At 41.2% G+C, this 121,896-nt stretch overlaps 3 protein-coding genes across 6 annotated transcripts in view; 1 reads left to right on the top strand and 2 right to left on the bottom strand.

Annotated features, from left to right (window-relative positions):
* The first annotated feature begins 1,603 nt into the window (after positions 1-1,603).
* On the top strand, positions 1,604-60,570 carry ZYG11A (zyg-11 family member A, cell cycle regulator). 2 transcript variants are annotated; one of them, XM_043461295.1, is made up of 14 exons: positions 1,604-1,909; positions 14,956-15,121; positions 24,173-24,924; positions 39,032-39,172; positions 42,549-42,725; positions 45,199-45,263; positions 46,554-46,653; positions 46,749-46,802; positions 51,402-51,563; positions 51,639-51,683; positions 53,849-54,043; positions 55,820-55,881; positions 56,731-56,828; positions 59,899-60,570. In XM_043461295.1, exons 1-14 carry the CDS (start codon positions 1,820-1,822, stop codon positions 60,060-60,062), a joined length of 2,271 nt encoding a protein of 756 aa, XP_043317230.1. In that variant the 5' UTR covers positions 1,604-1,819; the 3' UTR covers positions 60,063-60,570. The 2 variants fall into 2 exon arrangements, with proteins under 2 accessions (XP_043317230.1, XP_043317231.1); XM_043461296.1 differs by lacking the exon at positions 14,956-15,121 and having other exon boundaries at positions 1,794-1,909.
* A 1,631-nt stretch (positions 60,571-62,201) lies between these two features.
* LOC122436964 (enoyl-CoA hydratase domain-containing protein 2, mitochondrial) lies at positions 62,202-92,101 on the bottom strand. 3 transcript variants are annotated; one of them, XM_043461303.1, is made up of 10 exons: positions 91,841-92,101; positions 75,773-75,840; positions 75,619-75,706; positions 72,638-72,724; positions 71,734-71,826; positions 70,260-70,319; positions 69,861-70,048; positions 65,116-65,166; positions 63,673-63,720; positions 62,202-62,414 (listed from the first exon to the last, which is right to left on the bottom strand). In XM_043461303.1, exons 1-10 carry the CDS (start codon positions 91,971-91,973, stop codon positions 62,385-62,387), a joined length of 846 nt encoding a protein of 281 aa, XP_043317238.1. In that variant the 5' UTR covers positions 91,974-92,101; the 3' UTR covers positions 62,202-62,384. The 3 variants fall into 3 exon arrangements, with proteins under 3 accessions (XP_043317238.1, XP_043317236.1, XP_043317237.1); XM_043461301.1 differs by having other exon boundaries at positions 62,202-62,841; positions 91,841-92,096; XM_043461302.1 differs by having other exon boundaries at positions 62,202-62,841; positions 70,260-70,316; positions 91,841-92,090.
* Positions 92,102-115,835: 23,734 nt separating this feature from the next.
* ECHDC2 (enoyl-CoA hydratase domain containing 2) overlaps positions 115,836-121,896 on the bottom strand; it is a 13,897-nt gene continuing 7,836 nt past the window's right edge. The window contains 1 exon segment of the mRNA XM_043449344.1: positions 115,836-115,974. Within this exon segment, the coding sequence (XP_043305279.1) occupies positions 115,897-115,974 (78 nt within the window). The 3' untranslated portion in view covers positions 115,836-115,896.

Here is a 121,896-nt window from a genome sequence, read left to right as displayed (position 1 = left end):
AAGAGTATGAAGAGTTCATGGTAATAGGATAGAAAGCCTACAGTAGTAGATGGGTAGATATGATGGTTGGAGCTTAGAATTTTTTTTTTTTTTTAATATTTATTTGGCTGCTCCAGGTCTTAGTTGCTGCATGTGGGATCCAGTTCCCTGATCAGGGATCAAACCTTGGCCCCTTTCATTTCGAATGTGGAGTTTTAACCACTGGACCACTACAGAAGTCCCTAGAATGTTCTTTTTGATTCTTTTTCAGTGAAAGAGGAAACTGACAGTATGATTAGGGGAAGAAGTGTTCAAGATTTGAGGAGAGAAGTTATAAAGTAGTCTTAAAAAATACTCTATTGTAAAATTAAATAAAGAAGTACACCTGAAACTAACACAACATTGTAAATCAACTATACTTCAATATGAGGCTTCCCAGGTGGCACAATGGTAAAGAATCTGCCTGCCAATGCAGAAGACACTGGGTCAGGAAGATCCCCTGGAGAAGGGAATGGCAACCCACTCCAGTATTCTTGCCTGGAGAATTCCAAGGACTGAGGAGCCTGGCAGGCTACAGTCCATGGGGTCACAAAGAGTTGGACACGCCTGAGTGACTGAACAACAACAATCAAGGACTTGTTCTCTGTCAAGCATTTTCATGTGTTTTACATACATTTTTTTTTTCTTTTTTAATGCGCAGTTTGTGGGATCTCACTTCCCCAACCAGGGACTGAACCTGGGACAAGGTTGTGAAATTGTGGAATCATAACTATTAGACCACCAGGGAGCTCGCTATATACACCATCTATTTATAAGGCATTATCATCCCATTTTACTGATGAGGAAGTTGAGCTTTAGAGAAATTAAGAATCTTGTTCAAGAGCAGGCATTCCAATGCAGTATTCAAATTCAAGGCTCCCTACGCTTAACAACTATCCTTTTCCAAAACATACCTTCTGTTAATTTTTCTAGTGTACAAACTTATTGCTTTCTTTCAGGGTTTCTTGGAGCAGATTATAAGGGTCTTCTTGATACTTTTTAGGTCATAAGAAACAAGAGAATTGCTATTGCCAGTTATAAGAGAAAAGTCTTTTAAAAATATATTTTAAAATGTATGCAATCAACCCTCAATATCCATGGGTTCTCTATCCCCGGATTCAACGTCTATGGAACAAGTTCAGAAAAAAAATTTTCATGAGGTTTCAAAAAGCAAAATCTGAATTTGCTAGTACCAGCAAATTATATGTAAATACACAGAATTTACATATTAGTTATACTAGTATGAGCAATCTACAGGTCATTTAAAGTATAGAGGAGGAAGTGTGTAAGTTATACCCAAATACTACTCCTTTTTATAAGGTACGGCAGTTTTTTTGGGTTTGGGTATGATGGACCCTGAAATCAATGCCCCTGGGGACACAGAGGGACCACCATATTCCGTTTCCCAACTCCACAGAGCTGGTCCGTGGGCGTGCCTGTGGTATTGAATCCTAGGGCGTAGGTTTTGTGGGAGACTTGGTCATAGACGTGTGGGTAGGCGTTGAGTGAGTGGTTGGTCTCTGCGGCGGCGTGAAGGAGGTGGAAGGAGAACGGTTGGGTCCTCACCGGATGGAGTGGTGGGTGGCCCGGGTGGGGGTGGTGAGGCCCGTCCTGGGGGCGGGGTCTACGGTGGGCGAGTGCGCGTCGCGGCGCCCGGCATTTCAAACCTCGCGGCTAGACCGCTGAGAGTCTGCTCCCCGAGCCGGTTGCTCAGCTGCTTCTCAGCGCGGGTCGAATCCACCTCTCGCGGGATCCAGGCCCAGCTCGACGGCAACTCTCTCCTCGACGCCTCGCCGTCGCCATGGTTCACTTCTTGCACCCGGGCCTTTCGCCCCGGACCATCATCCCCCCGGACGCTCGGAAGGATATACTAGGCTGCCTTGTGGTGCAGGTGAGCTCCGAGGAGGGCAAGGGACGGGGACAGGAAATGGAACGCGAACCTCGGCTGGACGTCCGGCCCCGGGACAGCACGGCAAGTCGTCGGGGACCGTGCGGAGACATTTTTGGCTCATTTGACCGACCCGGGGGGTAAAGTCTGAAGAGGCTGAGTCCCTGTTAGGCTTCTGTCTTCAGATGCTGGGAAGTGCTTGTTGGAGAGGAGTTTTCCGCCCGGGGCGTCCCAGCCTCCGGGCCGAGCGTGCCGACCCTGCGCGGCGGAGGCGTGGCGGGGTGTGTCCCGCCTCACGCTTGACCTTGGGCGGGTCCTCTCCTCTGGGCCCCTTGGTTCTCCTGTGCTAGTGAGTGCGTGCGTGCTAACTCGCTTCAGTCGTTTCCGACTCTTTGCGACCCTATGGACTGTAGCCCACCAGGCTTCTCTGTCCATGGGATTCTCCAGTAAGAATACTGGAGTGGACTACTCCTCCAGGGGTATCTTCCCTACCCAGGGATCGAACGCGTGTCTCCTGTTTCCTGCATTGGCAGGCGGATTGATTAGCGCCACCTGGGAAGACTATGTGCAAGCGCGGGCGACAGCTATTTTGCAAGGTGGTGTTAAGTTTAGACCCGTTTTTATGCTTGGCCCGTGGCGTTTATTGTCATCCTCCGCCCAAATACCTTAAACTTCGGCTGTTCCCAAACGTATGTTGGGGACTTGTTGCTCCCAAGAGTATGCGACCTGTCGGTCCTGGGATTGTTAACAGAAAGAGCCCGCCTGGAAGAACTGGAACCCCAAAGAGTGAAATTCCTGAAATTCCATGTGTTCGTTTCGGCCCCGCGCCCCGTTTCCCTCGGAATGCCTTTCAAACGAAATTGAGCAACATGCAAACCAAAAGAGTGTGTGTTTGGAGCCTACTGTGTGTCAGTTGTCGTATTTCTAAAATCTCTCGGATTTTTTTGTAGTCATTGATGGTCTCTGTTTTACTAGTGTGTAGGAAAATTGAGAACCCTTGACTTGCTCAAGATCTTAAACCTAAAAAAAAAAAAAAAAAAGATCTTAAACCTGACATAATTTCTGGTGTGACTCCGTATTCTACAAAACCCCAAGGGCCACCCTTCTTAGAGCTCAAAATCTAGTGAACGCTCAACCCACAGTTAGTATGGAGGAAAGGAAATATTCACATTGAGTTTGCACTTTACACACTAACGCCTTGTTGGCCTTTGTGTCCTGCAGAGATCTAACCTGTAATCCTGTAGACCTTTTTGGGCTCACTTTTAAAAGCTTCTTAAATAATGCCTAGATTTGTTTGTTATTGTTCAGTTGCTAAGTCCTGTCTGGCTCTTTAGCGATCCCAAGGACAGCAACACTGCTACTCTCCCCTGTCCTTCACTATCTCCTGGAGTTTGCTCAAATTCACGTCTTTTGAGTTGGTGATGCTATCTCATCATCTCATCCTCTGCCTCTCCCTTCTCCTTTTGCTTTCAATCTTTCCGGGCATTGGGCTTCCCTGATAGCTCAGTTGGTCAAGAATCCGCCTGCAATGCAGGAGATTCCTCGTTAGGGAAGAAGCGCTGGAGAAGGGATAGGCTACCCACTTCAGTATTCTTGGGCTTGCCTTGTGGCTCAGCTGGTAAAGAATCTGCCTGCAATGCAGGAGACCTGGGTTCTGTCCCTGGGTTGAGATCCCCTGGGGAGGGCAAGGCTACCCTTTCCAGTATTTTGGCCTGGAGAATTTCATGGACTGTACAGTCCATGAGGTCGCAGAGTTAGACAGGACTGAATGACTTTCTTCACTTTCCCAGCATACGGGTCTTTTCCAGTGAGTCAGCTTTTTGCCTCAGGTGGCCAAAATATTGGAGTTTCAGCTTCAGCATCAGTCCTTCCAATGAATATTTAGGGTTGATGTCCTTTAGGATTGACTGGCTTGATCTTGCTGTCCAAGCGACTCTGAAGAGTATTCTCTAACACCGCAATTTGAAAGCATAAATTCTTTGGTGCTCAGCTTTCTTTATGGTCCAACTCTCACATCTGTACATGACTACTGGAAAAACCATAGCTATTTGGACCTTTGTAGGCAAAGTGATGGCTCTGCTTTTTGATACTCTGTCTGGGTTTATCATAGCTTTCCTTCCATGGCACAAGCGTCTTTTAATTTCATGACTGCAGTCACAGTCCACAGTGATTTTGGAGCCCAAGAAAATAGTTTGCTACTGCTTCCACTTTTTCTCTTTCTCTTTGTCATCAAGTGATGGGACCAGATGCCATCATCTTAGTTTTTTGAATGTATACTGTTGGGGTATGAGGTTGAAAGAGGAGAGTGAAAAAGCTGGCTTAAAACTCAACATTCAAAAAATGAAGATCATGGCCTCTCGTCCCATCACTTCATGGCAAATAGATGAGGAAAAAATGGAAACAGTGACAGACTTTATTTTCTTGGGCTCAAAAATCACTATAGATGGTGGCTGCATCCATGAGATTAAAAGATGCTTGCTCCTTGGAAGAAAAGCTATGACAAACCTAGACAGTATATTAAAAAGCAGAGACTACTTTTCCAGCAAAGGTCGGTCTAGTCAAAGCTATGGTTTTTCCAGTAGTCATGTATGGATGTGAGAGTTGGACAATAAAGAAAGCTGAGCACCAAAGAATTGATGCTTTTGAACTGTGGTGTTGGAGAGGGCTCTTGAGAGTCCCTTGGACTGCAAGATCCAACCAGTCAATCCTAAATGAAATCAATCCTGAATATTCATTGGAAGGACTGATGCTGAAGCAGAAGCTGCATTACTTTGGCCACCTGATGCGAAGAACTGACTCATTTGAAAAGACGGAAGGCAGGAGGAGAAGGGGATGACAGAAGATGAGATGGTTGGATGGCATCACTGACTTGATGGACTAGATGGAGTTTGAGCAAGTTCTGGGAGTTGGTGATGGATAGGGAAGCCTGGTATGCTGCAGTGCACGGGGTCGCAAAGAGGCTGAGCAACTGAACTGAACTTTAACCCTTAGCAAGAGGCTCTTATTTCCTCTTCACTTTCTGCCATTAGAGTGGTATCCTCTGCATATCTGAGGTGATTGTTGTTAGTCCAGCAATCTTGATTCCAGCTTGTGATTCATCCAGCCTGACATTTGTTTGTAGCTAATGGAAAAGCTGAGTTGTTAACATATGTCCTAGCACAGCATGTCAAGTACATTTTTTGCTGCTACTGACGTAATTGAAAAGCAAGGTTTTCTTTTGAAAAGTGATCAGACGAATTCATTTCTGTGTGGTTCCACGCTGTACTGTGTACATTTGTTTGATTAAGATTTTATTTTTAATTAATTTAAAAAATCATACAATTCATGAATACTTTTCCTTTAGATTTCTCTATGTTGTTTTAAATTTTATTTAGCAATGTTTTGTAGTTTTTAGTGTAAATGTCTGTTACATATTTTGTTAAATTTACCCCTGTTTTCGTTAGTACTGTAAATATTTGTTAAAAGTTTGTAGTTTGGGGGGTGTACTGATCTTGTATCTTATGACTTTGCTAAAGCTACTTTAAAAAAAAATAGAAAAAAGAAAAAAAAAGAAAAAAATTTAATCAAAAGTTGGTTTTTTGCAAAGATCAATGAAATTGATAGGTCTTTAGCCAGGATAACCAAAGGAAGACTGAAATAACCAATGTCAGAATGAAGGAGCTATTATCACTACTGATGTAAAGCCACATATATTCTCTCATTATTTTGTTTTGTTTTGTTTTCTTAAGATTTTCTTTATAATCTGTTATCTGCAAATAAAGACAGCTTTACTTATTCCCTTTCAATCTGTTCTTCATATTTCCTTTCCTCAAAAATGCAGTATCTAGGACCTTGTGTAGAATGTAGGAGAGAAGTGGTGAGAAGGGACATCTTTATATCGTTCTAGCTCTTTTGGTTTTCCCGTAGATGCCTTTTATCAAAATAAGGAAGTTTTCTTCTATTCTTAGTTTGCTGATTTTTTTGTTTTTGTTTTTTTCAATCATGGTAATCATGAATGTGTTTTGAAATTTATTGAAATACTTTTCTCAGTGTATATTAAAGATGTATGTTTTTGTTTTTTATTGTGTTGATGTGGTAGGTTTTATTGATTGTGAATTTAACTTTACATTGTTGGACCTTAGTTCCTGGACCAGGAATTGAACTCTCACCTTTGACAGTGAAAGCTCAGAGTCCTAGCCACTGGACTGCCAGAGAATTCCCTCCATTGAGTGGTTTTTTTTTTCCCAATTGATTATTTTTAAAGTTTCATTTTATCTTTTCTGTTGACTTACTAGTTCTGTTCCTCTTCTCTGAATGGTCACACAAAGATAACAGTTGGGGTCTCAGACCCCATTCTCTTTTGTTAAGTCTCACATTAATGAAATTTGCAAAGATGTAAAACAGTGCTGCCATCATCACTAAACTTTTAAAAATTCTTTTTGAAAATGTAGCTCTTAAAAAAAAATGTTCTTTGTTGGGAATTTCCTGGTAATCCAGGACTTGGTGCTTTTCCTGCTGTGGGTGCAGGTTCAGTCCTTGGTCTGGGAACTAAGATCCCACAAGCCATGTGGTATGACCAGAAAAAAAAATGTTGTGTGAACATGTAATTGGTTTAACTTTTATTATTTCTGAGTGAGTTAATATATATTTTAAAGATTTCTTAGTTTTAACTTATAATATAGTAAATGTTGATAGATGCAATCCAGTTTTTAAGAGTACTGTTGATCCTAAGACTAAAAAAGTTAGAGAGTCACAGGTCTAGGTTTTAAAATGTACACGTTTGACTTATTGCACTACTTTTAAATATATCACTTCCGCTTACAACAGTATTCTTTCATTTTCTCCCCTCTTTCCTGTCCTTTGTACTATTGAAATAATACATTTTACTTTTGTAATTGCACAGTATATTGTTTTTACTTTTTCTTTGATCAGTTATTAAAGGAATTAGGAAATAAGAAAAATAGTTTTATATTTATCCACATGCTCCTGTTCCCAGTACTCTTCCCTTTTCTCTTTTCTCTAGATCCCAAATATCCATTTTGTATAATGTTTCTTTACTTAAAGAACATTTTTCCTTTCTTATAGTGTAGATCTGCAGATGATAGGTTCTTTCTACTTTGTCTGAAAGTATCTTTATTTTACCTTTGTTTTTGAAAGATATATTCAATGCTCATAGTTTTTCTTCCTACTGCACTTAAATTTTTTAGAAAATATTTAGCTGTATTTTTGTTGCTGCATGGGCTTTTTTTCCCTTAGTTGTGGTGAGCCGGGGTATTCTCTAGTTGCAGTGCAGGGCCTTCTCTTGTTGCTGAGCACAGGCTCTAGGGTGTGCGGGCCTCAGTAGTTTGGGCACGTGGCCTCAGTAGTTGTGGCTCCGGGGCTCTAGGGCACAGGCTCAGTAGTTGTGGCACGTAGGCTTAGTTGCTCTGAGGCATGTGGGATCTTTGTGAATCAGGGATAGAATCCATGTCCCTTGTGCTGGCAGGTGGATTCTTTACCACTCAGTCACCAGGAAAGCCCTCTACAGCACTTTAAAAGTGTTGCTTCATTGTCTTTTGGCTAGCATTGCTTCTGATGAAAAGTCAGTGGTCACATTTTTTCATTTTAAACTGTCCACAGTACCTCTAGCTCCCCCTGCCCCACCCCAGCTTAGGTTTTTCATTTTATCATAGGTTTTTAGCCATTTGTCATGTAGTGTCTTTTGTTTATTTCACTTTGGGTCCATTTTTGCTTTCGGGATCAGTTGGTTTATATTTTGTATCTAATTTCAATATTTTTTGACTTTTTAAAAAAGTTGTTAAGTTTATTGTTTTTTGTACCTGGTGAATTAGCTATGTAATTCAATAAATATTAAACTGTAAAACAATTTCATAGGTTCCAAGTATAGGACGTTGTCCTTGTTGACCTTTTTTATTTTTAAGTTTATATATTTATTTTCTTGCTGCATGTGGGCTTTCTCTAGTCTCTGTTGAGATTCCATATTTATTCCCTCATTATATTCATATTCTCCTGTATATCCGTGAATTATAATACCTATTTTAAAGTTCTTGTTTGCTAATTATGTTATTTCTGGATCTATTTCTTGCTCTCTTTTTTTGGCTGCATCATGCAGTTTGTAGGATCTTAGTTCCCCATCCAGGGATTAAACCCAAACCCTCTGTAGTGAAATTGTGGAGCCCTAATCACCAGACCTCCAGGGAGTTCCCTGGGTCTATTTCTGGTGACTGATTTTATTTTCTTTCCTGCTTCTTACCGTTTCCTATATTTTATTGTAAGCTAAACATTATGGATCCTAGTGTGTTTAGATTTTTGTTGTCTTTTTGAGCCAGGCCTATATTTGAGGTTTTTAAAACAGATTTTTTTTTTTGGTCTGTGTTCTGCAGCTCATGGGATCTTTGTTTCTGACCAGGGATGGAACCGAGGCCCTCAGCAGTGAAAGCGCAGTGTCCTTACCACTGACTGGACTGCTGGGGATTTTCTGGGGGTGTTTTTTTGGCTGAGCTGGGTGAAGATCTTTAGTTGCAGCTTTGTAACTCTTAGTTGCAGCATGTGGGATCTAGTGCCCTGACAAGGGATCAAACCTTGGCTCCCTGCATTGGAGTCCCAGTTCGAAGTCTCAGTCACTGGACTACCAAGAAAGTCTCTCTGAGGTTTTTAAAGTGCTATTGAAGGGACTTCTCTGGAGGTCCAGTGGTTAAGGAATGCAGGAGCACAGGTTTGATCCCTGGTCTGGGAATTAAGATCCTGCATGCGCAAGCCACATGGTGTGGCCAAAAATAATAACAAAACAAAAGCAAAAAAATGCTGTTGTAAACTTTTAAAGTTTAATTTTCTAACTGTTGGTTGTATATAAAATACAGCTTTTTGTTTTTGATTTTTTACCTTATACCCATTAAAACATGTTAATTAGAGTTTAGTAGTGTTTTGTATTTTAGAAACGATGAATCTAAACCCTCGGTTGAAATGGATTGGAAACAGATTAAGAGTGGAAGTAGAGTAATTTGGAGTTTTTTAGTATTCTTGGAAAGATATGTTAGTGACTTGGGTTAGGAATGGGTAGTGGAGTTAGAAAGAAAGGGATGAACTAGAAACTTATTTGGGAGGTTTGATAGTCATACAGCAGGAAATAGATGACACAGTCAGAATAGGGCTAATTTAATGAGAGTTTTGGAGAAGGAAATGGCAGCCCACTCCAGTGTTCTTGCCTGGAGAATCCCAGGGACTGCGGAGCCTGGTGGGCTGCTGTCTGTGGGGTCGCACAGAGTCGGACACGGCTGAAGCGACTCAGCAGCAGCAGCAGCAGCAATAAGAGTTTAATTAAGGGATTACTTCCAAAGATAAGGGAGAGGTATGGAAAACCACAATAATATACTACTTCATGTCTAGGGACAGTACCTCTTGCCACCCCTAGGCCCAGAGGACCTCTCAGAAGGAATGTCTTAGTTCATTTAGGCTGCTGTGACTAAAATTCTGTAGACTGGGTGATTCATAAAAAACATAAATTTATTTCTCACAGTTCTGGAAACTAGGAAGTTCAAGATCAAGGTGCTGGAAGATTTGGTGTCTGGTGAGAGCCCACTTCCTGGTTCATGCACATCTTTTTCCTGCGTTCTCACATGGCAGAAGGGACGAGGGAACTATCTGAGGTCACTCTTGTATGGGCACTAATTCCATTCAGTGACGGCTTCACCCTCATGACCTAATGACTTCCCAAGGTTCCTCCCTCCAAACATCAGATTAGAGGTTGGATTGCAGTGTAAGAATTTTGGAAGAATGCAGACATTTAGTCAATAGCAAGAACAGAGGACTAATCTTAGAGGAGTGATTAGTGTGACATAGCCAGCCCAAGATACTTTAAATGAGAAAGAACAGGGGAAATTATCTGTGTGGAGTTATAGCCCCCAAAACTTATATCCAAGTCTTAACCCTTAGAACCTGTGAATTTGACCTTTGGAGTCAGTATGTTTGCAAATGTAAGTTGAGGATCTTCCCCTCTTGCTTCTCTGCCCCCCGACCAGGTGGCTTGTGGGACTGGGGATTGAATTTGGGCCCTTGGCAGTGAAAGCACAGTCTTAACTGCTGGACCACCAGGGAATTCCCAGGTTGAGTATCTTGGTGAGAACATCTGATCCATCCTAAAATTTTAGGCCAGACCCTAAATCTAATGTCTGGATTTATAGTGTTTATAAGATAAAGGGATAGAGATTTGAGACCTAGAGATACAGGGATGTGAAGATCAGAGTTGAGCTGCCACAAGCCAAGGGAAACCACAGCCCCCAGAAGCTGATCACGTAAGAATTCTTCGCTAGAGCCTTCAGAGGGACAATGGTCCTGCTCATACTTTGGTTTTTGGACTTCTGTCTTCCAGAACTGTGAGAGAATAGGTATCTGTTATTTTTAGCCACCAATTTTATGGTAATTTGTTATAGAAAATTACCTAGGAAACTAATACGTGTTCCAGTTTTTTGAGAGTTTCATGTCAGAACCAAACTAACAGCCAGAGGGTAAGGGAACCTATTCATGGGAACCTATTCATAGGATCTGTACAAGTCACCTCAGCAGTAGAGGTGGAGAAGATTGAGTGGGTCTGGGTGGGAGGTAGTTAGCAAATAGAAGATGTCTGGCACAGGTAGAACCAGTAGGATTTGCTAATGTATTGGATCTGTGTGTTTTGTGGGATGTTGATTAAAGATAAGGAAATGTCAGTAAAGATTAAACAGCTGAATAGATGTTATGCCATTTACTGACTAGGGAAAGACTGGATAAATGTAGCTTCCTACATGGTAAGTTTGAAATATTTGTCTGACATGGTTAAGTAGATATGTCAGGGAGACAACTGGTTATCTAACACTGGCTTAAAGAGAGATCTGACCTGAAGATACTAATGTAGAATTCATTGGATTTATAGATAAGATTTAGAATCTCATGTTATCAGTAATCAAACATTATAGAAGCAGAGTTATTAGTCATTAGTGGTCTTGATGGGAAGTCAGTCTCTAAAACGTACTACTGATTTATAAAACAAAGACAAGTAACGAAATACTGTGGTATAATTCTATGTATATAAAGTTCAAAAACATGTAGAACTAAATAATATTCAGGATAATGGTTACTTCTGGGTGAAGGGATAAGTAGCCTCAGGAAAGGGTATATAGGGACTTCAGAAATTTGATATATTCTATTTAAGCTGTGTCATGAATACAAAAATATTTTTAAAATATATTGTTTTATATTTAAATGTTTTACATATGTTCTAAACATTATTTATGTGGATTTAATCTTTACTGTATTTTAAAAATGAGACAGCCATGTCCAATAATTTGGCAAATAATGTCATAAAGCCTTAAAAAGAAGTATTCTGGATAAAATGCAGCAAACTCAATTACAGAGTAAAGGAAATCCCCAGCATCCCCACCCAATTCATAGAAGCTGGAAATCACCACTGTAAGCAGGTCCTAAAATAACCAAAGATTACAGACTAGACCTTTGCCAAGGCCAGGTGGGAAGTTTGAATGGAGACTGTGAATTGTAATATATATATATATATATATATATGTATAAACATGAACTAACAAAAGCTGGTCATACTTCATGGAAATGGTAGATCTAAAGGTCTGCTTATGGAAAAGAGAAACAGGGAACCTTGTCAGTTTTGGCTTGGATTTTTGAATGAGAAATATATCTCCTAAAAATGTGGAATCACAAGTCTGTCCTCATACAGACTCAGGGTTTTAATTGACATTTCTTGCTTGGTTCAGGAAATGTGTAGCTGAGAAATTATCAAAATGGTCACTGTTGATGCCCCTGGGTAAGTAGAATTTAGCATAACCACCTGATGTGGTTCAGTGGTTAAGACTATGTACTCCCAATTTTAGGGGCGTGGATTTGATTGCTGGTTGGGGAGCTAATATCCTGTACACTGTGCCATGAGGCCTTAAAAAAAAGAAAAGATTAGCTCACAATCTTAAATTATAAAACATGAACTTCTCTGATTAAGAATCAACAGAATCAGGGGCTTTCCTGGTGTTCTAGTGGTTGGCAATCTGCCTGCCAGTGCAGGAGATAACAGGTTTGATCTCTGGTTTGGGAAGATCCCACATGCCATGGGGCACCTAAGCCTATGTGCCACAATACTGAGCCCTGTGATCCAGAGCCCAAGAGCCACAACTACTGAAGCCTGTGCTTCTAGAGCCTGTGCTCCCCACCAAGAGAAGCCACCGCAATGAGAAGCCCGTACAGTACGGTAAAGCCCCAGCAGAGTCAAAAACAAATAAACACGTAAATCTTTTAAAAAAAGAATCAACAGAATTAGATTCCCAGAGACTTCAGAAAATGGTATTATTGAAACACTATAAAACAAGTGTGTTTAAAATTTATTAAATAAATGATTAAATAAAAAAATGAAAAAAGAGCAATGTACAATTAGACTATGAAGAACTAAATGTGGCAGAATAAAGAAAAAGTGACTTGGAAGATAGATCTGTAGAAATTACCCACAGGAAGCATAATTTCCGTTTTCACATGGGGCATATGAACCAATTCTGGAATTTGAGACCCAAGTAAAAGTCTGCTAAGACTGTTTCAGGGAATTTTTTTGCTTCCCTGAAACTGATGTTTCTTTCTGACATGAATTCTGACATGGCCAGGATTTGAAGCAGTTGAAACTCTCATATGTTCTTTTGGGAATGCAAAATAATAGAGCCACATTGCAAGAACAGATGAGTACTTTTCTTATGTAAAGTTAAATACACACTTAACATGTAGAAAGTGTGGAATTCCAGGGACACAGAAATCCCATTTTTAGGTGACTACCCAAGAAAAATAAAAACTGTGTTCCCACAAAAGTTTATGTGGGAAGCCCCACCAGGGACTTTCCTGGTGGTCTACTGGTTGGGAATTTAACAGCCAGTGCAAGGGACACAGTTTCGATTCCTGGTCTGGAAAGAACGTACATGCCACAGAACAACTAAGCTCAGCTAAGCTCTAGAGCCTGCAAGCCGCAACTACTGAGCCCATGTGCTGCAGCTGGAGAAAGCCTGAGCACAACAAAGAACCAGCCCAACAGAACAAATAATTTAAAAAAATTTTATGTGAGTTGTTATAGCTTTATTCAAATTTGTCTAAAATGCAAATAATCCAAATGCTCTTCACTTGGTAAAGAAAGAAATTCATTGCAGTGGAATGCTTCTCAGCAATAAAAAGGAACAAATTACAGAAGCATGCAGTAACGCCAATGAACCTGTGTTAAGATGCATTATGCAAAATGAAAGAAGTCAGATTTGAAAGGCCTAATTGCTTAATGATTCTGTTTATATGACATTTTGGAGAAGGCAGGACACTGGAGACAACAAAGATGAGTAGTTGCTTGGGATTGGTGAGAGGGGTTGTCTACAAAGGGACACTGGAGAGTTTCTGGATTATGGAACTGTTCCATATCTTTATTATGGTGGTAATACACAACTGTATGGATTCATCAAAACTCATTGAACTAACTGTATACCAAAATAATTTTTTTTGCTATGTATAAATTATACTATAATTAAAAGAAAAACAATGGATAAGAAGATAGTACAGTATTCAGAGTAAATCAGAGTAAACTTACTGGAGAAATTTGGTTATGAAGAAGAGTAACTGAAGAGGATGTGGGAGTCTACAGAAGGTTTTTGTTTTTAAAGCAGATAATGAAGCATAAATTGTATAAGAATGATCCATTTTATGGGAATTCCCTGGTGGTCTGTTGGTTAGGACTTTCAGTGCACAGACTTAGGTTCAATTCCTGGACGGGAAACTTAAGATCCCGTAAGCTGCAGGGCACAGCCAGGAAAAAAAAGAATGATCCATTTGCGAAGGGTAGTTTGAAGATGTTCTTAAATGAAGAAACAACAGGAGGAGCCAAGACAGGAGGGACGAAATCCAGCCAGCACATGTGGAAGTGTTGGTCTCTGCAAGGATGTACATGTTTTCCATAGAAGAGGAGACCACAGAAAAGATGCATGCAGTTTTGAGCTAAATTTGGTAGGGAGGTGGCTTCATTTTTTTTCACTGAAGTGGATCAGATTCTGATATCAGCGTGAAATGGGTTTGAGGAACAAGTAGAAGGCATGAAATAATTGTTGCTTGATAGTGGGAGAGTGCCCTGTCTAAGGAGACTTTGAATGATTTCCAGCTACTTAGGGCTCATTTGAAGTTAATGTTCATGAATTTTCCATGACATAATATGTTGTGTGAATCTTCTCCCCTTCATAGATGATTAGCTCCTGAGTGTTGCCATAAAAAAAGGTGAATAGCAAAGTTCTTCCAGGAGAATGTCTGGAGAGTATGATGCAGGAGAGGAAACAAGGAGTTGAGGATTTTCATGAAGGAGTAGTCTATACTTTGGACTATGGAGGGAATTTATTCAGTAGTGTTGTGGAGGTCATTAAACGTATTGCATGTTGAAACCTTTGACAAAGATGGCAATCCCTGGCTTATTGCTCTCTCTTTATGTCTGAATGCCATACCTTTCAAATGTTTGTTGAATGAACAAATGTCAGTCTCTTAGCAAAGATGTCTTATATCTCAGTTTGTATTCTTCTACAGCCTCCTTATTATAACAAGTCTTTTATAGTGTGAACACTTGAGGGTGGGAATGGGCAGATCTTCTTATCCTCTGGCATGTAGTAACCACTGAATAAATATTTGCTGAATAAATGACTGTATGATTTCTGCTTGTTTAGTTCCTTGTGTTGTATTGAAATTGTCAGATTTATTGGATGTATTCTCTACTAAACTGGTCCAAAAGGATTAGAGCTATATCTTACTCATCCCTGTATTCTCAGGGGCTGGCATAGAACAGGAGATAAGTGAAGGATTGAGAGAACCTAATTTTTTTAAAGCTACAGCAGAAGCTACAACAGGTGAAAACCTTCCACATGGTTGATAATTGGAATAAGGTGGTTTCATTACATATAAATCATTAGAGTGAGAAGAATGTATCTTAAGATATCCTCATGTATAACATGACCACTTTTATGTTGAATTTTTGTAGATATGTTGTAACAAGTTTGTTTGTTTGGGGGTTTGTTTGCTAGGAGGAGGCATCTCCCTACTCTTTGGTCAACATATGCCTGAACATCCTGGTTGCTAACCTGGAGAAATTGTGTTCTGAAAGATCTGATGGAACACTTTGTCTTCCGGAGCATTGGAGTTTTCCTCAGGAATTAGCTGATCAATTCGTTGGGATGATGACTTGGCAAGGTAATGATAAGACCGCTTTATTGCGTACATTTATAGCACTTTACTATTTGAAAAGCACTTTTGCATATAATTCTGTTTTGTTCCTCTCAACAACCTGCTGAAAAACACAGAAATTTGTGTGGAGGTTGATTCTCAGACTCTTTCTGGGATCCCTCGATGAAAATTATCTTCCTTCTAGACTTGCCCTGCTATTGCTATAGTCTTATCTCCCATTCTTTTGATTGTGAATATGAACCTTTAAAATTTTTTCCTTTACTTCCTTTGGTAGTAGGGCTTTCAAAGGGCTGTGTTTGCTATGTTAGTGTTTTCTTAATGAAAAATTTGGGGGAGTAACACATGATTGAGATAAAATTCACATAGTGTATAATTCATCCATTTAAAGTATATAGTTCAGTTATTTTTTTTTTTTTTTAGCATATTCACAGATTTGTGCAGCCATCATCACAGGCGGTTTTCATTACCTCAAAAAAAAAAACAAAAAAACAAAACACCTTATTCATCCCCCTATAATTCTTAGCAGTCACTAATCTACTTTCTACCTCTGTGAATTTGCCTTTTCTGAACATTTAGTGTAAATGGAATCATTTAATATGTGGCCTTTAATATTTAATCATTTAATATTGTGTCTTTGGAGAAGGCAATGGCACCCCACTCCAGTACTCTTGCCTGGAAAATCCCATGGACGGAGGAGCCTGGTAGGCTGCAGTCCGTGGGGTCACTAAGAGTCGGACATGACTGAGTGACTTCACGTTCACTTTTCACTTTCATGCATCGAAGAAGGAAATGGCAACCCACTCCAGTATTCTTGCCTGGAGAATCCCAAGGACGGGGGAGCCTGGTGGGCTGCAGTCCATGGGGTAGCACAGAGTCGGACACGACTGAAGCGACTTAGCAGCAGCAGCAGCAGCATTGTGTCTTGCTTCTTTCATTTAGCATAAAATCATCAAGGTTCATCCATTTTGTAACATCAACTACTACTGAATTTTTATGGCTGTGTAATATTCCATTGTATTGATATACTACCTTTTATTTGTTTCTCAGTTAATGAACATTAGCGGCTTTTTTAAGATTTTTTTTTTAATGTGAACCATTTTAAGGATCTTTATTGAATTTGTTACAATACTGCTTCTGTTTTATGTTTTGCTTTTTTGACCACAAGATGTGTGGGATTGTAGCTCCCAGACCAGGGACTGAACCCTCACCCTCTGCCCTGGAAGGCAAAATCTTAACTATTGGACTGCCAGGGAAGTCCCCGTGTTGTTTTTATTATACATTTTGGCTATTATGAATAATACTTCTATAAATATTAGTATAGACATTTGTGTGTGCGGATATATGCTTTTATATCTTTGGGTGTATACCCAGGAGTGGAATTGCCGGGTTAAGTGGTAGCTTTGTGTTTAACTTTTTGAAGAACTTCAAATTCTTTCCCAAAGTGGCTGTACCATTTTATGTTCCCACCAGCAGTTGAGACAGAAGAGTTCAATTTCTCCACATCCTTACCAAAGCTTGTTATCTAATGACTTTGATTATAGCCATTCTGGTGGATGTGAAGTGGTATCTATTGTGATTTTTATGTGCATTTCCTTAATAGCTAATTGGCTTCCCTGGTGGCTCAGACAGTAAGGAATCTGCCTTCAATGCAGGAGACCTGGGTTTGATCCTGATCCCTGGGGTTGGGAAGATCCCTTGGAGAAGGGAATGGCTACCCACTCCAGTATTCTTGCTGAAAAATTCCATAGACAAGAGGAGCCTGGCGGGCTATAGTTCATGGAATCACAAAGAGTCAGATGTGACTGAGCACAATATAAAATATAAATATAAAAAATACACATATACCTCCTTTATCCATTCATCTGTTATTGATATGTATGTTCCTGTTGCCATTTAAAAAATTGTTTTTATAGGTCTTTTTCTTTTCTTGTGTTTTCTGCCTAGAGAATCTCCTTTAATATTTATTGTATAGATGGTATCCATTCATCTGTTGTTGGACAGTTACGTTGCTTCCATTTCTTGGCAGTTGTAAATAATGCTCCTGTGAACATTAGGATGTATGTATCTTTTCAGATCAGTGTTTTGTTTTTTTCTTGGATATACCAGGAGTGGAATTGCTGGTCATATGGTAGTTGAGTTTTTTAAGAAAACGCCATACTGTTTTCCACAGTAGCTGCACCAATTTTTACATTCCCACCAACAGTATATGAGGGTTTCCTTTTCTCTACCTCCTCACCAGCATTTGTTACTTGAGTTCTATTTGATGATAGCAATTCTGATGGGTGTGAGGTGATACCTCATTCTGGTTTTGATTTGGATTTCCCTGGTGATTAGGGATACAACACACACATCTTTTCATGTGCCTGTTGGGCATATGCATGTCTTTGGAGAAATGTCTGTTTAGGTCTTCTTTCCATTTCTAAATAGATTTTTTTCTTGATATTAAGTTATATGAGTTGTTTATATATGCATTGTGGATGTTTTATTGGTTGTATCAGGTTGGTGAAAAAGTAATGGCAATTCTTCAGACTGTGAATTTTAATTTTAAATCATTATAACTAGGCTCAATCGCATCTTTATTAATCAAAAAAGGAACCATTACAATCAACATATGTTTTTCCAATGAGAAGTAAGTTTTTTTATTCCTATAGAAGAAATCTGTGTTTTGGGATTCAGTGAACTCTTGGAAGGCATTTTCTGCCTCTGTTGGTTGTGGAAGCATTTTCCCTGCAGAAAGTTGTTGAGATGATTGAAGAAGTGGTAGTCGGTTAGTGAGAAGTCAGGTGAATATGGTGGATGAGGCAAAACTTTGTAGCCCAGTTCGTTCAACTTTTGAAGCATTCATTGTGTGACGTGGGGTTGGGCATTACGGTCAGAGAAATGGTTCATTGTTTTTGGGTAGATTAAGAGAAGACAACACTTCAAAACAATGATTTTTTTGATTTTTGGTCACCTCATGAGGCACCCACTTATCGAACTTTTTCACTTTTCCAATTTGCCTCAAATGCCAAATGACTGCAGAATGGTCAACGTTGAGTTCTTCAGCCACTTGTCATGTAGTTTTAAGAGGATCAGCTTCAATGATTGCTCTCAATCGGTCGATGTCAACTTCCAGTGGCCAGCCACTACACTCCTTATCTTCAAGGCACTTGTCTCCTTTGTAAAACTTCTTGAACCATCACTGCATTGTATGTTAGTTATCAGTTCCTGGGCCAAATGCCTTGTTGATGTTGCCTGAGTTGTCTCCACTGCTTTAAAATCCATTTTGAACTTGAATAAGAAAATTGCTCGATTTGCTTTTTGTCTAACATAATTTCTGTAGTCTAAAATAAATAACAATAAACAGCATGAGAAATGCTGGATGAAGCACAAGCTGGAATCAAGATTGCCAGGAGAAATACCAATAACCTCAAATATGATACCACCCTTATGGCAGAAAGCAAAGAAGAACTAAAGAGTCTCTTGATGAAAGTGAAAGATGAGAATGAAAAAGTTGGCTTAAAGCTCAACATTCAGAAAACTAAGATCATGGCATCTGGTCCTATCACTTCATGGCAAATAGATGGGGAAACAGTGGGAACAGTGACAGACTTTATTTTCTTGGGCTCCAAAATCACTGCAGCTGGTGACTGCAGCCATGAAATTAAAAAATGCTTCCTGCTTGGAATAAAAGTTATGACCAACATAGACAGCATATTAAAAGGCAGAGACATTACTTTGCCAGCAAAGGTCCGTCTAGTGAAGGCTATGGTTTTTCCAGTAGCCATCTATGGATGTGAGAGTTGGATGGTAAAGAAAGTTGAGTGCCAAAGAATTGATGCTTTTGAACTGTGGTGTTGGAGAAGACTCTTGCGACTCCCTTGGACTGCAAGGAGATCCAACCAGTCCATCCTAAAGGACATCAGTCCTGAATATTCATTGGAAGGACTGATGCTGAAGTTGAAACTCCCAATACTTTGGCCACCTGATGTGAAGAACTAACTCATTGGAAAAGACCCTAATGCTGGAAAAGATTGAAGGCAGAAGGAGAAGGGGATGACAGAGGATGAGATGGTTGGATGGCATCACCAACTCAATGGACAACTCCAGGAGTTGGCCATGGACAGGGAGGCCTGGCATGCTGCAGTCCGTGGGGTCGCAAAGAGTTGGACACGACTGAGTGACTGAACTGAACTGAGCTGAACTGAATTGAACTGAAACAGCATGTAATAAGTCATTAGCAAAAAACATAAAGTGAGAAATGCACATTAAAATGATGTAACCACATTTATTTAAGAATGTATCCCAATATCAAATGGCAAAGTTCAACAATGCAAAACCTCAATTACTTTTGCACCAATCTAATAGATTGGAGGGGAGAGCTCACAGTAGTGTTTCACTCTGCCATGTTGCTGATGTTATGCCCTCTGCTCTAATTGTACTTTTCTTCTGCTTACTTTGGATTTAATTTGTTCTTCTTTTTCTAGTTTCCTAAGGTGGGAACTTAGGTTATTGATTTTAGATCTTCTTTACTAATGTATGCATTCACAGCTATAACTTTCCCACCTAGCACTGCCTTTGCTGCATCCCATAGATATGGGTAAGTTGTGTTCTTATTTTCATTTAGTTCAAAATATTTTGTAATTTCTCTTGATTTTTTTCCCCTTGATTCATCTGTTATTTAGAAGTATGTTTATCTTCATGTATTTTGGGACTCCCAGTTATTTTCTTTCTTTAAAGAAACTGATCATTTGTTTTGTACAGTATCCTACAATCTGGACTTTACCATTGTTTGTGCTATGATTTGACATGTTTCTCTGATTCTTGTAATTCCTATACATTGAAAATTAGAGGTGGAGGCTTGATCAAATTGAAGTTTGATGTTTGTTAGTGATGTTTGTACTTCTTGTCCTCAGTTGCTTCAGATGTGTCTGACTCTTCACAAACCCCATGGACTGGAGCCTGCCAGGCTCTTGGGTCCATGGCAATTCTCCAGGCAAGAATACTGGAGTGGGTTGCCATTTCCTTCTGCACTGTACTTCTTAAGGGTGTTAATAAAGTCTGATTATCTGGTTGGTTTTCACTTTTGGTGATCATAGATGATAATTACCTACCTAAATTTATTAAATCATCAGGGGTTTTTGTATGTTTGACTTAGTGTTTATTATTCTCAACCTTCCTGGTTTGGAGTAACTGTTTTTTTCTGTTTTTTATCCTTGGTTACTGTTCCACACTTTGCTTTATATGCTCTGTTTCTTCATATATGTGTTTTTTTATGCTCCTCAAGTTTCCATCTTGGGAAGCTTTGTGTATTTTCTCACTTTGTATACTCCCTGGATAATCCTCTTTGGTTTAGCTATCTCTTCTACTTTAATTTCCCAGAGTTTTCAGTGCAGTTTCGAAGCTCCAGAACCACACACAAGATAGCCAGGTATCTTGTAACTGTTATCTAGGCTGCTGAATCATCCTATTCTTTTGGTTTTCTTCTACTTCAGTGTCTGCTGTTTATCTTTCTGCTCATCTAGCTTCCCTTGAAGGACAGTGCAGAAGCTATCTGATCTTGAATGTAGACACTTTTTGGTAGTTGGTCCTTGTTCCTTTTCCTCTTACATTCCATGTTTTAAATACCATTCTTTATTCCGATTAATTCCAAATGTTTATACTTCAGTCTTTTAGATTTAAAATATATAGAATCGAGAAGACCTTGGCTGATTTTGTGGAAAGTCCTGAAGGTAGAATAACTACTCAGATCTGTGTTTTGTTAGGGTGTGAGGGCTGGATCTCTATACTTCCCAACACAGTCTTTGGATGTGAGTTTCCATGGGAAGGTGGTATGACCGTGGGTGAAGCAACTCTCTTCAGCTGATGCACTCTGCATAGATGAGGGCTGTCAGATGGTGGCATTTCCCGCAGCTCAAGTAGTAAGTCCTTTATTTCTTTTTTTTTTAACCATTTATTTATTTACTTATGGCTGCTTTGGGTCTTAGCTCTTCATTATGGCCTGTGGGCTTCTCTCTAGTCGTTTTGTGTGGACTCCAGAGTGCAAGGGCTCTGTAGTTGTGGCATGCAGGGTCTCTGATTGGGGTGCGTGGGATCAGTCGTTGGAGCTTGTGGGCTTAGTTGCCCCTTGACATGGGCATCTCAGTTCACCAACCAGGGATCGAACCTGCGTCTCCTGCATTCAAAGGCAGGTTCTTAGCCGCTGGAAGTCCCAGTCGTTTATTTTTAAGTGTGTTCTGGTGTCACATCACAGCGTCTGCTACACTGCCATTTCCTCCCATCTCAAGATGGTTTGGCCATCTATCTAGCTATTCAGTGACTTAGGAGTCATTTTTCATTCCTCCCCCACTCTGTCCTTGATTCTTTTGACACATTTTCTGCCTTCAAAGTACATATCTCAAGTGTTCTTCTCCTCAAGTCAGGTCAAATGTTAGTGTCTGACTCTTTGTGACCCCGTGGACTGTAGCCTGCCAGGCTCCTCTGTCTGGGGAATTCTCCGAGCAAGAATACCAGAGTGGGCATCCATTGTCTTCTCCAGGGGATCTTCCCAACCTTGGGATCGAACCCAGGCCTCCTGCATTGCAGGCAGATTCTTTACTGTCTGAGCCACCTTTTCCTCCTAGCCCCCTGTCAATGACACCTTTCTCTTTCTTCTCCCCTGGTCTCCCAAGTGGTTTCCTTACCTTTAATTTTGCCCATCGCCAGGCTCTGCCACATAGTGGAGAGTAGTCCTCTATATCTTAATCAGGTCTGTCTGTACTTTTGCCACTCTTTAAGTCTTCTCTTGGTACTTAGGATAAAAGGCCAGTTATTTACCCTGGCCAACAAGGTCTGACTGACTCTTGCCTTTGTCTGTGACCTGTCAGATTATGGGATCCCCTTTCCATCTGTGCTTGAGCTGTAGTGGTTTTCTCTCATTTCACAGGGATAGCCAAACTGTTTCTCTTCTCAGGGCTTTAGCCTGTCCTTCTCTCTGGAATGACAACTACCTTTGCCTTTCACATCCTTTTTGTCTCAGCTTAAATGTCACCTCCTCATACTGCACCTAAAGACAGAAGATTCTTGTCTTCCTTCTCATTTTCCCCTACCCCTGTGTTATAATACTGTTTGTTTCCTTTAGAACCTTTACTACGTTTTTAATGTTAATAGTATTTTGCTTGTTTTATGTTCTTTTGTATCTGTTTTCTTCTAGGATGTGAGAAAACCCCGTTATGGCAGGAGTCATGTCTGTCTCATTCACTATTCTCAGCATGTAGCATAGCACTTGATATTTCTTGAATAAGAAAGAAAGATAGTACTAAGTCGTGTCTGACTCTTGGCAACACTATGGACTGTAGTCTGCCAGGCTCCTCTGTCCATGGCATTCTACAGGCAAGGATACTGGAGTGGGTTGCCATTTCTTTCTCCAGGGGATCTTCCTGACCCAGGATAGAATCCAGGTCTCCACCATTGCAGGCAGATTCGTTACCAACTAAGCTGTGTGGGAAGCCCTTGAATAAATGTAATAAGTTCTTTTTGAAAGCCTTGAGTATTGAAGTTTCATTTTTCCTATGTTAGTAGCGTAGCTCAACTTAGACTGGGGACTTGTGAATCAGCTTATATACCTTTTCCCTTGAATACTGAGGTTTCCTTTTTCCTATGTTAGTAGCATAGCCCAACTCAGACTGGGGACTTGTGAATCAGCTTATATACCTTTTCCCTCAGTTCTTTCCCCTAATCCATTCAACTGCTGTGTTCTGTCAGTTTAAACTTTCACCTCTCATCATTAAAATCATTAATAATCTCTTGCCCCATCCCACTCCCATCAAGCACCATCTTAATTCTTTTGTATCATCACACATAATTGGTCTTTGTAAAAATATAACCATTCATTTTTTGCTTAAAAATTTTGAGTTTTTCATTTTTGTTTATAGGGTACATGAGTTTCCTAGCTTTGTTTACAGGCCCATCTGCCTTTTACCTTCCTCTCCACTGTCATTTCCAGCCAGGCCTCCCCTTGTACACTATGGTCCAGTAGCACTGATCAGATAGGGTCATTCTGAATAATCTGATGTTCTGTGCCTCCACGTCTTTGTCGTGTTCTTCCGCCCTTCACCTTCCCCTTGGAAAACTGATATTCAGCCTTAAAAACCTGCCCTGATATTAATCTCATCTTTATTCAATATCAGATACAAATCAGCACTGAATATAATATATTATTATAATCACTTAATTGCCTGACATGCTTCCTAGACTGAATTCTTTGTGGTCACAGGTGTCTTATTGCCCTGTATGTCTATTACTTAATATGGAATCTCACACATAGAAGATGCTTAGTATTAATAAGTTGTTTCTAAATGAAATCTAATATAACCCATTCATTTTAACAGATGAGGAAAATGAGGCATAGAGGGATAAGTCTTACCAAAGGCCATCCACTAGTTTGGTTAAAAGTAATCATTAGTGCTATTTGCATATTATAGGCCCTATACTTACCTACCTCTTTTATTTTGTCTTTTTGTTTTGTTTTGTTTTTTATGAGCAAAGTTGAAGTGAAGTGAAGTAAAGGTCACTCAGTTGTGTTTGACTCTTTGTGACCCCATGGACTGTAGCCTGCCAGGCTCCTCTGTCCATGAAATTCTCTAGGCCAGAGTACTGCAGTAGGTAGCTGTTCCCTTCTCTAGGGGATCTTCCCAACCCAGGGATCAAACCCAGGTCTCTCACATTCTTTACCAGCTTAGCTACCAGGGAAGCCCAAGTGAACAAGGTTACTATGGTTAAAACTGTGGACGTTGAAGTCAAACTGGTTTTGATTCTTGATTCTGCCACACATTTTGACCTTGAGTAAGTTCCTTAACCTCTTTAAGCTTCAGTTTCCTCAGTTGTAAGATGGTAATAATCATAATTCCTTTACAATTTATTTTAAAGAGTAAATGAGATAATCTGAGTAAAGGGTTTAGAACAATGCTCAGCACAGAGTAAACAGCAAATGTAGTCATTATTGTTACTATTATCATCTATCAAAGTTTACTGGCCACAGTGCCTCCTGGAAAAGGCATGAGATTTAGTTATTACAAGCTGGTTCTGGTTCTCTTATAGGCAAGCTGACTGATAGAACAGCAAGCATTTTCCAAGGCAACCAAATGAAACTGAAGCTGGTCAACATTCAGAAAGCTAAAATATCCACAGCTGCATTCCTGAAAGCCTTCTGCCATCACAGACTCACTGAACTGGATGCTACTGCAGCAAGCACTGACCTCTCCATCCCAGACATCCTCGGTGGGCTCTGCAGCAACAGCTGGATCCAAGAAAACCTCCGACGTCTCGTCTTGGACTCAACAAGCATCCCTCGAGATTCAAGACCGTTGTTGTTTGGTCAGCTCACTGGTCTTCGAGTTTTAAGCGTTTTCAATGTTTGTTTTCATAGTGAAGACCTGGTTAATGTTTCGCAGTTACCAAAACTGGAAAGCTTGGATATCTCTAATACTCTGGTCACTAACATCTCTGCACTCCTTACCTGTAAGGATCGACTCAGATCTCTTACAATGCACTATCTAAAATGTCTGACCATGACCACACCACAGATTCTCGCAGTCATTAGAGAACTTAAATGTCTGCTTCACCTTGATATTTCTGATCACAGGCAACTCAAGTCAGATCTAGCTTTTCATTTGCTACAGCAGAAAGATATTCTGCCCAATATTGAGTCCCTGGACATTTCTGGGGGTAGTTACATCACTGATGGAGCTGTAGAACTATTTATACAACAACGGCCTGCGATGCAGTTTGTGGGACTGTTGGCTACAGATGCTGGTTATTCTGACTTCTTTTCTGCAAAGGAAGGCTTGAGGGTTCGTTCTTTTCTGAAATAAGCTTGTTTCACTTGTTCAAAACATTATTAAGCTTTCTTTGTGTCTCAGAATCTGTACTAGGCATTCGGGTTACAAAGACAGATTAAAAATTCTTAAGGAGCTTAATGATTAAGAATTATTATGTAGCTACTATGTGGTATGAAGTTGTGAAAATATAACCTTAAACACGATACAGCCCTAGCCTCCAATGTCTTCCAGTCTAGCTTGATAACGATAAGCAGAGCCATTTATACATTACCTCTTATGTGCCAGTTGTCATGTTTTGCACACTGTTTTCTATTTTAATCTGCCCATTTTACAGATGAGGAGGTTAAGCTATTTATCCACAGTCATAGAACTATTAAATGATAGAGCTGGGTCTTATATCTGGGTCTTTGTGAAACTAATGCTTTTACCTCAGTAACCGCTAAATATAATGAATAAGGAAGGTGATGTATGCCTAACGTTTTTGATAAAGGTATGACAAAATGCAATTTTTAAAAGACCCTGAAGGAAAAAGTATTGTACATTGCTAGACTATGTTTATAGCCTCTCATGGTGCTGTTTTTAAAAGAGCATATATTTAAATATTTATGTTCTAGAATACTTTTTAAAAACAGTGGCTTTCTATCTCAGCTGTACATTCTAATCACTTTGGAAGTTTTAAAATACACTGATGCTTGTGGCTTGTTCCCTAGAGATTCCGATGTAACTGGATTGGGATTTGGCCTGGGCATTAAGTAATTCTCATGTGGAGCCAAAGTTCAGAATGGCAACTTCAAAAGAACCCTTTAAAAACAATGATTTATATAATTTTTACTAGGGTGAGAGTAAAGTGATTTTCAGTCATTAGTTGTTTTCACATTTTATTCTTTTGATCTAAAAATAGCAATTGTGTCTTAAAGTTTTTTAATTTTAAATGACTTTTTAATGAAGCCATGAAGCTATCAGTTGTATCATTAGGCTACAAATAGATAATTTGAACTTTCAGATTAAATGTGTATAGTAGAGAATTGTTTACAAAGAATGTATACCTAGGCCTGTTTCAGATTAATGGCACTTAGTGGCACAATGATCAAAAGAACCACAGCAGTTAAAAAAAAAATTTTTTTTTAAACACATCAACTCATGATATATACAGTAATATTGCCAAGCGCTAGAATATTCTGTAGAGAGATTATACATGTAGTTAAGATACTATCAGCTTTTTCGGGAGAGACTCTCGTCCTACGCCCTTGTATCTAGCATTTCGTTTAGGATTCCAAATACAGCTGGATTTGAGGAGAGAAGAGGAGCCTCACCAATTTCTCAGTTAGCAAAGCTTTGGAGTCTTTCTTTGACAGGGAGATTAGTAAAATAAAACTTAATTCTCCAGCCAAGAATACTGGAGTGGAACCCATTCCTTTCTCCATGGGGATCTTCCTGACCCAGGGATTGAACCTAGATGCTACTGCATTGCAGGTAGATTCTTTACCTTCTGAAACACCAAGTAAAGTGAGTAATACATTAATTGAAGATAAGCCTAGGAGATTTGGAAGTGTATAGGTATAACATTTAACCCCTGGAACTGTACCTTAAAACCCAGCAGAGTTAGTGTTCTGTTGCCCAGGCATTTACTGAAATTTACAAGAAATGCCAGAGACCATGTGGGCAGGTCTTAGAGAGTATAGTGACCTGGAAGGCTCAAGAGACCTTTTCAGGTTTCCTATCGGGTGAAAACTTGATGTAATGACACTAAGATATTGACCTCTATCTATCAGTCTTAAAAGTGGAAAGGTGCCCATGAGAATCTGCTGTCTTAAAGAAATCCATCAATTTCTAATGTAATTGTGAACTTTAATAAAGATGACTGTATATGTAAAAAAAAAAAAAAAAAAAAAAGATACTATCAAAGCCAGTACACCAAAAGAAAATGAGATAAGTTTCCTTTCAGTAAACTTTATCTGGTACACATGTAAGTTTAGTTTATTTTGAAAATGTTAAATAATGCATTGTATACAGTGTTGGATATTTTGGGGGAAGGAGAGGAGAGACCAGAATCTTCCCAGTACTAAGAAACTCTAAAGATCTTAATCCAGACTTAGTGGAGTGTAAGGTATGGTAAGTTTAAAAGGTGTGTTTCAGAAAATCTTATATTTAAGAGAAATACGTATTTTTTAAATCAGATGCAAAATATACTAAGCATTTTTGTTGTTTGGGTTGCTCAAAAGTTTGTTTAAAATGGATAAAATTAAGTGTTAGTGAAAACCTTCTAACAGAACAGGTATGTGTTATTTTCTTGTACCCAATGTTAGAGTGGGCAGTGTGTACTTAATTTCTTTAAAATGGCTGGAAAGGGCACCCTCCATTAGTCCTAAGAGCCATATAACATTTTCATTTGCTAGGAAATCCTTGCTGATCCACTGGAGGGGTGTCTCAGTAATGAGAATTGTTTTGTACTGACATCTGTAGGAAACCCTGGAGAGAGAGAATGATGCAACAGCTATCTGGTCTTCTGCTTAGTCTTACGATGGCTTATCCTGTGTTTTTCTTTCAGCTCTTACATCTAGATTATCACAAAACTTAGAAATCTAGACTATATCCATTGTGTAGATTGTTAATAATGTGTAGATCTTTGCGCAGTTGATCTGCATATAGTACTTGAAAACTGTTTTGAAGTAGTATTTAATGTGTCAGATCACTAACTTTAAACATTTTGCCAAATTTGTCTTACCCTATTCTCTCTCTATACATGCAATTTTTAATACACACACCCACCTAGGTCTTAGTTGCAGAATGTGGGACCTTTAGTTGTAGCATGTGGGATCTACTTCCTTGACTAGGATCAAACCCAGGCTCCTTGCATTGGGAGTGCAAAGTCTAGCCACTGGACCACCAGGGATGTCCCACACACAATATTTTTCTTGAGTGTAGGTTGCATACAACATGCCCTTCTGCCCATTAATATACTTTAGTTTGTATTTCCTAGAGGAAAGATAGTCTTTTTGACTCTTCTGAGAGCAAAGGTAATCTCAAGGATGACCATAGTGCAACTGTCAAATTTCAGGAAATTTAACATTGATACAATACTTTTATCTAAAAATCTACTGTACGTGTTTCCAGTGTTGGTTTTCCCAGTTTAACACTGTTTATAAAATATTGTTCCTTTTAGTCCATGATTATTTTTACATTCAGTTGTCATATGTGTGCTTAGTCATGTCTAGCTGTTTGTGACCCCAAGCCTGCCAAACTCCTCTGTCCACAGACTTTTCCAGGCAGTAATAGTGGAGTGGGTTGCCATTTCCTACTCCAGGGGACCTTTCCCACCCAGGGATTGAACCAGCATCTCCTGCATTTCCAGGCTGCCTGGAAAGCCTCAGTTGTCATAGTCCTTCCTTTTCTTCATTACATTTATGTTTTGTTTGCTTTTTTGAAGAATGTTCCTCATTTTGGGTTTGTCTGATGCTTCATCATAATTCAGATTCTTTCAAGTCTACCCAGAATACCACATAAGGGATGTTGTTCCCTTCTCAAGTGTATTACAATATGAAGCACAGAGTGCCCCTCATTGGTGATGTTAATTTTCATCACTTGGTCAAAGGATTGTTCAGGTACTAGATAAAATATCCAGGTGCAGATAAAATATTATCTGTATACTCTTGTACTATTTTCACCCTACATAGATAATACTATACCTTTTGAAACTAATGAGTGATGTATAAGATATTGGAAGACTATGCCAGTATCCTGGCCCTCATCAGACTTTCTGATCTTATGGCATCCATTGATGATTTTTACCCGAACCATTCTAACATATCCTCAGTACAAGCTCATTGATTCCTGTTGTTTTCAATGATTTATAATGCATTGCTATTCATAATTATTTTGATGCTCAGTTTGTCACAGGGGGGCCAATGAGAGTTCCTGTGTCTGTTTTTACATGCCCCCATTATTACTGTTATTATTTTGAGTCCTTCTTTAGTTTCTAGGCTTCTTATACTTCCCTGTTTTGGCCTTAGAGTTAGACATTTCTCCCAAGAGCCCTGGTTCCTTTTACTAGGAAACCACTGTCTGAGTGCTAGATGTGTTTTTAAGCCGTTTCATCAAGCAGAGCTAAGAAACAGATGAAGTTTAAAAGTGATACTTAACAAATGTCCATCTTTATATTGTTCTTCTTTACCTTTCCACATTCTGTGTTTGTACCTCTCTTTTCCATATGGAGAACCTTGGCTTCCAACAGCCTCAGCACATTTTCCTTAATCCTATAACACATATAAAATAGTTTCAGAGTTGCTTCATCTATACTACTTTGAAACACAAACCTACTAAAAAAGAGTTGAAGATATATTTGCAGTTCTTTCTTTTCACTCTTGACTGAATATAGTCAAAGTATTAAGCCGTATATATTTTTTGGGAGGGGATGGCAAAATACACGTAAAACTTTTCATTTTAATCTTTTCAGTGTGTAGCTCAGTGGTTTTGAATACGTTAACACTTCTGTTCAACCACTACCGTCATTCATCTCCATGGCCCTTTTCACCCTGTAAAGCTGAAAGGCACGGGACACTGGTTCCCATTACCCCTTCTCCCCGGGCCCTGGCAGTACAAACTCCTACTTTGTGTCTCTATGATTTTGACCAACTCTCTCATGTAAGTGGAGTCGCACAGTACTTGTCCCTTTGTGACTGGCTCATTTTACTTTACATCGTGTCCTAAGGGTTTGTCCATGTGGCATACTGCCTTTTTCAGGTTGAATAATAACCGTTATGTGTATACCACATTGTGCTTATCCAGTTGTCATTAATATGTAATGTACTTGGGTTGCTTCTATGTTTTGGCTATTGTGTTGATTATTGTGAGTAATGTTGCTGCAAGTAGAAGTACACAAATATCTCTTTGAGACTATGCTTTTTTTTTTTTTTATCACTCTGTGAAGCTTCTGGGATCTCAGTTCTTTGACCAGGGATTGAATCCAGGCCTCTGCAGTGAAAGCCCAGAATCCTGATCACTAGTCCACTGGGAAACTCCCAAGACTCTGCTTTTGGTTCTTTTGGTTTATACCCAGAAGTATATACTAGAATGGACATGAGTTTGAGCAAGCTCCGGGAGATAGTGAAGGACAGGGAAGCCTGGTGTACTGCAGTCCATGGTGTCACAAAGAGTTGGACATGACTTAGCGACTGAACAATGAGCAATCCAGAAGTGGAATTGCTGGATCATATGGTGTGAAAGTGAAAGTTGCTCAGTTGTGTCTGACTCTTTGCAGCCCCTTTGGAATTCTCCAGGTCAGACTACTGGAGTGGGTAGCCTTTCCCTTCTCTAGGGGATCTTCCCAACCTAGGGATCAAACCCTGGTCTCCCTCATTGCAGGTGGATCATATGGTAATTCTGTTAATTTTGGGGGGAACTACTATAATGTTTTCTGCAGCAGTTGCACAGTTTTTACATTCTCACTAACAGTGCACAAGTGTTCGAAATTCTTCACACACTGGCCAACATGTATTATTTTCTGTTTTTAAATTTTTTAATGGTAACCGTTCTAATGGGTGTGAAGTGGTACCTCATTGCAGTTTTGATTTGCATTTCCATACTTATCAGCTATATTGGGCATCTTTTCAGAAGCTTATTGACCATTGATATATCTTTGAAGAAATGTCTAGTGAAGTTTTTTGCCAAATTTTAAATTAGGTTGCTTAGGTTTATTTTTGTTATTATTGTTCTCTGTGTAATCTGGATATTAACTCCTTATGATATAAGATTTTCAAATATTTTCTGCCCTTCTCTGGTTTGTCTTCATGAAGTTCAGTTTGTATTTCTTTTGTTGCTTGTACCTTTGGTGTCATATCCAACAAATCACTGCCAAATCCAGTATTGTGAAGCTTCTTCCTCATGTTCCTTATAGGGGTCTTATAGTTTTAGTTCATAAATTTAAGTCTTTGATCTGTTTTGAGGTAATTTCTTTCATGTGGTATTATGTTAGATTTTACAACTTCATTCTTTTACATGTGGATATCTAGTTTTCTTAGGACAATTTCTTGAAAATACCAAATTGTCTTAGCACCCTTGTTAAAAATCATCTGACCATAAATGCAAGGCATTCTTTTAGGGCTTTCTAGTCTATTCCATGGACTCCCCTGTGGCTTAGATGATAAAGAATTTGCCTGCAATGCAGGAGACCTGGGTTGGGAAGATCCCCTGGAGAAGGAGATGGCAACACACTCCAGTATTTTTGCCTGGAGAATCCTATGGACAGAAGAGCTGGGAAGGCTATAGTCCAGTCCACTGGTCTATATGCCAGTGCCACACTGTTTTGATTATTATAGCTTTGTATTGATAGTCAGTTTTGAAATCAGTATGTGTGACTGCCTTGGAATTCTGTATAAATTCAGGGTGTGTTTTTGTATCTGCTAAAAAGGTCATTGGGATTTTGGTAAGGATTATATAAATATGTAGATAATTTTGGGTAGTATTGACATCTTAAGTCTTCTAATCCATGAACATGGGGTGTGTTTCCATTGTTTATGTCATCTTTAATTTCTTTCATTAGTGTGTTGTAGTTTTCATCATACAAGCCTTTCATCTCCTTTGTTAATTCCTAAGTGCTTTATTGTATTATTGTAAACAGAATTATTTTCATGATTTCCTCTTCAGATTGTTCATTATTATTGTATAGAAATTGAACTGATTTTTGTGTGTATCCTGCAACTTTCTGGATTCATTTATTAGCTCTAATAGATAACAGTTTTTTGTTTTTTTGTGGTATATAAGATCACATAGTTTGCAAGTAGATCATTTTACTTCTACCTTTTCAGTTTGGATGCCTTTTATTTTTTTAATTTAACTTTTAATTTTATAATGGAGTAGAGCTGATTAACAATGTTGTGATCATTTCAGGTGAACAGCAAAGGGACTCAGCCATACATATACGTGTATCCATTCTCCCCTAAACTCCCCACCCATTTTGGATGCCTTTTATTTCTTTTTCTTACCTGATTGCTCTGTCTAGAACTTCCAGTGCTCTGTTCCGTAGATGCTCTGAAACGGGCTTTTGTCTTTTTCTTGATTTTAAAAGCTTTCAGTCTCTCACTATTGAGTATCATGTTCATTGTGGATTTTTCATGTATGGCTTTTTTTAAGTTGAGGTAGCTTCCTTCTGGGCTTTTTGCAAGTGTTTGGGGGCTTCCCTGGTGCCTCAGACAGTAAAGAATCTGCCTGCAATGCAGGAGACCCAGGTTCGATCCTTGGGTCAGGAAGACCCTTGGAGAAGGGAATGGCCACCCACTCCAGTATTCTTGCCTGGTGAATTCCATGGACAGAGGAGCCTGGCGCACTACAGTCCATGGGATCACAGAGTTGGACACTTTGCCAGGAAAGGGTGTTGAGTTTTGTCAGATGCTTTATCTGCATTAGATGAGGTGATCATGTGGTTTTCCTCCTTCATTCTAGTACTGTTGTGTATTACACTGATTTTTAGTATACCATGGTATGTTGAGCATTGCATTCTGGGAATGAATCCTGCTTGGTCATGGTGCTGTGCTTAGTTGCTCGGTCATGTCTGACTCTGTGATCCCATGGACTGTAGCCCACCAGGCTCCTCTGTCCCTGGGGGTTCTCCAGGCAAGAATATTGGAGTGGGTTCCATGCCCTCCTCCATGGGATCTTCCCAACCCAGGGATCAAACCTTCATCTCCCACATTGCAGGCAGATTCTTTGCCATCTGAGCCACAGGGAAGCCCAAGAATACTGGAGTGGGTAGCCTATCCCTTCTCCAGGGGATCTTCCTGACCCAGGAATTGAACTGGGGTCTTCTGCATTGCAGGCGGATTCTTTACCAGCTGAGCTACCAAGGAAGCCCTGGTCATGGTATATACTTCTTTTATTTGGCTGAGTTTGGTTTGCCTGTATTTTTTTGAGGATTTTTCCATCTCTGTAAGGACTGTTAAACTCTAGTTTCCTTTTCTTGTAGCATCTTTGGCTTTGGTATCAAGGTAATGCAGGCTTCATAGAATGAGTTAGGAAATGTTCCATCTCCAGTTGTTAAACTGAAACGTTTTAACATTAATTCTTCCTCAAGTGTTTGGTAAAATTTACTAGTGAACCCATTAGATCTAGGGCTTTTATTTGGGGAAGTTTTTGATTATTGATCCAATTTCCTATGTCAGTTTTCTGTGTCTTCATGATTTAGTCTTGTTAGGTCTTATATGTCTAGAAATTTGCCCATTTCATCTAGGTTATTAAGTTTATTGGGATGTAATTTTTCATAATCTTCTTATAATTCTTTTTTTTTTTTTCCTGTTGAATTGGTGGTAATGTCTTCTGTTTCATTTCAGATTTTAGTATTTTGAGTCCTTTCTTTTTTTCTTAGTTTCTTTTTTTTAACCCCTAGTCCATCCATTTGTCAATTTTGGCGATGTGTTCAAAGAACAAATTTTTTGTTTCATTGATTTTCTTACTATTTTTATATTCTCTATTTTTTTGCTCTTTGCTTTAATAATGATTATTTCTATCCTTCTGCCAGCTTTGGATTTAGTTTGTTTGATCTTTTTACATTTAAAATAGTTACTGATTAGGAAGGACTTCTGTCACTTTGCTCGTTAGTTTCTATGTTTTACAACTTTTTTTTATTCCTCATTTCCTTCATTACTGTTTTCTTTGTTCAACTGACTTTTTTGATTTTTTTTTTTTTGGGGTTGGTATTATTCTTGTTTCATTTTTTGTGTATTCTTTAGCTGTTTTCTTTGTGGTTATCATGGAGGTTACATTTAACATCCTAACCTTATGACACTCTAATGTGAATTTATACTAGCTTAATTTCAATAACAAACAAAAAAGCTGTTCCTTTAGATCTCTGTCCGTGCTCCCTTTAATTGATGTTCCCAAATTATACATTGTCTGCCCCAGAGCACAAAATAATTCTTTTTTGTGTGTTCATCACAAGTTATGTAGAAAACAAAATTTGGAATTATAAACCAAATTTATAATAATACTAGTTTTTAGATGAATAATGATCTTTTGAAGGAACTATTTGTTTATTAAATCATTTTGAAAAAAAGTGTAGTTACCGACCACTTAAAAAATACCACTAGCTTTTGTAATTGCTCATGTATTTACCTTTGTTGAGATCTTTATTTCTTCACATGGCTTCTTGTTACTGTGTGGTGTTCTTCATTTCACCTTGCAGGACTTCCTTTAGTGTTTTTCATGGGGCAAGTTTAGTGGTAATGAACTTCCTTGGCTTTTCTTTACATGGAAATGTCCTGGCTTCATCCTTACTTTTTAAAAAACTCGACACTTTTTTATTGGGATATAGCTGATTAATAAACAGTGTTGTGATAGTTTCAGGTGAATAGCAAAGGGACTCAGCCGTAAGTATACATATATCCATTCTACCCCAAACTCCCTTCCCATTCAGGCTGCCACATAACATTGAGCAGAGTTTCACGTGCTGTATAGTTAAGTCCTTGTTGTTTATCCATTTTAAATATTGCAATGTGTACATGTCCATCCCAAACTCCTTAGCTATCCCATCTGCCTATCCTTCCCCCCTAGCAACCATAATTTCATTCTTTAAGTCTATGAGTCTCTTTTTATTTTGTAAGTAAGTTCACTTGTATCATTTCTTTTTAGATTCTACATTTAAGGGATGTCATTTGATATTTCTCCTTCTCTGTCTGGCTTACTTCACTCAGTATGACACTCTTAAGTCTGTCTGTGTTGCTGCAAATGACATTATTTCATTCTTTTTTAACGACAGAATAATACTCCATTGTATTTATGCACCACATGTTTATCTGCTCTTCTGTCAATAGACATTTAGGTTGCTTCCGTGCTTTGGCTATTGCAAACCGTGCTGCAGTGAACATTGGGTTGCATGTATTCTTTTGGATCTTGTTTTTCTCTGGATATATGCCCAAGAGTGGGATTTCAAGGTCATATGGTAGCTCTGGTTTTAGTTTTTTAAGGAACTTCCCTACTGTTCTCCACAGTGGCTGTACCAGTTTGAATTCCCACCAACAGTGTAGGAGGGTTCCCTTCTCTCCATACCCTCTCCAGCATTTGTTGTTTGTGGAATTTTCGATGATAGTCATTCTGGCCATCACCCTCACTTTTGAAGGAAAGTTTTTCAGGGTATGAGATTCTTGGTTGACAGTTTTTTTCTTCTAATACTTTGAACATATCAACCCATTGTCTTCTGGCTTTTAAGTTTTTGATGAGAAGTCTGCAGGTCTTACTGAGGATCCTTTGTATGTGATGATTTGCTTCTTTCTTGCTGCTTCTTAGAATCTTTGTCTGTGGCCTTGAAAATTTGATAACATATCTCACTGTGAGTCTTCTTGAGTTCATCCTGCTTGGAATTCTTGAATTTCTTGGATGTTTATATGCATGTCTTTGATCAAATTTGGGACATTTGCAGCCATTTTCCCCCCAATATTCTTTGCTACTTTAGTCTCTTCTAAGATTCCTACAGTGTATGTTGGCCTGCCTAATGGTATTCCACGGGGTCCTGAGACTCTGCTTTTTTGTTTTCAGTCTTTTTGTTTTCTGTTCCTCTGACACAATTTCCTTTGTCCTGTCTTCAAGTGTGTTGATTTTTTTCATCTTCCTGCTCAAATCTGCCTTGAAAAACTCAAGTGAATTTTTATTTCAGTTATTATACCTTTCAGCTCCAGAATTTTTTTGATTCTTTTTAAGGTTTGTTTTTTTTTTAAATCTCTCTTGAGTTTTCTCTTTTGTTCTTTTTCTTGACTTTATCTAATTTTCCTTTAGTTCTTTGAACATCTTTAAGGTGGATATTTTAAAGTCTTGTTTGAGTTGACCTGCTGTCAGTTCTGTTACAGGGACAGTGTCTTTGGATTTTAATTTTTTCCATTTGAATGGGCCATACTTTCCTATTTCTTTATATGCTTTGTGATTTTTGTTGTTGAAAACTGGGCATTTGAAACTGATAATATGGCAACTCTAGAAATCAGATTCTTTTCCCTTCCCAGGGTTTGATGTCTGTGTTATTGTTTTTGTGTTTGGGGTCTGTGTTGAGGATCAGCCTGAAGTATAAATTTTAAGATCTCTAGGTCTTTTTTGAGCCTTTCCCTGGGTATGTGCAGTAACTTTGGGATTTTCTTTGTATGTGTAGTTGTTTTGAATGTCATAGTCATTAATGTCTATCTTCTAAAAGGGGAAAAAGAAAACAGTGAAGGGGCAGCCCTTGAAATTTCCTCGAAGTCATTTTAGCTGGTGGGAGAAGGGCTTTGAACAGTTGGCTGGTGAGGGTGCAATGGCATTGGCTGCCCACCTTTTTGTACCTGTTATCAGAAGCAGTCAGAGCACAGATCCCTGATATTTGGAGGGTCCGTTTCCCCACCTGGACTCTCACAGGCTAAGTGCAGGCAGCTCTAGGAGCATGTGCTGGTGGCTGGGGAGTGGGGTGGGGCATGGACAGCTATTGTGGAAACAGCTGAAATTGATGGAAACGAGCCACAGTTTACTGTTGAAACATCCTCTAGAAGTTGCAAGCATGGATATAAACTTTATTTACCCTTTTTAAAATTTTTATTTATTAAATTTGTATTGTGCTGGATCTCTGTTGCTACCCACAGGCTTTCTCTAGCTGTGGTGAGTGGGGCCTCCTCTCTAGTTGTGGTTTGTGGGCTTCTCGTCGTGGTGGCTTCTCTTGTTGTGGAGCATGGGCTCTGGGTGTGTGGGGTCAGTAGTTGTGACACATGGGCTTAATTGACCTGTGGTGTGTGGGATCTTCCTGGACCAGGGATTGAACTGGTGTCCCCTGCATTGCTAGGCAGATTCTTGACCACTGGGCTACCAGGGGAGCCCCCTTTTCTTTCCTTATTTCTTGAACATGCTTGTCCACTGTTACATTACTTTGTGTGTTGCTTGTTAAGTCTGATGACAATCTAATTCTCTAATTTGTTTTGATCTTTTAATTATTTTTAAATGAAAGAAATGAATATTTTTCATCATAAAACGTACAATTCACAAAGATAGATAGCATAAACCATTAGACACCTAACAACAAAGAAACACAGATACATAAAGCAAAAATCAGAACAGATCTAAGGGAAAAGAAAAATACAATCATAGTGACACATATTAGCATTTCTCTGAGTATTTTATCAAGTGCAAAAAAAGAAGAATAGGGACATCTTGAATAATGTCATTAGTAATTATAGTAGATTTCTATTCATATTAATAATTTGATCTTTTTATAAGAAGGCCCTGAAGGTGGTTTTTCTTTATCATTAAATTTAATCTTTATATTGTGATATGTCTTGGACTTGATTTGGGCCAGTTTTCCCAGGTGGTTGGTGGGAGTTCTTTCAATGTGTTGATTTAGGTCTTTTTTTAATTTCTGGAAAGTTTTTGTTGGTAGTAATTTTAAAAATTAGTTCATTTCTTCCCCGGGAACTTCATGTATATGTGTGTTGTATCTTCTTTTCTATATCAGCACTCAATCTTAGATCCTTTTAACTTCTTTCTTTTAAAATTTCTTTATCTTGTTTGTTTCTTGCATTTCTTCTCCTTACTAAATTTTAATCAATTCTATTGTTCCTTGGATACTTTGTACTTAGTTTTTATGTTTGAGATGACTTGATCTTTTCTTTTCCTGAATTTAATCATCCCTGTTTCACCTTTTTGTTGAATGTATTTTTTTCACGTACAATAATGCTTATTAAGAACATTTAATTCAGTTTAAAGTAGTATGTTACACTTTTGTTCTGATTTGTTTTTTATTTATGAGGAGAATTTTTCTTAGCTGAAATGTGTAGTTTTGCTTTAATGTATAAAGCTGTGCCAGGTCTTAGTTGTGGCACATGCAGTCTTTGAGGCATGTGGGATCTTTAGTTGTGGCTCTAATTTCCTGACCAGGGATTGATCCCCACCCCCCTTCATTGGGATGGTGGAGTCTTAGCCATTGGACCACCAAGGAAGTCCCTAGATTTGCTTTTTAAAAAAATTCTTACAGTAGCTTTATATGGAATTGGTTTGAATCTTTTTATTTCTTTGCATTTAATTGACAGGTGTCCTAATTCAAAAGCATTCTTCTGTCACTTTAGTGATGTGATGTTTCTTCAATGAATGTTGTTACTGCTGACCATGGTGGAGTGGAAAAGGGGTTGTTTTTCTTTTCATTTTTGTGAAATCCTGAACTTTACCCCCTTTTTTTTCTTTTTCTTCACTACCCAGGAATGCTGAAAACTGAGTAAAATCTAGTTTTATATTTTTAAATAAATGTTTAAATAAATAAACATTTCTTTTTAGTTTATGGTTTGGGTAAGGTTACCATTATTCTCCAGACCCAAAGTCTATATATAAACTTTTTGAAATTATTACTTTAGTGGTGGTGGTTGTTCAGTTGCCTAGTTGTGTCTGATTCTTTGCAACTCTGTCAACTGTGGCACACTGGGTCTTCCTGTCCCTCACCATTCCATCTCCTGAAGTTTGCCCAAGTTCATGTTCATTGCATCAGTGATGTCATCCAGCCATCTTATCTTCTGACACCCTCTTCTCCTTCTGCCTTCAATCTTTCCCAGCATCAGGGACTTTTTCAGTAAGTTGGCTGTTTTCATCAGATGACCAAAATACTGGAGCTTCAGCTTCAGCATCAGTTCTTCCAACGTGTATTCAGGGTTGTACTTGAGTGGTAGCAAGAAGAATTATCTTAATATTAATGAACTAACTAGTTCTATAAAAGTTCAACTCCTTTTTCATCTTATGTATTTTATGGTTTTTCTTCCCTATCTTTTTTTGTCTATTTTATTTGAGTACTTAGGAACATGCGTTCATGGTTATTGGTTGTTTAAGAATTTACATGCTATGGATTATTCAGTTGAGGTCTTAACTGTAACACAGCTGTAGGGAGATGGTATTTGAGTCTGTCGCCACTGCTTAATTAGTTTGTTATATTTAGCAATGTACATCAGCTCTCTGGAGCCACCATATAAAAATGAGGTTGAGGAGAACATTTACCTACTAGAATTACTGAATGAGATCAACATTGTAAAACTCTTGAAATATTTAAGTGAATGTTTATTGTTTCAAACACTTGACACACTCTAAAAAAAGCCTTCCTTGTAGGTGAAAGATGAAACCTGTTGGTAACATCTTTGTTTTCTAGGTTGCTGGAGGAGCCAATGTAAGCCAGATTTCAGAAGCTCTGAGCTGCTACAGGAATAGATCATGTTTTGTGAAGGAAGCCCTCTACAGGCTCTTCACAGAGACATTTTCAACGCAAGTAACCATGCCTGCTATTTTAAAGGTAACTACAACTCAGAAATGTAATTTTTATAACTACTTATTACTTGATTCAATTAAAGTTGTTTAAAATTTGGAAAACTCAGCAGTGGCCACAGGACTGGAAAAGGTCAGTGTTCATTCCAGTCCCTAAGAAAGACAGTGCCAAAGAATGCTCAAACTACTGCACAATTGCACTCATCTCACACGATAGTAAAAAAATGCTCAAAATTCTCCAAGCCAGGCTTCAACAATACGTGAACCGTGAACTTCCAGATGTTCAAGCTGGTTTTAGAAAAGGCAGAGGAACCAGAGATCAAATTGCCAACATCTGCTAGATCATCGAAAAAGCAAGAATGTTCCAGAAAAACATCTATTTCTGCTTTATTGACCATGCCAAAGCCTTTGATTGTGTGGATCACAACAAACTGTGGAAAATTCTTATAGAGATGGGAACACCAGACCACCTGACCTGCCTCTTGAGAAGCCTATATGCAGGTCAGGAAGCAACAGTTAGAACTGGATATGAAACAACAGACTGGTTCCAAATAGGAAAAGGAGTACATCAAGGCTGTATATTGTCACCCTGCTTATTTAACTTATATGCAGAGTACATCATACGAAACGCTGGGCTGGAAGAAGCACAAGCTGGAATCAAGATTGGTGGGAGAAGTATCAATAACCTCAGATATGCAGATGATACCACCCTTACGGCAGAAAGTGAAGAACTAAAGAGCCTCTTGATGAAAGTGAAAGGAGAGTGAAAAAGTGATTTAAAGCTGGCTTAAAGCTCAACATTCAGAAAAGTAAGATCATGGCATTCAGTCCCATCACTTCATAGCAAATAGATGGGGAAATAGTGGAAACAGTGGCTGATTTTATTTTTCTGGGCTCCCATATCACTGCAGATATTAACTGCAGCCATGAAATTAAAAGACGCCTACTCCTTGGAAGGAAAGCTATGACCAACTTAGACAGCATATTAAAAAGCAGGGATATTACTTTTCCAACAAAGGTCCATCTAGTCAAGACTATGGTTTTTCCAGTAGTCCTGTCTGAATGTGAGAGTTAGACTATGAAGAAAGCTGAGCACTGAAGAATTGTTGCTTTTCAACTGTGGTGTTGGAGAAGACTCTTGAGAGTCCGTTGGACTGCAAGGAGATCCAACCAGTCTATCCTAAAGGAGATCAGTCCTGAGTGTTCGTTGGAAGGACTGATGTTGAAGCTGAAACTCCAAAACTTTGGCCACCTGATGTGAAGAGATGACTCATTGGAAAAGCCCCTGATGCTGGGAAAGATTGAGGGCAGGAGGAGAAGGGAACGACAGAGGATGAGATGGTTTGATGGCATCACTGACTCAATGGACATGAATTTGAGTAAACTCCAGGAGTTGGTGATGGACAGGGAGGCCTGGCATGCTGCAGTCCATGGGGTTGCAAAGAGTCGGACATGACTGAGCGGCTGAACTGAACTGAACTGATTAAACACATTGAATACAGTTACTTAATATGCCTTATTCTATTGTGAGTCACAGTGCCCACATAGAGAAAAAGCAGTGTTAGGCTTAGACTGCCAGATCATCTCATGTTTTGAGCATCTTAATCAATCTCAATTGTTCAGATTTTTTAATTTGATCTGAGCACGGGATGATAGAACCAATCCCTAAAACAGGACTTAATCTGAAAACATGAATTCACTTTGTATAAACATTCTCATTTATTCCTTTACTCTTTAAAATCTAAGTAAGTTTTTTTCAAAAAATAGCAACCACAATATCCCTATAAGAATAGAACAGAATAGCAGTAATTGAAGGTAATCAATTCTAGCATTTAAAGTATTTTGTGAATAAAGTAAAGTTACCAGTATTGATAGGGTCAGACTTTGATTTCCTTTACAGAAGGATGAATTTGTTTTATATGTAATTGGAAGAACTAAGTGGTTTGAGAAAGAAAACTGCTATTATTTACAATTAAGTATAACTTGAAGTCTTAAAATTATTGTTTTTATTATTTGTAATTTCTGCAGTTCCATAAAAATAGGCTATTTTTAGGCTATTTGTGTACCATGGAGAATTAGATTTACTCATAACTTAAAAACAATACTGTATAAAGGGAAAAACTCTGGATCCTTGTTTTCCATCTGTAAGGAGGAAATTGAATTAGATATTCTAAAAGTCCTTTTCATATCTATGTGAGATTTTGTGATTTTTTTTTATTGAAAATCATGTTTGTTTTACTTCCTGTGTATTTATATTGCAGATGATGGCAATTACATGAAATCCTAAGAGCAGTTTAGTAACATAGAAAAAAACAATTTCTATAGGAGCAGCGTATACTGGCTCTGAGTTCATGTAGGTGGTCTTTCAGTGGTTCATAAATTCAGGGCTCATTTGTATATCAGCAGACTGGTCTCTGAGGAGGGGAGGGATCATCATCCCTATTTGATAGACAAAACAGATCATGTTGTCCCTGAATGTTGGAGCAGGTATGGTATACACTTGGTATAACACCTTCATTTTAAATTTATTTCTAGGTCTGCACAACATGTCTTCTATTAACGGTTACCTTTCTAATGTTAGGTTTTTTGTTTGTTGTGTGGCCATGCCTCATGGCTGGTGGGATCTCAGTTCTCCAACCAGGAATTGAACCTGGGCCACGGCAGTGAAAACACAGAATCCTAACCACTAGTCCACCAGGCAGCTCCCTGTTGTTAGGTTTTATCCCTTTACAAATTCAAATTTCTTCTTCCTCTTTTGGTGGATTCATCCCATTTTTTGTCCACTTTGTGTTTTTCTTTATCACGTTTCCCTTCCCTACTAATTACCTTTCCATCCCACTCCCACTTATGTTTCCTACCCAGATCCTATCCAGACCCTGCCTAAATGTGTTCTCTGAATGAAACTTTTGACATCCATACCAGAAATGATTGTTTGCTGTATGACCACTGTAGGCAGCACTTTATTTATACCTCTTTCATGGTGCTTTTTTTTTTTTCCAGTTTCATCTTTTGGCATCTCTTACAATGTTATTTGTTTACATGCCTTATTTCTTTCATCAGGCTTTATGCTAAGGAGTAGGATATAAGTGATTCCTGTTTATATCCCCTATAGTGCTTGTCATAATGCCTTGGAGGGACTGAGGCTCGATAAATGATTGTGAAATCACAGATGAGGAAACAGAGGTCCAGAGAAAGGAAGTGAGTTACCTAAAGTCACACAGCAAATTAATGACTACGTTTGGGTTAGAAGGTATTGCTTGTTTCCTAAAAAATAAATGGTGAGGATGGGAAAAAAATCTGTTACTTTTTGTCCTGATAAGCAAGTATTTTTGATAACACAAAAATAAGACTGTGTAAAGAATGCTAATGTTGTCATATGCCACTTAAAACAAATTCATCTTCAGCTTGTGGCTGTAGGAATGAGGAATCATCCATTGGATTTGCCAGTGCAGTTCACAGCCAGCGCTTGTGCCCTCAACTTAACACGCCAGGGCCTGGCCAGGGGGATGCCTGTTCGTCTGTTGTCAGAGGTTACCTGTCTACTTTTCAAGGCTTTGAAAACTTTCCCCCATTACCAGCAGGTAATTTGATTTTAATATTTGACTGTGCTTCTTACTTGAGGACAAATGAATGAAAAATATGTTTTATTTAGTTCTGATTTTTCATCCTGAGAGAGAGAAGGAGGGAGGAGAGGGAGGGAGAAAAATAAATGCATGATTACTGTGGAAAAAATAAGAAATATAGATGAGTAATATGGTTTAAAAATTTTGCATTTATCAGAAAACAGCTACCCAGAAACATCTACTGTTAACACTTTGGTATATCCTATAGGCTTAGCAACATGTGTGAAAATTAAATTGAGTTAGAGATCTAAATATAAAAGCTAAGTCATAGGTCTAAATATAAAAGCCATAAAACTAGAAGAAAACATCAGAGTAGGCAAAATTTTCTTAGGATACAAAAAACATATTTCAAAAAGAAAAATAAATTAGAATTCATCAAATTAGAAGCTTCTGGTCAAACACACACAGAGACATTAAAAAATGAAAAGATAATCCAGGACTGAGAAACACGTCCACTTTATATATATGACACAGGACTTTTATCCAGAATGTAAAGAACTATTAAATAGGTAACACAAGATAAACAAACCAATTTTTTAAGAAGGCAGAAGGTTTGAACCAGACACTCCATGAAAGAAGATAGTGCAGGTGACAAATGAGCACTTGAAAAGATGTTCATTATCTTTGTCTGTCAGGGAAATGCAAATTAAAAATACATTTGGATACCACTGTACACTTAGATGGGCTTCCCAGGTGGCATTAGTGGTAAGGAATCCGCCTACCAGTGCAGGAAATGCAAGAGACATGAGTTCAATCCCTGGGTCGGGAAGATCCCCTGGAGTAGGAAATGGCAACCCACTCCAGTATTCTTGCCTGGAAAACTCCATGGACAGAGGAGCCTGGCAGGCTACAGTCCATGGGACTTCAAAGAGTAGACACTACTGAGTACACATCACAGCCTCACAGCACACATAGATAACACTATACACCTCCTAGATTGGTTGAAATTTAAAAAGTGACAGTATCAGGTGTTGACAAAAGTGTAGAGAAACTGAAATTCTCCTATGTTGATGTTAAGAATGAAAAATGATAAAACCAATCCAACGGTCTGGTAATTTCTTTGAAAGTTAGAGATATACCTTTCATACTACACAGTTATTTCACTCAGAGAAATGAAATTATGTAGCCATATAATGACACGCAAATGCTCATAATGTCTTTATTCATTATCCCCCCAAACTGAAAACTTAATGTCAAGCAACAGGTGAATAGATAAACCAATTATGATATATTCATATAAGGAAATACTACTTGGTGATAAAAAGAAGTGAAGTACTGATACATGCCATATGGATGAATCTCAAAAAACATTTTATGCTGAGCAAAATAAGCTAGACATGATAAAATAGATACCATATGACTTTATGTGAAATCTTAGAACACTAATCTGTAATGACAGTATGATTTTCTGGGGTTGAAATTTGCAAGTTGGGAATGGAGTGGCAAGTGTCACAGTGGAACTGTTTGGGGTAATGGAAGTATTTTTTATGTTGATTGTAATAGTGGGTAAATTTATACATAATATATATAAATGTGTCAGATCTGATTGAAATGTATACTTAAAATGGGAATCAATCTATTAAAATAGAATAAAATGATGTTTCCTCACTTAAATCTGTATTTTCACTTTCTCTTGAAAAATTGGATGATCCTTCTCAATTCAGTCTGAATTCCTACATGGCCATCATTAGTTGGAGACTATTAACAACTGCCCCCATAAAAGGGCCTGAATTGCCCAGTTTGCCATAATTCCTCCCGCCGCCCTATTTTGCACTCTTCCTTCTTCACTTGTTTATGTTACTGCCTAGTTCCTGTTGGCATTTCAGGTTTGCTACCCCTGCCTCGTACACTATTCTGCTGTCATGGCTGTACATGCCACTGGCCTACTCACGGTCTCTCAAAGAGATGTTACAATTTTTTATTCCTATAGCTTCCCCAGAAGTCCTTTTCTCTCTCCTAGTTCAATTCCTACTAGTCATAGGTAGAAAGTAGAAGCTCTGTCACAGAGTTAGTTATGAGATCTGGTTCAGACATAGTCATTCGTTAGATGGGCCAGGCTTCCAGGAATTGATTTAGATTGACACACAGGCAGGCAGCTTTCCACATAGACCCTTCTAGGGTTCAGGGGGAAGGGAGACTCCCTCTTTGCCAGAAAAGAGAAAGATTACTCTTTAGGCAAAGGTGAATGTTAGAGTTTAATAGTAAGATTGATACCAGAAACTAATATAACATTGTAAACCAACTATACTTGAATAAAAAATAAATGTAAAAAACTATTAAAAAAATAGTAAGATTGAATGAAGAACTTGGAAAGGACTAGGTGTACAGTGGGCTTTCAATAAGAAAAGCTTTGAACCTTCCAAATGCTTAGAACCTTTGTTTAGAATGGGTGTACATTTGCTCATAATTATTTTTCTTTATTCCCTTAAAGTTACAGAAGAATTGTCTTCTCTCCTTAACCAATTCCAGGATTCTTGTGGATGTTCCATTCAATAGGCAAGTATAAAATTGGATGATCTGATTTTGGAGTGTTGACCAGTATTACTCTGAGCTTTGTTGTCTTTTGGTTATTAGCCTAGCAGGGGTCTGATTGAGGCTGGGATAAAGCGTTTGGTGAGAATGTTCTGTTCAGAAGTACTGTAATTATAAATGTTGTCTCCCAAAGTGTGAGTCCATTTCAGGGCAGTGAGTGATAAGAACATGGGTGCTAGAGGGTTAAATATCAAATCAGGTTCTAGCTCTTCCATTATCCTTGTGCATAAGTTCCTCATTTGTAAATAGTGACTTTTAGAATGTTTGTAAGGTACTTATCACAGTACCTAGCATATGAGTGCAGGCTATCCTAAATATTAGTCATTCTTTTTGTTATTATTTTATTGATAATGATTTAAAAAAAAAATTATCAGTGTAGATTCCAGAAGAATTTCCTTGGAGGCCATTGTAATCTTGTTTCAAAATGTTAGTAATAGTTGCTGCCAACCAGAAAAATAAGCACAGTCTGATATGGACAAAGTCCATGATTTATAGGTGTAAGTTTGTAGGCTTTGCTCTTCTCAAATCTATTGAAAGTGTATACTTACAATGAGAGTTGACTCTTAAAAATACAGTGGGGAAGGTTAGCTTCTTCATTCTCACTCAGTTTTCCTTCCTGTATAGCATCAGTTGGAGCTGAGCGAAAACCATGAATAAAGTGATTTATTGTTTGCTGTGGCGTTTTAGCACTGTCTGCAAGCTGGTTTACAAATTACTATTTCTTGGGGAATGTATTGCCCTTTTTATTACAGTAGAAACTGAGTGCTAAAAAAGTCTTTAACTTATGTCCATTTTTGAATCTTGTGTGTTCTATTTTTTTTTTTTTTTTAATAATTTTATTTTTGTCTGTGCTGGGTCTTCATTGCTGCACAGGCTTTTCTCTAGTTTCAGAGAGTGGGGATTGCTTTCTACTTGTGCATGGGCAGCCCTGTGGTGGCTGCTCTTGTAGAGCATGGCTCTAGAGCATGTGCTTAGTTGCTCTGCAGCATGTCAGGTCTCCTGGATCAGGGATCAAACCCATGTCTTCTACATTGGCAGGTGGATTCTTTACCACTGAGCCACCAGGGAAGCCTTGCTCTTTTTTGCACACTCTTTTCTTCTCTTCTTTTTGCCAAATACTCTTGGTTTTCATAGCTGAGTCTTTACAAGTCCACAACTATTTTTAAACAGGATTTGCTGGGGAGGCTGAATGATATCTTAACTTCTCATGTATAGTTTACAAAGTTTATTGTGAGGAAAAATACTGTTTTTTAGGTTCGATGCTGCCAAGTTTGTTATGAGATGGCTCTGTAAGCATGAAAACCCCAAGATGCAAGCCATGGCGGTGAGCATAATCTCTATTCTCGCCCTGCAGGTATGTGGTTGCTAAATGCAAGACTTCTCTTCCCTAGTCTTAGTGGAGCATTGGTGGAGTTTGAAACGTTTCACTCTCTGCTTTTTTGTTTCTAGCTCTCACCTGAGCAAACTGCACAACTTAAAGAGGAGGTTTTCATGGCAGTTAAGGTAGGTTGTCACTTTTGGAACTTTTTTCTAAATAAAAGTAGGTTTAAAAAATTAAAAGCAGTTTAAAAGTCTTATAAAATGAACAATCTGTAGGACCTGCTACCTAGAAGAAGCTATTCTCTACTTTTATTTTATTTTTTTTATTCTCTACTTTTAAATAGCTGTTTTTTCTGGCATTTATCTCCATATTTCTAAATAAAATGCTCATAACTGCAGCTGTGCTGTCTTCGTTGCAGTGTGAGCATTCTCTAGTTATGGCATGTGGGGGCTTCTCTTGCTGTGGAGCTGAGCCTCAGGAGTTGCGGCATTCAGGGTCTAGAGCACTTGGGCTCTCTATTTGCAGTGTGCAGGCTTAGTTGCTCCGTGGCATGGGAGATCTTAGTGTACTCACGCCTCTCCTCCACCACCAGAGATTGAATCCATGTCCCTTACATTGGAAGGTGGATTCTTGAGCACTGTACCACCAAGGAAGTACTGCAGTTCCTTGATTTATCAATTTTAGATGTTACCTCCTGATTCTGCTGCTATCAGTTCAGTTCAGTCCCGTCCCTCAGTCGTGTCCAACTCTTTGTGACCCCATGAATTGCAGCACGCCAGGCTTCCTGTCCGTCACCAACACCCGGAGCTTGCTCAGGCTCATGTCCATTAAGTCAGTGATGCCATCTAACCATCTCATCCTCTGTCACCCCCTTCTCTTCCTGCCTTCCATCTTTCCCAGCATCAGTGTCTTTTCTAGTGAGTCAGTTCTTCGCATCAGGTGGCCAGAGTATTGGAGCTTCAGCTTTAGCATTCGTCCTTCCAATGCATATTCAGGACTGATTTCCTTTAGGATTGACTGGTTTGATCTCCTTGCAGTCCAAGGGACTCTCAAGAGTCTTCTCCATCACCACAGTTCAAAAGCATCAGTTCTTCATGGTTAGTTGTTGCAAACTTCTTGGTGTCAGATCCTTTGTTCTTGAGGTCAGGTCATGGTGAGGTAGCGATGTTTCTGTAAATCTCCACCAACAAATGTTATTCTGTTTTACAAGAAAGGGCAAGGTCCCTAGGCAAAAATTTCACTCCAAGATCCAAGTCCTAGCTATGAGGCGGGGGTCCCTGCAGGGGTCAGTTACCCTGACATAAAGCATTCATCCAGCACCCAGTCTGGGTTCTCTTGCCAGTGTCCAGGCCTGGCTGAAAAGGTGCATCTCAGTTGGCATCTCCCTCAGGGCCAGGTCTCCAGACCCTGCCCAGTTATCATCTCTTAGGGAGCCAGGTGCCCTGGAGCCAGCCCTTCCTCAGGCTCCTCAGGCTGTCCAAGTGGCAGGGGCCAGGTCCCACAAACTGCATCCTATACAGACTGCCACTGCTATTAGGTCACAGAGGCAGGGATGGGGGAGAGAGTCATTACCACCTCAGGGCCTGGCTCTGCCAGTGTGTGGCCTTGGCAAGGGTTCTGTGTCCCTGTAGGACACATGCCTCAGCGTGTTCTCTGGGCCCCCCAGTGATCCATGGCTGGGTGAGCTGGAGGCTCCAGGGAGGAGGCAGAGATCCATCTCTTACCTCACTCTGCACAGGGCGACCACCAGTCTGCCTACCGTTGGTTGAATGGCCGCTCATCGGCAGTTGCTTGCTTCTGGGAGGGGCCTGTTGCCCTGCTGACGAGTAACTGAGCAGGGAGGGGCCCACTTCACCACCAACCCATGGCTGAGCAACCATTAATAGTCTTTTGGTAACCATTGTCTGGTAAGGGGGAAAGTGGGGGCTAATGGCTGCAGCACTGGCTGCATGCCAAGGGCTGTGCACAGCCATGCTGTATTATACTTTTGGTTCTTGTAGCTTTATTTTTGTGAATTCTCTAGATATATTCTCTCTGGCTGTATAAAATATTTGAGGTGGAATTATAATAGAGCACTGCCAAGCACAGATCTTAGCACGTGGCCATCACTGTGTACTATTACTGTGCACCCTGTTACCAGCCATTGATTGGTGCTGCACTGGGCCCTCCCACAAGCAGCCAACTGTCAATGTGTGACCATTAATGGTCCTGCTCAGCCGTTGGTTGGCACCAGGTCCCTCCCACAGGCAACCAACTGTCAATGAGTGACCATTAGTGGTCCTGCTCAACCATTGGTTGGCACCAGGCCCCTCCCACAAGCAACCAACTGTCAATGAGTGACTGTTAACGGGCCCATTCAGCAAACAGTCAGTGGAGTGGTGGTCATCAGGGGGAGAGTGAGGTAAGAGGTGGATTGGGGTCTTCTCCCTGGGGACCTCCAGCTCACCCGAGCTTGGGCCCTTGGGTGAGCTGGGAGGCTCAGGGAACAGGCTGGGAGCTGTGTCCTGCAGGGCTCTAGAACCTTCGCCAAGGCCACCCACTTACCTTTGCCCAGGCCTTGAGGCAGTGGTGAACCTCTCCCCTGTCTCTACCTCTTGACCTAATGGCAGTGGCAGTCAGCATAAGATGCAGTTGGTGGGACCTGGCCCCCACCATACAGGTGGCCTGAGGAGCCTGAAGGCCAGTTGGGCGCCTGCTTCCTTAGCGATGATGGCCAGACAGGATCTGGGGACATGACCCTGAGGGAGTTGCCAACTGAGGTCTGCCTCTTCAGCCAGGATCGGGACCTCAAAGGGTGAAATTTTTGCCTAGGGACCTAGCTCTTTCTTGTCAGGACAGAGAATAATATTTGTTGGTGGAGATTTACAGAAACACCTTACCTCACCATGACCTGACCTCAAGAACAAAGGGTCTGATACTAGGTCCTTTGTGGAAATGGCTGTCTCTTTCCTTTTACATGATAGTCTAGCATGTTTGAAAGAAAGCATGAATACTAGCTTAACTTTGATCTAGAAATATTCTAATATGAAATGGTATGTTGGAATCTGTTAAAGTAAGCTGTTAGGACATACAATTATAATAGTGTTATCCTCTAGCCATGCTAACCTGCTTAGTGGCATAGAACAGACGTTTTTTCCTCTAGAATATCTCCCTGCGCCACTCCTCCCATTCCCTGTGTCCTCATTCCTTGCTTAGCTGCCTTATCCTCTTTTTCTTCTGGTCTTGGTTTAGATATTACCTTTGTATGTGTTAGTGAGCGCAAGCACAAGCTTATTCTGTTTGCCACACAACAGGCCAGTCAGGAGCTGAGTTGATAGAACAGGAAATAATGATTTTAATCAGATAACTAGCCAACCAAGAAGATGGCAGACTAGTGTCTCAGAAACCATCTTGCCTCAGGGACTCCCCTGGTGGTCCAGTGGTTAAGAATCTGCCTTGCAATGCAGAGGAAGTGGGTTCAATCCCTGCTTGGGGAACTAAGATCCCACATGCCATGGAGCAATTAAGCCAGCGTATGCCTACCACTGAGGCCTGGCACCACTTAGAAGGTCCTTGTGCCTCAATGAAAGAGCCCTCATAGTGCAACAAAGGTCCTGCATGCAGCAACTAAGACTTGATATTGCAAAATAAATATTAAGAAAATTGTTTTTAAAAGAACCAAACCCATCTTACCCAATCTTAACTGAGGTAAGATTTGGACTCCTTTTATGTACAGGAGGGGAGAGGGGCTCACTTGGCACTGGCCAGTGGCTGAGCAGGATCACTAATGGTCACGGGTTGGCAGTTGCTCTTTAGGAGAGGGGCCCATGTTGTGCCAACTGATGGCTGAGCAGGGCTGCTGTAGCTTGCACCTGCCTTGCTGCCACTACACTCTGAGCAGAACAATGCGACATCAGAAAGCGGCCAGGTCTGAAGAACTGCCAGGTCAGTCCAGCATGTTGTAACTCTGGGTGGGGTGAAACACAAGGCGCACAAGCAGTGGAGACCACAGTGGCCGCGTGGAGGCAGCTGACACGCCCATCCCTGGGATTGCTGTCTGAGGCAGGGGCGCTGTGGGTTCAGCCCATACTGACTTCACTGGTCAGCTCATGACTGAAGAGGTGGCCCAGGTGCGAGTGTCCCTGGAGCGGAGGTCTAGCCTGCCCACCTGTGCAGTGGGTAGGCGGCAGGCATGGACCAGTGGGGTCTGTGTCGCTGCGTGCAGAGAGGTGCGGTGCGGTGCAGCAGCCCCTCCCTAGATGGCTGGTGCCAGGGATAAGGGAGGGAAGGGCCCATCACACTTTGGGAAGGCTGCTGTTAACATTTGGAGGTTTCTCACACCTTTTCTAAAGAAAATTCTTTTATGTGTTTCCTTCAGAGCATTTACCAAATTTTAAAATTCTTTTATTTAGTTGAGAAAAACCAATTATTTTTTCTTTTTAAATCTGTCTCTCTTACCTGAGTATGTGCCTGCCTTCCAAAAGGTGTTGACTAGATACTCTTAATACATGAATAATGGAATAGCTAATATGTTTTTGATTATGAGGCTTATTAACAAGCACGACAAACTAGATTAAGTGATTGTTAAACTTTAATTTTTTTTTCTTTTGAACCTCACAAAAACCCTAAGAAATAGGTGTAACTCATTTTACAGAGAGAAGGTAGGAACCAAAGCTATTAAGTGGTCAGACTGGGTTTAGAACCTCGGTTTGATTCTAAAGCTTTTCTTAACCATTGCTTTCCTTATATTGGAAATATATGAGTCAGTCACCAGAGTATCTAATTCTCTTTTTCTTTTTTAGGAACTTCTAGCAATAGTAAAACAAAAGACTGCTGAGAGTCTAGATGATGTCACCCTCTTGTTTACTTTGAAAGCACTTTGGAATCTTACAGAACAATCTCCAGCTGCTTGTAGGCACTTTATTGAAAATCAAGGATTGGCAATCTTCATCCAAGTCTTAGAGGTGGGAAGACAGGATTGAGTTTATCTGTAAAGTTGTTTTCTTCATGATAAAATAACCTGTATATTCTTTTCACAGACTTTTTCAGAGACAGCAATACAAAGCAAAGTACTTGGTCTTTTGGTAAGGTGAATTGTTTTGAGTTAATTGTAATTAATTAAACAATAAGAAAACTAACACTTAGGTGTTACTATGTGCTAGGCACTTTTGTAAGCAGTTTACATTAACTTGTTTGATCTTCACACCATCTCTATAAAGTAAATACCATTATATATGAGTCAGCTATTGCTATAAACAAACTATAGCTTAAAACAGCATCCATTTTATTTACTTGTGAATCTGTGGGTCAGCAGTTTGAACTCAGCTCAGCTGTGCAGTTCTGCTGGTCTTATGTGGTTACTCATGTCACTGCAGTCATCGGTGGCTGAGCTAGACCTAGGCGCTCTAAGATGATCTGACTCATCTCTGACAGTTGGTGCAGGTTGTTAGCTGGGCCTTGTGTGTCTATGAGCTTCCTCACTTGGCGGTTTCAGGGCAGTGGTAGAAGCAAGTCCACTGCACAAGTGCTTCTTCAACTTCTGCTAATGTCAGATTTTCTAATGTCTCACTGGTCAAAAGCAGCTTATACAATCTGGGGTGTTTTCCAACAACCACTTCTCCGGTTCTCTGACACCAGCTGGATTCCTACAGTTCGATTCAGTTAAATTCTGTCACTGACTGTCGGGCATTAGCATCAGATCCTAAAAAGCTCAGTTCCACAAGTCTCCCTTCACTTTAGTTGCCGACTGTAAAGTCCAGAGCTACCCCTACTTCTGACTGACTTTAAGTTGAGGGATTCCACAACCCCTTCCTCAGGTTGGTAATTTGTTAGAATGGCTCACAGAACTTGGGAAGGCACTTTGTTTGATATTTTTAAAAAATATATATTTATTTGACCGTGCTTGGTCTTATTTATGGCCTGTGGGATCTTCATTGTGGCATGCAGGATCTTTAGTTGTGGCATTGTGGAATCTAGTTGCAGTATGCAAACTCTTAGTTGCAGCATGTAGGATCTAATTTTCTGACCAGGGATTACAACTGGGCCCCATGCATTGCAGGTGCAGAGTCTTAGCCACTGGACCACCAGGGAAGTCCCAAAGGAAAGATTTTTTTTGGGCTCTGCCCCACATGGCACGGGGGAATCTTTATTTCCCAGCCAGGGATTGAATCACTGCCCTTTGCAGTGAAAGTGCAGAGTCCTAACCCCTGTGTATTGGTGCTAAGTCACTTCAGTCATGTCTGACTCTTTTTGACCCCATGGACTAGCCCGCCAGACTCCTGTCCATGGAATTCTCCAGGGAAGAAAACTGGAGTGGGTTGCTGTGCCCTCCTCCAGGGCATCTTACCAACCTAGGGATCGAACCCACGTCTCTTACTTCTACAATGACATGCAGGTTCTTTACCACTGGTGCCACCTGGAAGCCCCCCTAACCACTGTACTACCAGGTAACATCCCCTGCTATTTTTAATTTATTATAGATACAACTCAGAAAAAGTCAAATGAAAGATATGTTGTCTCCAGCAAGAAACTCTTATTCCTGGAGCCACAAGGAAATGAATCCTACCAACAGTCTGAGTGAGCTTGGAAGTAGTCTCCCCACCCCCACCTCACCCGTTGGAGCCTCCAGATGGGAGCATGCAGCCCAGCCAGCACTTTGACTGCAGGCTTGTGAAACCCAGCTGAGCAAGGCCCATAGAAACTGTGAGGGAAAAATGTGTGTTGTTTTAAGCCACTGAGTTTGTGTTAAATTTGTTACACAGCATGGAAAACTAATATAGTACCTAAAATAATGAAACTCCTACCCGCCTTTCATTGTTACCATTAAAACTGATGTAACATATAGTGGGCCCCTAGGAATGTTAAGTTTTTGAGTCAGACCTGGATTTGTAATCTACTCCAACCAGTTGTTAGTGATGTGAAGCTGACAAGTTAGTGTTTCTGAGTGTCAGACTTCTTTGTAGGACTATCAAAGATTAAATGAGATGAGGCAGATAAAAAAGACATGATAAGGCAGATAAAAAAGACATTTCAGTCTATCTAAATGCAGTGCCTGGCACTTAGTAAGTGCTTCCTCAATGATTTGTTCTTACTAATCATCTTTATCATCAAGGGGATGGGTTTGTAGTAGATGTGAGGCTAAATCAGAGGGGAGGAGGGGGGACTGAGTATTCTTATATGTATCTGAGCTCAGCAGTAAGAGAGGGAGAGAAACCAGTTCCTAATATTCTCTACTCCATCTGCTCCATAGAACAACATAGCTGAAGTCAGAGAACTCTTTTCCAAGCTGATAACTGAAGATGTGGTAAAGCATATCAGCAGCTTGCTCCATAGCAAGGAATTGGAAGTCAGCTATTTAGCTGCAGGCATCATTGCCCACCTGACATCTGACAAACAGCCCTGGATATCCTGTGACCTCCAGAGGAGAGTGCTTCTCCAGGATCTGGTATAAGGACTGTTCCTCTTTACAAAATCCAGAGTCATCTCTTCTTGCAGAAAACTTATTTTTCTAGATCATAAGAGTTTTTGAAATAAATTGTAGAAAATGGGAAAGATAGAGAAAAATATAAACAAAACATTATAAATCATCCACACATTACCACCCAAAGCTAACCTCTATTAACATTTTTTACATTCCTTTTGATACTTTCCTTTATAAAATTAAGCATGCAGACAGTTTATATAGCTTATTCCACTTCTGTTTCCCACTTTCAGCTCTTTTTAAAGCTGTTTCTTTTGGTGTTTACCTTCTTATCTCTAATGTATATTGTTATGCCTTGACTTTGTAGTTTTAGACATTGTCAGTTTATTTCTCACTTGGGAAAATGAAAATTCCCAGTGCACACCCTTTCTTGTACTTCAAGTACATGTCTCCTATCAGTACATTCAAACATTCTGTCCACGTCAGCTTCCTTCCCAAGCCTCTTTTTGTTCCATCTGTTAGATGTATCTGTTAGATATATTTTGTGTATCTGTTAGGCCACTATCATCGCAGGAAGTTCCTTTACTGTCGTCCTGAAGATTCTCTTTGCTCTCTCATGTTGGATTCCCTGTTTCCTGGGTGCATACCTTCTTGTTCTTTGGTATTACTCCCTCATTCTGTTGGGTCATATCCTCCAGTAGCTTCTTAAGAGATATATGAAAAGAAAGTTTGAAACCTTTTATATTTGAAAGACCTTTATTTTACATTCACCTTTAGTTGATCAAATGGCTGGATATAAAACTCAAGTACTGAAATATTTTCCTTTCACATTTCTAGGTCATTGCTCCATTGTTTGTTATTTCTTGGTATCACTGTTGAGAAGTCCTGTGTCATTTTTCTTTGGAAGCTTTAAGATCTTTGTCTTTATTGTTTAGAAATCTCAGTGATGTGCCTTGATATGAGTTTATTTTCATCTGTTCCTTTGGCTACTTACTGTCTAGAATCTTGTTTTCCTTCAGTTCTAGGAGATTTCTTTATATCCTTTTCATCCCTCCATCCCTTCTTCCTCTTTCACTTTTACTTCCTTTCTTACTTCTTTACTCTTTTTCTCCCTGCCTCCCTCCCTTCCTTAATTCCTGTTCTCCTGATTGAAAATCATAAGCTTGGCTTCCAACAGTCTCAACACCCATAGAAGGATAGAGTTGAGGGCAGGGGCACCTCAGCATTTAGTATTTAGATTTTTCACTTTAGCCCCCTGTTTTTAGCGTGGTACTTCCAACCTCAATTGTTCATGGGGTTGCCCAGTCCAAAAATTTTTGTAAGGGGTGGTAGAGGAGATCTGGGAGTCTTGATTCTTTGGTGCTTTGAACCAGTCCTCGTATTTTAAACCCTACGTGTAATCTCACTTCCTGAAGTACTTTGTATGCCCAATTTTTAAGTCTGTTAGGGGTTCTATTCAAAATAGTTTTTTTTAACCTTCCCCAGTGCTAGAGCTATTAAATCACTTACCATTTTTCTTCTGCTTTGTTTCATGCGTGTTTATCTTCTTTTAAACCATCTGTACTGTTCCATTCATGCTCAGTCTTCCATCTTTAAACAGAAGTCCCTTTCTGGTGTATTGTTTTCCACATGACTTTCTTCATATTCTGCATATATAATGGCTGTCTAATTAATAGTTGGTTGGCTAGATATACCTAAATTTGAGTAATCCTTGATTTTGAAAATTTATATTGTTTCATATGTATATAATTATAAATGACATGAAACAATACTAGAATCTTGATTTCTCTTTTTGTATAGTATACAACCATCCAGAATTGGCCAAGTTCAAGTTGTAAGATGACAGCTTTGATCACTTACAGGTAATTTCATGATGGCGTAGTGCTTCTCTTAAAGCTTGTCCTCAGTCTGCTATGTAGAGGCCATGGTACAGGGATAAAATATTAGAATCAAATAGCCTTGTATTCAAATCTGATTTCTTTGTGATACTGGTAAAATCACTTTAAGAAAATCTCTGAGACTTAGTTTTTGTCATCTGTAAAATGAAGCTGGCAGTGTGCAATACTGAGGGTGGAATCAGTTATTGAATGTATAGTGTCTAACTCAGAATATAATTTCTTAAATGCTAGTTCCAGTTATATGCTCAGCAATACATCTGTCTTTTTTTTTTTTAATCTCATATCATTTTACTTGTCCTCAAGAAAAGTGAAGACAAAATTATGACTATAAATTTGGGTAGGAAAATAAAGGGAATATTTAGTATGAGAAATCATAACAAATTACAAATTATAAAATGCTAAAACACACCACAATCATCACAAAATCTAGACTAATATCCTAATATATTCATTAATGAAATTTCTGACAGACATCTATAATCATTTTTCCTACATTTCTGGCAGCAAACTCTTTGTTTGCTCTTTTTTTTTTTTTTAATTTAATGATTTTATTTATTTATTTTTTCCATTTATTTTTATTAGTTGGAGGCTAATTACTTTACAATATTGTAGTGGTTTTTGCCATACATTGACATGAATCAGCCATGGATTTACATGTGTTCCCCATCCTGAATCCCCCTTCCACCTCCCTCCCTAAATACATCTGTCTTAATGAAGAATTGACTCTGGGGCTGGTGGCGGGGATGTTGAAAATTATTATATCCCTGATGTTAGCCTGAGTTCTGAAGAAACATCTTCTTTGTACTTATTTAGATCCTTCAAGGCATTTTTCCCGCTCCTTGGCAACTTCTCTCAACCAGAGGTTCAGCTCTGGGCACTATGGGCCATGTATCATGTCTGCAGTAAAAACCGTATGTATTTAAAAATAACCATTTTTTAGCTATTTTTTTGTATAAGGATTAAGTTCAAGATGGCATTTTGAAAAATTGTTCTCTTATGTCCTGATTTTAACACTTTTTATGAAGAAACTAAAGAGCTTTTGTATTAGTATAAAAAATGCTACAGAATTATAATTTATTTGGGGATGGATGGTAAGCAATATAGAAAGTGAAAGTGTGTTCCCGCTTCTATTCCCCACAGGCAAGCACTGTTTATTAGCTGACTGTAACTGTCCTTCCAGGTAGTTTTCTGTATATATGCTATAGTTATTATATGCTGTACATGCATATGTTTTTAGGCAAAATGCTCATTCTGTACGTGTTATCCTATAGCTTTCTCTTTTTCACTGAATAGTTTATCATAATACTATCTTTCCTATAAGTAATACATAGATTTGCCTCTTTGTAGTGGTTTGTGGGAGACTGGGGGGCCAGATGTCAGGAGTTGTTTCTCAGGCAAATTAAATGTTCTTCCACATTTGTTGCTTTAAATTCCTCTTGGGAATTCTTGGCTTTTTTCTTTGCTAAGGAATACTACTAAAATTTTTGCTTGTATTATAAAAGAATTATAGACTTTAATTCTGTATAAAAGAATTAAAGAATTTGTATTATAAAAAGAATTATAGACTATAATTTTATGCTGAAAAATCTAAAGGTATAACTTTTAGAATTAATGAAATGTTTAACTATCAAAAGCATAAACTATCTTAAAATAGCTTTAACAAGTATTGGGGCCTATGTGCAAAAAAATCTAGGAAATAATTTATAGACTGAAATAATTATGGACGTATTATACTCCTCAGTTCTTTTCTATTCACATATATAATACAGTTCAAGTGAATGAGTTCAGTAAGTGATGAGGAATCTGAAGGTTATTCTAAAGCTAAAGTGGCAGAATAATTAGGAAAGAACTGATAGAGAAAAATGGTTTTTAGGAGCTTGCCTTAACACTTCTCTTTATTTTTGGCGCATGTGAGATCTTAATTCCCCCAGGAGGTATTGAGCCTGGGTCCCTACAGTGCAATCTTGGAGTCCTAACCAGTGGACCACCAGGGGAAAACACACACACACACACACACACTGTATATATTTAGGAAAGATGCATCTATCTGGTGATTAAGAGAACAGACCCCAGAACCAGACTATTTGAACTTTACTCCCTTTCTCCATTTACTAACTGTGGGAGCTTGAGCAAGTTACTTAACCTTTCTGTGCCCCAGTTTCCTCATCTGTAAAATGGGGATCCAAGTACCTGTTTTATAGGACTGTTATGAGAATTAAATGAGTTAACATTTGCAAAGCATTTAAACATTGCTTGGCTTATAGTATTAGCATTTGCACATAGCATAGTATTAGTACAAGCATAGTACATAGTATTTGTTAAATACATCACTTTATGAGTATAATCTGCAGAGCTGAGTCAAAATGTTATGAATGTATATAATTTTGGTGGGTATTGTTAAATTGTATTCCAGAGAGTTGATTACCAGTTTGCATTCCCATCAGCAATATATGAGAGCTTGCAGTTTCCTTTTATTCTTGCAAAAACTTTTAGTTGAATTTTTGATCTTTGCCAATCTGAGGTGAAAGTGATTCTAACTTGACATTTATTTTAAGTAAGGTTAACTGTCTTTTCTTACATTTGGATTCTGTTGTTTTCCGTTGCTTGCTTTTTCTTTACTTTTTTTTGATCTTTTTCTTTTAAATTTGAAGGAACTCTTACAAATAGTTTTTTCCAGTGTATTGTCTTGATTTTATTCATTGTTTTTGCTAGTCATTATTTTGTTCTATGGCCTCTGGATTTCAGGTCATGGTTATACCTTACAAAATCAATGAACATTTTCAGAAATTTTCTTCAAAAGTATTACCCTCCAGCTATTCTATTCCTTTCTTATAACATTTATCAGAAATATCTTCTACCTTCTCTCAATCAGTCCTACATATCTTGTAACCATTACAAAGAAAAAGTATCCATGTCTTTGTTTCTTTTTACTGCATTCTTGGTTGTCTTGTTGTGTGTTTTTTTTCTTTTAAGATTTTTATTGATGTGGACCATTTTAAACTCTTTATTGAATTTGTTACAATACTGCTTCCGTGTTTTTTGTTTTTGTTTTTTTAATGTTTTGTTTTTTTGGCCATGAGGCATATGGGATCTTAGCTCCCCAACCAGGGATCAAACCCACGTCCCCTGCATTGGAAGGCAAAGTCTTAACCACTAGTCTTACCAGGGAAGTCCTTTGAATGTGTTTTGGATCATAGTTTCTGTGTTTAATTGATTTTGCACTGATTAAGAGAATCCTTTTCAGACTGAATTGTGGACATGTCCCTTTAGTACAGTTTTGTATTTGCTTCTGTCAAGTGTTCTGGAGGTTTTCCTGGGATTGGTCTAATCCTTATATTCATTTTTCAGCTCAAGGATTCCAAGAACATTTAGGCTAGTATAAATTCAAACCCTGTACCAACTTGGGACTCAGGAAAGACTTCTCCCCAGAGCCCAGGCCAAGAGAGAGATGTTTCATTGTCTTATCCCTTGTCTTGTCTGGCCTTTTGAGGGGCCAAATTTATGCATTATTTTTGCTTCTGACTTCCTAAGTTAAAATTGAAATTCCTAGATTACTGAAACTGACAGTCCTTTTCTACTCCAGAAAAGTTACAGGTGAGGTTACATGAGCTTTAAGTGTTTTTTGTTTTGCTCTTTTTGTCTGACTCCTTGACAGTTCCTTTACTTTGTGCCCTCAACCATGAATTAAAATTTTTTTCAATTATATTTTATCCAGCCTCTGGTGTTTTTAGGTTGTCTAGCTCAGCATACTGCCTGAACATGAAACTTTTATTATTTTTGTAATAAAAGAAGTTCTTATCCTTTTAGCTAGAGATATTTGAAGCATAGAGTTGTCTGGAAATAAACTTAATAAAATAATCATCCGTTATCAAATTGCACAAGCCAAGCATTATTGGCATCTTTAAAATGATGAATGTGGTAATTGGGAATATTTAAAACACCAACTTGAACATCAGGTTTCTTTGCTTGATTTTCTTTCAGCCAGCAAATACTGCAAAATGTTAGTTGAAGAAGAAGGATTGCAGCTTTTGTGTGACATCCGGGAACACAGTGAGGCAGACCCCCAAGCACAGCAGATTGCAGCCTCCATTGTAGATGACTTCAAAATGCATTTTATGAATTACCAGAGACCCTCTCTTTGTTGAAGGCCCTTCTTAACCTCAGGGCCTCAGAGGTGCTGCATCTTCGGTATCAGGCCTTCTGCTGTATCAGCAATCAAGTGTTGGATTGAAACAAGTTGTCGTTGGAGTTTGTGAGCTGACCGCCTTGCCTTCTTGGCCTTTTGGGGGATGATTTTCTGTAAGTTATAAGAAGTTTGGATTTGTGTGGTAGCCATAATCTCAAATCAAGCTGGAATCATTCTTGGAATACCTTTTCAGTAGTTTTGAAAAATCAAGCCCTGGACTCTGTGGGAAGACCTGTAAGCTTTTGTTAGAACAGCTATGCCAGTTAATTTTCTCTAGCCCTGACCAATTTCTTAACTGAGTATTTGTCAGAGGAAAGAAAAAAACAAATACCTATGGGGGACCTCGGTATTTATGTTAAATTTCATGGTTGAAGGAATCTCCTAAGTTGTTATTCCTGGGTATATGAGGCCTTTGGAAAAGAAATGCATGAGAGTTCTAGGAAACATGTGTGTTTAAATGTATTGTTTGGAAGGCAGAACCTCTATTGGAGGGGATGGAAAAACTTTTTTTAATACATACCAAATTACCTTCCACTCGTTGGAATAGAGTAAAGAGAAATACATTTTTATGATTTTTGGATAGTCTACCTTTGACCTTTTTTCCTCCAGCTTTACACATTAGACTGAATGAGCGTAATAACATTGTGGGTAATTGGGTGTGCTGGTGGGGCATGGTCACAGGACTGACAAGTGTTTAGATGAAAGATTATATGGTGAGTATAAATCTCAATCCCTCAGATTTTTAAGGTCACAGAGTAGGACTGTGACCAAATTTGAGAGGAAAAGGAAGGACTGTGCCAAAGATTTAAAGAGGTGCTCTTTAAAAAAAAAAAAAAGAGGTGCTCTTACCTAACTTGGATGAGAAAAATAACGAGTTTTTCTAAGAACCAACCTCAACCCCAGTATAAGCTATGAGAGGCTTTTGTTTGTGTCCTCTGCAAACCTGCTTTATGGAATAAAGTCCTTCCTTACCTTATTATTGGCAACCAATGAAACATGTTAAGCCATTCATCTAAATTTTTCAAAGAAACAAATTTTTTTTTTAATTGGTAGCTTATTTTAGGACTAGATTTTTATACTGTAAGCTGGCCAGGTTCTTAACTGGAATGTGCCATATCATCTTTTGAAATCAAATGAGGTTTATTCTTATTCTAAATTGTTTTTTCAAACTATTGCTCACTGGTGTCCCACTGGATAAGGGGAATTTGTGACCTGCTTCCTTCAATAGCCCTGAAACTCCACAGATTTTCTCATTCACTCTTCTGCATGATTCTAAAAGTATGTCTTAGTTTCCTGACCTGGGTTCCATATGTCAGAACATGTTGTTACCAGATACTAGTTTGGGCTGATGTGAGGAAGATGAGTGGGAAATAGTGCCTGTTGAGGTCCATTTCAGCACTGGGCACCTCTGTACATTTTCTCTGATTTTCAACAGTCCTCTGGGATAGTTTTATTCTCCCCATTTAACAGATAAGAAGAAGGAAGTACAGCAAGATGGTTACTTTGCTGAGTAGACAAATACTGCTCCTGTGGTTGGTGCTGATTCCTAAGACTTGGGTTCTTGTCTTCCCTTCCCTTCCAGGAAATGAGTACAGCTTTGAGGCACATTTGTTTTTAACAGCAAGTCAACAATGTTACTTGTCTGTGTCCATGCCTCTGCTCATGGTTCAGTAACTCCTGAGCCGCCCAGGCACAGGCTTAGGAAGCTCAGATCAGTTAAAGATGACCACATGTCTCTTGCCCTGCCTTGGCATTGGAGGAGGGCTGCTGAGGCTCCTGTGCACATGTGTATATCAGCCCCGCTTTATTTCAAAGTGCCACCATCTTGCTTACTTTTTTGCTCATGCTGTTCCTCTCAGTTTTCCTCTTCTTAGCCTCCATTGCCTGTTCGATCCTTCAGGCTTCAACTGCAGTATTACCTGTCCATTTCTTAATCTCTCATGTTGTCCACCTGAGTTAATCATTCCCTTCTCAGGGCTCCTGAAAGTTATTAAATGCACCATCAGAGATTTGCCTGCCACCCTACAGTTTACAAAAGGTTTCACAGCAGTGATTTCACCTGGTTCTTAAAAGAACACTGTACATTAATCATAACTCGTTTATGGAACATCAGGTATTTTATTATTATTATTTTTTAATCCTCATAACAGGTTCGTTGTAGTTGAGGAGGCTGAGGTAAACAGTGAGTAACTGGCAGAGAGCTGAGTCTATTCAACCACAGCCAAGGTTTCCTTATTATCTCTGTTGTACTGTGGAAGAAACGGCCGTTGTGGGGTGGTTCTTAAAGCCTCTTGCCATCTCTGGTGAGCACCTAATAACCGAGACGCAGAAGTCAGGCTTGAGTGCCAGTGCTATAAAGGCCCAGAGGGGTCTGTTTTATCCTTAGTTTATCATTCTATTAGGGAGAGACAGGTATGCTTCAAAGCAAACCTGACTCCAGTGATGAGCTCGCCTGGCTGAGGAGTAATGAAGGGAGCAGTAGGTGGCATAGTCAGCACCCTAGTACCGGGCACCATGCCAGTCATTCCCTATCCATCATGTCCTTGTGAGGAGACTGGAACCCAGAGAGGTGAAGTGATGAGGGCAGAGGTGCTGCACTTCTTCCTTCTGGATCCTGTTCTGTAAGGTGTGCATCTCCCTTGCTTCAGGTTAAATGGAGGTCACTTGCCAACAAATCTGGGGAGGCGCTTCTCCCTGAAGGCAGCCATGCCTTCCAGCCGATCCCGGGTTGGGATGTTCTGAAACAACATACCGAGTATCAATTTGCAGAGACAGGTCCAGAAACCAGAAAAGACTTGCTCAAGGTTGTTCAGCCCATGGCGAGGCCAGAATCCAAGTCTTTCACTGTCTTTGGACTCTGGTGTTGGGTCATGTGGGCCTTGGTGGCTCCATGGTCTCCTCACACCAGACTGTATTTGTGCACAGTGTACGTGCATCTGAGAGCCCACAGTCTCATTCAGCAGCCTGAAATGAGGCTACTGGGCAGAAAACAAAGACTAGGCTTTGTGGTAAGAGCTCTGGCTTTGAATCCTGGTATACAGTTGGTTCACATCAGGTTCTACAAGTTCCCAAACCCCCGTTTAGGAGGATTTTTGTTACTTGTTAGCCTGGAGATTAATGTTTTTGACTCACTAAGGAGTAAAGGGCTAAATAGGTCAGCCACAGTGTATTATCCCACCATCGAGCATACATAACCTGTAGGCAATAATCAAGGCCTTGGCATTCTCCAGCCTGGGCTTTAGGCTGGTACAGCCTGGCCTGTACCAGTAGCCACTGGTAAAGAGAACTCAGAAGCTGTTATTCTTCTGTCAGGTTCCTCTGTGATTCTCTGGGCAGCAAAGTAGGGCAGGGTACAGCACCATTAGATGGCTGAGGAAACAGTCCCAGAGAGTGCTCTGTGGCTCCCCTGGGATCAGTGCAGGCTGACTGGGAGGAAACGAGTGCTGCAAAGATCTACTGTGTGGGTTGGGAGGAACCTATTCAATTGGTCATGTACTAATAGTACCCAAGGGCCCTACTCTGGCCCGGCCTCTGCTTACAAGCATGCAGGACTGGCAGCAGACACATACCTGGGCATAGCATATCCCTTCAATGGCCATCCCTGATGCAATGTCCACCTGCAAGAAAGAAGTGGTGCCTGGATCAGCCTTGCCCACCTCCATGTGCTCTGGGCACCAGCTCGCCCTGCTCTCTACACCACTTCCTACTGTCTCCTGGATTCTTCCAGCAAAGAATTACCAAGGCTTACTGTATGCCAACCCATATGAAGAGAGATGATGTGCTAAGGAATCCCCTACTGGAGAGGGAACACCATTCATTACAGAGGTGAAGCAGTGCTGGGATGAATGGGGGCTGTGAGAACAACAGGGAGGATTACAAACAGCCTGAGAGGTGATGCGCTTGCACAGCCGCTGCTCCCTCCTTCCCCACCTGGCTGCCTCACCATGCCTCCTGTCACCCCCATTAATGAACTTTGCTGGCTTTCAAATTGCCCTCAGAACTAAGGCCTGCACGACTTGGCCCCTGGCAACTTCCCAGTCTCCACTGTCCACTGCTTGCTATTACTCACTTAAAGGCACTATTGTAAGAGAAGTACTGTTCATAGCAGCAGTTATTTTCCCTACTACACAGCTGAGAAATCTGAGGCATAGAAAGGTGGAGTGATTTGTGTAAGGACACAATAGTGTGTGGAAAAACAGGTCTTCGAACCCGAATGGTCCAGCACCAGGGCCCATGCACCTAACCTCACTGTTGTGCTGACTCACTCATCCCTTCCTCCTGTTCAGTTGAGTTGCTTCTTTATACATCTCTGTGTTTTCTCTCACACTTTCCAGTTTTTCTGGAATTCTTATCCAGCCTAAACCCCAGTTCTAGAAAACATTCTCCAACCCAGCACTGTCTAGCCCTGTACCCAGGAGCCCCATGGATGGTGCACCTCTGCCCTCTCCAGGCTGTCTGCTTGGTACTCTTGACTTTTTATTACTGATTTGTATCAATCCCTCTCCCCACCTTGGGGGCAGTGACCATATTTGATTCATTCCGGTGTCCCAGTTCAGATCTAGGTTTAGTGTATAATGAATGAATAAGTTGATGTGTAGGATAGCTGCAGCCAAGTCAGCATGCCTGAGCCCCGTCTGTGAGGCCACAATACTGACCACCAACATAATCTGGAGAACATGGGACTGATAGCCATGCAGACCTCGGTTCTTGTGACTCATTTGCTCTGACCCTGGGTAAGTCATTTACCCTTTCTGGACTTCAGTTACCTTCTCTCTCCAAAGGAGAGAAATGAGGATAAAATATAATTTGTAGTATCACCTGGCCAAACTTCATTTTTTAGATGGGTAAAACTAAGGCACAAAGAGAGAGGTTCAGGCTCCAAGTCTATTAGAAGAGTCCAGTTCCTGAGTTCTTTCCAGCTGTGCTGTCCATCTGTGTGCCCTGAAAGCACTGCCTCCCAGCCACCCCACTGACCTTAGCAGACGCTAAGTTCCGACCCAGAACCCTCTCACCTCTATTCCTCGGTCAATGGCAACTTTGCTCAGCCGCACAGCGATGGGGGCCTAGGGAAAAGCAAGCGCTTGGTTGAGGAGGGGATCAGTTGGTGCTCACAGTTAGGCACACACGCTCCATGATGGCGGAAGAGGTCTGGGTAGAAATCCAGCTATTCTAGTGACAGTGTTTACTTTTGTTAGTGTTATACCTACTAATTAGCTGATGTTCCTTTTCAATAATGAAGGAAGCCTAACTGATGCCTAATCCTCCTAGTCCTGACCATCTGGAATTCTTGTCATTTAATACATCCCACCAGCATGTACAACATACTCCACTGTACACATGCTTTCCCACCCACAGACTTATCTAATGGTCACAGGCTGCTCCCCATCCCTTCAGGATAGGTTTAAGTGAGGCTCAGGGTGGTGAAACACCTGGCCATGTTTGTCCAGTGAGTCAGTGGTGAAGCTTAGATCTGATTCCCAGTCACCTTTTCCACTGCTGTTCCCTTCTCTACCCCTCTCATCTCAACAAATGCAAGCCTCCACTGAAAGCATGTTTTACCCCAGTAGGGTGAAAAAAGGTCAGTATTAGGAACTTGGACTTTGGAATCTGGAAGACCTGGATCAAAATCCTGAAGGGCATTTTGTAGGGCCAGTTGGAAGCAAGAGCACCAAAGTGACCATCTTTGCCTCTTTGGTCTTGCTTCTAGTTATTTTGTGCCACTGCAGTTCTGGCTCTCCATCCCCCACCGCACTTCCAGGCAAGGAGTGCGTTTGCCTCCTATTTTGTTCATATTGTATTATGAAGGTTTTGTAAGACTTTATCAGGAAAAGAACAATTTAAAAAGTCTGTTAGCATGGAAACCATAAATGAAAAAACTAGCTACATAAAGATAAAAGAACTTCAGACTGGGAAAAATACCACAGATTCAAGCAAAAATCAAGATCTGGGAGACTATATTTGTGATACTGTGACAGAAACATTTCCTTTACAAAAAGCTGGTGTGTGTGTGTGTGTGTGTATATATATATATATATATATATTTATATATATTTTAGCATTCACACAGTATGGAAAGCTAGTTCACAAAAAAGAAAAAAAAGACACAAGGTGTGCTCAGCTTTACTTTTAAAGAAACATAAATCAGAACAGTTAGGTGCTCCTTTTCACCTCACAGTTGGAAACTGTAAAAGGTTGGTAATGCCCATTATTGTTGAGAAGTATTTGCACACATAATTGAATGGAGAGTAAACTGGAACAATGCTTCAAGAGGACAGTTTGACAAGAACTGGCAAATTAGATAGATGCCCATGCTCTTTTCATGTTGTAACTCCGTGTAGGCATCTACCCTATAGATTCACTTCCAAGAGTACACTAAGATGTACAAAGTTAATCACTCCAGTTATTTTTCAGGAGCATAAAGATGTCAGTAATGTGATTGTTCCTCATTAGAGTACTGGTTAAATGATGGCACATCCATACCATGAATGAAAAAGTATGCAGTTTAAATGAATGAGGTTGATATGTATGTGCTGAAATGGGTAACACTCCCAATATATTAGGTGAAAAAAGGAAGCTGCGTAGTGCTGTGTATATTATTCCATTTGTGTAGAAGGTATTGGTATGATGTGTCTTCGGGGAGAAGGGAAAAGAGAATGGAAAACTTCACTTTTTGTCTTATACTTTTCCATACTTATTGAATTCTTTTCTGTGCATAGTTTGTTTTTAAGCGTCAGTTAGAACTGGACTAGCCTTTAAAGGTGTGTACCTTGTCCCCTAAATTATCCTAAAGGAATTTAGAATTAGATATGTGATAATATGTGCATATTTTACATGTACAATGAAAATTTCTGGAAGAGTATGCAAACTGTTAACAGTGGTCATCTGTGGGGAGAGGGACTGGGGAACTGAGGAATGTTTTTGTGACCCAAAACATTTTGTCTTTTTGCCAGTGACTGAGTGTTGTTTTAGGATGTGGGACTTTTCACTTTGAACCTGGACAGCCCCAGGATAACAGGATCACCCTACTTTTGATTTTTACTCTATGTCCTTCTTATTCTTCTATCCTATTTGATTTGTTTGTCATGAATATGTATTATTTACTGATTTCTCATTGGAGAAAATTAAAAACTATATAGCCATGTTGTCTCTGTGTTGAAAACACACATATTTATGTTTCTGAGTGTGTGTGTGTACAAAAATGTAGTTGACCCTTGAACAACCCAGAGCTTGGGCGAACCAACAATCCATGCAGTAAAAAATCTACACAGAACTTAACAGCTAACCCTCCTTGTAAAGAGTTCTGAATCCACAAATTCAGCCAACCTTGGATCATGTAGTAATGTAGTATGTATTTAGTGAAAAAAAAATCCATGTATAAGTGAACCTTAACAGTTCCAACTTGTGTTGTTCAATGGAACACTGTGTGAAGTAGGTCAGTTAGAAATGTGATGGATCATTTTGAAGAAAAAAAGAAATATGGATCATTTTGTTATTTGGAAATAAGTGAGTCACAGTTGCCACAGGATGTTCCATTCCTTTGATGTTCAAATGGAAAATGTATTCAAATCCATATTCAAAGGGTAAAGTATATTTACTGTTTAAAGGGAAAATCTGAGTGTTAATTTGTGGACCTTGTGTTTATTGATAGATAGGCTCTTTGGGGCTGTAATCTCTGGAGCAATTTGACTGGCCTGGTCTTGGTAATTTTTCCACTAGAGGGCAGCTGTCTACAACAGCATCTCTTGCACTCAACCCATAGGGAATCTTTTCATACTTGGCACTCAGTAACTCACTTGGAAGTTAAACAGGTTGCATCAGAATGTCCCAGCATTTGCATTAGTGATTCTAATACTGGTTTTTGGTAGGCTGTTGTTTTGGTATAGAAAGCTACTTTTAAATACTGAAATACTAGTAATTAGTAAAATACCATTATTTCAATATATTGAAAAGTCAGAAGCCTGAATCATCTTGAGACCAAGCTCAAAGACCTTGTTATTTATTTTATGCAAAATGACAAACCCTAGAGTCTACAATAGGCCCCTCAATCTGTGGAAGTATAATTAGCTACCACCCTGAGTCACTCAGAGTTTTGTTATCAGTTCAGACTTTCTGACCAAGTATAAGAGAAACACGACAGCATTAAAATGAACAGCATCAGACTCTCCATTTATGTGACGAAACTATAAACAGGAAATGGAGATAAAACCAATGCTTTTAAACCAAATTTACCATCAGTTTTTTATGGTCCTTACCCTCAAGTAACTAAGCAAGCAAGTAAGTAAAGATCTCAAAGTTATAAAAAGAGGCAGGATTATTTGAGGGAGATTTTTTTTTCCCCCTAAATAAGATAAGTCTTTTTTACTTTTCATGATTAATTTCAAATACTTTTCTGTGTTAATATTAAAATGATACAGTATGGTTAACAATATTATATTTGACTTTTGTAACATGTCTTTAATTTTTTGTATTTGAAATCCATTAAAGATTTAGTTTGTTCTTTAAAAATTTTGTACATGTTCTGCACTCTTTAAAATACTAGTTATTATATGTATTTCTGTATTATGCAGAATGAATGCTAAAATAGTGTCTGTCTTTGTGGTATTATTGCAGTCACTTTCTTTGACTTTGATGAGCAGTCACTTAACCTTGTTGGGTCTGTTATAGCACAGACACGACAGGGATAATCACCCCAATTGTTTGGATTGTTCTAACACTGGGACACTATTAAAATACCTAGGATTGTTTGTGTCTGAAGGATGAGGGTGCACCATATGGATTCAGTCCGTATTACAACTTAACAGAACCTGGCTCCATTTCAGCTGCTTGCCTGTTTTTATGGAAACTTGGGACCTCCCTCTGGCTCTGTTAGAGAAGTGAGAAGCCAGTGGAGCCTCTCGGATACTTTGGAGATTACTGTAGGCAGGGCCTAACCCACTCCCTGGGTATCTAAACTTTTGGGGAGACTATATGTTAATAGGCTATTTGATGATTTAAAAAAAAATGTATGGGTCTTAATATATGTCCTACATCATGTTTTTCAAGTGCTTTTCCACCACGTAGTATGCATGGAGAGATGGGCTGGTAGTTCTTTATCTGTTTTAAAGAAACGTGCGTTTTCAATTTTGGGACATATTAATGCTCTACTGTCCAATACAATAGCCAATAGCCACATGTGTCTATTAGCATTAAAATATGGGAACTATAATTGAGAAATTAAAACTTTAAGTAATGTGGCTAGTGGGACTTCCCAGGTAGCTCAGTGGTAAAAAACTGCTTGGCAAGCAGAGGAGCCTCAGGTTCAGTCCCTGGATTGGGATGATCCTCTGAAGAAGGATATGGTAGTCCGCTCTAGTATATTTGCCTGTAAAATACCATGGACAAGAGGAGTCTGGTGGGCTACAGTCTGTGGGGTCACACAGAGTAGGACATAGCAACAAAATGTGGCTAGTGACTGCCTCAGTGGATGGCACAGATAGAGATCATTTGCATCATCTCAGGAAGTTCTGTTTTACAGGCTGTTCTGAGGATTTTCAAGCTTAATTGATCCCAGCCTCTCAGAACTCAATTTTCACTTTAACTTAAAATCTGATTTAGTATTATTTACTAGATGGCTGAATGGAGGCAAAACCACCAAAGACAGTTAATTTTATAAATCTGGGGAAATGGATCTTGTGTTGCATGAGACGCCCTTGCCCCCTGGCCGCCCCTCCCGTGACCCCAGTGGCTCAGGCCCACCCGCGCCGAGCGGCAGTCGCACCTGGGGCAGGATCTCCTGGGCCAGGGCTCGGGCCCGGCAGTAGGCGGCATTGCCCTCCTCATTCTGGGCCACAGCGTGGTTCACCAGCCCCAGAGCCTGGGCCTGCGCCCCACTCAGTCGTCGGCCCGTGAAGATGAGCTCCTTCGCCAGGGCCACCCCCAGGCATCGAGGCAGCCTCTGAGTCCCTCCTGCCAGGATGGAGTAGGGGTGGTGAATCCTCATGGGACATGGGGGCCCAGAGGAGGCCCTGGCTGGGAGTCAGCCAAGACCTCTCAGAGGACGAGATTGGGTTAGGCTGGTGGGGAAGAGCCCAGAACATAGGGCAGAAGAGGAAAGTAGGGAATTATGCTGGATAGAGTGGAGTTGAACAGGTAGAGGATGGATGGTGTGTGTTATTACCTGCTCCTGGGAGGAGCCCTCGGGTGGTCTCGATCAGCCCCATGACAGCCGAGGAAGCTGCTTAGACAAAACAGAGTGAAGCCCCCACCCTGTCTTCTAGCACCAGTCCCTGAGGATAAGAGACACTCTGGGCTCTGCTCACCCCTCCAGCCAATCACTTTTCTCATGGTGCAGCCACAGCCAGGCTTCTCCAGTCACTGCCTTTGGAAGAGCTCTAGGCTGGAAGTCAGGAGGCCCAACACTCACCTTAACCTCCACAACTCACTGAGCAACTCTCTTAGCCATTCTGAGCCTCATGGACGGGGAAAAAATTGATAACCTCTCTTTTACCTGCTTTATAGAACTGTTTAGGATCAAGTGAGGTCATGGTGCTTAGAACAAGGACGGGTTCCTGGATGGTACCCAGTACCTATTTGTGAGTTAATGGATTCTCTGTCTCATGTTAACTCAGGTCTGGCCTAGAGTGTCAGTGACTCCTGCTTCCACCAGTTTTTCCTCCTAGCTTTTTGTCAGCCTGAAATTTTCCTGTATTCTGATCCACATCCTTCTTTCACAGTTGTACTTCCTGTGAGAAGCCCTCCTTGAGTGTCCCACCCCATAGGCTTCTCCTGAATTCCTCAACACAGTCCCTGTGAACCATGCAGTATGGGAGGGAGGGGTTTACATTCACCCTCCTATCCATCAAACCCTGCAAGTTAGCTCCCCTAAACACAGGCAGGTGAGAACCAGAGTTGGTGCTATGACCTGCCCTGGTATTTGATGGCTTCTCTTTGTTATGCATCATGTGGATATAAAGTCCCTCTATGCCTGGGGCTACATGTTAAAAAAAATCAAAAGTTCTTGCTTGGTGGCTTGAGAAAGTGTGGCACCATTATGGCCTTCAGATCTTCTCTGATCTGCTCTAAAAAGGGCACACCTAACCACCAAGTCAGCAAGGTTAAAGCAATCAGTTATCTTCATCCTCCCTGCCCTCCACGTTTCGAAGTTCAGTTTCTTTGATCTACTACTGCAAACCTTTGTGGATTCTGATAGAACTACTGTAGGGCACTGTTCCTGCCCAGTCATGCTTGTGATTAACTGGGTATGTAGCAGACTGCCCTCCTGGCTCACCTTTGTTCACAACATGATCGATAAAGCTGGCTTGGACAGAACTAGAAGACTGAAGAGATACCTTTGTCCCCAACCTTCGCTCTCTATGTTCTTTCTAGTTGTGTCAGCAGTTGCCCTGGGGTTGGCATGAGCAGTCCTGAGCTGAGGGCAGCTGACTCTGAGAAGGGACGAGCCCTGTAGCAGTCAGGGGCTGGGCGGTGAGGGGGGAGCCACTACCGCCTGAATTCCTTGGCCCCCACTTTGCCTTTAGTTCTGGGGTTTGTTGGCAAGCTGAGAGCAGTGGCTGACTGCAGAGTCCCCAGAATCAGCTTGTGTCGCTCACTCTTCCCTCCCACCCTCCCACACCTCTCGCTGTACCCGGTACCTGCCACTCGGAGGTCACAGGCCAGGGCAAGTTCCAGGCCTCCACCCAAGGCAAACCCGTCCACAGCGGCAATGGTGGGTGCAGGGAAGGCTGCTGTGGAGACAAAGGACGACGGCTCAGCCTGCGAGGCCCTGGTAGGACCAGGACAGTGTCTCAGGGTAGGAGACGGTCTAGCTGGTTGTGACAGAAGGCTTCATTGGCCCCAAGCTTGGGGACCTCTCCTGGTACCTCAGCCGGGTTATCTTAGCAGTCAGTTTTCCCACTGGGGAAAGTTGTGGGATCAGCTGGGGATCAGGAGTGGGGAGGTGGATGGGCAGGGTGATGCCTGGTCAGGCCCACCCTCCTGTGGGCCTCCCCGGGACCAGCCTTTTTGCTCTCCCTTCTCATTCTGTGTGCTGGGAGCAGAACTGAATCCGACACGGGGAATGCAGACAGGCAAACAGGTGATGACGACTCAGGGTGATCAGTGATCTGAGAAAGGAAGCTTGGATGATGGGCCAGGGGTGGCTTCCTGGAGGAGGAGGCACTGGTGGTCTTAAAGAATGCATAAACAGTTCAGATGGCCTAGGAGGGATATTCCAGAAAAAGGAACAAGCATTTGTCAAAGCCTGCAAGCATGCTTGCTTAAAGTTGACCCTGGCATGGCCAGGCTTGTACCCTGAGCACAGGGGCTGAGGGTCAGATCTAGCAGGGCACTAATGCTGGGGAGCCAGTGCCCTGTGGACCCTTGTGACACCCTCCTCCTCATAGAATTCCTTGTCCCTGCCCCCTCTCCCTGGGAGAATCATCTCTCCATAGAGCTCACAACAGAAACCATTCTCTCTTTAGAATATGGTAGATTGGGTGAGGCTAGGATCAGCAGGACCCCTGAAGGCCCTCCTCCCCCCGACTCCAGAACCCTCACCAATCTCAGTCATCAGGCCTCGGAGCCGCTGGACAAAGACCCCCACTTCTGTTTCACTCATCTGCTCCCGCTCCTTCAGGTCTGCACCTGCAGATGCAAGGGTGACAGCCCTTGGGAAATGACCTGGCACTGAATCCCAGGCTGTCAAAGGATCCAGCAATGGAAACCTGAAGAGAAGCAGCCAGGGAGGAAAGAGAAACACCAGGAAAACTCAATCAGGGAAGCCAGGGAGGGAGGAGGAGTTTGAAAAAGGATAGATGCAAAAACAACAAAAAGATAAATTGGATTTCATCACAATTAAAAACTAATGCATCAGAAGAGACTATCAAGAGAGCAAAGACAACCCATGAACGGAAGAAATAACTTGCAAATCATACATCTGGTAAGGAACTGATATCTAGGATATATAAAGATTTCCTACAACTTAAAAGAAATACAAAGGACTTCCCTGGTGGTCCAGTGGTTTAAGACTCCATGCTTCCACTGCAGGGGGCACAGTTTGATCCCTGGTTCGGGAACTAAGATCATGTAAGTTGTGCAGAGTAGCCAAAAACAAACAAACAAAGGACTTGAATAGGCATTTCTCCAAGGAAAATAAGCCAGTGGAGTTTCCCCACTAGTCCAGTGGCTAAGATTCGGCTTCTAATGCAGGTGGCCCAAGTTCGATCCCTAGTTGGGGAATTAGAGCTCTCATGCCAGAACTAAAAGGTGGCATGTCACAATGAAGACTGAAAATCCTGTGTCCCTCAACTAAGACCCAGTGTACCAAATAAATATTTAAAAAAAGAAGATAAGGCAGTAAGCACTGGAAGGTGTGTTCAACATCATTGGGGAAATGCAAGTAAAAACCACAATAGGATAGTGCTTTGTAGCCATTCAGACGATGATTATAAACAACAAACAAAAAAGTGTTGACATTGGTGTGTAGAACTCTGATGTACTGCTGGTAGGAATGTAAAATGATACAGCTGTTGTCAAAAATATTTTGGTGCTTCCTCCTAAAGTTCAACATGGTCCAGACACTTTACTCCTAAGTATATGCCCCAAAGAATTGAAAGCAAGGACTCAAGCAGATACGAGCACACCAATGTTCATAGCAGTATTAATCACAATAGCCAAAATGTGGGAACCACCCAAGTCCATCAACAGATGGATAAACAAAATGTGGAATATATGTGTGAAAGGGAATATAATTCATTTGTAAAAAGGATAGAAATTCTGCAGTATGCTACAACATGGATGAACATGAAGTACATGATACTAAGTGAAATAAGCAAGCCATGAAAGGACAAATGTATGATTCTACTTGTATTAAATACTTAGAGTAAGCAAATTTGTAAAGATAGACAGTAGAATGGAGGTTACTGGGTGTTAGGGAAATGGGGAGGAATTGCTTAATGAGTACATAGTTTACTGAGATGAGGGAATAGTTTCTGATATGGATAGTGGTGATTGTTGAATGTACTTAATGCCAGTGAATTTTACACTTCAGAGTGATTAAAAGGTAAATTTTGTGATTAAATGTAAATTTTGTATAATGTATATATCTGTGACAACTCAAAAAATACATTAAATAGTAATAAAATTTTATTAATTATTTTTTCCTATTTTACTGAGAAATAATTGGTATGCATCAGGTATAATTATTTTTTAAAAGAAGGGCTTGGTGGGGGAGGCTGAAAGGTCAAGTAGATGAGGAGTGAGTGCAGGGACAGTGGCGTGGGGGTGCACAGGGTCCTGGGTGAGAGAATGACGGTGGAGGGTCATCGGAGATCAGATGGTAGGAGCCTGAGTCACGAATAAGGGGTGAACATAGTCTCTGCAAGTCCTTGATTATGTGAGTCAGTTGGGAGAGCCCTTGGGAGTCTGATTAGTCCTAGCCCCTCAGTGACAAATGGGGAAACTGAGGCCCAGAGAGGGACAGGGACTAGCCCAAGATTCCAGGGCAAATCGGGGGCAGATTCAGACCTCCTGCATGCCCCCTACTTTCCTGTCCTTCGCTGGGGGGATGAGGAGCGGGGTTAACAGTCATGAAGTGACTGTGATGGAAGACGTCAGACCATGGGGGAGCCAAAGGAAGGGGCCGCAGTAGGAGGAGGGCCTCGATCAGGGTCGCGGGGTCAGGCAGACTGGTCTCATACTTCCCTTGCCACCTCCCTCCCCAAGCTGCTCACCGTGATCCTGGCAGTTGAGGTCTGGGGACTGAGCCACATGCCCTTGAAACCACCTAAGAATCACTCGCTTCCCACCCTCGCCCTCTGCAGCCTCTTTCCGTCTCCCCAGTGCCCCCTCCACAGCCACCCCAGAGTCAGTTCTTCGCTCAACTCTCCTTCACTTGCTTCTTGTTGTGGGCCAGGGATGCGGCATTTCTCATCTTTGAAAGGAAGTGCGTGGGGCTTGCCCTGTTGTGAGGATCAAATGGTGCAGAGACGTGGAAGAGTTTTTTGACAAGGGACTGAGATCTTGTAGGTGGGCGAAGGGGCAGTAAGTCAGTCCTGTCTTGGCCACAGACCTGGTGAGTGTCTTTGGAATCCACTTTCTCATTTCCTCAATGAAGGGTCAGAACAGAAAGAACAAGGATTTGGGGGTCAGAGAGGTCAAGTTCTAACTGAATTCTCACTAGCTGTGTTGCTCTAAGCAAGGAATTGCCCCTCCGCGTTCCCATCTTTCAGTGGGAGTGAGTCCTGTGCTGTGGTCGCTTCAGTCATGTCCGACTCTGTGACCCTGTGGACTGTAGCCCGCCAGGCTCCTCTGCCCATGGGGATTCTGCAGGCGAGAATACTGGAGTGGGTTGCTATTTCCTCCCACCGGGAATCTTCCCATCCCAGGGATCTAACCAGTGTCTCCTGTGTCCACAAGTGGGTTCTTTACCACTAGTTACCTGGGAAGCCTGAGTCCTGTGCTAGAACAACCTAAATATTCCCTAAATGCAGGCCTGTGGGAGCCCTGCTGAGCCCCGGGTTGGGGGCAAGGGAACCCACCTGCACAGAACACACCCTTCACTCCACTCCTGAAGATCAGGACACGCACTTGCTGGTCCTCCCGAAGCTGGGCCAGAGCGTCCAGCAGCTGCAGAGAAGACCCGATCAGATAACTCCCATCTCAGCTCCAGCCCACCCTGGTGCCCACCCTTACCTGACTGACGAAGACATTCCCCAGGGCATTGCGGGCGCTCGGTCTGTTCATCAGAATCTCAGCAATTCCTGCAGGGGACAGGGAAGCCTCGGGTGAGCCAGCTGCCCTGCTCACTCCTGGGCTGGGGCCTGGGATCTGGGCAGCCTCTACCCTTGATGAGCAGTGTGACCTGGGGCAAGGCACACACACTCAGGCCTCAGTTTTCCCATCCGTAAGATATGGCCAATAACCCTTGCCCTTTCTGCCTCATAGAAGTGGAAGGGCTTGAGAACCTCGGAGCACCATGGGGAGAGGGACAGGAATGACTGCCCCAGTGGTTCCTGCCTGCTTCTGCCATTGTGACACACACACACACACACACTCACACACACACACCCCTTCCTGAATTTCGTGCCTGCTTCTGCCATTGTCACACACACACACACCCCTCCTTGAATTTCATGCCTGCTTCTGCCATTGTCACACACACACACACACACACACACACACACACACACACACACATCCCTTCTTGAATTTCGTGATCTCTCTATGTTATTGTTTTCTCTACAGCCAGACTTCTCGAGTGAATGAGTTATGATAATACCACCACCCAGAAACTTCGTGTGCCCTGATTCATTCATTGCTCCCACATCCCCCCAAACGTAACAACTCTCCTGACTTTTTTTTCCTCCTGACTTTTTATGGTGATCACTTCCTTGCGTTTCTTTACAATTGTATCACACAGTTGGTCATCTCTAGACATTATAGTTTAGACTTGCTAATTAAAAAAGAAGACAACTCTTAGAAGCTTGTAAAAATACTTAGGTTCTGCCTCTAGCCCTATCTTTTGCTCAAAAGTTATTTATTAAAGAACCTGGGGTGGGACTTCCCTGGTGGTCCAGTGGCTAAGACTCCCTTAATGCAAGAAGCCTGGGTTCCATCTCTGGTCAGGGAACTAGACCCCACATGCTGCAACTAAGTTCCGAAATACTGCCACAAAGACTGGCACATCCAAAGAGAAAAAAAAGAACCTGGGGCATTTGACCTGTAAGGTTTCCTGCAGCATGGAATGTACTGATTGCACACTCACGGGGCACGTGAGCAGATGCCTCTGTCATCGGAATTTAGCAGCTAATCCAGAGGCTTGAGCACATTCACATTCTGTCCTCTTTGCAAGAGAATATCCTTTGCCCTACTCATGTGATATTCTTTCATGAGCACCAGTGAAACTTCTTGAAAGGGTTTTCCATATTCAGTTAATAATTTTCTCACCATCCATTCACTTAAGTCTTCTCTAGTCTAGCTCCCACTTCATCACTCCCCAGAAACTGTTCTCACCTAAGTGAGACCAGTGTAACCAGTGTAATCACATCACTAACTGAGGGACATATTTCCATCCTGCTCCTGGGCTCAGCTACAATTAACTCTCCTGCCCAAACACCTGCTCCTCCTTGAACATTTTCTGCCATGGCCTTTTTTTTTTTTAATGGACAGTTTTTTTCAGAACAGTTTTAGGTTCACAGCAAAATGGAGTAGAAAGTGCTTCCCTGATGGCTCAGAAGGTAAAGAATATGCCTGCAATGCAGGAGACCCGGGTTCAATCCCTGGGTTTGGAAGACCCCCTGAAGAAGGAAGTGGCAACCCACTCCAGTATTCTTGCCTGGAGAATTCCATGGACAGAGGAGCCTGGCAGGCTACAGTCCATGGGATTGAAAAGAGTCAGACACGACTGAGAAAGTGTGAAGATTCCCATAAATGCTCTAGCCACTGCACGTGCATGGCTCCCTACCAGAGTGGGACATTTATTACCAAAGATTAACCTCCATGCATGTGTCATTATCACCCAACTTCCATGTTTACTTTAGGGTTCACTCTCAGGGTTGCATATGCTATGGGTTTTGACAAACACATAACAACATGTACCTGCCTGTGGTCCCACATTTTCCTGGCCTTCCTACCTCTCAGATGATGCCTCTGCACTTCTTTTCTAGGTTTTCTTCTACCCAATTTAAACATTCTTAATTCACTTATTCAACATATATCTGTAATAAATAAGTCTTGGGGATATAATATACAGCATGGTGACTAGAGTTAACAATATTTGAAAGTTGCTAAGACTGTACATCTTATAAGTTCCCTCACACACCCAAAAGTGTGTGTGTGTGTGGTGATGGATCTTAATTACATTTACTGTGGCGATTATTTCATAATATATAGAAATACTGAACTGTTACATTGTATATGTGAAACAAATGAAACAAAGCAAAGGCTAACAAGAGTTTTGCCAAGAGAACGAACTGGTCATTACAAATACCCTCTTCCAAAAACACAAGAGAAGACTCTACAAGTGGACATCACCAGATGGTTAATACTGAAACTAGACTGATTAATATTCTTTGCAGACAGATGGAGCAGCTCTATACAGCTAGCAAAAACAAGACCAGGAGCTGACTGTGGCTCAGATCATGAACTTATTGAAAAATTCAGACGTGAATTGAAGGAAGTAGGGAAAACCACTAGACCATTAAGGTATGACATAAATCAAATCCCTTATCATTATACAGTGGAAGTGAAAATTAGATTCAAAGGATTAGATTTGATAGAGTGCCTGAAGAACTATGGATGGAGGATCGTTGACACTGTATCGGAGGCAGTGATAAAGGCCATCCCCAAGAAAAAGAAATGCAAAAAGGCAAAATGGTTGTCTGACAAGGCCTTACGAAAAGCTGAAAAAAGAAGAGAAGCTAAAGACAAAGAAGAAAAGGAAAGATAGACCCATTTGAATGCAGCGTTCCAAAGAATAGCAAGGAGAGAAAAGAAAGCCTTCCTCAGGGACCAATGCACAGAAATAGAGGAAAACAATAGAATGGGAAAGACTAGATATCTCTTCAAGAAAATTAGAGATACCAGGGGAAAATTTCATGCAAAGATGGGCACAATAAAGGACAGAAATGGTATGGACCTAACAGAAGCAGAAGATATTAAGAAGAGGTGGCAAGAATACACAGAAGACTCTACATAACCACGATGGTGTGATCACCCACCTAAAGCCAGACATCCTGGCATGTGAAGTCAAGTGGGCCTTAGGAAGCATCACTAGGAACAAAGCTAGTGGATGTGATGGAATTCCAGTTGAGCTATTTCAAATCCTCAAAGATGATGCTGTTAAAGTGCTGCTCTCAATATGTCAGCAAATTTGGAAAACTCAGCAGTGGCCACAGGACTGGAAAAGGTCAGTTTTCATTCCAATCCCAAAGAAAGGCAATGCCAAAGAATGTTCAAACTACTGCACAACTGTACTCATCTCACACACTAGCAGAGTAATGCTCAAAATTCTCCAAGCCAGGCTTCAGCATTACATGAGCTGTGAACTTCCAGATGTTCAAGCTGGTTTTACAAAAGGCAGAGGAACCAGAGATCAAATTGCCAACATCCATTGGATCACCAAAAAAGCAAGAGAGAGTTCCAGAAAAACATCTACTTCTGCTTTATTGACCACACCAAAGCCTTTTACTGCGTAGATCACAATAAACTGTGGAAAATTTTTAAAAGAGGTAGGAATTCCAGACCACCTTACCTGCCTCCTGAGAAATCTACATGCAGGTCAAGAAACAACAGTTAAAACTGGACATGGAACAACAGACTGGTTCCAAATCCAGAAAGGAGTATGTCAAGGCTGTATATTGTGCCCCTGCTTATTTAACTTATATGCAGAGTACATCATGAGAAACACTGTGCTGGATGAAGCACATGCTGGAATCAAGATTGCCGGGAGAAATATCAGTTACCTCGGATACACAGGTGACAGCATCCTTATGGCAGAAAGCAAACAAGAGCCTCTTGATGAAAGTGAAAGAGGAGAGTGAAGAAGTTGGCTTAAAACTCAACATTCAGAAAGCTAAGATCATGGCATCCGGCCCCATCACTTCTTGGCAAATAGATGGGGAAACAGTGGAAACAGTGACAGATGTTATTTTCTTGGGCTCCAAAATCACTGCAGATGGTGATTGCAGTCATGCAATTAAAAGACGCTTGCTCCTTGGAAGAAAAGTTATGACCAACTTAGACAGCATATTAAAAAGCAGAGACATTACTTTGCCAACAAAGATCCATCTAGTCAAAGCTATGTCTTTTCCAGTAGTCATGTATGGATGTGAGAGTTGGACCATAAAGAAAGCTGAACGCTGAAAAGTTCATCCTTTTGAACTGCAGTGTTGGAGAAGATTTTTGAGAGTCCCTTGGAGTGCAAGGAGATCCAACCAGTCCATCCTAAAGGAGATCAGTCCTGAATATTCATTGGAAGGAGTGATGCTGAAGCTGAAACTCTAATACTTTGGCCACTAATGCGAGGAACTGACTCATTGGAAAAGCCCCTGATGCTGGGAAAGATTGAAGGCGGGAGGAGAAGAGGAAGAGGGAGGATGAGATGGTTGGATGGCATCACCAACGAGATGGACATGAGTTTGAGCAAGCTCCAGGAGTTGGTGATGGACAGGGAAGCCTGGTGTGCTGTAGTGCATGGGGTCGCAAAGAATCAGACACGACTGAGCGACTGAACTGAACTGAACATCTGAAACTAGTATGTCAGTTGTATTTTGATTAAAAAACCCACTTCTTAACAAAAGAGAACCACACAAAAGAAGATATACAAATGACCACTAAGCACATGAAAAGATGTTTAATTTTATTAGCCTGAAATAAATGAGAATTTTAAAAAGCCTAGATATGACTGTATGACCAAATACAATGACTAAAACTAAGATCACAAAAAATAAAAGCCAACTGTTTGTTACTAAAGAAATAACAACCCTGCATATCTAGTGAACAACTTTGACGTATAATAAATTGTGGGTATTATAAGGATATGTAACAATCCCTGTCTTCAAGGGACTGTTGCATTAGTGCTTGTAGCCTAATATAAGTAAATGATAATATGAGGTCATAAGTAAAATAAATACATAAAATACTATAGGATTATAACTGGCAGCTCATAGATGGAAGCATTTGAGCAAGGTGGAAATAGGTAAAAATTTTCATTTTCAGAGTGAGGTATAGTGGGAAAAATACTACATGTAAGAGACTACTCCATTTGAAAAATTATATTTTATCGAATGTGTTAATTTCTATTGTACAGCAAAGTGATTCAGTTATATACATATATATTCCTTTTCCTATTCTTTTCCATTATGATTTATCACGAGATGTTGAATATAGTTCCCTGTGTTATAGAGTAGGACCTTGTTTATCGATTCTATATATAATAGTTTGCATCTGCTAACCCCAAACTCCTAATGCCTTCTTCCCCAACCTTTCCTTCCCCTTGGCTACCACAAGTCTGTTCTCTATGAGACTACTCAAGTAGCTGAAGTTCCTGAAAGGTCAGTCCAAGATCTCTTTATTCAGTCGTTTGTACAGTTATGTATTTAACACACACTGGCCTCTGTACTAAACATTGATGTCAGAGACTAGAGCAGACTCAGTCCCTGTCCTCTTAGATCCTACCGTCTAACAGAGGAGATCGACATTCAACAAGTAATTACTATTTGCGACAAGGACATGGGGGAAAAAAGACAGGAGGTTAGGGGTTTAGAGTGGGCAGAGGGGAGCCCTAGTGTAGAAGATCAGCAGTGACTTCCTGGGGGAAGAAGTGACCTTTCAGCTGAGAGCTGAGGAATGAATAGGAGTTGCCAGAGCAAAGTGTGCGTGTGTATTGGTGGGGAAAAGCCTATTTCAGACAGAGGGAGTGGCACAGAGGAGGGCCCTGAGTGTAGCAGAGCTGGGTCTTTAGTGTTTTTTGGCTGCACCTGAGAATTAAACCAACATAAAACAGATTAACAGGAGAAAAGCATATGAATTTGTTCAAGTTTTATGTAACACAGGACCCCTCAAAAGGAAATGAAGACCCCCCCAGAAATGGTAGGTCTACATGCTACGACAAACCTAGACGGTGTGTTGAAAAGAAGAAACATTACTCTGCTAACAAAAGTCTGTATAGTCAAGGCTATGGTCTTCCTAGTGGTCATGGATGGTTGTAAGAGTGTAAAAGACTGACCTTTTAGTGTCCTTACAGTGGATTGTAAAGAAGGTAGAGTGCCAAAGACTGTGCCAAATACCTTCGAACTGTGGTGCTGGAGAAGAGTCCTGAGAGTCCCTTGGACAGCAAGGAGATCAAACCAGTCAATCTTAAGGGAAATCAACCCTGAATACTCATTGGAAGGACTGATGCTGAAGCGGAAGCTCCAGTGTTTTGGTCACCTGATGTGAACAACTGACTCTTTGGAAAAGTCCCTGATGCTGGGAAAGATCGAGGGCAGAAGGAAAAGAGGGCGTCAAGGATGAGATGGCTGGATGGCATCATCCATGTAATGAATATGAACTTGGGCAAACTCTGGGAGATGGTGAGGGACAGGGAGGCCTGGTGTGCTGCAGTCCATGGGGTCGCGAGGAGATGGACACAACTGAGTTGACACAACAACAAACAACACGCTTTTACAGTAGGCTGAAGGCAGAGCAGCAACTGTGGCAAAGTTAACTATGTGGGAGGCTATAGGAAGATAAGGCCTGTTTCTATACAGTTGTCTGTTCACATTTGTCTGTTTCAACACACTTGTCTGTTTGTACAGGATTCTCTTGGCTTCAACTCCCTGTTGAAGAATGTTTTTTTTATCTCCAGTTTGAGGAAGGGCATTTTTCAAATGGGAGTTTTTATCTTCTGTTTTCAGTAAGAAAAAGGGAGAAGCATGCCCTTCTTGCATCTGCTGTTTATTTCAAGCGGCTTTAGCTCAAAAATATCCCTATGCCAATGTAGCATATTTCCTGGAGGGGGGAGGGGGGGCACCTTTTAGTGTCTTCCAGAACTGGAGGAGTTCAGAGGAAAGGGAGAGCCCCGTGAGGCGTGACAGGAGAGTCAGGAGGGCTGCGCTTGCTCGTCTGCCCCTTCTCCTTCTTCCTGCTTCTCATGTGCTTGCCTCCTGTACACGCAGGACTGCCCCGCACACCCAGCCTGTTCTCCTCTGAGCTCCAAGCCTGAATATATCCTGCTGCTCACTTGACAGATATCTAGACCAACATGTCAAAAAATGATCAGTCTTTCTTCTGCTCCTTCGGTGAGTGAATGACATATCAACTTGGAGGTCTTGTTGCCTCTGTTTTTCTGACACTTGAAGTTTACTCCATGTCCGAGGCAGACAATCCAACCTCGTGGATCTCAGACCTTTCAGCTCACACCCCGCTCTCCTGCAGCCATAAGCAGGTGGGCTCTCTCTTCTATTACATGAATATGCCCCAACCGGCCCACTGTCCTCAGCTCTGCCTCCCCTTCTCCTTCCACATTCATTCCCTCATTTGGGTCAAAGTCATCTTTCTAACCCAGATCTGACCATATTCTTCTTGCTTCCCTTTTCATCAGCATTCAGTCTAAATCCTTATTACCACCCAAAAGACTCCCTGCAATCTGGCCTTTGTACATCCCTCTGGCCTCATGTGCCAAATCAGGGCCAGGTGTGGGGAACAGAGACCGACTCTAGGCAGAGGCTCAAATACTCTTATGCCTTCTCGGTTGTTTCCCCTCCTGTAAAATGTCAGGATGGATTAGAGGAGTGTGTTCACCAATCCTTTGGTCTTCAAAGGCCTCTTGTTCTTTTCTCTCAGTGTACCTAGCTTTGTGGAACAAGCAGAATTCATTAAGATGTTGTTCTCAGTGTGAGCTGATCTGAGACACCCAGAAGGGCCAGTGAAAGTTCTGGTGCTCTCAAGGGAAAGGATTTACAGCCACAGTTAGAGAACTGTGGTCTGGGACAGAGAACTGTAACATGCAGTCTAGAAGGCTTCGTTAGCCTCCCTGGAAACCTTCATAGAACTCTTTGAGCCCCGCAGGCCTGGAGGTCCCACCGAGGAACTCAGATGTCCCAAAGGTCCTCCTCTCCAGAAAAGAAAATGTTGCAACCTGGGGAAGGGAAACTGGTGGATACAGAGGAACTACATCAGAAGGGTTGAGGAGAACAGTCTAGGTCCAAGGCCACTGTGGCAGATAGACTTTAGAGTGGCCCCAGTGTTGATATCCTGAATAATCCCCTTCCCTTGATTGTGGGCAGAACCTGTGAATTGCTTCTAACCAAGAGAACACAGGTAAGGTCATAAAAGATCACTTCTAAGATTAGGTCCAATTATATGACAAAGATAATGAGATGTCACTTTTGTGATTAGTTTATAATGTATACAAGACCCTGTATTGGACTTCCCTGGTGGTCCACTGGTAAAAGAATCTGCCTGCCAATGCAGAGGAAGTGGGTTCATTTCCTGACCCAGGAAGATTCCACACGCCGCAGGGCAATTAAACTAATTCACCACAACTATGGCCTGGACCCTTAAACCTGCGAGCCACAACTGTTGAATTCTGTGTGCACTAGAGCCCAAGCTCTACAACAAGAAGCCAATGCAATGAGAAGCCTGCACATGGCAACTAGAGAGTAGCCCCTGCTCACTGCAACTAGAGAAAGCCTTCATGCAGGAAGAACCAGCGCAGCCAAAAATAAATAAAATTTACAAAGACTGTATTACTAGCACACACTAGAGAAACTAGTGGGCCCATGGATACGGTCCTGTGGCAGGGTCCTGTGGGCAGCCTCTAGGAGCTCAGAGTGGCCCCTGGCCAACAGGAAGAAAACAGGACTTCAGTACTACAACAACAGGATATGAATTCTGTCAATAGCCTGAGGAACCTGGAGGCAGATCCATCCCCAGTTGAACCTATGATGAGAGACCATAGCTTCTGCCAACTCCGGGATTGCAGCCTGCTAAAACCCTGAAGCAGAGAACCCAGCAAAATTATGCCTGGACTTCTGACCTATGGAAAATATGAGATAATAAATGTATGCTATTTTAAGCAACAGAGTCTGTGGTAATTTGTTATGTGGCAATAGAAAACAAATATAGTCATGACATCCTGGGATTGAAGGGACTTTCCTCTCTTCTTCACTTTCCTGTTCTGTCTTTCCTTTTTCTCTGGCTAACTCTCTCCCATATTTCATCTCTAGCTCCCTCTTGCAGAATGCAAATATGGTGCTCGGCTGAAATCACAACTCAGTCACATACCAGCTCCATGGCCTTGGACAAGTTACTTTATCCTTCTGACCTTCACTTTCCTGATCTATAAATAGAAATACTAAAAAGGTTGTAATTAAGATTAAAAGAGATAATGTCCATAAGTGCATAACCAGAGTTTATGGGCACTTAGAGCAGGGAAAATGCACAGAAGCTGGTGAAAGTCTGGGACCCAATATGAGGTGTGAGCTCTAAGCTGGGAGACCTAAGGAGCCAGACAGGGCGTCTTTGGCTTTCATTCATTCACCTGACAATGTTCAACTTGTACTACCACATGCCAGGCCCTGCAGAAATAAGAGAGCTCAGCCGTGGTCCCTGACTTCTTAGTTGACACCCTATTCTGGGAACATTGCCCTTGCTGGACCCCAGTAATAATGATGGGTTTGCATTGCACCCTCTCTACTCTTATCAGACTCCCGTGACGGTTTGATTTGCTTAGCAGAAGACCTAGAATCACATCTATCTGGATGGTCTGGATCACACAGTGATGTGGGTGGGAGTCGATAGAAACCACTGGAAGGTCATGTGTGTATGTGTGCTCAGTTGCTCAGTAGTGTCTGACTCTTTGTAACCCTATGGACTGTAGCCTGCAAGGCTCCTCTGTCCATGGGATTCTCAAGGCAAGAATACTGGAGTGGCGTTGCCATTCCCTTCTCCAGGGGATCTTCCTGACCCAGGGATCAAACCCAAGTCTCCCGTGTCTCCTGCACTGGCAGATTCTTTTACTACTGAGTTGTGTGGGAAGCCTTAATAATCCCTTAGTATATAGAGGGGAAAACTGAGGCTTAGAAAAGAAGAGAATGTGCCAAAGTTACTAGGTGGACCCAGCTAGCAATCCTCACCCTCAGAGTTAACAAGTGATGAGGAAGACTAGTCCAGACAGAAGGAATGCCAAAGGACAAGGGTGGGGGAAGAGGGTGTAATTCCTAAGTGGTTTACAAAGGTAGAGAGGGAGGAGAGGACCCAAGTCAGGGGCATAGTTAGAAGAAAACACTTAACTGGGATGGCTTAAAATGAACAAACCCATGATAGGAGAGATAAAGTGACATGGTCAGGTTGTGGTGGAGAACCTTCACTATTCAGCTAAGGAGCTGGAGTAAAGCCATAAGAGTGAGGAATGGTTAACGAGCTAATCTCATTTTCAAAGACAACAGGCACAATGTGACAATGCTCTGGTGCTATCACGCCAAGTGGAAGACAGAACTGGTGACTTCTAAGGAGGATGGTGGGATGGTCTCCTGTGTGTGGGTCTCCTCCTCATGCCTCCTCCACTGCCTCTTCTCGGTTTCCTTATCTCCTTCCTTCTAGGACATTCTGTATGCCCTCTGGCAAGGGCAGAAGCTTAATCTCCTGACACTTAATGTTCAGTGGCTCAGTCATTTCTGACTTTGTGACCCCACTGACTGCAGCACTCCAGGCTTCCCTGTCTTTCATCATCTAGAGTTTGCTCAAACTCATGTCCATTGAGTTGATCATGCCATCCAACCATCTTATCCTCTGTCTCCCCTTCTCCTCCATCTTTCCCAGCATCAGGATGTTTTCCAGTGAGTCTTCTTTGCATCAGGTGGCTGAAGTATTGGAGCTTCAGGTTCAGCATCAGTCCTTCCAATGGATATTCCAGGTTGATTTCCTTTAGGGTTGACTGGTTTGATCTCCTTGCTGTCCAAGGGACTCTCAAGAGTCTTCTCCAGCACCACAGTTTGAAAGCATCAATTCTTCCGCACTCAGACTTCTTCGAGGGCTTCCCTGGTGGTTCAGGGCCTTCCGTGGTGGTTCAGATGGTAAAGAATCTGCCTGCAATGAGGGAGACCTGGGTTCGCTCCATGGGTTGGGAAGATCCCCTGGAGTAAGGCATGGCAACCTACTCCGGTATTCTTGCCTGGAGAATCCCCATGGACAGAGGAGCTTGGTGGGCTACAGTCTATGGGGTTGAAAAGAGTCAGACACGACTGAGTGACTAAGCACACAGCACAGCACAGCTGCTGGTTCAGACAGTAAAGAATCTGCCTGGAATGAAGGAGACTTGGGATTGATCCTCGGGTCAGGAAGGGGCTGGCGAAGCAAATGGCAACCCACTCTGGTTATCTTACCTGAAGAACTCCATGGACAGAGGAGCCTGGTGGGCTACAGACTTTGGAGTCACAAAGAGTGAGACACGACAGACTGACTAACACATTGCAGCCTTCTTTATGGTCCAATTCTCATATCCCTACATGACTACTGGAAAAACTATAGTTGATTATGTGGACCTTTCTCAGCAAAGTGATGTCTCTGCTTTTTAATATGCTGTCTAGGTTGGTCATAGCTTTTCTTCCAAGGAGCAAGCATCTTTTAATTGCAGGGTTGCAGTCACCATCTTCAGTGATTTTGGAGCCCAAGAAAATAACATCTGTCACTATTTCCATTGTTTCCCCATCTATTTCCCATGAAGTGATGGGACCAGAGGCCATGAACTCAGTTTTTTGAATGTTGAGTTTTAAGCCAGCTTTTTCACCCTCCTCTTTCACGTTCATCAAGAAGCACTTTAGTTCCTCTTCACTTTCTGCCATAAGAGTGGTATCATATGCATATCCGAGGTTATTGATATTTCTCCCAGCAATCTTGATTCCAGCTTGTGCTTCATCCAGCCCGGCATTTCACATCTGTACTCTGCATATAAGTTAAATAAACAAGGTGACAATATACAGCCTTGATATACTCCTTTCCCAATTTGGAACTAGTCCAGCTCCATGTCCAGTTCTAACTGTTGCTTCTTGACCTGCATATAGATTTCTCAGGAGGCAGGTCAGATGGTGTGGTATTCCCACCTCTTTAAGAATTCTCCAGTTTGTTGTGATCCACACAGTTAAAGGCTTTGACTTAGTCAATGAAGCAGAAGTAGATGTTTTTCTGGAACTCCCTTGCTTTTTTGATGATCCAATGGATATTGGCAATTTGATCGCTGGTTCCTCTCCCTTTTCTAAATCCAGCTAGAATACCTGGAAGTTCTCGGTTCATATACTGTTGAAGTCTTGCTTGGAGAATTTTGAGCATTACTTTGCTACCATGTGAGATGAGTGCAATTGTGTGGTAGTTTGAACATTCTTTGGCATTGCCTTTCTTTGGGATTGGAATGAAAGCAGTCCTTTTCCAGTCCTGTGGCCACTGCTGAGTTTTCTAAATTTGCTGGCATCTTCAGTGCAGCACTTTAACAATATCATCCTTTAAGATTTGAAATAGCTCAGCTGGAATTCCATCATCTCCACTAGCTTTGTTCGTAGTAATGCTTCTTAAGGCCCACTTGACTTCATTTTCCAGGATATCTGGCCCTAGGTGAGTGACCACACCATCGAGATTATCTGGGTCATTAAGACCTTGTACAGTTCTTCTGTGTATTCTTGCCACTTCTCCCCATGTCGTCTGCTTCTGCTTGGTCTTTACCATTTCTGTCCTTTATTGTGCCTATCTTTGCATGAAATGTTCCCTTGGTATCTCTAATTTTCTTGAAGAGATCTTTAGTTTTTCCTATTCTATTGTTTTCCTCTATTTCTTTGCATTGTTAACTTAATTTTTAAATTTTATTTATTTATTTCTTTTCATTTATTTTTATTAGTTGGAGGCTAATAACTTAACAATATTGAGGTGGTTTTTGCCATACATTGACATGAATCAGCCATGGATTTACATGTGTTCCCTATCCTGATCCCCCCTCCCACCTCCCTCCCCATCCCATCCCTCTGGGTTTTCCCAGTGCACCAGCCCTGAGCACTTGTCTCATGCATCCAACCTGGGCTGGCAATCTGTTTCACACTTGATAGTATACTTGTTTCAATGCTATTCTCTCAGAACATCCCACCCTCGCCTTTTCCCACAGAGTCCAAAAGTCTGTTCTATACATCTGTGTCTCTTTTTCTGTCTTGCATATAGGGTTATCATTACCATCTTTTTAAATTCCATATATATGTGTTAGTATACTGTATTGGTCTTTATCTTTCTGGCTTACTTCACTCTGTATAATGGGCTGCAGTTTCATCCATCTCATTAGAACTGATTCAAATGTATTCTTTTTAATGGCATTGTTAACTTAAGAAGGCTTTCTTATCTCTCCTTGCTATTCTCTGGAACTCTGCATCCAGATGGATACATCTTTCCTTTTCTCTTTTGCTTTTTGCTTCTCTTCTTTTCTCAGCTACTTGTAAGGCCTCCTCAGACAACCATTTTACCTTTTTCTATTTCTTTTTCTTGGGGATGGTTTTGATCACCACCTCCTGTACTGTGTTACAAACCTCCATCCATAGTTCCCCAGGCACTCTGCCTATCAGATCTAATCTCTTGAATCTATTTCTCACTTCCACTGTATAATCATAAGGGATTTGATTTAGGTTATACCTGAATGGCCTAGTGGTTTTCCCTACTTTCTTCAATTTAATTCTGAATTTTGCAATAAGGAGTTCATGATCTGATTCAAGGTCAGCTCCTGTCTTTTCTTCTTTTTTTTCTGACTGTATAGAGAGTCTTCATCTTTGGTTGCAAACAGTATAATCAGTCTGATTTCTGTAGTGGCCATCTGGTGATGTCCACGTGGAGAGTCAGCTCTTGTGTTGTTGAAATAGGGTGTTTGCTATGACCAGTGCATTCTCTTGGCAAAACTCTGTTAGCCTTTGGGCTGCTTCATTTTGTACTCTAAGGTCAAACCTGCCTGTTACTCCAGGTATCTCTTGATTTCCTACTTCAGTCCCCTATGAGGAAAAGGACATCTTTTTTTGGTGTTAGTTCTAGAAGGTCATGTAGGTCTTCATAGAACTGTTCAACTTCTTTGGCATTAGTGGTTGGGTCACAGACTTGGATTACTGTGATACTTGTTATTTCTGGATAAAAAGTTCTCCTATCTACAAATGAGCCATGATAATTTTTCAACTAATGTACAAGTCTGTGTTCTTAGTCCCTGAATTACTAGAAGAATAGTGATGTCCATTAATAGTTGAGAACACAGGTTTTAAAATCAGACCTGGTTCATGTAGCTTAAACTCTCTTTCCTCGGTTTATTGATCTGTAAAGTTGGGAGAATAATTATAGCTATTTTAAGGCAAACACTGTAGCCCGTTTGGCAGTCAACAAAGAGTGAGAGCAACTGGGGTATTCTCTAATGCTAGCCATCCCACCTGGCCAGAGAATTCTCACCAAGTGAGGTAGTTGGACGCCAGAAGCCCCTTCATGTCCGTCAAAAGTGGGGGATGTAGGTAGGGAACAGTATACAGTATCACGGAGCAAGGAACAGTTCTTCAACAGCTCTTCAACTTAGTATCAAGCAAGAGAAAAGAAGAAATATGAGATGCCTAGAACAATACAATCTGTGTAAACTAAAACTTGTACACAATGCTATTTTAAATGCGGAGAAGTTTAGAGGGGTTGGACCTGGCGAGAAAGTAAAGACAAGAGGATCTTGCCCAGCTGGTGACATACGGCAGACAGGGGAATGCCACTGAATGCAAAGTCCAATCACTGCCCTTTGCCCGCCTTCACAAATAACACTACTCCCAAACAGAAATAAAACAAAATATAACACGACCAAGAAAACGCAACACAAGGCTCAATCAAGGTGTTCTTGCCAGTGACTGCTGTGAACTTTCCTTTGAGTCAGCAGGACTCCAAACTCCAGCAGCAGCTGCAGGGCAATTGCACAGCGGGGCGCCAAGCCCTCCTCAAGGCCTCTCTTCTCTCCCCTCCCCTCCTTTCTCCCGCCCCCCTCCCCTCTCCTCAGCTCCTCCTTTCCAGGAGGCGGACGCCCTAAGCCAAATTGGAATTGGCTCGGCTGCCCCAGCCCACTGGAACCTTGCCAGGATGCTCAGCCTGCGAGGAAAATCAGGCATTTTAAAGCTCTAGTCGGGGGTGGGCTTGCTGGCACTTAGTTCTACCCTTGAACGAGTCCCTTCTCTTTCCTCACAGCCCCCAGGCCACTAAATCTGGGGCTGAAGGGACCAATATTGACGCAGAATCCCTTCACAATTACGGTGGGGGAGGCAGGTAAGGTGGTCACCTACCAAAGGATTTAGGCCCAGGGAACCTCTACTGGGATGCAGGAACTTTGGGGTCCAATCCTCAAACACACTGAGCAACCTGCCTCCCTCTTACTGGTTTTGGGGTAGGAGATAGACGGGCCCCTGGGCCAGACAGCTGGTGTTTTGTCAGTGGAGTAGAACTGAAGCTTCTCACCCAGACCCGCCAAGGACAAAGCTAGTGTCAGTAAATGAGCTCTGCTGGAATAAAGAGGTAAGATGATCACCCCTGAGGTCAAGAAAAATGTCCTTGTCTACACATGTGCAGGAAGGCTTTCTAGGGATCAAAAAGGGCGGGGTTGCCACCCTATAGTAAGCATGGACACACCCTCATAGGTTTTTGCAGTGGGATCCATCTTAGCAAAGATGCCCAAAAAAGTTGCCCAGGCATATTGGGGAGGTCCTAGGGCCAGTCAGGTGTGAAGAAACAAGATAATTTGCCATATATAAACACCCAGAGGCTGTCTTTATGAGTGATTTAACTCACCTCTTTACTGGCCTCCTCCTCCTTAGAGAGGCCCAGATACCCTTTCTCTCTGGGTGTGTATTTCTGCCTGGCTTTTCTGACTTAAATATAACTGCTTCCCTGTGTACTCTCCCATATGTTGTGCTGTGTCTGTAATAATAAACTTTGTACCTGTTTTTACAGTCTTTGCCTCCTTGAAACATTCTTGTTTTCAAATGCCTGCTTTCCTTCTAGCCTCTCCCAGCTGGTGGTCTAGCAGCTAGGATTCCTGGTTTTCATCCAGGCTACCCAGGTTCAATTTCTGGGTAGGGAACTAAGTTCTCTCTCAGGACCACTCACTGCTTTCTCTCTCTGAGATCAGCGTCAGTCTCCCTCCCTGTAGTGGGAGCACTGGCCATGGGTCCGTACAGGGCAACAGCACCAGGCCTGCCTCTCAGCCAGCAGGAGCTCACCCCAGCCGCCTTCCGGGCTCTCGGCACTTACCCCGGTCTGGACCCGCCAGAGCGCACACCTGGATCTCCCGGCCTGCAGCCCCGGGGTTGGAGGAGCAGCCGCGGGTCTCAAGCGGCCTCCAGGGGCGCGGAAAGCGCAGGGTGCTGGTCAGGGCGCGCAGCATTGGGGCCTAATCTGGGAACGGGCCACCCTGCACCACCGCCTCCCGCTGAAAGCTCGCCGCTCTGCTCCAGGCCTTGACAAACTGCTCCTCCTATGGGCTGAGAGCCCTGCGCGGCTCCCTGAGCCCGTAGGAAACCGGAAGACACGGGTAAGGAGAAAGCCCGGCTCTGCTGGTGTGCTTTTGAACGAGGCTGCCAATCTAAGTGCCAAAATTTTAATCTGTAAAGCGCGGGTAATAAAAGTGATAAGTGCCAAAGATACAGAAAGCCGTGTGAGAGTAGTGAGAACAGATTTTAATCAGTAATACACTGTTGCAAGAGAAATGTCCAGCATGAACTCTTAACATAGTTTCTAACAGCTCAAGGACACATCCCTAGGATGACTCTAGCCCCTTTTAAAGTGCCTGCCTGAGAAAACTCAAGACTGCCAAAAGAAATTAGTTTGTTCCAGCCAAGACCTGAAGGTAAGACTCCTATCTCCCAGTCTCTGAGGGAGCCTAAGCTCGCATAAGGGACAGCAAACCTAGAATAGTTCCATGTGAACTAATCCCGCTCTGCGTATTTTGAAAGTTTTCACTTCCCTGACTGTACACAGTCCTGGCTCACCCACCTCCCTATTCCTTCATTCTCCTTGTAAAATCTGTTCTCACTACTTTCCGGGAGGCTGAAGCCTAGTAGAGAAGAGGGTTCAGAGGATCCTGGCTAGAGTCTGGTGATAGAATCTTTTCTTTTTTTAATTGGAGGCTAATTACTTTACAATATTGTGGTGGGTTTTGCCATACACTGACATGAATCAGCCATAGGTGTACATGTGTTCCCCATCCTGAACCTCCCTCCCGCCTCCCTCCCCATCCCCTCCCTCTGGGTCATCCTAGTGCACCAGCCCTGAGCACCCTGTATCATGCATCCAACCTGGACTGGTGATCTGTTTCACATATGATAATATATATGTTTCAATGCTATTCTCTCAAATCATCCCACCCTCGCCTTCTCCCACAGAGTCTCTAAAAGTCTGTTCTTTACATCTGTGTCTCTTTCACTGTCTCGCATATAGGCTCATAGTTACCATCTTTCTAAATTCCATATATATGTGTTAATATACTGTATTGGTGTTTTTCTTTCTGACTTACTTCACTCTGTATAATAGGCTCCAGTTTCATCCATCTCATTAGAACTGATTCAAATGCACTGTTTTAATAGCTGAGTAATAGTCCATTGTGTATATGTACCACAGCTTTCTTATCCATTTGTCTGCCAATGGACATCTAGGTTGCTTCCATGTCCTGGCTATTGTAAACAGTGCTGCGATGAACGTTGGGGTACATGTCTCTCTTTCAATTCTGGTTTCCTTGGTGTGTACACCCAGCAGTGGGATTGCTGGGTCGTATGGCAGTTCTATTTCCAGTTTTTTAAGGAATCTCCACACTGTTCTCCATAGTGGCTGTACTAGTTTGCATTCCCACCAACAGTGTAAGAGGGTCCCTTTTTCTCTGCACTCTCTCTAGTATTTATTGTTTGTAGACTTTTTGATAGCAGCCATTCTGACCAGCGTGAGATGGTACCTCATTGTGGTTTTGATTTGCACTTATCTGATAATGAGTGATGTTGAGCATCTTTTCATGTGTTTGTTAGCAGTTAAACTGTATTATTCATTGATTTGTTATGTCTTTATAGGTTGCATAACCATAACCACTCCCTCATTCTAGAATATTTTCATCATTTTAATGGGAAACACTATCCAGCTGGCAGACATTTTCCATTTCCCCCTTCATTTGACTCTGGCATCCACTCCTCTATTTTCTGTCTTTAGAGAATTACCTAGGCTGCGACATATTCATTCACATGAACAGAATAATACAATATGCAGCCTTTTATGCCTGGCTTCTTTTAATTAACATGATCTTTTCAGAGTTATGGCATGTTATAGCATGTATCAGAACTCCATTCATTTGATGGCTGAATAATATTGCATTGCATGTTTTATTTATTCGATCACCAGTTGATGAACATTTGAGTCATTTCAACACTTTTTCTTGTTTTAATTTATTCCTCATTAAACTTTCTTTATTTTTAACTAAATAATTATAAATATTACAATTTAATGGTTTGGGGGCCCATTTTTTGATTGGGTCACTTATTTTTCTGTAATTGAGCTATGGGAGTTGCTTGTATATTTTTGAGATTAATTCTTTCTCAGTTGCTTCATTTGCTATTATTTTCTCCCATTCTGAGGGCTGTCTTTTCACCTTGCTTATAGTTTCCTTCGTTGTGCAAAAGCTTTTTTTGATTAGGTCCCAGTTGTTTATTTTGTTTTTATTTCCATTACTCTGGGAGGTGGGTCATAGAGGATCCTGCTATGATTTACGTCAGAGAGTGTTTTGCCTATGTTTTCCTCTAGGAGTTTTATAGTTTCTGGTCTTACGTTTAGATCTTTAATCAATTTTGAGTTTATTTTTGTGTATGGTGTTAGAAAGTGTTCTAGTTTCATCCTTTTACAAGTGGTTGACCAGTTTCCCCAGCACCACTTGTTAAAGAGATTGTCTTCTCTCTATTGTATATTCTTGCCTCCTTTGTCAAAGATAAGGTGTCGAAAGGTGCGTAGATTTATCTCTGGGCTTTCTATTTTGTTCCATTGATCTATGTTTCTGTCTTTGTGCCAGTACCATACTGTCTTGATGACTGTAATTTTGTAGTATAGCCTGAAGTCAGGCAGGTTGATTCCTCCAGTTCCATTCTTCTTTCTCAAGATTGCTTTGGCTATTCGAGGTTTTTTGTATTTACATATAAATTGTGAAATTATTTGTTGTAGTTCTCTGAAAAATACCGTTGGCAGCCTGATAGGGATTGCATAGAATCTATAGATTGCTTTGGGCAGTGTACTCATTTTCACTATATTGATTCTTCCAATCCATGAACATGGTATATTTCTCTATTTATTTGTGTCCTCTTTGATTTCTTTCATCAGTGTTTTATAGTTTTATATATATAGGTCTTTTGTTTCTTTAGGTAGATTTATTCCTAAGTGTTTTATTCTTTTCATTGCAATGGTGAATGGAATTGTTTCCTTAATTTCTCTTTCTGTTTTCTCATTGTTAGTGTATAGGAATGCAAGGGATTTCTGTGTGTTAATTCTATATCCTGCAACTTTACTATATTCATTGATTAGCTCTAGTAATTTTCTGGTGGTGTCTTTAGGGTTTTCTATGTAGAGGATCATGTCATCTGCAAACAGTGAGAGTTTTACTACTTATTTTCCAGTCTGGATTCCTTTTATTTCTTTTTCTTCTCTGATTGCTGTGGCTAAAATTCCCAAAACTATGTTGAATGGTAGTAGGGAGTGGGCACCTTTGTCTTGTTCCTGACTTTAGGGGGAATGCTTTCAATTTTTTACCATTGAGGATAATGTTTGCTGTGGGTTTGTCATATATGGCTTTTATTATGTTGAGGTATGTTCCTTCTATGCCTTTCTGGCAGGTTTTTATCATAAATGGATGTTGAATTTTGTCAAAGGCTTTCTCTGCATCTATTGAGATGATCATATGGTTTTTATCTTTCAATTTGTTAACATGGTATATCACATTGATTGATTTGCAAATATTGAAGAATCCTTGCATCTCTGGGATAAAGCCCACTTGGTCATGATGTATGATCTTTTTAATATGTTTTTGGATTCTGTTTGCTAGAATTTTGTTAAGGATTTTTGCATCTATGTTCATCAGTGATATTGGCCTGTAGTTTTCTTTTTTTTTGTGGCATCTTTGTCTGGTTTTGGCATTAGGGTAATGGTGGCCTCATTGAATGAGTGGACGTTTACCTTCCTCTGCAATTTTCTGGAAGAGTTTGAGTAGGATAGGTATTAGCTCTTCTCTAAATTTTTGGTAGAATTCAGCTGTGAAGTCGTCTGGTCCTAGGCTTTTGTTTGTTGGAAGATTTCTGATTACAGTTTCAATTTCTGTGCTTGTGATGGGTCTGTTAAGATTTTCTATTTCTTCCTGGCTCAGTTTTGGAAAGTTATACTTTTCTAAGAATTTGTCCATTTTATTGACATATAGTTGCTGATGGTAGTCTCTTATGACCCTGTGTTGTCTGTTGTGATTTCTCCATTTTCATTTCTAATTTTGTTGATTTGATTCTTCTCCCTTTTTACCTTGATGAGTCTGGCTAATGGTTTGTCTATTTTATATTCTCAAAGAACCAGCTTTTAGCTTTGCTGAATCTGGCTATGGTCACCTTTGTTTCTTTTGCATTTATTTCTGCCTTAATTTTTATGATTTCTTTCCTTCTACTAACCCTGGGATGCTTCATTTCTTCTTTCTCTAGTTGCTTTAGGTGCAGAGTTAGGTTATTTATTTGATTTTTCTCCTATTTCTTGAGGTGGGCTTGTATTGCTATGAACCTTCTCCTTAGCCCTGCTTTTACTGAATCCCATAAGTTTTGGGTTGTTGTTGTGTTTTCATTTTCATTCATTTCTCTGCATATTTTGATTTCTTTTTTGATTTCTTCTGTGATTTGTTGGTTTTTCAGAAGTGTGTTGTTTAGCTTCCATATGTTTGTATTTTTAACAGCTTTTTCCCCCTGTAGTTGACATCTAATCTTACCACATTGTGATCAGAAAAGATGCTTGAGATGATTTCAATTTTTTTGAATTTATCAAGGCTAGATTTATGGCCCAGGATGTGATCTATCCTGGAGAAGGTTCCGTGTGCACTTGAGAAAAAGGTGAATTTCATTGTTTTAGGGTGAAATGTCCTATAGATATCAATTAGGTCTAACTGGTCCATTGTGTCATTTAAAGTTTGTGTTTCCTTGCTAATTTTCTGTTTAGTTGATCTATCCATAGGTGTGAGTGGGGTATTAAAGTTTCCCACTATTATTGTGTTACTTTTAATTTCCCCTTTCATACTTGCTAGCATTTGCCTTACATATTGTGGTACTCCTATGTTGGGTGCATATATATTTATAATTGCTATATCTTCTTCTTGGATTGATCCTTTGATCATTATGTAATGTCCTTCTTTGTCTCTTTTCATGGCCTTTATTTCAAAGTCTATTTTATCTGATATGAGTATTGCTATTCCTGATTTCTTTTGGTCTCCATTTGCATGAAATATCTTTTTCCAGCCCTTCACTTTTAGTCTGTGTGTCCCTAGGTTTGATGTGGGTCTCTTGTAGTCAGCATATGTAGAGGTCTTGTTTTTGTATCCATTCAGCCAGTCTTTGTCTTTTGGTTGGGGCATTCAACCCATTTACATTTAAGGTAATTATTGATAAGTGTGATCCTGTTGCCATTTACTTTGTTGTTTTGGGTTCGAGTTTATAAACCTTTTCTGTGTTTCCTGTCTAGAGAAGACCCTTTAGCATTTGTTGAAGAGCTGGTTTGGTGGTGCTGAATTCTCTGAGCTTTTGCTTATCTGTAAAGCTTTTGATTTCTCCATATTTGAATGAGATCCTTGCTGGGTACAGTAATATGGGTTGTAGGTTTTTCTCTTTCATCACTTTAAGTATGTCCTGCCATTCCCTTCTGGCTTGAAGAGTTTCTATTGCAAGATCAGCTGTTATCCTTATGGGGATACCCTTGTGAGTTATCTGTTGTTTTTCCCTTGCTGCTTTTAATATTTGTTCTTTGTGTTTGATCTTTGTTAATTTGATTAATATGTAAATTGGGGTGTTTCGCCTTGGGTTTATCCTGTTTGGGACTCTCTGGGTTTCTTGGACTTGGGTGGCTATTTCCTTCCCCATTTTAGGGAAGTTTTCAACTGTTATCTCCTCAAGTATTTTCTCATGGCCTTTCTTTTTGTCTTCTTCTGGGACTCCTATGATTCGAATGTTGGGGCATTTAACATTGTCCCAGAGGTCTCTGAGGTTGTCCTCATTCCTTTCAATTCTTTTTTCTTTTTTTCCCTCTCTGCTTCATTTATTTCCACCATTCTATCTTCCACCTCATTTAGCCTATCTTCTGCCTCAGTTATTCTACTGTTGGTTCCCTCCAGAGTGCTTTTGATCTCAGTTATTGCATTATTCATTATTGATTGACTCTTTTTTATTTCTTCTAGGTCCTTGTTAAACTTTTCTTGCTTCTTCTCAATCCTTGTCTCCAGGCTATTTATCTGTAACTCCATTTTGTTTTCAAGATTTTGGATCATTTTTAGTATCATTATTCTGAATTCTTTATCAGATAGACTCCTTATCTCCTCCTCTTTTGTTTGGTTTGGTGGGCTTTTATCATGTTCCTTTACCTGCTGAATATTTCTCTGCCTTTTCATCATGTTTAGGTTGCTGTGTTTGGGGTGGCCTTACTGTATGCTGGAAGTTTTTGGTTCCTCTTTATTGTGGAGGTTCATTCCTGTGGGTGGGGTTGGACAAGTGGCTTGTCAAGCTTTCCTGGTTAGGGAAGCTTGCATCGGTGTTCTGGTGGGTGGAGCTGGATCTCTTCTCTCTGGAGTGCAATGAAGTGTCCAGTAGTGAGTTTTGAGGTGTCTCTGGGTTTGGCGTGACTTTTGGCCACCTGTATTTTTGTGCTCAGGGTTATGTTCCTGCATTGTTGGAGAATTAGCTTGGTATGTCTTGCTCTGAAACTTGTTGGCTATTGGATGGAGCTTGGTTTCAGTGTAGGTATGGAGGCTTTTGGATGTGCTCTTGTTAATTAATTTTCCCTAGAGTCAGGAGTTTTCTGGTGTTCTCAAGTTTTGGATTTAAGCCTCCTGCCTCTGGCTTTCAGCCTTATTCTTACAGTAGCCTCAAGACCTCTCCATCCATACAACACTGATGATAAAACAACTAGGTTAATGGTGAAAAGATTCTCCATAGTGAGGGACACCCAGAGAGGTTCACAGAGTTACATGGAGAAGAGAAGAGGGAGGAGGGAGATAGAGGTGACCAGGCAGAGAATAGGGGGAATCAAAAGAGGAGAGAGCAATCTAGCCAGTAATGAATTCCCTATTTGGTCTCCACAGTGTGGAACAGTCAGAGAGGTCCACAGAGTTCCATAGAGGAGAGAAGAGGGAGGAAGGCGATAGAGGTGACCAGGAGGAGAGGAGGGTGAGTCAAAAGGAGAGAGACCAGTCTAGCCAGTGATCAGTTCCATAAGTGTTCTCCACAGCCTGGAACACCCAAGGAGATTCACAGGGTTAAGTAGAGAAGAGAAGGGGAGGGAGGAGATAGAGGTGACCTGGGGGAGAAAGAGGAGAGTCAAAAGTGGAGAGAGCAATCAAGCCAGTAGTCACACTCCTAAGTAAAAATGGGTACTGAAGATTTGACTCTTAAAGGTACAAAACTGATAATACCAAAAAGCAAAGATTAAAAATCTAGAGTAGAGGTTAGACTCTCAAAAATACAATATTAAAAAAACAAAACAAAATCGCAAAAGTTATAAAAAAATATATATGAAATTTGCTTTAAAAATAGGGTCTTTTTTTTTTTTTGGCAAGGTAATAGTAGGTTTTAAAAGTGAAAATTAAAGGGGTAATAAAGAACTTAAAAATAAAAAATTAAAAAATGATATTGGTAAAATATATCTAGGAATTTCTCTGGTGCTGTTGAGGGCAGTGTGGGGTCAGTTCAGTTTCAGATAGATCCTTGTTCCAGTTTACACTTCTTCTCAAGGTCTATAGGTCCCTTCCAATGTAGTCAATGCTAACTACAGTGTTTTAATCCATTGCACCTGTCACTTCCAAAGCGGTTCCCTATTTGTTTATTTTGGCGTCCTCTGTTTGCAAGTCTCTTCAGTATCTAACTTCTGCCCTGACACAAGGGGGCAAAGGTGGTCATTTATTTAGGCTCACTTGTTCAATTGTGCTGCGGGGAGGGAGGAACACCACAAACAAATATCACTGGCATGTGTGGGGAGGGCTCGCGGTGTCTGGGCCACACTGGGTTTGCCCCCTGCTCACGGTGTGTGTGCTTCCCCAGTGTACACTGCTCAGGCTCCAGGTTGCTCTGCAGGGGAACTGTCTAAAGCGGGCCCTGGGTTGCGTGCACTTCCCAGGTCTAAGCCGCTCAGGTTCAGGTTCTCAGGTTCTCCACAAAGGCACAGACTCAGTTGGGCCTGCGTTTTGTGCCCTTCCCAGGTCTGAGCAGCTCAGGCGACCAGGTGCTTCGCAAGTGCACTCTCCCCAGGGGGGGCGGTGCGTCTCATCACCTCTCTGGTCCAGGCCACTAGGTTTCCTGGGTATGCAGTGGGAGCACTGTCTCAGGTGTGCCGTTTGTCTCCTCTGGGGAGCTGATCTGTGGCTGCAACCCTCCTGGCGGATGTCAGCTGTCCAGGATCCCAGGAAGACTTAGTTAAGCAATTGGGAGTCTGCTTGCAGTTTGGCAGAGGACGCCATCTCTGGGGCTGAGTTTGCCCCTTGCCTTCTGGCTCTGGCTGTCGCCCGCCTGCCTCCCTGACTCTGGTGGGGGATGGGCCGGTCCGCTGCTGGCTAGCTTTCCTCTTGTATTCGCTCAGTCCTTTGTTCTGTGAGCAGGCCCGGCAGTGCCTTAGGTTAGAGCTTTTCAGGGGAAAGTTCTCTCTCTCTCTTTCCTCTTTTTTTTTCCTATCTCTCTGGCTATTCCACTGTTTGGGTTGCTATCTCATTGTAGCTCCCTCAGATTGCCCTCAGGGCATTCAGGCCTGGTCCTAACCCTAAGCAATGCAGCCGGCGCCTCCCTGTTCAGCCCCTACTTGCTGGTGGCTGATGCCAGCGTCTGGGCTACTTCTCTGCTGGGAGTTGCAGTTAGGCGCATAATCTGTGGGTTTTATTTATTTATTCCTCCCAGTTATGTTGCCCTCTGAGATTCCAAAACTCCCCACAGACCTGCTGGTGAAAGGGTTTCCTGGTGTTTGGAAACTTCTCCTCTTTTATGACTTCCTCCCCAGGATGAGTCTCCATCCTTAACTCTTTTGTCTCTCTTTTTATCTGTTATATTTTGTCCTACCTCCTTTCGAAGACAATGGGCTGCCTTTCTGGGTGCCTGGTGTCCTCCACCAGCGTTCACAAGTTGTTTTGTGGTATTTCCTCAGCATTCAAATGACCTTTCGATGAATTTATGGGGGAGAAAGTGGTCTCCCCGTCCTATTCCTCCACCATCTTAGCGCTGATATCTGGTGATAGAATCTTTGTCACTACCTCATGGTAGTTCATCTCTGTGACCCTCAAGATTAATTGAGGTTTATGTCACTTGTGGTCATTTGTGAGCTGCTCTTGTTTCCAGTGAATTGATTCAGGTTATGGATCACCAGGCCATCTCTCCCTGTCCCTTTTCTCCGCATTACTGGACACAACTCCAATTCTGCCACTCCTTAAAGAATCACAGACATGAGGTTGCATAGAAAGATTTTTACAGGAGGTTGGGAAACAATTATTGGACTTCACCTGTCTTACTTAAGGAGGTTAATGCTAGCTGTTATGGACTGAATTGTGTTCCTCCAAATGTAGTGTTGAAGTCCTATCTCTCAGTACCTCTCAATGTATTTGTAGATAGGGTCTTTATTTATATATATATTTCTTTTATTTTTATTAGTTGGAGGCTAATTACTTTACAATATTGTAGTGGTTTTTGCCATACATTGACATGAATCAGCCATGGATTTACATGTGTTCCCCATCCTGAACCCCCCTCCCACCTCCCTCCCTAGATAGGGTCTTTAAAGAGGTAATTAAGTTAAAATGAGGTCATTAGAAAGTGAAAGAAAGAAAAGAAAAGAAAGTGAAGTCTCTCAGTCGAGTCTGACTCTTTGTGATCCCATGGAATGTAGCCTGCCAGGATCCTCTGTCCATGGCATTTTCCAGGCAAGAATACTGGAGTGGGTTGCCCTTTCCTTCTCCAGGGGATCTTCCCAACCCAGGGATTGAACCCAGGTCTCCCACATTGTAGGCAGACGCTTTACCATCTGAGCCACCAGGGAAGTCTGAGGTGATTAGGGTTGGCCCTAAACCAACATGACTGATGTCCTTAGAAGAAGAAAAAAAATTTAAACATGGATGGGTATAGGGGAAGACAAAACAGAAGATGGCCATTTAGAAGCCAAGGAGAAACCAAGGCCTCAGACAGAATGAACCCTGCCATTACCTTGATCCTAGACTTCTAGCCCCCAGAACTATGCAGAAATACATTGCTGCTGTTTAAATTATCCAGTTTGTGACTTTGTTATGGCAACCCTAGCAAACTAATACACTAAGTAAAGAAACTTCTTTTCCTAAGAGGAAATCTGGTGCCTGGTTTTTAAAACAAAAAGGTGCTCTGCCTCCTCTCCTCATTATGATTATTTCTGGGATTCCAAGGAAGCTTAGCAAAGGAGCAATGGAGGTAGGATTAGAGTGGTGGTAATAATATGGCCATAGGTAATAACATTTTTTTCTCCTTTTAAATCCTGCTGGTTTTAAACAAAACTCCCTCAATAATCTCTTCTGAATTATAATATGAATTTAAAATTATTGTTTTAGTTACTTTTATTTAATTTACTGGTTTTAGTTTCTTGGCTCTATGTTGCTGTGCGTGGGCATTCTCTAGTTGTGGTGCAAGGGCTTCTCATTGTAATGGCTTCTCTTGTTGCAGAGCATGGGCCCTAGGGTGTGTGGTTCAGTAGTTGTGGTGCATGTGCTTAGTTGCCCCAAGGTATGTGGAATCTTCCCAGACCAGGGATTGAACCCATGTTCCCTATTGGCAGATGGATTCTTAACCACTGGACCACCAGGGAAATCCTGTTTTAGTTATTGAGGGATATATGTACAGCACTCTGACAATGATGATAGGAATGTCTTTAATGGAGACCAATTGACTGTTTATGTTTAGAGGTATATGTTACCTCTATTTTTTTTACTATGAAATTCCAATTTTAAGGATTTAGCCTACAGATATACCCACACAGGTGTGAAATATCATATGTACAAAGTCATTCACTGCAGAAGTGCTTATAATAGCAAAAGACTGGAAAACATGTTAATATCCAACAGGGATTGCTTAAATAAATTATGGTTTATCTATAAATTGAATACTATGCAGTTATGAAAAAACACAGGAAGTTCTGATATGAGCTTCAGAATCTATTGTATGAAAAAAATCAACATGTGAAATAGTGTGTGAAAACGAAAATTTGTGTTATAGAGAGGAACAGCATTATTTAGGTGTGCATATATACATTTGGTGTGGCTTTCCAAGTGGTGCAGTGGTAAAGAATCTGCCTGCTTATGCAGGAGACACAATAGAAGTCGGTTTGATCCCTAGATTGGGAAGATCCCCCGGAACAGGAAATGGCAAACTTCTTCACTATTCTTGCATGGAAAATTCCATGGACAGAGGAGCCTGGTGGGCTATAGTCCATGGGGTCGCAGAGTAGGACACGACTGAGTGACTGAGCACACAGGATGTTTCCACTCCTGTCATAAGGTAGCTACATAAAATATTTCTAGGCTAGGGAAGAGGAACTGGGGAGCTGGCAATAGGGGTAGGAAAGAGAAATTTTGCAGTTTGACTTTTTAAATTTTTGAATCTTGATTCATGTTTTAAGTATTATCTACTAAAAAACAAATAGTTTAAATGAACATAAAACAGGATGACAAAAATTAAAATAAGACATACTATAGTAACAAAAAAAAGTAATACACACATTCAAACAGTACAGAGGGCTATAAAATCAAAACAAAAAACTTCTCTCTCCTATATTATATGCATTTAAAAGAACATTTGTTGTATTTTATGCAGCATTTCTAGGTATTTTGTGGTAGGAGAATTTTTCGATTATCTAGTCTTCCACATCAGAAAGGGAAGTGTCCCTTTACAATCTTTTCAGCATTAACTGCGATGTTTATTATTCCACCTCTCTGGGCTCCTATTTTGAAACCAATATCCAATGGACAGGGAGCATTTGTTGCATGATAATTAACCTGGACCCTGTGACTTTTTGCTCCATTAGGTTGTCTTATTCACCAATCACAATTCTGTCTTTATGAGCCAATCAGAGTTTCAATAAACAACTCTCCACTTAGTGACCTCTTCAGTGCCTGCCTTATGCTAGTCAACAAAAGAATCTGAAATGCAGTACTTGGATGCAATCTCAAAAACGATATAATGATCTCTGTTCATTTCCAAGGCAAACCATTCAATATCACAGTAATCCAAGTCTATGCCTTGACCGGTAATGCTGAAGAAGCTGAAGTTGAATGGTTCTATGAAGACCTACAAGACCTGCTAGAACTAACACCCAAAAAAGATATCCTTTTCATTATAGGGTACTGGAATGCAAAAGTAAGAAGTCAAGAAACACCTGGAGTAACAGGCAAATTTGGCCTTGGAGTACAGAATGAAGCAGGGCAAAAGCTAATAGTTTTGCCAAGAGCACGCACTGGTCATAGGAAACACCTTATTCCAACAACACAAGAGAAGACTCTACACATGGACATTACCAGATGGCCAACACCGAAACCAGATTGATTATATTCTTTGTAGCCAAAGATGGAGAAGCTCTATACAGTCAGCAAAAACAAGACTGGGAGCTGACTGTGGCTCAGGTCATGAACACCTTACTGCCAAATTTAGACTTAAATTGAAGAAAGTAGGGAAAAACACTAGACCATTCAGGTATGACCTAAATCAAATCCCTTGCGATTATACTGTAGAAGTGAGAAATAAATTTAAGGGACTAGATCTGATAGACAGAATGCCTGATGAACTATGGACAGAGGTTCGTGACATTGTACAGGAGACAGGGATCAAGACCATCCCCAAGAAATAGAAATACAAAAAGCAGAATGTCTGTCTGGGGAGGCCTTACAAATAGCTGAGAAAAGAAAAGAAACAAAAGGCAAAGGAGAAAAGGAAAGATATTCCCATTTGAATGCAGAGTTCCAAAGAATAGCAAGGAGAGATAAGAAAGCCTTTCTCAGTGATCAATGCAAAGAAATAGAGGAAAACAACAGAATGAGAAAGACAAGAGATCTCTTCAAGAAAATTAGAGATACCAAGGGCACATTTCAAGCAAAGATGGGCATAATAAAGGACAGAAATGTCATGGACCTAATAGAAGCAGAAGGTATTAAGAAGAGTTGGCAAGACTACACAGAAGAACTATACGAAAAAGATCTTCATGACCCAGATAACCACGATGGTGTGATCACTCACCTAGAGCCAGACATCCTGGCATGTGAAGTCAGTGAAGTGAAGTCACTCAGTCGTATCCGACTCTCTGTGACTCCATGAACTGTAACCCACCAGGCTTCTTCATCCATGGGGTTTTCCAGGCAAGAATAGTGGAGTGGGTTGCCATTTCCTTCTCCAGGGGGTCTTCCCCACCCAGGAATCAAACCCAGGTCTCCAGCATTGAAGGCAGACGCTTTACCCTCTGAGCCACCAGGGAAGTCCCATGTGAAGTCAAGTGGGCCTTAAAAGCATCACTATAAACAAAGCTAGTGGAGGTGATGGAATTTCAGTTGAGCTATTTCAAATCCTGAAAGATGATGCTGTGAAAGTGCAGCACTCAATATGCCAGCAAATTTGGAAAACTCAGCAGTGGCCACAGGACTAGAAAAGGTCAGTTTTCATTCCAATCCCAAAGAAAGGCAATGCCGAAGAATGTTCAAACTACTGCTCTCCTCTCACGCGCTAGTAAAGTAATGCTCAAAATTCTCCAAACCAGACTTCAGCAATACGTGAACTGTGAACTTCCAGATGTTCAAACTGGTTTTAGAAAAGGCAGAGGAACCAGAGATCAAATTGCCAACATTCGCTGGATCATTGAAAAAGCAAGAGAGTTCCAGAAAAGCATCTATTTCTGCTTTGTTAACTATGCCAAAGCCTTTGACTGTGGATCACAACAAACTGGAAAATTCTGAAAGAGAAGGGAATACCAGACCACCTGATTTGCCTCGTGAGAAATCTGTACACAGGTCAGGAAGCAACAGTTAGAACTGGACCTGAACAACAGACTGGTTCCAAATAGGAAAAGGAGTACGTCAAGGCTGTGTATTGTCCCCCTGCTTATTTAACTTATATGCAGAATACATCATGAAAAACACTGGGCTGGATGAAGCACAAGCTGGAATTAAGATTGCCAGGAGAAATATCAATAACCTCAGATTCAGATGACACCACCGTTATGGCAGAAGGTGAAGAAGAACTAAAGAGCCGCTAGATGAAGTGAAAGAGGAGCGTGAAAAAGTTGGCTTAAAGCTCAACATTCAGAAAACTAAGATCATGGCATCCAGTCCCATTACTTCATGGCAGATAGATGGGGAAATAGTGGCTGACTTTATTTTTTGGGGCTCCAAAATCACTGCAGAAGGTAACTGCAGCCCTGAAATTAAAAGACACTTAATTCTTGGAAGGAAAGTTACGACCAACCTAGACAGCATATTAAAAAGCAGAGACATTACTTTGCCAGCAAAGGTCCATCTAGTCAACGCTATGGTTTTTGCAGTAGTTATGTATGGATGTGAGAGTTGGACTATAAAGAAAACTGAGCACCAAAGAATTGATGCTTTTGAACTTGTGGTGTTGGAGAAAACTCTTGAGAGTCCCTTGGACTGCCAAGAGATCCAACCAGTCCATCCTAAAGGAGATCAGTCCTGGGTGTTCATTGGAAGGACTGATGTTGAAGCTGAAACTCCAATACTTTGGCCACCTGATGTGAAGAGCTGACTCATTTGAAAAGACCCTGATGCTGGGAAAGATAGAGGGCAGGAGGAGAAGGGGACGACAGAGGATGAAATGGTTGGATGGCATCACCGACTCAATGGATGTGAGTATGGGTAAGCTCTGGGAGTTGGTGATGGACAGGGAGGCCTGGCGTGCTGTGGTCCATGGGGTCGCAAAGAGTCGAACACGACTGAGCAACTGAACTGAACTGAAACTGAGGGATAGGGAGGAAAAGGGGAGAGTCTTTGCCCCTTGTCTAATCAGGTGAAGATTTTACTAAGCTGACCCATTCTTAACCCAGGAATTTTTTACCTAGCCCAGTGGAGGCTCCTTGGAATCACCTGGGAGAAACTCTAAACATTGATGCCTAGGCTTTACTCCCAGATGCTCTGATTCAGTAGAGTGGGCTCTGAATATGGATGTTCTGAACCTTTGGTGATTTTTACCGGGGGGTGGCGCAGTATGTATGAATATGCAATTTCTATAGGGCCTTTTGAAATCATAAAACTAGCCTATGAACTGAGAGTCCACTTGGTTCAGTTTCCCTTCAGGGCTAAGTGTGTCTGTCTTTTCCAACCCCCTTGAGGCCAGTCAGCCTCAATTTGAACATGTCCCTACCCACCCACCCCTACCCCCAGACAGGATACTCAGTCCCCACAGGGATAGCTTGGTCAGTCTCAGAAACACCTCAGCTTGCCCCAAGTCCTCTGTCTTTTCACCTCCTGCCTAGTAACTCCTCAAGAGCCAAGTGAATTTTCTGCTAAATGGACACCTGGCCTTAAATTTTACCAGTCCTAAGAACAATTGGAGTAGGTGACCTTCCAACATTTGATGCTTTATCCTAAGGAAATCTATGAGGGGCTCTTATCATACACCCTTAGGACTAGAAGGGGCCTCAGAAATTTTACAAACACACACACACACAGAGTCAGTTCTCAGATTTTGGTGTTAGTTATGTTCTAAAAGTTGCTGTGAACATAAATTAGTGAATACTGAACAATTGCTCCTAAGGAAAATACAGGGTTAGGCACCTGCAAGTCTCTACCCACAACATATTTTATCAGTTGATCAATAAATAAGCTGGTTTTATGTGTTTCTGTTTAAAGACATCTTGTTATTCATATCTGAACTCAGGGCCAAGAACACTATAACTCATGTATGAGCCAAGCTCAGTATTTTCTTCACAGTGCACCTCACACCCATCTTGTATCTAGGTATACCAGGTAGTACTTCAGGCACCATGGTTGCGGGAGATTTTTAAATGGTGAAATCAACAACAAAAAGCACAAAAATTTGAAGAACATGGCACAAAATTATGAGAAACACATTTGTTTACAGCATGAACTGGACAGGGTCTTGTGTAACTTCAACTGAGAACAGACACATGGGGCAACTCACATTTATTCCCCCACCCCCAGATCTCTTGGAATATTGATTTTGGGGTTACAGATACATTCTTATCAGTAGGAAAATCTGCAAATTCAGAATCAGCCAATAAAAATCATCCCCTAAGTATATATCCACAACATACCTACATACATATAGTCCCTGTATTTTTGCTTTGCTTCTATCACCTCGCTTAATCCTCACAAGATAAAAGGTCACACAGCAGACTTTCCTGTGGCACACGAAGATAAGAATCCGTTTGCCAATACAGGGGACACGGGTTCGCTCAAATCCCCTGTCTGGGAAGATCCCACAAGCCCCTGAGCAACTATGCCTCAGTTCGCCACGACTACTGAGCGCAGGTGCTGCAACTACTGAAGCCGGGGCATCTAGAGCCTGTGCTCCCCAACAAGAGAAGCCACCACAGTGAGAAGCCTGTGTACAGCAAGGAAGACTAGCCGCCGCTCTTTACAACCAGAGAAAGTGCGCAAAGCAAGGAACATCCGGCAAAGCCAAAGATACATAAATAATAAACAAACAAACCATATTATAGACACTAAAAAAAAAAAAAAGTCACACAGCTAGTGACAGGACTTTGATTTTATTTTAGACATTCATATAATAAAATTCGTCCCCCCCCCACCTTCCCCGCCCCGGGCCCCCGTATTCTATCTCTTCTAAGCACTACGACCCATAGGATACAGAGCGACTCCCAACATTTCAAAATATTTCCTCAGGGTACCCTTTCGTGAGTCCGGCTTCTGGCCATGCCTTCCCCTCAATCCCAGGCCTTGCTGCAGGCCACAATCGCTCTCAGCATAGAGAATTTAAACCTGACGGACTGGTACTAGGCTACAGAGCCTTTTTCAAGGGCTGAAAGGGACTGAGTTTCCAACCAACCGGTGAATTCTCGCCTTGAACTTTGTCCACCAAAGTCCCATACCAATTCCCACCCTACAAGGAGAGCGCGCCGGCGGCGTCGCGCACGCGCACGCTCCCAGTTCTGCCCGCCCCGCCCCTAGGCCGCCTCCTGCCCCGCCCCCGCCCCCAAGAGCTCAGGCGCAGGTGCGGCTTCAGTCAGCATCAGCTTGAGACCTGCAACCTCCACGTCGGCTCCGCCCCCGCTGTGCCCACGAAATTTCGGACCGTGTCTTTGGCTGCTTCTTAGTCTCTGCTCCGGAACCGGGTGTTTGTGGTGGGGGTTGGGATGATCAAAGTAAACAGAGCCGTGGGTCCCCGTAGGTGGGCTGCCTGCTCCGCTCAGCCTGGGTGAGGCCGCGGGAGCCCTGAGTGACCGGGAAACGGGGGGTGGGGGTGGGGGTGGGGTGTCAGGACTTGACGCCGTCCGTCTGTCTGCCCTTCCTACCGGAGGGCGCCACTGGCTTCCCACCGCCCAGCTCGGCTCCTTGTCTGTGAGGCATCAGAGTTGATGGGTTATGATGTTGATGTCTCTGCGGAATCATAATGTCGCAGCGTTGTTCTGAGGCTATTTTTTCCCTCCCTCTTCCCTTTTCTTCCTGGGGCGCAGTTTGTGAAGAAGACCTCAAGATGACCCAAACTCCGCACCTCCTTAGAATATGGGTGGAATCCTAAGTTGTGTGGACTTGTAACTGAGGCAAGGTTTGCCCCATACCCAAAAGGAAAGCAGGTCGTGACTGTCGCCAGCCCTGCACTTCCAGGAATACTCCGTGTTGGATCCCCTCTCAGTTCCAAGTGCAGAATAGAAATCTTAGTGATGCTCAGCGTCTTGGCACAGGTGGCAGCTTTTTTGCATCCTCCGAGCTTTGCGTTTCTCACGTGGTACTCTGCTTGGTACTCGGGAGGCCAGAGGCAGCTACAATCTCATTTCTTGACATGCTCACTACGTCTGTGCTCCAGTGATGCCAAAGTACTGATAGTTTCGTCCCAAACCTTTTTATGCCTCTGTTGCCTTGCTTTCTGTTGTTTTCTCTCCTTAAGACCATTTGTCTTCACTTGGTTAACTTGCTTGTATTTTTAAGAGATCAATTCAGATTTTCTAGGAGAAGTTCTGATTCTCCTGACTGTCCCATAGAGCCCTGTACTTAACCTCTGTCTTAGTACTTTATATTTTATCCTGAAATTCTGTTTATATGTCTATATTCTTCTTTTGCATATAGCCATCTCCCAGGTTAATTAATTGCTATACCTCTAGCACTTCCAAAATGCCTTGTGCCTGAAGAGCTCAGTAAGTGTTAGTTGAGCACTATTAAATGGATATGCTTTGTGACAGAGGGTTCCTATGGGAAGTTCTCTTTCTACGAAAACAGCCTTAAACTTTTAAGGTCCTGCTCTGTGTTTCATAGACAGCTATGTGTGGCAGAAGGGGCAAGGGAAATCTAGGGGATCTTTTTTATAAGGGCAGTAATCCCATTCCTTTTAAAAAATATTTATTAAAAATATTTATTTATCCAATATTTAAAAAATATTGTCAGGTCTTAGTTGCAGCACACAGGATCTTTAATTGTGGCATGTTGAATCTAGCTCCCCAACCAGGGATCAACCCAGGGCCTCCAGCATTGGAAGCTCAGATTCTAAGCCACTAGACCACCAGGAAATACTTAAAAAAAAATTGTTTTTTTAAAATTTATATAGTAGTCCCCTCTTGAGGGCTCTATCTGCATGATTACCAAAGACCCAACTTCTTAAGGAATGTATAATATGGAGAAGGAAAGGGTAATCCATTTAAATATGATGTGTTAGGACATTTGGTTAAGTGTAGTAGATTGGATGGAGAAGGAAATGGCACCCCACTCCAGTACTCTTGCTTGGAAAATCCCATGGATGGAGGGGCCTGGTAGGCTACAGTCCTTGGGGTCACTGAGAGTCGGACACGACTGAGTGACTTCACTTTCAGTTTTCACTTTATATATATTAGAGAAGGAAATGGCAACCCACTCCAGTGTTCTTGCCTGGAGAATCCCAGGGACGGGGGAGCCTGGTGGGCTGCCGTCTATGGGGTCGCACAGAGTCGGACATGACTGAAGCGACTTAGCAGCAGCAGCAGCAGATTGGAAATATGAATTTATCTCTATTGGTGCTTTCCAAATCTCAGAAAAATGACAGTAAAGAAATTAAAGCATTAACCCATCAGGGTGAAGTGACTAGGAGAGGAAACAGCAGAATGATGTCAGAAAAACACTGGATTAAAAGCTGGTGGAAGTGTAGTTATTGACTCAGAGAAATTCAGAGCCCAAGTTCCTAAAGAAGGGTTATACTGGCTGAGTCTTTCTGCAGAACTCAAGAAGGCTTAGGACCTACATGTACTAGATGTCAAGTAAGGTGGGGATGAGAGGAGGGAAGAAAAACACTTGGATTGGATTCCGAGATCCTTTTTACCACTAGGTGACTATTAGTTCCTTGTTAAGGTATTAGAGACTTGTTGCCTGGAGAAACTAAACTGATGCATCTCTAGAATCATCTGAGCTTTAGGTTTAGTGGAAGACAGGAGTGAGGCCCAAGTTGAAAAAAGGGAATTAAATGGAATTCTGTATAGTATTAAATGATAGTAATTACCAGCCTTGTTCCTAGAGCACTGGTGATCAGATACATACCAACTTCCTGGTAGAGGTTTGGAAAATTATGTGAAATGGCTCCAGAGAAAAGCTAGAACACCACCCTACTCAAAGGGCAAGATTTTAATGGGCTTGAGTATAGCAAGAGTATGAAAAGTTCATTGATATTCTTTTAAATTCAACATTGCTTTTAGCTTGTCAGAAACTCCCACTTGTCACGTTTTAGTCTAGTATTAATAAAGAATATCCGTAATTATCTTAAAAGGCTATTGAAGTGTTCCTCCCTTTTCTAACCACATATCTGTGTGAGTTCAGATTTGCTTTGCAGAATTCAACCTAAAAAATAATGCCAAAAGTTGGATGAAGAATCAGCTGTGTCAGATGTAAGAATTCACCTGCCTCTTATGAAAGCAGACATTAAATAGAATTGCATATTTGCAAAACAATTGCCCCTGATCAGTTTTTCTTGGGAGATATAATAATTTTCATAAAATTATTTGTTAGCATGTAATGGTTTTTTTTGAGTGAATTGAAAGTTATTTTAAATATCCTATTATAAGTGTTAATAGGGAAAATATTGTAACTATTATCATCATAATCAAAGATACTGGTATCTTCAGTGATTTTTAAAATTGTAAAGCGGTCTTGAGACTAAAAAGTTTTAAGAATTACTGGTTCTAATCATTGAGCACTAAGAGCTTCTAACAACACAAAGAGAGAAAATCATACGCTTCCTGATGAAAGAATATACCACTACTGATAGTTTTGACAAAGAGATAGAGTGAGTCTGCAAGATTCTGGATCCAGCTGTCAATCTGTGGGACAGAGAACAGAGGAACAGGATGAACTGCATGAATATGCAATCTGCAAAGTCCAGACTGTGGGAAACCACAGTCCCAACAGTCTGGGTCTTTAACAGATGTGTTGAGAGGAAAAAAATGTAGTGGAGAGGAACCTTAAATTAAAAAAGAATTTAAAAAGCCCATAATTTTTTTTAAAGTCAAGGCCGAAATATAGTGTCCACAGACACTTTGATGATAAAACTACGAGCTACTACAAGGAAATGATTATTATAAGAATCAGGAGAATAATTACCCTTACTCTGAGGTGGGGTTGAGATAAGGGACAGCGTGTTTAGAGGATTTTGTGGAGTAGCAGGGAAAGTTCAGTTTTTTAGTTTGTATGGTTGTTGTCAAAACTAAAGGTAGAAACTAGGGAAAATGTTAGGGCAGATTTTAATCAATAGTTCAGTACAGTTGCTCAGTTGTGTCCGATTCTTTGCATCCCCATGGACTGCAGCATGCCAGGCCTTGCTGTCCATCACCAACTCCCAGAGCTTACTCAAACTCATGTCCATCGAGTCAGTGATTCCATCCAACTGTCTCATCCTCTGTCATCCCCTTTTCCCCCCACCTTCAATCTTTCCCAGCATCAGAGTCTTTTCTAGTGAGTCGGTTCTTCTTATTAGGTGGCCAAAGTATTGGAATTTCAGCTTCAACATCAGTCCTTCCAATGAACACCCAGGACTGATCTCCTTTAGGATGAACTGGTTGGATCTCCTTGCAGTCCAAGGGACTCTCAAGGGTCTTCTCCAACACCAGAGTTCAAAGCACTCAGCTTTCTTTATAGTCCAACTCTCACATCCATGCATGACTACTGAAAAAACTATAGTTTTGACTAGACGGATCTTTGTCAGCAAAGTAATATCCTGCTTTTTAATATGCTGTATATGTTGATCAGATCTTTTCTTCCAAGGAGCAAGCGTCTTTTAATTTTATGGCTGAAGTCATCATCTACAGTGATTTTGGAGCCCCCTAAAATAAAGTCTCTCACTGTTTCCATTGTTTCTCCATCTATTTGCCATGAAGTGTTGGGGCTGGATGCCATGATCTTAGTTTTCTGAATGTCGAGTTTTAATCCAACTTTTTCACTCTCCTCTTTCACTTTCATCAAGAGGGCTCTTTAGTTCTTCTTCACTTTCTGCCATAAGTGTGGTGTCATCTGCTTATCTGAGGTTATTGATATTTCTCCTGATCCTTGCTATTAATCAATAGTTCAGTTCAGTTCAGTTCATTTTAGTCGCTCAGTTGTGTCCGACTCTTTGTGACCCCATGAACCGCAGTACGCCAGGCCTCCCTGTCCATCACCAACTCCCAGAGTCCACCCAAACCCATGTTCATCGAGTCAGTGATGCCATCCAACCATCTCATCCTCTGTCGTTCCCTTCTCCTCCTGCCCTCAATCTTTCCTAGCATCAGGGCCTTTTCAAATGAGTCAGCTCTCGCATCAGATGACAAAAGTATTGGAGTTTCAGCTTCAACATCAGTCCTTCCAATAAACGCCCAGGACTGATCTCCTTTAGGATGGACTGGTTGGATCTCCTTGCAGTCCAAGACGTTATTGGGAAGGGGCGCCCAGGTATAGAGCAGTAGGGTAAAGGAACCCAGGAGAACTGCTCTGCCATGTGGCTCGCAGTCTTGAGTTTTATGGTGATGGGATTCGTTTCCGGGTTGTCTTTGGTCGATCCTTCGGACTCAGAGTCTTTCCTGGTGGTGCACGCATTGGTCAGCCAAGATGGATGCCAGTGAAAAGGATTCTGGGAGGTGGTCAGACACGTGGTATCTCCTTTTGACTTTCCCCAAACTCTTCTGGTTAGTGGTGGCTTATTAGTTCTGTGCTACTTACCAGAACCTCCTGTTGTAAAATAACTCACACAAATGGTTACTGTGGTGCCTGGCCAGAGTGGGCGGTTTCAGTCAGTGTGCTTCCCCTAACAGTAATTGTTTCAAAGGAGCATATTTATGGTAATTGTTTTAACATTAAAACTGTTCTATCATTTGTATCATTTCTATTGATTGATTAATACACTCTTTACGAACTGTACTCTTCTGTTTCATTGCATGTGTCATAACTTGTGATTGAATGTTAAACATTATGAATTTTAATTTGTTGGGTGTAAATGGAATTTTTATATTCCATTAACTATTTAGGAGTTTGTTCTGGGATAGTTGTTTTTTAGAAGTGGTTTGATCCTTTTGAGATTTGCTCTTATGTTTTGTTAGGCAGAGTCCAGAACAGACCTTATTTTTCCAAGGCTGAACTGATGCTGCTATTCAAGCAGTAACCTCAGGATTCCACTGTTGCTCTTTGTGTTAGGAGATCTTTCCATTGTGGTTTTGAGAGTAAAACTATTCCTGGCACTATAGGAACTTTTTTCAGAGAGCTCTCCCTCTGTTCTCTCCATTACTCTATGAGTTCTTTCAGAGATCCCTGTACTAAGCTTTATGTTGCCGTTGTCTGAAAACAGTTGCTTTGTATATTTTGTTCAGGTTTTAAAATGTTTAAGACAAAAAAAAAAAAATGTTTAAGACAGAAGGGTAAATCTGTAGTCCATCATGACTACAAGCAGAAGTATATATAATTGTTTTCATTAACATTCCTTTTCAACTTAGATAAGAAAATTTTCTGTATTAAACATTTTTTAAAATTTATTTTAACAGAAAAAAATCCACTGATGAAAATCCAAACATAATTTTATATACTTATTTTAAAGATTTCTGTGTTCACAGATTCCCAGAAAACATCTGTCAACTCATTTTATCTTTATCCTTTGGATTGGTAAGTTGATATCATATCTAACTAACTAATTTTCCTTGTGTAAGCCTATACTTTCTTAATCTTATTTTTTATATTTATTCATTTGTTTGGCTGCACCGGGTCTTAGATCCTGCACACAGGATCTTTGATCTTCATTATGGTGTGTAGGCTCTTTTAGTTACAGCGTGTGCATTCTAGTTCCCTGACTACATTGATTAAAAAGATGCATAATTTGAGAGTTGTGAGTTAAGTTTTATTTGGGGCAAAATCAGGACTGCAGCCCAGGAGGGAGCACTTCAGATAGGTCTGAGAGACTGCTCCAAAGATGCAGTCAGGGAAGGTCAATATATGAGATTTCAGTGAAGTGGGAGTTCGGTACAGTCAAGCTTACTTTGTAAAAGGTTTTCTGCTAGTCAGGAGGAGCTGATATCACCAGGAAGGGATTTAGTGCTTTTCTAGATATGAAGAGATATAAAGATTGTTATCATGAATCAGTTCCTGAAAATCTAACTGTCTAAACACCTGTTCCACCAGATTCCCTGGAGCACAGAGTGCCTCACTCCACCGTGACCTCCCTCTAGGGGAGGTGTTAAAGGTGGACAGCTGCAGCAGCACAGGGTTCAATCTCCACAGAGACAGATGGCAAATGCTTTGTTAGATGGGTAAAACTAAGGCACAAAGAGAGAGGTCAGCCTCAAAGTCTGTAGGAAGAGTCCAGTGCCTGAGTTCTTTCCAGCTGTGCTGTCCATCTGTGTGCCCTGAAAGCACTGCCTCCCAGCCACCCCACTGACCTTAGCAGACGCTAAGTTCCGACCCAGAACCCTCTCACCTCTATTCCTCGGTCAATGGCAACTTTGCTCAGCCGCACAGCGATGGGGGCCTAGGGAAAAGCAAGCGCTTGGTTGAGGAGGGGATCAGTTGGTGCTCACAGTTAGGCACATACGCTCCATGATGGCGGAAGAGGTCTGGGTAGAAATCCAGCTATTCTAGTGACAGTGTTTACTTTTGTTAGTGTTATACCTACTAATTAGCTGATGTTCCTTTTCAATAATGAAGGAAGCCTGACTGATGCCTAATCCTCCTAGTGCTGACCATCTGGAATTCTTGTCATTTAATACATCCCGCCAGCATGTACAACATACTCCACTGTACACATGCTTTCCCACCCACAGACTTGTCTAATGGTCACAGGCTGCTCCCCATCCCTTCAGGATAGGTTCAAGTGAGGCTCAGGGTGGTGAAACACCTGGCCATGTTTGTCCAGTGAGTCAGTGGTGAAGCTTAGATCTGATTCCCAGTCACCTTTCCCATTGCTGCTCCCTTCTCTACCCCTCTCATCTCAACAAATGCAAGCCTCCACTGAAAGCATGTTTTACCCCAGTAGGGTGAAAAAAGGTCAGTATTAGGAACTTGGATTTTGGACTCTGACAGGCCTGGGCTGAAATCCTGAGGGGTATTTTGTAGGGCCAGTTGGAAGCAAGAGCACCAAAGTGACCATCTTTGCCTCTTTGGTCTTGCTTCTAGTTATTTTGTGCCACTGCAGGTCTGGCTCTCCATCCCCCACCGCACTTCCAGGCAAGGAGTGCGTTTGCCTCCTATTTTGTTCACATTGTATTATTTGAAGGTTTTGTAAGACTTTATCAGGAAAAGAACAGTTTAAAAAGCCCGTTAGCATGGAAGGCGTAAATTAAAAACTAGCTACATAAAGATAAAAGAACTTCAGACTGGGAAAAATACCACAGATTCAAGCAAAAATCAAGAACCGGGAAAATAGATTTGTGATATTGTGACAGAGCTTTTCCTTTACAAAAAGTGGTATAATTTTTTTTTAAGCATTCACACAGTATGGAAAGGTAGTTGAAAAAACAGACATGAGGTATGCTCAGCTTTACATTTAAAGAAACATAAATAAAACAGTTAGGTGCTCCTTTTCACCTCACGCTTGGAAACTGTAAAAGGTTGGTAATGCCCATTATTATTGAGATTTAGGAAACAAGTATTTGCATACATAACTGAATGGTGAGTGAACTGGTACAATGCTTCAGGAGGACAATTTGACAAGAACAGGCAAATTAGATAGATGCCCATGCTCTTTCATGTAACTCCACATAGGCATCTGCCCTACAGATGCACTTTCAGGAGTATACACTAAGATGTCCAAAGTTATGCATTCCAGCTATTTTTCAGGAGCTTAAAGAAGTCAATAATGTGATGTCCTCATTGGAGTACTGGTTAAATGATGGCACACCCATACCATTAATGAAAAAGTGTGCAGTTTAAATGAAGAGGTTAGTAAGTATGTGCTGAAATGGGTAACTCTCCAGATATTAGGTGAAAAAAGGAAGCTGCATAGTGCTGTGTATATTATTCCATTTGTGTAGAAGGTGTTGGTATGATGTGTCTTTGGGGAGAAGGGTCAAGAGAATGGAGAACTTCACTTTTTGTTTTATACTTTTCCATACTTATTGAATTCTTTTCTGTGCATAGTTTATGTTTTTAAACGTCAGTTAGAACTAGACTAGCCTTTAAAGATGTGTTCCTTGTCCCCTAAATTGTCGTAAAGGAATTTAGAATTATTAAATATGTGAGTATATGTGCACATTTTACATGTACAATGAAAATTTCTGGAAGAGTATGAAAACTGTTAACACTGGTCATCTCTGGGGAGTGTGACTGGGGAATTGAGGAATGTTTTGGTGACCAACTGTCCTGGTTTGCCAGTGACTGAAGTGTTGTTTTAGGATGTGAGACTTTTCACTTTGAACCTGGACAGCCCCAGGATAACAGGATCACCCTACTTTTGATTTTTACTCTATATCCTTTGATTTGCTTGTTATGAATGTGTATTATTTAACTACTGATTTCTCATCAGAGAAAATTAAAAACTATATAGCCATGTTGTCTCTGTGTTGAAAACACACATATTTATGTTTCTGAGTGTGTCTGTGCATGTATGCATAATTGTAGTTGAGCCTTGAACAGCCTGGAGCTTAGGGGAACTGATCATTCATGCCATAGAAAATCTGTACATAACTTTATAGCCAACCCTCCCTGTAAAGAGTTCTGCATCCACAAATTCAACCAACCTTGGATCATGTAGTACTGTAGTATGTATTTAGTGGGAAAAAAAAATCCATGTATAAGTGAACCTGCACAGTTCCAACCTGTGGTGTTCAAGGTAACACTGTGTGAAGTAGATCAATTAGAAATATGATGGATCATTTTATGTTATTTGGAAATGAGAACAGTGAGGCACAGTTGCTATAGGATGTTCCATTCCTTTGGTGTTCCATGGAAAATGTAGCCAAATCCATATTCCTAGTGTAAAGTATATTTACCCCTTAAAGGGAAAATCTGAGTGTTAATTTGTGGAGCTTGTGTTTATTGACAGACTCTTTTGGTCTGAAGGAGATGGGAATACCAGACCATCTGACCTGTCTCTTGAGAAACCTGTATGCAGGTCAGGAAGCAACAGTTAGAACTGGACATGGAACAACAGACTGGTTCCAAATAGGAAAAGGAGTATGTCAAGGCTGTATATTGTCACCCTGCTTATTTAACTTATATGCAGAGTACATCATGAGAAACGCTGGGCTGGAAGAAGCACAAGCTGGAATCAAGATTGCTGGGAGAAATATCAATAACCTCAGATATGCAGATGACACCACCCTTATGGCAGAGAGTGAAGAGGAACTAAAAAGCCTCTTGATGAAAGTGAAAGAGGAGAGTGAAAAAGTTGGCTTAAAGCTTAACATTTAGAAAATGGCATGGCATTTAGAAAATGACCAGATCATGGCATCTGGTCCCATCACCTCATGGGAAATAGATGGGGAGACAGTGGAAACAGTGTCAGACTTTATTTTTTTGGGCTCCAAAGTCATTGCAGATGGTGACTGCAGCCATGAAATTAAAAGACGCTTACTCCTTGGAAGGAAAGTAATGACCAATCTAGACAGCATATTAAAAAGCAGAGACATTACTTTGCCAACAAAGGTCCGTCTGGTCAAGGCTATGGTTTTTCCAGTGGTCATGTATGGATGTGAGTGTTGGACTGTGAAGAAAGCTGAGCGCCGAAAAATTGTTGCTTTTGAACTATGGTGTTGGAGAAGACTCTGCAAGGAGATCCAACCAGTCCATCCTAAAAGAGATAAGTCCTGGGTGTTCATTGGAAGGACTGATGCTGAAGCTGAAACTCCAATACTTTGGCCACCTCATGCAAAGAGCTGACTCATTGGAAAAGACCCTGATGCTGGGAGGGATTGGGGGCAGGAGGAGAAGGGGGGAGACAGAGGATGAGATGGCTGGATGGCATCACTGACTCGATGGGCATGAGTTTGAGTAAACTCCGGGAGTTTGTGATGGACAGGGAGGCCTGGCGTGCTGCGATTCACGGGGTTGCAAAGAGTCAGATACGACTGAGCAACTGAACTGAACTTTGGGCTGTAGGGCTTCCCTGGTGGCTCAGACAGTAAAGAGTCTGTCTGCAATGTGGGAGACTTGGGTTTGATCCCTGAGTTGGGAAGATCCCCTGGAGAAGAAATGGCAACCCACTCCAGTGCTCTTGCATGGAAAATTCCATAGATGGAGGAGCCTGGTAGGCTACAGTCCACGGGGTCGCAAAGAGTCAGACACGACTGAGAGACTTCACTTTCTTTTTGGGGTGTATGTAATTTCTTGAGCATTTTGACTCCCTGATCTTGGTAGTTTCCCCACTAGAGGGCAGGCATCTACCACAGTATCTCTTGCACTCACCTCAGGGAGGAGCCTGGTAGGCTGCAGTCAATGGGGTCGCTAAGATCCGGACACGACTAAGCGACTTCACTTTCATTTTCACTTTCACGCATTCGAGAAGGAAATGGCAACCCACTCCAGTATTCTTGCCTGGAGAATCCCAGGGACGGGGGAGCCTGGTGGGCTGCGGTCTATGGGGTAGCACAGAGTCGGACACGACTGAAGTGACTTAGCAGCAGCATAGGGAATCTTAATACTTGGCACTCAGTGGCACTCAGTAACTCCCCTGGAAGTTAAACAGGTTGCATCAGAATGTCCCAGCATTTGCATTAGTGATATTCTAGTACTAGTTTTCGGTATGATGTTGATTTGGTGTAGAAAGTGAAAGTCCATCAGTTGTGTCCAACTCTGCAAATTCTCCAGGCCAGAATACAGGAGTGGGTAGCCTTTCCCTTCTCCAGGGGATCTTCCCAACCCAGGGATCACATCCAGCTCTCCTGCATCGCAGGCAGATTCTTTACCAGCTGAGCCACAAGGGAAGCCCAAGACTACTGGAGGGGGTAGCCTATCCCTCCTGTAGCGGATCTTACCAACTGAGGAATCGAATAGTGGTCTCCTGCATTGCAGGCGATTCTTTACCAACTGAGCTATTAGGGAAGTCCCTTGGTGTAGAAAGCTACTTTTAAATAATGAAATACTAGTAATTAAAAAAATACCATTATTTCATATGGAAAAATCTGAAGCCTGAATCATCTTGAGATCAAGCTCAAAGTCCCAGTTATTTATTTTATGCAAAAAGACAAGCCCTATACAAATAGGCGCCCCTCACTCCATGGAAGTGTAATCAGCTACTACCCTGAGTTACTCAGAGTTTTGTATCAGTTGAGAGACTTTCTGACCAAGTATAAGAGAAACTGACATCAGTAAAATAAACAGCATCTGACTCTCCATTTATATGTGATGAAACTATAAACAAGAAATGAAGACAAAACAAATGCTTTTAAACCAAACTTACCATCAGTTTTTATAGTCCTTGCCCTCAAGTAACTAAGCAAGTAAGTAAGTAAAGATATCAAAATTATAAAAAGAGGCAGGATTATTTAAAGGGAGACTTTTTTTCTCCTAAAATAAGATAACTCTTTTTTACTTTTTGTGATTAATTCAAATACTTTTCTGTTAATAATATTAAAATGATAGAATATAGTTAACATTTTTATATTTGACCTTTGTCATATGTCTTTAATTTTTTGTATTTGAAATCCATTAAAGATTTAGTTTGTTCTTTAAAAATTTTCTCATGTTCTGCATTCTTTAAAATACTAGTTATTATATGTATTTCTGTATTATGCAGAATGAATGCCAAAATAGTGTCTGTCTTTGTGGTGGTGCATTCACTTTCTTTTACTTTGATGAGCAGTCACTTAACTTTGTTGGATCTGTTATAGCACAGACACGACAGGGATAATCACCTCAACTTGATTGTTCTAACATTGGGACACTGGATTGTTAGTACCCAGGATTGTTTGCGTCTGATTGTGTCTGAAGGATGAGGGTGCGCCATATGGGCTCAGTCAGTATTACAACTTAACAAAACCTGGCTCCATTTCAGCTGCTTGCCTATCTTTGTGGAAACTTGGGACCTCCCTCTGGCTCTCAGAGAAGTGAGAAGCCAGTGGAGCCTCTCAGATACTTGGAGACTACATGTAGGCAGATACTTGGAGATTACATGTAGGCAGGGCCTAACCTACTCCCTGGGTACCTAAACTTTTGGGGAGACTATGCTAATAGGCTATTTGAATTAACAAAAATGTATGGGTCTTAACATATGTCCTATATCATGTATTTCAAGTGCTTTTCCACCACGTAGTGTGGTTGAAAGATGGGCTGGTAGTTCTTTATCTGCTTAAGAATCTTGCATTTTCAATTTTGGGACACATTCATGCTTTACTGTCCAGTACAATAGCCAGCAGCCAAATGTGTCTATTAGCATTAAAATATGGGAACTGTAATTGAGAAATTAAAATTTTAATTTAAGTAATGTGGCTAGTGGGGCTTCCCAGGTAGCTCAAGG

The sequence above is a fragment of the Cervus canadensis genome, chromosome 2, assembly GCF_019320065.1.
Source record: "Cervus canadensis isolate Bull #8, Minnesota chromosome 2, ASM1932006v1, whole genome shotgun sequence".
Taxonomy (NCBI): Eukaryota; Metazoa; Chordata; class Mammalia; order Artiodactyla; family Cervidae; genus Cervus; species Cervus canadensis.
Note: the sequence above shows the minus strand (reverse complement) of the source record. Positions and strands in the feature narration are given on the sequence as shown.

What these genes read in the sequence shown, in the direction of transcription:
- ZYG11A (XM_043461295.1), top strand. Translation starts at nt 1,820, where the DNA reads ATGGTTCACTTCTTGCACCCGGGCCTTTCGCCCCGGACCATCATCCCC. An exon ending in GTGGATGTTCCATTCAATAG is followed by an intron (nt 45,264 to 46,553) that starts GCAAGTATAAAA and finishes ACTGTTTTTTAG; the next exon opens with GTTCGATGCTGCCAAGTTTG. An exon ending in GAGTGCTTCTCCAGGATCTG is followed by an intron (nt 54,044 to 55,819) that starts GTATAAGGACTG and finishes CTTTTTGTATAG; the next exon opens with TATACAACCATCCAGAATTG.
- LOC122436964 (XM_043461301.1), bottom strand. Translation starts at nt 91,973, where the DNA reads ATGCTGCGCGCCCTGACCAGCACCCTGCGCTTTCCGCGCCCCTGGAGG. An exon ending in GGAATGTCTTCGTCAGTCAG is followed by an intron (nt 75,707 to 75,772) that starts GTAAGGGTGGGC and finishes TCTTCTCTGCAG; the next exon opens with CTGCTGGACGCTCTGGCCCA. An exon ending in AGGCCTGATGACTGAGATTG is followed by an intron (nt 71,827 to 72,637) that starts GTGAGGGTTCTG and finishes TTGTCTCCACAG; the next exon opens with CAGCCTTCCCTGCACCCACC.